Source organism: Scatophagus argus, chromosome 1 (assembly GCF_020382885.2).
Source record: "Scatophagus argus isolate fScaArg1 chromosome 1, fScaArg1.pri, whole genome shotgun sequence".
Lineage (NCBI taxonomy): Eukaryota > Metazoa > Chordata > Actinopteri > Scatophagidae > Scatophagus > Scatophagus argus.
The window spans coordinates 11,707,530-11,848,529 of record NC_058493.1 but is presented as its reverse complement, the minus strand read 5'-3'; the positions used below and the strand labels follow the sequence as shown (position 1 = coordinate 11,848,529).

General features: G+C 39.7%; 12 protein-coding genes across 19 annotated transcripts; 6 read left to right on the top strand and 6 right to left on the bottom strand.

Annotated features, from left to right (window-relative positions):
• Nucleotides 1-12,051: 12,051 nt before the first annotated feature.
• Nucleotides 12,052-37,024, top strand: greb1 (growth regulating estrogen receptor binding 1). Of its 2 annotated transcripts, none has more exons than XM_046383490.1 (34): nt 12,052-12,203; nt 18,380-18,540; nt 18,693-18,800; nt 19,234-19,410; nt 19,730-19,912; nt 20,829-20,942; nt 21,182-21,319; nt 22,954-23,115; nt 23,269-23,391; nt 24,116-24,301; nt 24,489-24,625; nt 24,891-25,167; nt 25,266-25,394; nt 25,481-25,672; nt 26,302-26,499; nt 26,640-26,814; nt 26,976-27,159; nt 27,264-27,400; nt 27,509-27,860; nt 27,957-28,072; nt 28,319-28,524; nt 28,658-29,225; nt 29,532-29,688; nt 29,777-29,879; nt 30,417-30,572; nt 30,717-30,853; nt 30,938-31,099; nt 32,156-32,360; nt 32,497-32,659; nt 32,788-32,906; nt 33,414-33,646; nt 33,853-34,053; nt 34,229-34,367; nt 34,624-37,024. In XM_046383490.1, exons 2-34 carry the CDS (start codon nt 18,387-18,389, stop codon nt 34,785-34,787), a joined length of 5,955 nt encoding a protein of 1,984 aa, XP_046239446.1. In that variant the 5' UTR covers nt 12,052-12,203; nt 18,380-18,386; the 3' UTR covers nt 34,788-37,024. The 2 variants fall into 2 exon arrangements, with proteins under 2 accessions (XP_046239446.1, XP_046239437.1); XM_046383481.1 differs by having other exon boundaries at nt 18,380-18,567.
• Nucleotides 37,025-42,466: 5,442 nt separating this feature from the next.
• Nucleotides 42,467-62,795, top strand: lpin1a (lipin 1a). 3 transcript variants are annotated; one of them, XM_046383453.1, is made up of 23 exons: nt 42,468-42,649; nt 46,174-46,374; nt 46,821-46,916; nt 50,676-50,772; nt 50,867-51,089; nt 51,759-51,833; nt 52,085-52,177; nt 52,390-52,501; nt 52,803-53,034; nt 53,365-53,520; nt 53,637-53,730; nt 53,869-54,068; nt 54,294-54,387; nt 55,065-55,134; nt 56,787-56,879; nt 56,965-57,029; nt 57,120-57,258; nt 57,746-57,894; nt 58,065-58,151; nt 58,356-58,508; nt 58,952-59,066; nt 59,251-59,354; nt 59,468-62,795. In XM_046383453.1, exons 2-23 carry the CDS (start codon nt 46,183-46,185, stop codon nt 59,643-59,645), a joined length of 2,817 nt encoding a protein of 938 aa, XP_046239409.1. In that variant the 5' UTR covers nt 42,468-42,649; nt 46,174-46,182; the 3' UTR covers nt 59,646-62,795. The 3 variants fall into 3 exon arrangements, with proteins under 3 accessions (XP_046239418.1, XP_046239409.1, XP_046239425.1); XM_046383462.1 differs by lacking the exon at nt 52,085-52,177 and having other exon boundaries at nt 42,467-42,649; XM_046383469.1 differs by lacking the exons at nt 42,468-42,649; nt 46,174-46,374; nt 46,821-46,916 and adding an exon at nt 47,617-48,838.
• A 1,386-nt stretch (nt 62,796-64,181) lies between these two features.
• Nucleotides 64,182-68,361, top strand: LOC124056223. The gene is made up of 7 exons (XM_046383440.1): nt 64,182-64,566; nt 65,387-65,500; nt 65,643-65,756; nt 66,065-66,121; nt 66,470-66,640; nt 67,229-67,342; nt 67,466-68,361. The coding sequence occupies exons 2-7, from the start codon at nt 65,387-65,389 to the stop codon at nt 67,511-67,513; spliced, it is 618 nt and encodes a 205-aa protein (XP_046239396.1). The 5' UTR covers nt 64,182-64,566; the 3' UTR covers nt 67,514-68,361.
• Nucleotides 68,362-69,859: 1,498 nt separating this feature from the next.
• Nucleotides 69,860-76,158, bottom strand: LOC124056207. Its single transcript, XM_046383414.1, has 3 exons — nt 73,536-76,158; nt 72,911-73,035; nt 69,860-72,760 (listed from the first exon to the last, which is right to left on the bottom strand). Exons 1-3 carry the CDS (start codon nt 73,539-73,541, stop codon nt 69,997-69,999), a joined length of 2,895 nt encoding a protein of 964 aa, XP_046239370.1. The 5' UTR covers nt 73,542-76,158; the 3' UTR covers nt 69,860-69,996.
• A 177-nt stretch (nt 76,159-76,335) lies between these two features.
• On the bottom strand, nt 76,336-82,592 carry ddias (DNA damage-induced apoptosis suppressor). The gene is made up of 5 exons (XM_046383427.1): nt 82,187-82,592; nt 81,846-82,007; nt 81,491-81,599; nt 80,690-80,985; nt 76,336-79,595 (listed from the first exon to the last, which is right to left on the bottom strand). Exons 1-5 carry the CDS (start codon nt 82,306-82,308, stop codon nt 77,822-77,824), a joined length of 2,463 nt encoding a protein of 820 aa, XP_046239383.1. The 5' UTR covers nt 82,309-82,592; the 3' UTR covers nt 76,336-77,821.
• A 316-nt stretch (nt 82,593-82,908) lies between these two features.
• si:zfos-1056e6.1 (uncharacterized protein LOC107988029 homolog) lies at nt 82,909-87,196 on the bottom strand. Of its 2 annotated transcripts, none has more exons than XM_046383400.1 (9): nt 86,318-86,416; nt 85,957-86,024; nt 85,691-85,738; nt 85,455-85,519; nt 85,297-85,334; nt 84,036-84,115; nt 83,654-83,716; nt 83,370-83,420; nt 82,909-83,207 (listed from the first exon to the last, which is right to left on the bottom strand). In XM_046383400.1, exons 2-9 carry the CDS (start codon nt 85,966-85,968, stop codon nt 83,154-83,156), a joined length of 411 nt encoding a protein of 136 aa, XP_046239356.1. In that variant the 5' UTR covers nt 85,969-86,024; nt 86,318-86,416; the 3' UTR covers nt 82,909-83,153. The 2 variants fall into 2 exon arrangements, with proteins under 2 accessions (XP_046239356.1, XP_046239346.1); XM_046383390.1 differs by lacking the exon at nt 86,318-86,416 and adding an exon at nt 86,651-87,196 and having other exon boundaries at nt 82,910-83,207.
• Nucleotides 87,197-87,259: 63 nt separating this feature from the next.
• On the top strand, nt 87,260-96,885 carry LOC124056178. Of its 2 annotated transcripts, none has more exons than XM_046383355.1 (10): nt 87,260-87,420; nt 87,532-87,587; nt 87,697-87,820; nt 88,066-88,214; nt 93,103-93,245; nt 93,376-93,538; nt 93,988-94,087; nt 94,230-94,308; nt 94,990-95,063; nt 95,166-96,885. In XM_046383355.1, exons 1-10 carry the CDS (start codon nt 87,407-87,409, stop codon nt 96,142-96,144), a joined length of 1,881 nt encoding a protein of 626 aa, XP_046239311.1. In that variant the 5' UTR covers nt 87,260-87,406; the 3' UTR covers nt 96,145-96,885. The 2 variants fall into 2 exon arrangements, with proteins under 2 accessions (XP_046239311.1, XP_046239302.1); XM_046383346.1 differs by lacking the exons at nt 87,260-87,420; nt 87,532-87,587; nt 87,697-87,820; nt 88,066-88,214 and adding exons at nt 92,051-92,208; nt 92,320-92,375; nt 92,485-92,608; nt 92,851-92,999.
• A 1,894-nt stretch (nt 96,886-98,779) lies between these two features.
• On the top strand, nt 98,780-107,027 carry LOC124056190 (interferon regulatory factor 1-like). Of its 2 annotated transcripts, none has more exons than XM_046383368.1 (7): nt 98,780-99,050; nt 99,217-99,316; nt 103,051-103,230; nt 103,334-103,495; nt 103,585-103,637; nt 103,768-103,876; nt 104,282-107,027. In XM_046383368.1, exons 1-7 carry the CDS (start codon nt 98,961-98,963, stop codon nt 104,398-104,400), a joined length of 813 nt encoding a protein of 270 aa, XP_046239324.1. In that variant the 5' UTR covers nt 98,780-98,960; the 3' UTR covers nt 104,401-107,027. The 2 variants fall into 2 exon arrangements, with proteins under 2 accessions (XP_046239324.1, XP_046239332.1); XM_046383376.1 differs by having other exon boundaries at nt 98,785-99,050; nt 103,768-103,858; nt 104,282-107,024.
• A 908-nt stretch (nt 107,028-107,935) lies between these two features.
• Nucleotides 107,936-114,509, bottom strand: cdc42se2 (CDC42 small effector 2). 2 transcript variants are annotated; one of them, XM_046383323.1, is made up of 5 exons: nt 114,371-114,509; nt 112,275-112,514; nt 111,533-111,634; nt 111,370-111,448; nt 107,936-110,399 (listed from the first exon to the last, which is right to left on the bottom strand). In XM_046383323.1, exons 2-4 carry the CDS (start codon nt 112,326-112,328, stop codon nt 111,374-111,376), a joined length of 231 nt encoding a protein of 76 aa, XP_046239279.1. In that variant the 5' UTR covers nt 112,329-112,514; nt 114,371-114,509; the 3' UTR covers nt 107,936-110,399; nt 111,370-111,373. The 2 variants fall into 2 exon arrangements, with proteins under 2 accessions (XP_046239279.1, XP_046239288.1); XM_046383332.1 differs by having other exon boundaries at nt 112,275-112,435; nt 114,371-114,502.
• nip7 (NIP7 nucleolar pre-rRNA processing protein) lies at nt 114,488-117,250 on the top strand. The gene is made up of 5 exons (XM_046383310.1): nt 114,488-114,630; nt 114,741-114,827; nt 114,917-115,055; nt 116,267-116,407; nt 116,742-117,250. The coding sequence occupies exons 1-5, from the start codon at nt 114,575-114,577 to the stop codon at nt 116,859-116,861; spliced, it is 543 nt and encodes a 180-aa protein (XP_046239266.1). The 5' UTR covers nt 114,488-114,574; the 3' UTR covers nt 116,862-117,250.
• An 88-nt stretch (nt 117,251-117,338) lies between these two features.
• On the bottom strand, nt 117,339-126,056 carry terfa (telomeric repeat binding factor a). Its single transcript, XM_046383297.1, has 15 exons — nt 125,824-126,056; nt 124,702-124,797; nt 124,163-124,290; nt 123,822-123,908; nt 122,858-122,998; nt 122,381-122,508; nt 121,596-122,132; nt 121,216-121,308; nt 120,539-120,692; nt 120,416-120,444; nt 120,167-120,289; nt 119,931-120,077; nt 118,848-118,930; nt 118,689-118,738; nt 117,339-118,522 (listed from the first exon to the last, which is right to left on the bottom strand). Exons 1-15 carry the CDS (start codon nt 125,972-125,974, stop codon nt 118,364-118,366), a joined length of 2,106 nt encoding a protein of 701 aa, XP_046239253.1. The 5' UTR covers nt 125,975-126,056; the 3' UTR covers nt 117,339-118,363.
• A 1,902-nt stretch (nt 126,057-127,958) lies between these two features.
• zdhhc7 (zinc finger DHHC-type palmitoyltransferase 7) lies at nt 127,959-140,199 on the bottom strand. The gene is made up of 8 exons (XM_046383286.1): nt 140,015-140,199; nt 138,676-138,774; nt 134,671-135,021; nt 133,717-133,841; nt 133,424-133,520; nt 132,632-132,713; nt 131,721-131,851; nt 127,959-131,407 (listed from the first exon to the last, which is right to left on the bottom strand). Exons 3-8 carry the CDS (start codon nt 135,013-135,015, stop codon nt 131,225-131,227), a joined length of 963 nt encoding a protein of 320 aa, XP_046239242.1. The 5' UTR covers nt 135,016-135,021; nt 138,676-138,774; nt 140,015-140,199; the 3' UTR covers nt 127,959-131,224.
• Between the last annotated feature and the right edge of the window lie 801 nt (nt 140,200-141,000).

Genomic DNA, 141,000 nt, shown 5'->3' with positions numbered 1-141,000 from the left:
AACCGTTAGGAACTATTCCACACACAACAAAGTCAGAGCGTCGAGACAGAGAGGAGAGAAAGTGTGAGCGTGTCAGCTCACCCGCATTCGCATATTCTTGAGACATGTCGTAAATAGCAAAGCAGATAATAGAAAAAAATCACCAGAGTGTTTGTCAGATCATTCTATATAACAGTGAAAAACATAAAATCTAAAATTCAAATAAGTGGAATTTAATAAGTTGATGGAAACACTACAAATTAATGCATTATGAAAAGCATTATGGAAATAGCAAAGTAAGTACCACAATTTCATGAAATTCAGAGAAAAAGTTGAATATCTTATGTATTATTACATGTTATTATGTCTAATTTCCTGTAACTTCAAAATCACAGTCAGAATCAAAATACTTTATTGACCCCTGGGGGAAACTGGACTGAGACTTGATTTCAGTCTTAATCATGAAATCACATGGATTTAGCATTGGAATCAATTGTCAGAGTATCATCAACTAACTCGTTTTTAACATGTGATACACACCTACAACTACTCAAAGTAACTAATAATAATAATAATAATGATAACAACAACAACAACAATAATAATAATAATAATAATGAAAGTGTCTTGAGTTAATAGTTAACATTTACTGTAGTTAAAAAATATATAGAGCTCTCAGTTCATATTGAGAGAAGTAGTGATAGAATGCATTCAGTTTTAATGGAGAAGAGGACAAAGTGATGCCATTTGAAGTGAAGTCCACATTTAATAACAGCTGCCCATGAGCATCTCCATAGTTTTGCTAAACTAGCATTGAACCAAGAATCTAATCAGAGAACTTGAAAGAAAAAAGAAAGCGAACTCGCAACATTGGAGTGTCTCTGTCAAGGGCACGTCTTTATTTTCATACACTGCGGAGTGGGACATGCTGAACGGTAAAATGGTGAGTGCTAAAGAGCTAATAGTGTGTACGTGTGTGCATGCGTGTGTGTGTGTGTGCGCGTGTGTCTGCGCATCCTTATATGTGAGAGACACCTTCGGGGGGTATGAAGGTGATGATGGTCAAGTCAAAGCCTGTGTGAACTATAAACAAGATGAAGTAAATTAAAATTACATATTTTTGTTGGAATGTGCATGAATTAAGATATTTAAAAAATGATTATTGTTGTTGCTATTATTTTAAATAAATGACAAGAACATCACAGTCCGATGCAGAAAACCATCAGCACATTTACAATATGTCTGTTTAGAAAAAAAACTAGAACTATTAATTTATTATTTACTATTATTAATTTGTTTACTACACAGTCATTATAAGCAGGTTCTGTGCATATAAATGCAGCATTGCTTTCAGAAGATTTTGTTTTCCATTACAGGGTTTATACAAATATGCTCAAAAAATGTGGCCCATCGCAATGCTTGCGTTTATCAAGTAGTTTGCCTGCTGTAGTGTCCTTGAGCAAGAGACTGCACCCGGACTGGCTCCCATGGGTGTCATTTTATAGTTAACCTTTCCCTCTGACCTCCCTCGAGGCAGCAAATGAAATAAGTTACAGGAATGAAAGATTAAAATGCAAAATTTTCCTAATACCTTTTGGACACACAATATCACAGGAATAATAGCAGCTGTGTCATATAAAGTTGTTAAAAAAAACAACAAAAAAACAATATGGACAAAGTCTGAATTGGTTTTCTATAATTATTTTGAAGAGGAATGGGAATATTTCATATTTTTAATCACAGAATTTATGTGAAGATGGAAGAAAGTTTTGTGCTTCTCCTGCTTGTAAACTGGTACAGCATAAAAGAATAAATCTCAGAAATTAATTAAACAAAGATGGAAAAGCATCAATACAGAAAGGCTGAGTCATTGGCAAGGGCACCTTTTTTATAATATTCTGTGCAGGGGAGGACATATGTGATCATACTTCTGCAGCTACTATTAAATTATAACTATACTGTCAGCAGTAAGACAGCATATGGCCCAAAAGTGTTCTTCAGTTTTTAATCAGTGGCTAAATTCTGAAAAGAGAAAATATCTAACATCTATAATTTTCTGCATATGTATGCTTTAAACCAAACACTGAAGATTTTTTTAAAAACTCAGTGTGAGATTCAGCCGAGCATCTGAATGCTGCTCCTCACGATCTGTGTATATATACTATCAGCCAGACTTTTATTTATCTGATTTGAATGAGGTTCACTCAAGACCATGTCAGCTAAAAAATAAATATGTATAAACCAGATGTACATAGAATGTACATGAATAACATTTCGTGATTAACTGATCTTATTAGCAATTCATATTCAGGTCAGTAATACAAAATGTTGCTGTGGCAGAGAATTTGTGACTATACCTTTCCAGTCTGCATTTCCTTTTGTGTTATAATTTTTAACTTTTTTTTTTTTTTTTTTAATTTGTGACATTTTGAATATACATGCATGCTTCTGCAACATACAGGTTGTTGTCAAGATCGCAGCGCTCTGCACGTTCTTCGGTCACATGTGTAATTCTATTTTTAAAATCCCAGTCAGATGAATGACAATATCACTGCTACTAGTGCAGTAATAAACAGATTTTTACCCGGAAAGGTCCTCAATCAAAAGGTGGGTAAAAACAATATGACATATGTGTGATTCAATAGATAACATAATTAGACAGCGGATCTTGTGATTGTTTTTAACATAATCACTGTGTGCTTTATTAGAAAGAGGAAATAGCCTGTGATATATGCCTTTTGAAAATTACACTGAATAATGATTGAAAGGAAATGCACGTGACTCAACATGACAAAGACTTAAAGCTCTGTAGTCAGCACACTTATTTTTACCATGAATAACACGGCAGTTATTTTCTATTAGTACAGAGTAATTACAATGTAGTACTACCTGTAGGCCTAACAAAATGTGGAAGAGCTTCTAGCTACCACCAGACCAATTGCACACCTAACCTTGACTGAGTTTACTAATCATACTGTTAGATTGTGGTGACACCATAAGACAAATGCACCATCTGTCCTGCGTGTTTGCCATATTAGTAGTTCCTGCAGAACAACTCATAATTCCTCATATTTTATATTTAATTACTGTCAAAGTACTGTATAATTACTGACAAGAGGAAATAGTAATCGACATCATGGAAATGACATCATGGCAATTTCAACAAAAACAAGTCAACCTGTGTGGTAGGAAAATATCAAACACTATCTAAAAGACCAATAAAAAGCCTCATATTAGCTGTTTTACCCTAAACTTCACCACATAGCATTACTTCTATGTGTAGTTAGTGATTTAAGGTGTAAACCTGTCACACTGCCATATAATCTTATTGTTCCATTTTGTTGCTTAACAGAAGTTTAGCAACAAAACAATGCCTGTCACAACTCACTGAACTCACAGCAGCTTCCAGACCGAGCACTGGGATGAATTTGTGAATTATGTGAGAGGTTGCCGTTATCAGAAGGAAAATGTCATCCTGGCTCTGCCTGTCTCGATGATCTAGTGTGTTCTTTTTTTGTTTATAACTTCCCTTTATGCGTGGTTGTTCTGTAGCTATTCTGGTGCTGAATGTGCTGGATGACTCCGTCTGCCAGCTCAAAGACAAAGAAGGACGGTCATTAGACTATTCTGTAACATCAGGTACTGTACACCCCCTCTCTCTCCTTCTTTCTCCCTCTTTCTCTCTTTCTGTCTCTCTCTAACACACACACACACACTTTCCATGCTCTATTTTTCTATTTCTCATTCACACACACACATACACACCTGCGCGTTCTGCGCTTCAGTCGCATTCCATCAAAGTCCGGTGTCATTTCCTGGTATACAGCGCCATCTACAGGTTCCATGTGCACAACCTCAGCTGCAACTCAGATCCTTTACGCCCATATGCTGTTTTCAACAGAGACACAGAAACATACTCAAAGGGGGGGCGGCAACCATAGTGGGCACTGACTCTGATGTTTGGCCTGCGTCAACACACACGCACTATAATTAAATAGAAATTAATACATTCTAAGGAGGTATACTCAGCATAAAACATTTGCAATTAATGGGCCCCTGGCAGGGAAGTTGAGTTGCTGGAAGAGGAAAACTTAAGAGTGTTTTGTAACAACATGATGATATTCATGTACATTGCAGTTACATTCAAATGTCTCTACAAGACTATGTGAGCTGGGGGGTGGGGGACTTTAGACTTTAGGGTTCCCAATTTAAATACCTTAAACTGCTTCTTTTTTTCTAAACTCTTGACTTGCCATAAAGGATAATCAGTTCCATTTAGAAATGATTTGTTTTGAATGCACTTGAATTGACTATTTTTGAACTATTTTTTGACAGCAGACTCAAATTCACTGTAAACTTGTGTAATGGACCAAATGAAATGATTACAATATAGTGTGTGTGTGTGTGTGTGTGTGTGTGTGTGTGTCTGTGGCCTAAGAGAAACTGCTTTAGCTTTTGTCTTTTATTTTGCAAGCTTCTACAATAGCCTGTTATATTTGTTAAAGTGATGAATGAGTTTGCCCATTCCATTCTTCATTGTGTGTGTGTGTGTGTGTGTGTGTGTGTGTGTGTGTGTGTGTGTGTGTGTGCTCCAGCCTTCTCAAAGTCATTGTTTCCCTAGAGAGGGGTCAGTGTGCTGGTCAAAGCTTTCTGCACCATCTCACCTTCCACCACTGACCAGAGAGAGGGAGGGAGGGAGGGAAATTTACTTACTGGGCAGGGAAATTAACATAACACTGTTATCTTTTTCTGTTTCTGATAACTCTTAATTTTATATTTTATTATAATTGAAATATTTAATTCCATCTAATTTAATTTAATTTAATTTAAAGAGTACTCTTGCATTAGGCAAGTACATAACTGAACCAAAAACTGTTACAAATACTCAGTAGAATCCATTTTTCTGTGTGATCATCCATGAACTGGTCCTGAAGTTTATCAACATTAAAGTCTCTAAATGTGATGAAATTTAAAAGGAATTTCAGAGACAAAAATCCAAATTTTAGTATTTCTGTAAGAAGAGTATTTCTGCTAAGACAGTACAAGAGCCTGTCAGGTGGGCCATAGTCTCCCGTCACACACACACACACACACACACACACACACAGCCCACCCATTATTAAACAGTCTGTCATGGGAGTGTTACGTGTGTTGCTTCTCTCCCGCATTTGCTCACTGCCCCTAGAACAATTTCAATTTTAATAGCTTTTACTATGTATCTGAAACACTGGAGACATAGAAGGAAAGGGTAACACACGCACACACACACACACACACACACACACACAGGGAGAGAACTAGTCCCCCTTGTTGAAAATAGAGCCATCAAAAATGAAGGCCAGCCCAGCACAGCCGACAGACAGACAGACAGACAGATCCCGGAAGCATCTTGTAATTATCCCTGTGGACGAGTTGCCTCTAGCTGGGCTCAGCTACCCACCCCAACCCCCCTTTCTATCATCCCTCCATTCTGCCGCTAACCCCTCCGCTGCTAATTTCATCCCAGGGATTAGACCCCGCTTGCTTGTCTATCTTGTAATATTTCTGGGGGGTGAAATATCACCTTCTTCTACTTATAATAGGACTTAGCGAGCTGGGCCGGGCCTTGCTAGTACCTCCCTCCTTCCCTCCCTACTGCTATTCGGAGATGGAGAAAGAGGGTTTTTAAAAATAAAAAAAAAAAAAAAAAAACGAATATGAGGAGGGAGAGAAAGAACACCCCAGGAAGTACCGCTGGTGCGACACAAACTCTACCGGGAAGTGACCGCAGAGAAGGTGTGAAGGTGAAAGTGAAAGCAGTGCGTGGCGGCACAGCGCTCTGGTAGTACCTGCAGGGCAATGCAAGCCGTTTTCTTTATGCATAAAAGAGAAGGAGGGAGGGAGGGAGGGAGAAGAAGATACTGAGACAGAAGTGCCACACACTGCATATTCCCAGTCTTTTGTCTCGCAGCCTGACTGGTGTTCTATGATGCCTACCTGTTTGTCTCTCCGCCTGACTTTTGTCCGTATGAAGCTCCAATAAGCCGGTTATTTAAAACACCCAGCTTGTCTGTCACATGTTTGCCAGATCCAGAGTGGTTTTATGTTTTCCTCAGTGGTTGGGACGAGTGAAATTCAAAAGGTAGTGAATGAGTGAATCATTACAATACCAGTCAGGGAAACCTAAGTACAGTAAGTTTTAAAATGTGGAAAAACTGATGATAAATATACTGCACTATACTGTAAATAATAATCATAGAATGACCACATCTTTATCTGGGGAGGGGAGGGATATTGGTCAGCTGTTGAGGCGTTTTTCATTGCGTCTTTTTTTTTCATTTATTTATTTTTATTATCATTATTATTATTATTATTATTATGAGCAAGAAAAAAAATGGAACAAACATCTGATGTCCAAGGGATAAAAATTATGTTCACTGTTGACTCATGGATTTAGATGATAAGAAGGCCAAATTATCCACAAGTCACTGGTTACTCACACTACAGACTATATGAAGTAAAAAATCCCTTCTTTGATCAGATGGACTCACTGGGAACAAATTCAGCTACAACCTTGACAGTGTGTGTAACCATTGTTCATCATAATTTAAATTATAAAATGAGATTTTGTGTGTGTTTCAGTGTATTATCTCTGGTCCATCCTTGTATGTATATGAATATATGTCCGTGTGTGTGCGTACATTTACAGTATCTTTCTACCCGTATCTGTGTGTCTGTCCATCTGTGTGTGTCTGCATGCGTGTTTGTTCATACACTAAATGACCTATAGGCCTCTGTCTCTGACACATTCCTCTCCATCACTCCAGCCTCTCATTACAGCTGCAGAACCCCAGCCTGTCACGTAATTAAAGGCAAAGTTATAAATGACCAGCAGGCCAAAAGCCATATTTCACAGGTGGCCACATATTTATTTATAATTTTTCACCTTTAAATGTGTTTCTTATGCAAATGAGAGCCAGGACACTTTTCAATTAACTTTGGGGGCTAGTCCCTCTAAGTACATCAGAAGCTTGTTGTTGAAAATTTTTGTTATCAGCCATAAATTATTCTGTGCGTCAAAGAAATTGCAAGATGTAATGCATGGGCCTGTATGTGGTGCTGGTGGCTGGAGTATTTCCCCTCCCTTAAGGACTTAGCAATTCCTTTTAGGGAAATAACACTTTTTTTTTCTTTTTTTAACAGGTATATGTATGATTCAAGCCTTCCCTTTTTTTTGCTTTTCTACCAGACACTCGCTCTCTTTTCTCCTCTCACACAGCCAGACATGCACTCACACTGCAGGGCAGTTTAACGGTATATTATATGAGCAATCAGCAGGCAGGTAGGTAGGTAGGTATGGTTCTTTTATGGTGACAGACTGAGAGTGTCCCCCCTCTGCCTCATTTTCTCCTTAATTGACCTGCTGGGGGAAAGCAGTGGAGCGACCCCGCTGTACAATCACCTCAGGGAGAGAGAGAGATGGAGAGAGAAGGAGATCCAGAGGCAACCCTCCACTAACAAAGTGCGGAAGAGAAAAAGTTGCAAACTGGGGAAAGAGCATGTGTTCCTCCTGCTCTCCTGTCCCGTCTGTAGCCCCTCACAGTGGGAGATGTGTAGGATATGCTTTGAGGTACGCGTGTGTGCATTCATGAGTGTGTTACATTTGTTACGATGCGTGTGCACCGCGCATTAAGGTGTGTGTGCAGCTGTGCCCTCTCCCTGGTGCGTAAAAAACGTCCATTAATTGAATTCCCCCTAATTTCCCGTCAGCCTCGCCTTGCAGAGCGAGACGCCTGCCTGCCAGCAGCGCAATGCCACACTTCAGGTATGGTGGATAATGGAGGATGACATTTCTGTCCCACCATGCCTCGGGGCAGCATGTGATACATGGCTTCCTCTATGAAGGTTAAACTCAGCTCACCTGCCTTTGGCGTTTCATTACCCACTTGTTAAATACTCTTTTGGTAATAAAATGATTAAAAATTTTATTGCTTGTCTCAAATGAGGCCTCTTTTCAAAGGGATTTAATGACTTTGGAGATGGATATGTGTGTGTGTGTGTGTGTGTGTGTGTGTTTGTGTGCATGTGTGTGAGTGTGTGTGTGTGCTCTGTGTGTAAATGCATGTATGTGTGCGGAGCTTCAGACAAGTGCATCTCCACTTAAGCACGACCAGTGTGTAAAAACCTAATGAGAGTGATATGCTTTACAGCGAAACCACCATTATTCTCAGCCAAACGACCTGGCCCGTCATTATGTGTAAAGTAGCAATACCTTTTCCCTCTGCCGGGGCACATTCAAATAGACATGTTTTACATACAGCTCAGTCTGTGTCTTGAAGCGAAGTGAAGTATTTATACTAAAATGAATGGGCCTGACTATTTTTACATCACAAGTTAAGCAGCGTGGCTATAGCAACGGGACATAAAATATTATATTCCACCCATTAACAGGAACTACAAGCCTTGCCTTGGCCAATATGGCTCCACAGCGACTGAGCAAATCATCATACCCAGTGTCATTTTGGCTGTAAAATTAGCAATAAAGGGACCTGAGAAACTGATCTCAAAAACCCAATAAAGCAGTTTCTTAAGGTCTGATTCAGGAAACAGAAATGGGCCACTAGGGCCTGTTTTAAGGCTGCCCAAATTTTAGGAAAAATATGTTCAGGTGTAATACACAAAAAGAACACCTGCAGCAAAAAAGATGGTGTTTCAATTGACTGAGTAAAGTTCATAGATATAGTGTGTCTATGTAACTTCTGCCTGGTTTATGCAGTGCTGACAGAGAAGATTTAGTTTTTTTAGTTTTGATATTTAAAAAAAAGGTCTGATCAAAAAGGTATTTTAATTTGTCATCTCTGTGTCTCACGTCACAGTACATTGTGTCAAAACAGTAAGCCCTTTGTGGGTTGTAACATTTTGAATTGCTCTAAGTGAAAAATGTAGTTTTAGCTCAGGGATTTCCCAGATTAGCCTGCCTCCCTGTTGAGTTTTTGGGTCCCAATCAGTTTTGTTGGGGCTCATTGTTGTACTGCTGCTGCCCTCACAGAACCTCACAGAAACACACACACTAGAACACACTTAATAAATGGCTGGGTTCCCCTCCCTCGGGCCAGAGGAGTCGGTGCTGGCCGGTTCATCTGATATATCATGGCAGCCCGCTCCGCTCTGCTCCACTGGACCCTGTCCAACACCTGTTCTCCCATCAGGGGATGTTGTGTTGGCGTGGCATGGCTATGCCACTGTACAGATTGGCACTGCCCAGTTGGGGCAGCAGAAAGGATGAGGTATGAGATTCCCAATGACAAAATGTAAGCTGTAATTAGGAGGGAGGACCACACGGTCATGACTTTTATAAATATCCTCTGCACTTCATGATTTAGGCATCACTTTGAAATAAAAGTCTTAACTGCCTTCACAACCAACACATTTGTTAAATTAATCATGAATTAGATGACCTGAACCCTTTCAGCTGTCATTAGAGAAAAATATCTGATAGTAAGTATGATCAGTCACATGAATAAAGCACACATTCTTTTGTACTTATTTTATGCTATTTATTTATAAATTCATGGTATATTTTTTATTTGTAATATGGATATATGTTTTAACATTTCAATAACCTTCTAAGCAAAGAATTCATGGTTAACATTTAAAATTTCATAGTTCAACTTAACCTGCCTCTACTTATCACAATTGTTCACACACAAAGTTTTGAATGCAATTTATAATGATAATGTACATTTGAGATACCCTTTCTCTTCCAAAGAAGTGGTATAGATGATATAATTACTTAATGGAAGGACTCTTTTACAACATATTGTCATGTCGCTTACCCTAAAAGACTGAACTGCAACACTGTGATTAGCAGAGCTGTTTTGTTGCCAGATCAATAAAACCAGTAACTGTTGCAATAAATGTCAAAAATAAACTAGCAAAACTAAAACTAAAAAACTAAGAACCTGGTGCCAAAATCATGTAATAATTAAGCAAGTTAATCTGATGTTGTGCTGCAGCCAAAGGACAGAGTTGCAACGATAAAATTCATCTACAGCAGCAGCCAACAATGATTAGGTATATAAAATATTTGTTACCAGTACACTTACTACTCTGTGTTTGCTGGGATTGTGACTTACAAGCATAGTTAATCTCATGAATTTATTGTACATTTACATTTGTGCAATTGCACTCAGCACAATCACGATTGCCTTACCTATGTCATAACTCGCTCACTATTAATTGTCATTTTCCCTTTATAACCTGGTTGGTGTCAGCACCAAGACTTTATGCGGCAGATGGGAATACAGTCGGGGAGTTACGGGTTGTGTTCATGAAAACACACAGTTTAGAAAATGAGAAAAATGCCATTAAACACCTTGCTCTAAATGTACTGGAATCTACAGTGCTGCAAGGGGGATACAAAACCAGTTTTTATCATTCATTCATTTCTACCAACATGACATGGAAAGTTTGAGTGTTAGTGCGATAATGCTCCTCATGTACTCACCTCTCTGTGTGTTGGTGTGTTGCGGCCACAGGGACATTTAACACAGGGGGGTTGGGGGTGTCTCTCTCTTGTCCCATCAGCATGACAGATTGCCTGGAAGAGAGGGGAGGTGCTGAATGAAAAATTAACATGTGTATCACCACATAGGTGGGTTTTCTCCGCTGAGACTGTGATGTACTCTTGTCTCATATTCATAATGCTTCCCATGTGGACAGGTTTCCTTTTCACTCGCAGCAGAATCAGGCTTGCCATTTGGGCAAGAATGAAGAGGGCTGTTCATCTCACATGTATAATTAATAATTCTTAAACGTGTCTTCACTCTAAAATGTACAGAAAATATGCATGGCAAAAACTTAGCCCACATAACTCTATAGTTGGCTGAAATGATTATCACCTGTTTCCATCAAAATAATACTGTACACAACATCTGAAAATAAAGTAATTTAACACTTAGATTGCTTGATTTAAAAGGGATGAATACATATTCCAAACTACCCCCAAATTACTATATTTGTTCTCTTCAATATACATATTTTCACTGCTCAGGTAAGAACTCAAAATCTTTAACAAAATCAAACATCACAAAATTCGATGGAAGTTAAATTTTAATATGTTATCACCACAAATCTAGCTAGCAGTGTGATTTTACTAAGTGAAAGTACTAGCGAAAACTTTACAATTATGAAGCTTACTCGGATACAGCATGTAAGGGCAGAACGATATTTTGTTGTGAGATTATTGTGATAATCATCCCTCGCTCTCCTTTATTCTTCTCTCCTACTTGTACGTCCATTTTTTGTCCAGTAGAGGGCGTCAGATGCACGGATAAATCAGTTGAAGGTATGGTGAAAAGTGACAAACGATTTGAATTTATTTGACTTAGATGATACAGTTAACAGAGTCAGGGGTACAATTTTCAGGTTCAATTTATGTCACATTTTCTAACAGTCTCAGACAACTAATAGCGACTCCAAAAGGTTTTCCCTCACCTGCATTTAGAGAATAGCATTTCATAAAATTGAATTACCTTTTGTAGGTAGTGCTAAATGTAAATGTAATTCTGTTCAGTTTTTTTTTTTTTTGTTTTCTTTCTTTCTTTTTTCTTTTCTTTTTTTTTTTTTTTTTTTTTTGCTCGGGCTACAAGCAGAACCACATAATTTTCTGTTGCTGTGTTCACCTCATACGGTCCCTGATCTTCCACAAAAAGCCCAGAAAGCTCTTGGATGTTTCCTGGATGAGCCTAAGTCTCTGTGTTATTTTTGCCAGCTTCTCTCCTTCAGTGTAGTCCTTCACCCGTGTCAAGTTTGATGTCTACTAAATTTAACTTAACAGGACCAAAACTGACAACGCACGAAAAGTTAGAGGAAAGTAATTTTACACGTCGTCCGTTGTAGGCCCAGAACCTTTACGGTTTTCACTGACAAATCTCTCACTGTTTGCACTGTTGCCTGTTACGTTCATCATCATAACACAACAATGGCATGACTTTACTTTTGGCATGGCACTACCTATGAAAACCGCAGTGAGTCCGCCGCTCGGACCATACCATTTTCTGTGGGAGGCTAGGGGGGGTGAGGGGAGGGGGACGTTACCTCGTGGAGGATCAGAGGTGATGACACGCGCGTCACCCAGTCCCGCTGCAGGTCTCGCGCCGGAGACACGATGACAGCGTGCCGGATCATCTTGCACCTCTCTCCGTGAAGGATAGTCACTGAGCTTCTCACGCTGGATTGTAGAGGTGAGTTGTTCTTGCATTTTGAGGTTTAGCGGATTATTTTGTGCAGGTAGAGCACATCACCTTTCCTGACGTTTTGAAGATGAAAAGCAGACCCTCACTGTGCGCTCAGTTGTTGCTGATGCTGTCGGGTAACAGGAAGAAATCCTGGGGGATTTAACTGTGGAACTGCACAATTTGGCCGTTGGTTAACTGAACCAGTGTTTTGAACTGAAAACTTGCTGCAGTTTGTGTTGTCTGGCGTGTGCGTTTATGCTACTCATAACATTTGATGTCGAGTTCTGTGTGTGTACTTTTCACATCATTTTTTTTGGCAAATAAAAGGTTTATAACATTTTGAATCACACTGCTTGAAAAACTTGCAGCTCATTACGATGAGGATCTTTCAGCTCATGATCCAGTTCCAGCCAGATTTGGTTGTCTGTAGACAACACAAGTTCCCCTGGAGTTATGCAAGATAGAGAGAGCAGAAGAAATAATAATAATGAAAAAAAAATGTTCAAGGACATGGAGCATGATAGCAAACCAATGGGCAGAGCAGACACTGAATACTCAGGGTTAAAGCTTTGTAGTGCCTGCCAGCCGTTTCTTTACCCTGACTGAATGCTGTACAGTATGCAGACGCCCACTGAGTGTTGCTGTACTGTTGTACTGTGGCATATTGGTTAAATTCACTCTGTAAAGACGTCATGTTTGTGCTACACTGTAGCCTAGAAAATAATTGTAATGCTCAGTAGGAGCATGCTTGCAGGACAGTGCTTTGGAAAGTTTTTGCAGAGCTGACAAGTGTGGCCGGCCAGTTCATTTTGTGAGGATCAGTGTGTGGACGTGTAGCTGAATGGCCCACTGATTGGTTGCCTGAGCAGTTGACCAGTTGGTTGGCTGGCATATCGATCCGATGCGTGTAGCACAAGCTGTGAAAAGGAGCATTTGATGTGGGTCACTGGCCAGTGATGAGCCCATCTGAGGGCCCACTGTGTGTGTGTGTGTGTGTGTGTGTGTGTGTGTGTGTGTGTGTGTACAACTGACATCCCTCTGCATGTTTGTTGTTGAGGTGCTGTGGGTCAGTGATCACAGAGCATCTGCAAAGCTGGAAGTTTTTCTCTTTTAATTCTACTGTTCAGGGCTGAAAGAGATGCTGCCCCCCACCACCACCCCCCACCCCCAAATGCACACACACACACACACACTCACACACTCAACAGATTGGGGCATATTTGTATGCATGCATTCACTTAACTGTGCATTTCTGTATGTGTGTGTGAGTGTGTAATATGATCAGCTATTGAAGGTGGGGTTGGGTGGAGGTTGGACACTGCAACCCTGTCTGCCAAACTGCACAGAAAGAAAGAATAGCAGGGATGCCGGATGTGTTTGTGTGTGTGCGACTGGTATGTGGGCCTGGCCAACAGAGAAAGAGCCTGGGGTTCTTATCTGACCTCACCCAGGCTGACCTTTCACCCCTCAAGACAACCCCTTTGTGTCCACTGAGCATGAGCCCATGGGAGAGCGTGTGTGTGGGTGCATGTGCGTGTGTGCGCATCCACATATGTTTGTGTGTGCCTGTGTATAAGAAGTATAGGCCACATCAAAGTCTTACTTAAACATTGTTATCTGGGCTCACCTTTGACCTTTGCGGTCATGAGACATCCCTCAAGCTAAAACATCCGTGCCCTCAAAGTGGAGAGTGCACATGTGGGTTTGCATATATTAGCAAGGAGCTGAGAAGAACATAATGTGTAGGTCCAGCAGATGTGTAGGAGCATTCACCCGTACATCTGATCTCTTCTCTGTGAAATATTTTAGGTTGCACACAGTATGATGTTCACAAATCATTTTGCTCCATCATGTCCAGAATTACACCGAATCATAAAAATCTAAGAATGATTCACAATGTCTTATTTCAGTTATAATCAACTGACAGTGAATCAGTAATGTACTGAAAATATATTCAAGGAACTTTATTGTCATACCAGCTCACATTCACATGTTTATGGTACGAAATTAGGAAAATTAGGAAATTAGGAAATTATATTTTCATATGGCCTTCCCACGAAAGCTACAGTGTGGTCATTTTGTTCTTTTTTCTGGGATTGCATGTGGCTCAGAGTTTAAAAGGATCCTGACTACAGGTCTGTGTGTGTGAGGCTGTGTGACCAAGGGGTCATAAAACATCACAATAGTGTCTCTCTCCCCAGGGTGAAAGAAAGACGGAGAAGAAGAGGAGGGGGGTGTGTGTGAGATGAAAGGATCTCCCACTTCCATGTGAGGGAGAGGGGAAGGAGGGGGGAGATGGAAGGAGTGAAGATCAACAAAGCATCATTAAAAGTTTTACATTCTGTTTGTTTCTGTCGTGTCTGCTGTGTGTCTCGCTCTGCAACTCACAGCTCTTTTGGGTTTTGCTAGGAACACGTATTCCTTACAAATAAACTGGGGCTTTGTGTGACATGGCAAGAGTGCATGTGCAGCTAGAGATTAAAATGGACGAAATGGATGGAATGATATGAACAATACAGATCACAGCGGGACGTTCCTTTGTTTCCTCACAGCCCTTAGATTTTAAGGCACATTGGTGTGTATTGATAGTGAATACATGCCGAAGAGGGGAAACATCCGTGTGACAGTATTAACAAGACATACTGGAGTGCTGTCCTGTGGTCTTTTAGTTGTTGTTGTTGTTGCTGTTGTTAACTTGAATTTCCCTCGGGACCAATAAAGCATCTATCTATCTATCTATCTATCTATCTATCTATCTACCTATCTATCTATCTATCCATCTATCCATCTATCTATCTAACTCTCACATTGTTTTCATTTTATATTAGACCAACATGCAGAAACAATTTACTTGGTTATTTGATGAGCAGCTGGGCAGAAGTTTAGGATTTTGGTCAGGATTCAGCAGAAGGTAGAACACACCTGTCTGCTTTCATCTCCTCGTTCCCTTTCTCTCTCTCTCTCTCTGTGTGTGTGTGTGTGTGTGTGTGTGTGTGTCTGCGGTTGTAAAAGGAGCAGTGAGAAGGTGTGATTGCTTCCTGTCAGTGCCGGCTGTGTTATGACAGGGCTTTTTGTCTTCCTTCCTCTGTCTCTCTACAAAGTGGTGCAAGGCCTTAAAAGTCTGTAGTGCTTCTTTGCATATGAAAGTGTGGAAGCAGAAGGTGGCTGGTGAGGTGTGTGACAGAGGGGGAAACAGAGTGTGTTTGTGTGTATTCATCTCCAACATGAATTTCAAGAGCAAAAGCTTGATAACATGCAGAGAATATCTCAACCAGAGTAGGTGGTTGCGATCTGTAGGTGATGCTCTACTTTGAGGTTGTTGTTTTTTGTTTTTTTTTTGTTTTGTTTTTTTTGGCAGAGATCAAGGCTGAGTAAAATAAATAAATTCTAGAGCTATTTATATCAAAATTGCAGTATGTCATTTTTACTCATCTTCAAATCCCAAAGGGAAATGTGAGTCCACTTTTCTTTGGTTAACAAAAGTTGGGGTTTTTTTATTATTATTTTTACAATATTAGTCTTATTTTTGTAGTATCTACGTATGTATCTAAATTAAAAGCGGGTACTCCACGTGGAACATAATTACATTTGAGAAGTCATGGAAATGTGGCTTAGAAAATTAAGATTTATTTTTGGTGTTGAAAGAGCAAATTAAAGGATCTCCTGGGCTCCTCAGCTCCTGCTTTGGAAAAGGCCCAGGCAGGTTTTAACTTTAACTTTTGGAGATGTTGGTAGAGTGCATAGCTTGTATCGCTGCAGCTGGGTTCAGTTCCAGCCTGGGCCCTTTGCTGCATGTCATGTCCTCTCTGTGTAGCTGTCTGAAAAAATATCAAATATATACAAATTTAATATAATATAACATACAAAACAAGAGATGTAGTGTATCACTGATCACTGTGACAGAGAAAGCTTTGTTTATGCTTCATCGGTGTGTCTTTATATTAAGTCTAATGAAGGTGCTGTCATTTGACTATTATCACAGTCTTTGTCTAAACCTGACTTGTGGTTTTGAAACAGACACAATCATCACTCTGACAGGAAGCTGTAGTCCTGCTAACCTGAAAACACAAACAGCTTTAAGTCTGTAATCTGACAACCTAGTCTTTTACTTAAGATGACTGGTCAATGAGTCAGTCATGTGTAGCTTTCTGTGTGTGTGTGTGTGTGCAGCCAGCATATGGGCAGTTAAAGGTTTAGAGGAGAGAGATTAAGTTGGTGTTTACAATCCAACATTTTAGTGCCTGCCCTGATCTCTTAGTCAGTATTTATTGGGTGTTCGTATGTGTTCATTAACTATTTATCTAGTTATTTGTTTATGTGCAAGCAGTGATTCTGATTTTTAAAATGAGGACTGTAGCAGTGGCATGCATGAGAAGTGTTGTTAGGTGACTCGACAAGCAAACATTACATCAGTCCTTAAAGGCCAATTGTTCAAAAATGTTAGAAAATGTTTCTGACATTTTCTGTTATTCTTTGACACATTTTTAGGAACAACCTGCTGACAATAAGCAAACAACATGAAAAACACAATAAACAACAGCAAAACATTTTTAATCGTGTCCTTTAATGTGAAAATATGAAACATAAATAGTATTGAGTCATCTTAAGCCAATGTTTCTGTGGTGATATGTTAAACTTTAACAACTACAACAACAGTGTTCAGCTCACATTTTGCAAAAGCACATGGAAAAAAAAATGCTTCCTCTCAGCGGTTCTCATCTGTTCAAGAGCAAGATGAGAGCAGTGAACCAGAGAGGAAAGAGAGGGAGAGAGAGAGAGGCAGGGAGAGGGAGAGCAGAAAAACAGTGGGAGGGAGTAGAGTCTAGGTCAGGGTGCCCTGACTCTGTCAGTGCAGCTGATTTTATGGCATGCTGTCTGAGCAGTCCACTAGTATCCAGTGTTTATGTGTGTGTGTGTGGGCCTGAGTGTGCTCCTGTGTGAGTAAATGTTTTCTTGGATTCCAGTGTTTGTGTGTGTTCATCAGTGCATAAAAGTGGATAAGTGTGTGTGTGTGTGTGTGTGTGGCTTAGACCTGACAGTATTAGGCAGTACATTTATTCTCATTGCCAGGCCTTCACCGAGTGTAAACAGCAAACCTTCAGTGGATTCTGTCATTCATCACATGCAGAGTCCTTTTTACTCTCACAGTGCTTTGTCCAAAGGACCTTGTTGGTCATTTTTTACCAGGGTGATTTGTTTTTCTTGTTTCTTTCTAACACTGGAGCTGATTCTGTTTTAATACTTAATCACACAGTATCATGGAAAGGCTTAGGGACATTATTATTGGCTGTTAAGAATTAAAAATAATTAACAATGTATGTTTTGAGTACAGAAAGGATAGGTCAATGGGCAAAATGCAATCCAGCATGGGAGCATGATGCAGTAAAAGAAGACAGTACACAATGCAACCATTGCAACTGTCTTTAAATACAGCTCAGTACAACATGACTGTTGTACCACCTGAAAACTCAGCACCCGCAGTGGCAATGCAAGCCTAAAGTGGAACACCGTTCTCTCAACAAATGATCACATGTTACCTCTGTGAGGTTGTTCATCTTTATGTGTGAGCAGAGGCAATGACTCAGAGTCTAATCAAAGTGCTGCTGTTTGACTGTCATTGTCTTTGACTGAATATGATTTGCTGACTTGTGGTTTTGAAACAGACACAATCATCACTCCGATGGAAAGCTGTAGTCCTGCTAGCCTGAAGACACAAACAGCTTTAAAGCTGTAATCTGACAGCCTAGTCTTTTCATCAAGATGACTAACAGGTTGCTGACTGGTCAATGAGTCTGTTGTGTCCAGTTTTGTCAGTTACGTGTAGCTTTGTGTGTGTGTGTGCGTGTGTGAGACTTTGGTTTATGGTGGGAAAGTACATGAGTGAGCTAATGAACTCCAAAACTAATGTGCTGCTAGACTTGTTTCATGTAAAATTGAGAAGAAGACATGCATTTAGTATCTCATAAATTATTAATGATTAATTGATTACTTTGGTGTTCAACTAGCAGTTAAGTAAAATGCACAACATTTTCAACCCTACATTAACTGGTAAATATGAAAGCAGCAGACTTTCAGGGCAGGACAAGTTCAGCTTTACACATGACACAGTTTATATGTGTTTTTTAAATGTTTTTTTATGCAAAACAAAGCAAGTCAACACAAGGTTACTGTGTTATTGGCAGGTCACCAATGGGGAACTCCTATGCTGGCCAGCTGCGGACCACTCGCTTTGAGGAGGTCCTTCATAACTCCATTGAGGCATCACTGAGGTCCAACACTGTTGTGCCCCGACCTGTTTTCTCACAGCTATACCTGGAGACAGAGCAGCCATTGGTGCATGATGGTGGGTTGCTTGGATTCAGAGGCGAAGGTGTGATAATGAGTTCAGTTCCTCCAGTTTGAATTGTGACCTCGATCCGTATTGCATTGCTGTACGTCTGTTCTCCGTTAAAATTATGTGTAAAACCGTGTGTTTTTTCTGCATGTCCACGACAGGCCGTCCAGAGAATGATGATGAAGATGATGAAGAGGGCTCAGAGTCTAACAGCCCCCCAATACCCTATCAGATGAAGCCCCCACCTGAAGGATGCTGCACCACAGATGGTTTGTACAACACACCCCCAGAACCACATTTAGTACAATGTTGCTGTGCCTTACAGTCATAACTGGCACCAGGAGTTGTGCATTTTCACAACAGGCACAATGACCAACATGGAAGTGATGAAATGGAGATATGATGAGAGTGGTTGAGTGTTCTGTAATTCCACAAATAGTAAGCGTCAGTAGTTTTGTGGGTTTATGAGTATGATTGTATGTGTTGTAGTTGAAAAGAGAAAATGTAATTTGCCTGTACTAGAAATCTCCATGACAACAAATAAAGGATGAATGTGCAGCAGATAAGTAATCCAGGTCTCCTTACTGTACACTATTGCTCTTTTTATGCTACAGTGAGGCAAAGTAGTCATAAAGTTAAAGAAAAGGTACCAGATCATTATGTGAAAATGATTGCCTTATTCTTGTCTTTTCCTTTCCACAGGCTTCTGTCAGGCAGGCAAGGACCTGCGTTTGTCCTCGCTGGCATCAGATCCCTTGGATGTGCCCCCCGGGTACATGTTGGTGGGGGTGAAGTCCCCCTCCCTCCCTGAGAGCCTGTTGGTGTGTGCCGTGGACCGTCGCTTTCTTCCGGACGAACGGGGTCACAATGCACTGCTGGGTGAGGCAGGAGACTCACAGAGACACAGGAAAATATTATCACTTGGAGTTCTCTCTGGGAGAGAAGAGAAAATCAGTCTTATTTCTGTGCTTGAAGTACAGAGGAGTTGGAACTTAGCGTTAAGAGTGGAACCAGTCCCCAGCCCTCCTCAAATGTAAAAAACAAAAACGATTACTCCTAAAGCTAGTGTGGAACATCTCATTTAAAGTTGATGACAATTCATCAGTGACATTATCAAGTTGATTGCAGGTGTAACTGGAGGAACACACAAAATACAGCCTGTTGTGTTCCTACATTTCTGTATGTGTGCTCTCCCCAGGCTTCTCGGGGAACTGCATGGGCTGTGGAGAGAAAGGCTTTCGGTATTTCACAGAGTTCTCCAACCACATCAACCTTAAGCTCAGCACCCAACCCAAGAAACAGAAGCACTTGAAATACCATCTGTACAGGAACAGCCAGGGAGTGCTGGTTAAAGGAGCTCCCATCTGCTGGAGGGGACACGGTAAGGGATACATGCATGTGTTGTTTGGCAACCGAAATGATTCAGATTGATTTAAAATGTGGTGTTTTTGACAAATTATTAATTGCATTCTAGTATGCTTAAAGAAAAAGTACAATGTTTCCCAGTGTTTTAAAAGCTTTCTTTAATTTAATAAAGGTCACCATTGTGGATCTTAATGGTGGTGGTCTTAATCATACTCTGCCTTTTTGGACTTTTTGCCATAATTTGGAATTCCATTTTTGTCCTGCACAGTTGATGTGGATGTCTCAATTGTAGAAGAATATATAATGAAAGTGAAACAAGTGAATATATAATGGAAGTGAGACAAGTGAGGCAAAACATGAATAAAATTATTTAAGTTGAAGGTATAATGTTGTACCTTTGCCACTTTACCTTCACTGGGTTGGTGTACAAAAGTCTAAAAATGGAAACTATGACTATGTGTGGATCTGACCTGACGAACAGGTAGTAAAGCCTTAAGCACAGGTGAAAGGTGAGACTGCAGTGTACACAGAGGCCACAGCCTGGAGGTAACCCATTAAGTTAAAATGGTGTGAAACGACACCACCTGGTGAAAGGTTTTCAGCTTGGTTGTTGATTATTTATCGCTCACTCACTCTTCTGCTGCAGGACCATCTGCTCTACCTCTAACACTCTCACACGTACTTCTGTACAGCTGTGTAGCATCAGTAAGTCCAGTCAGTTTCAAGAAGCAAGTTTACAGAGACAGTGGGTCTCAGTGGGTCCCACTCCTTACTCATTTAACCAGTTAGTAAACATGCTTCTTGGGACAGCCTCTGTTATTACATATGAATGCACACACACATCTATGCACACACGAGTAACTCATTGTAGTAACATAGCTGCTGTGAATTTCTGTTTCCATGGAAATCAGATTAATTTGTCTTTGCTTCAGATGGCAGGATGAGACAGATGGGTTGCAGCATCTCAGAAGGCCATGTGACGTCAGATGAACAGCCACCAAACATGGCGCCGACTCACACGACACACACACCTGGCAGCTACACAGGTAACACACACCAAAACCTGAAATCTGAACACACTTGAATATCAAATTCAAGAATGCTTTGTTCATACGTGAGTTCTTACCAAAATTCGTTGTTTTCTTGGTTATGCGATTTCATTCTCAGGCCCAGTGAAGTTTTTTTTTACCATTTACCATTTTTAACCGCAGGAGCACTAAATATTAACAGAAAAAAAATCACATTTATTAGCATCATTAATTCATTTTTTTCTTTCTGTAAACAGTTGGATCACATGTGGACCCAGTTGGTCTAACACAAATAGGTGACGTCTCCCACTCACTGACAAATGGCAACCATGCTGTTCCTTCCATCGCTCAGCCACCTTTGACTCAGTCAGGGCCTGGGAGACCCTCAGCTCCAGGTAGAGATGGTGCAAACTGGTGATTTCAGCTCTGTATTCTGTATTCCTGTAGTCATTTAAAATCCATAAGGATGAGTATACATGACCTGTGTATTGAAAGAGTGACACATTTGTTTAAGCTTGTTTGTTCTCATCAGTGTCGGTGTGAATGAGAAAACCGTGAAGATGGAGGTGGAACTTGTGATCAGAGGGGTTTATTGACCATTTATTCATTTATCAGAACTGAGTTATCCAAATGTAATGTAATGTAGTAATCCAAAAGTGTTAAAATTTGAATTTTATGCAATGTAATTTTGTGGGCTTTTATCTTAAATATTTTAACAGTAGAAAAAGCTTTGCTGGTCCTCATGTGTCTTTCACTACTGAGCTGTCATAGAAAACAACCCCCAAAACATTAAAACCTATGGACACACACAGAAACCAGATTTAGTGCACTTTGTTTCTTCATCCTCACATACCTGCAGTGTGTGCGAGACAAGGAAACATTCACTGCACTCACATGTGTGTATAGTCAGGTTTTTCCTGGCTTTGTGAAGCATCCTCATTGCTGAGATGTCATTTAAATGAGAAACCTGAGCCTGTCTCAGACATGCGCTTCACTCCGCAAAGGTCCTGCCAAGTTTACAGTCCAAAAGTTTTTTGTCCCTTGAAAATGACCCAATAGCACCGAATGGGTATCTTGTCCCAACTTCTCAAGGATTCGCTCTCAATTATACATTTTTATAAACACACAAGGTTGATGTGTCCTCGTAAAGTTCTATTTAACTTTGAACGAGATTATGGTAAACATCACAAAATAAACTCCTCAATATTAACTTGAACACTTGTGAAATATGCCAAAACTAATGTGGTTAGTAAAGATGGCTCAACAACTAAGTGCTAAACTGTGGTTGAAGTTATTAGTCTATTGCAGCGGACCTCTTGTGTGCATACAAACATGGTCAGTTTGTGTCTCTTGTCATTAAGCCCCTCCCCCGGGTTTCGTCACACCTCTGTGAGGAAGACCCAGCAGCCAGTATATGTGTGTGTGTGTGTGTGTGTGTGTGTTGTAACACCCTTGCTATGCAGGTGCCAGCCAGTTGCATTGTGTGTTGGGGGTTGTCCTTTGTCTTTCTGTCTCTCCCACTCCCTCTGTCTGTCACCTCTATTAACCAGGGTTGTAAAATTCCCTCCGTCTCATCTTCTTTTTCCTGCTTTCTCGCTGAATGAAAAGCTTCCTTCCTGTCCGTGTTGTTGTTTTCATGGCCCTTTTAACAAGTGGACCTTTTATGTGTCTCCCTTTTACTGCATTTCAACAGAGAGGAAGAGGAAGAGACAGGTTAATGTATGACTAAAATACAACTGTGTTCCATCACTGTATCAACACAAGTCTTCCTAACTTAGTATTTGTTCAGGAGTGAGGCTTTTCTGCTTTTTCCAAAACCAGTAATGGTTGTCATTTGACGCTGAACAATGAAAGTAATCAGCTCAACAATTTCAGTGACAAATATTAAAGCAGGAGCAGCAGTGAGGTTCTTTATTGGGGAAAAAATCAGAACAGAACAGAAAAAATAAAAATTACACATTGAAAGTGTAAATGACAAACTTTTAAGCTCAACCTAATATGCTATGTGATCTTATTTTTTATTGTGTAGGGCCCCATACAAATGCTGGACCTCCAAAAAAGAGGCACAAAGGCTGGTCGCCTGAGTCATCTGCCAACAGCCTGCCAGAGAGCACTGTGAAGACACCACCGTCTTCATCAGCCTTATCAACACTGACTGTGTCCTCTGTCATCACAAATGGAGCCAGATCAGGTAAAAGAGAGTCAAGAGAGAAGATAAAGGGAAAAGAGAGAAAACAGTGTTATTATTTTAATGCTATATGTGTAAATTACACAGTTGTGTGTTGCTTCAAGTGTTTGTGTGTGTTTGTGTGAGAATGTTAATATATTTCTGTCCATTCTGCAGAGACCGCAGCCCCACTGAGTTCATCACAGGGGTCCTTAACCCCACTTTCTCCCCCAGGGCTGTCTGTTACAATCCCCGATCAGCTGCTACACACCTGCAGACTCCAACCTGTAATCTTTAAAGGTGAGGTGACTAGTCATGTTTGTCTTTTATGACAACAGGATGCCACAAACACATAGACTACAGATTAGACTATTTGTACCTGTGACTGAGTTGATTAGTTGGTTTTTGGGCATCATATTCCACCCAGCTGTGAGTACCAGACTTTCTCAGGTGCACGTGTGAAATTTAGAGTAACCACCCAACAGATGGCCATGTTAGCCTCTTCTCACAGGTTAGAGGTTAGCCTACACCCGAAGCTGTTTCCCAACATTATTCCCCTTCCCTCATCCCCTCCTCCTCTGCCCTTTTAACCCCTTTGTATCACCTGTCAACTCATCCACCATCTCTCTCCTTCCTCAACCACCTCATATAGCTTGTGCATGTACTTTTCTTTCTGTTTTCCCATCTTATACATCACCAATCTGCCTTTCACCTCATCAATCACACATCCTGTCATTTCTTGTCTGTTCTTTCTCTTTTGCTGCTCCCTGTGCGTCGCATCAGAGATTTCCTCTACTACCAACCATCTCTCCCTTGGGAGTAGAGAGAGCTGCATTTTCCTGTCGCTGGGGTTTAGTATCTTACCTAAGGACATTTAAGTATGTGGAAAAGAGGAGGAGGTGATTGGCTGAATTAATAGTTAATAGCTAAATCTAACACCTGAGCTATAGCCCCAGGTTTAGGTTATTTTTAACCACTTCGCTGTGTTCATCTATTTTTTACTATATACTTCTCATTGACACAGGTCATGGCCCACTCCCTCAGCTGACTGGCAATGTCAGTGAAGTGCTCATCAGTTCTCTGCTCCAGAGTTGTTATCTGAGCTCCCAGACACTCCCCAGAGTCTATCAGCACTATGGACCATCACCCATTCAGCCACTATCAACTGAGATGCAGATTCTACTCACAGTCTACTACCTTGTTCAGCTAGGTTAGTGTAAGACCTTCTTCCAGAAAAGGCTGTAATTATGCACGGTTCAGGTAGGAGAGAGTGAAAGTCATTCATGACACTGTTGCTGTGCCTCAATACGACCACTAGGAGACAGACTTTGATGTATTTTGCATCCCTTTTCACCACACATTCTGTTTTGTTTGTCTCCCACCTATATTCATCCAAGGCCCTGACCAGGTGCCCCTGATAGAGGACTTGGAGCAGATATTCATGAGGTCATGGAGGGAGTCCCACCTCAGCGAGATCAGACAGTTCCAGCAGCCTCAAACACCAGCCGCCCAAGGCAGGCACTATGGCATAGAGGTGAGAGGGAGTGTCTGAAAACCGTGAATTTTCCATGCAAATATCATACTCCAGGTGGTTAGGAGACCTTAAAACGCGTGTTGAATCTCATGAGTCTTAATACAAATTCACACTTCGCTTCTTTTACCACCACAGAAAATGTTACTGTTCCCCTTCATGTCTAGCTCAATATGCTTTCATATTACAGAAACAGATAGACAGATAGTGATAAGACAAAATAGAACTGAATAAATGAACAAATTGCTCACCCTTTTCTCCCGTCCAGATGCCATCTGCCCTGCCTGGGCTCCCCCAGCATCTCTCCTTACCTCCCCAGAGCCAGCAACCCCTGACCCCCAGCCAGCTTCCTTGGCTCGCCCAGCTGGCTGCGTCATCCTGTGGAGAGGGTGTGGTGGTATTGGGGGAGCAGATCAGATCTTTGGCTCAAGGCATCCAGCAAACTTTTTCTAGGTTAATGGAAGGACAGCTTGAAAACACCAACTACGTGGTCATTATTGTCACTGCACCAGGACAGGAAACACAGTCCTGTGTGGTAGTCACAGGTGGGAGTTGTGTTTTTATATTTATGTGGATGTTGTAAAGTTGCCCTGTGAAAAAAGCAACATTTTTAATTCAGTGTACGTTTGTTTATGTACTTCAGGTAAACACCAGTGTCGTGCCTTGGCAGAAGGTATGTATTCTCCCAGTGAGGGTCTGAAAGAGATCAACCAGCAACTCTCCACTGGTGTTGCCCAAGAACTCATACACTACTGCAATTCCCTCGGACAAGGTGTGTTTGACTGTCTGCCGTCTGTCCGTGCATAATATTTGTGTGTGCAGCACAGGTTTATTAATGTGCACCTTTGTGATTCTCAGACGGTGATTTGGATTCCTTGCTGGATAGTGCCACTGTGGACAACAACGATCCATCTCCCTTATCCAGTAGTCAATCAGGAGAAGAGAGGAGTCTTAAAACCACAAACAGTCCAAAGGATTCACACACACAGTGTTCAAAAGACTCACCCAGCACTAAAGAGAGAGCCTCAAGTCCCAAAGACATCTGTTCAGGTGGGAAAGGTTGAATTGTTGCCCAACGACAGAGTCAAAATGCTCTTTGACATTGTGCTTGAGTGAGATGGTCTCTTCAGGCAGATGTCATATACAGTTTACATCAGGTTTCCCTACAGCTGTAATCCATATTTCATAGTTTTGAGTTAGACGTTTGTGCCCAATATCATACATGTTAAGTTCTAAACTTTCCATTTGCTTCATATCCATTTGCCTTTTGCTTACTGCTTGCTGCTTCTTAGGATCCATTTGGTTTGATTTGCTACCCAGGCGCTTGATGCAGCCCACTGCTCCTGTGTGTTTCACTGCATCTAATTTACCAAGTGTTGCATGTGTGTTCAACTAAGGATGGCTTAAATGCAGAACACAAATTCAGTGTGTGTATGTAAAGATATATATCCTACCAATAAAGTGATTCTTAACTCTTAATAATTCTTAATTCATTCTTAATTCATTCTTAATTCATTCTTAATTTACTGTAGAACATGGAAAAATAACCAGAGATTACATTTGTATGAATTATTGTTATATTCTTTCATTCTTTTACCAGCAAATGTGCACAATCTTGACCAGGACAGTCATTATATTTAAATGAAATCTTTGATTGATCTTTATTCGTTTGTGTGCAGAATACTCCATCGAGTGGCGTGAGGTTCGGCCCATCCAGCTGGCAGTGGCCAGAAAGCTGCTGTCTCATGTTTGTGCAATAGCAGACTCCAGCACACAGAACCTGGACCTTGGCTCCTTCGACAGGGTCAGCTTCCTCATCCTTGTCCCACCCTCTGAGGTCACATTTCAGCAGACCGTTCTCCACCTCTGGAGCTCTGGTTAGTTATTTGCCTTTTTCAGCAGTTGTTTTTCTTCATTTGTGTTTTTAAAAAGGGGAAACATTTTATTGTGTGTGTGTGACTACAACATGTCGATCTGTTTTTATGTTGACCTGTACCACTGTGTCTGTGTATTTCAGGTGTCCTCGGGGGTTTAGACCCAGAGTGTTTGTCTCAACGGGAGGCAGAGCGTTATGTGGTCAAGATGGATCAGAGTGCTCAGGCACGGATTGACAGCCTGATCCGCGAAGCACACAGCAACTGCTACACACTGTACATCCTGGTCCATGACCACGCACACTGGGACATTGCCAGGTGTGTGTTTGGTGTGTATGTGAGAGAGAAAATGGGAAGACATGCAGAATGATAGCTGTGTTCGCTTGTTATTGTTCGATGAATACAACAACCTGAGTATCAACAAATGAATCAGGTCTATTTTGTCTTTCACTGATTCTTTGTCTTTTTCTCTCATTCAGTGCGTCCTGCAGTAGCTCAGACAGTGGTTTGGGTCTGGTGGACCAGTTGTTAAACTCCCGACAGGTCAGAGATGCTCCAAACATCCTAATCCTCCACGTCACCTCCTTCCCTTTCGCTCTGCAGACACAGTATACCCGCATCAGCCCTTACAACGAGATCCACTGGCCCTCTGCATTCAGTAATGTAAGACAGTCTGTATTTAACATACACTAAAGGTACACATCTGGAGGCTGACACAAGTAGCATTGTGTAACACTGTGTGTGCGTGTGTGTGTGTATGTGTGTAGGATGTGGATCTGTACCACGAGAGGACGCGGTACTTTGGTGTGTCAGAGCTTTTAGAGTCGACCCGTTCAGGGAGCAGCCTGCCTCTGATGCGCTATGATTCTTCTTTTGAAAGCATGGCATCTGCCCTGGAAGAAAGGTAGCACAAACACACACACACACACTTCATCTACACACACTTCATCTAAGTTTGAATGTCTTGCACAACAAATAGAGCAAGAAGAACCTGAGAGTCTCTCTCTCACAGGTTCCCTAAATTGCACAGTGCTGTGATCCGGACTACAGTTTTGGTCCAACACTACTGTGTAGCTCTGATGGCTGCATCCGGCAGAGTTGGAGGCTCCCACAATCTCCACAAACACACCTCTGTGGAGACCCTGGAGATTGTGCAGTCACTGCTCACTGCTGCCCAGCAATGTCCCGCCCACCACGGTCACATGGTCCTGGTGCGGATCCCGTCTTTGGCTCTGGCAGCATGGGCCCACCGACGGCTGTCCAGAGTTAGGAGGCAGCTGGGTCTGGAAGAGAGTTTTGAAATCATACTGGGGAACCCGAACCAAGTTCTGAATATTGGACAGAATTTCACTGATCAGATCAAGGTGGGAATAATTTTTTTCAAGGAGAAATGCACTCACAAGTAAAGAAATAAGAAGACAGTGTCTGACATTGAAAACTGTGTGTTTTGTGTCCCACAGACATGGCTGAAGATCCAGGATGCTGACTGGGTTCCTCAGACCTACCTGGAGCTGGAGGCCCTTCCCTGCATCCTGATCCTGTCCGGGGCTGAGCCACAGGGAGAATCACTGCCCCGGTACACACACTGCGTTTTAATCCCAGACTAAAAACTTGACATTTTTATTTCCCAACCCTCCATTTATGTTAGATTCACCACGAAGTGTTAACTTTGAACAAGCAAAAAATTGGTTTGATGTGTAGCAGCTTTAAGATTATCTATCTCTTTTATTTGACAAAAACACCATAGTTTATTGCAGAAAAGCCACAGAAGCAGGAATAAAAGTAATCCGAATTTTAAACAGTGGATTCCTTCTGTCCGCAGGTCACTGAAGTATTGTGATCTTAGAGTGATAAGCTGTTCCTACCTTCAGCGAACCACACTGGAACAAGAGCTCGGGCTGGCTGCTTACCTAGTGAGGTCAGAGTCACGACCCCCACACAACCCCGGGCCAGGAAGTGACCTGCTGGAGAGCGATGCAGAAAAACTGAGCAGTACTGACAATGAAGAGGAAGAGGGACCGGAGAACGGTGAGATCTGACGAACATGAACTAATTTTTAAAATGTATGAAAATGTTCAGTCATTTTGATGGCATATCCTACGTGATGTGATGGTTAATTTATTGTTATTTCATCACTCTCTTTTCCTCTTTCCATTTCCAGGGGACTCCCCTCTGTCATCCAGCCAGCAGCTCCAGTCATGCTCAGACAGTGGAGCTTTAGATCCCTTCCCTTCCCAGAGCACCACCTCTCCAAATGACCAGAAAGGAACCATGGACACCATACAGTCTCCCTCACGATCACAAACTCAACTTCAGCCCCAGCCCCCTTCGCAAGCTTTTCCATACCCTCAATCTACAATACACCACCAAACGCAACCTCAAGTGCAGAGTTATTCCCAGTCCCAGCTGATCTCCCAGCTGCAGCCACAACCCCAAACTCAGAGTCAGAATCCACCATTATCTCAAACAAATTCCCACCCTCAACCTCAAGTGCTTCCCCCTGCCCAGTCTCGTCGCCAGCACTCAAAATCCACTTCCTCTGGCTCCATGTCCCCGCGAGCCTCCTCTCCTCATCTGAGCTGCTCCTGGGCGCGGGGAGTGAGCCGGCCGCCTTCTGTGCTGCTTCCTCGGGCCCTCTACGATATTATCACAGCCAGTGACAGCAGCGGGCTTCCACGCTGTACTTCATTTCTGCCACACATATCTGTCGCATGGGCAAGCAGCTTCAGGTAAAACTGACACGTACTCTTATGTTTTTATACACACCTCTACATATGGTAAGCTATTACAAAAAGCCGATTAATTATTTACCAGCCAACGGTAACACCATTAAGTACTTTTATGAACTGCAAATACAATGCAAATTTAGCATTATTATTTCACACAGTAAAACATGGTGCTGATTGATACATTAGACTTTCATATTTTTAATCATTTTGGTCATTTTCACATTGTTTGTTCACTGTACCTGTTTGAGATTGCCTCTGTGGCTCAGTGGTTATTAATGTTTAGTTTATCCTGTGTTTTTTGTGCAGGCCCTTGCTGAGTAAGATGATGACATGTACAGAACAGTCACTGTACTATCGCCAGTGGACAGTCCCACGCTCCTACCACATGGACAGCAGCAATCGCACTGAAGGTCGAAGTGACAACTTTCACCCTCGCAGGCTGCTGCTCAGTGGACCCCCGCAGGTATCTTGATTTCTTTCTTTTATTCAGACTCAAGCTCATGCTGTGCCGTATCTTTGTAATCATTTCCTGTTGTTGTTTCCATGTTCAGGTGGGTAAGACAGGAGCATACTTACACTTCCTGGGTATTCTGTCTCGAATGCTGATCAGGCTGATGGAGGTGGATATCTACGATGAAGAAGATGTCAACCACAGTCAGTAGATGTGCAGTAGTAGCTGTCATTTCTCACTTACACTATGTTCATCATGGAGTCTGGGCATGTTAACACCATGTTTCCACCCAGCAGTTCAGTTCATTTCAGTTTCTTGCACGTCAGAATGGTTCTTTTTGCATTTCATTTAAGATAAGATAAGATGAGATCCCACAATGGGGAAATTCATATTATTAGAGCAGCAAGGTGGATAGTGAAAAGCAGAGGTAGGCATTGATAAAAAACAATTTACATGTAAAGTGTAGGGAAAAAAGAAGAGCTAGCAATATATATATACAGTATATAGTATAGTAAAGAATAGTAATATAATATAAAACACTATGTATAAGAGAAGACAACAAAAACAAACAACACATAACAACACAATAGCTGCAGTTGCACATGGGCTAATAAATTGCACAGTGGAATAGTGATTGTGATTGCACACATTTTTCTGTTGGTTTCATCCACCCTTTTCTGTTTTTCCATGTTTTGCTATTATTGCTTCTCATATGATTATATCTGTGATGTGTTATTTAGGTGCCCAGGTGGAGGGGGTGCAGTACCATCCACCCAGCGCCTCTTGGCCAAACCCAGACATTATGAAGACGATGCCCTTTGACTACACCATCCATGACCCCAAATATGATGACATCAGCTCTGTCTACAGCCCTGGATATAAACCCAGCACTGAGGGTAAGCACAGTCAGAAAAACACACAAATTAATATATTAACACACAACCACAAGTACATTCACAGAACAGTCATCTTATAACTGTCAGTTGTCTTTATATTATGCTCTTGTCCTAATGTCTCTTTCCTCCCGTTGTATTTCCAAGGAAACCCTGTGCGCCAGGAGGAAGTCTACATACGCAGAAGGACATCTAGAATCAAACTGTCTAAATATGCAGCCTATAACACCTACCATCACTGCGAGCAGTGTCATCAGTACTTGGGTTTCAACCCCAGATACCAGGTCTGTGACAAAGACACAGTCTGAAGAATGGCACTTTTGAAATGTAAATGTAACGGGTGATGTCCCCTTTAATCTTTTATTCAGATGTATGAGTCAACTCTGCATGCCTTCACATTCACACATCTCCTGCTGGGAGAAGAGATCCAACTCTACTTTATCATCCCTAAGTCTAAAGAGCACTACTTTAGCTTCAGCCAACCAGGGGGCCAGCTGGAGAGCATGCGGCTTCCTCTCACCTCTGATTGGGTAAGTCCTTCCATAGTAAATTACTAACTCTCAAGTAGTAGTCTTTCCTTTTGAAAAACGGTAAAGCATCAGAATGAAGACTTAAAGACTTAAAGAACTAGCTCCTACGAAAATTTGAAAAAGCCAGTTTCTTCATGGTGTTGCACTTGTTTATACACATATAGGTGACAAAAATACTCGTATAACATATGAAAAAAATAACTGCAGAAAGAACTTAAAACCCAGCTCACCTTCTTAACTGTACACAGCTAGACAAATGCTGTGTGATGCGGATGTGGATATCAGATTGCTGGTTCTGGAAAGTTGCAGAAATGATCTTAAATATCCATCGTGATTCCCACTTTCACTGGCCAACAAGCATCACTGGTGTAGTCTGCTGGCACAGGTTGAAGATTACAAATTTTAGTGAGCATATTAATAGTTTAACCTGACAATAACGTGACAAAATGTTCCTGCCAGGGATAATCTCTTAATATAGAGTGCAACTTTAATAAACATTTAATTTAGAAATTCAGTGATTTGCATTATCCCTTAAGCCTTCTTCCAGCAGAAGAACACTGATAATAAGAAATAGTTCCTTTTTATAAACACTGTCAGAGTCTGTGATTCAGTTAATTACTCAAAGATACAGACATACCTCCCCTAATACATTACCATTGCATTGAAGTGGTAGTTTGCAGGGTTGACCACGGTGCAACACCCTTATTATCCACTGGGTGGTGCTACAGGCTAAACTATGGCTCATAAAGTCCTGCAACCAAGTCTCCCATTCAAGAAGATTTTTGCCTGGGGAAATATTTTGTAAGCATAGTGAAGCCATAAAACTCAACCTCTGACCAGCAAATCACTCAGGAAACATGTGATCATGTCAGCGTCATCCGTCTGGTGTTCACTTTCAGCATCCTATATCCTATATCCTTAGCCTACAACTCATAGCACAGATCTTCAAGACTGTGTTTATATCTAAATATCTAATATCTAAATGTATGTAGGTATTGTATTTTTACATTACTTTGTCACGTTAAGGACTACATTTTTTTTCTTCCAAATCTCTAGAGCCCAGACTGCATCAAGAGCCCAATCTTCACCCCAACCACCGGCCGTCATGAGCATGGTCTGTTTAACCTGTACCATGCTATGGATGGAGCCTCACATCTACATATCCTGGTGGTCAAAGAGTATGAGATGGCCGTGTATAAGAAGTATTGGCCCAACCACATCATGCTGGTACTGCCCACGGTCTTCAATGGAGCTGGAATAGGTATGTCACTGCTACTGTTGCTGTTGTAGGGATTCTTTCCAGGCTAGGATTCACAGACACATAGAGTACTCAAATGCTAATACTAGCTGTTTTTCATGACTCACCACCTTAATAACTGACCCCCATTTTCTTGCAGGTGCTGCTCACTTCCTGATTAAAGAGCTTTCCTATCATAACTTGGAGCTGGAGCGCAGTCGGCGTCTGGAGGGAGGGGGCCCAGCAGGTGATGTCTGGCCCTTCATCATCTTGGCTGATGACTCCTGCGTCATGTGGAACGCAGTTGACCTGGACGCACGCAAGTACATGCAGACACAGTATTTATATGAGTTAGTGCACAGGATTAAATAGCTGTTGCTTGTAGTAGAATATGTTTATTAATTGTATGAGTTAGTCAAGACTGCTGCTGTTTGCTTATTGGTTTGATTAGTGGCCCAGTGGAGCATGCAGTGTCACTGAAGCAGGTCTTACAACACATGGAGGCCTGTCCAGACCTGGCTCACTACGGTCTCTGTGGCATCAGGAAGTGGAGCAGCCGGGGACTCACAGGTCAGGAGGTCACGATGTCAGAAGCAGTGAAAAGTCAAGAACCATTTTGACAGCCTATCAGTCTTTGTAAATACTGTGCAAGTTAACAGAAAATATATTTTATCTTCAATGGACAAAGTGTCAATAATAGCAAACTACAACCTCAAAAATGGCTAGAGTGTAATCATACACACTGAAAATGTGACGTTACCTGTTGCATTTTGATGCCTATTGCAAAACAACTTTATTAGACTTCGAGAAACATTCTGGGCAGATTTTACTTGTTGTAGAGGCCTCAGATCTCAGCTTCAGATACAGATTGTTATGTCTTCATCACTTCAGTGTGTACTTTATTATTTCAAAGACTGCAGACATTTTCCAAGCTATATCTCACATCTCTAAAACAACCCCCATTATTCATAGCACGGCTTCAGATAACAAAATTTAAAGCTTGGGCTGACTCAGTGTGTATTTGAGAGGGGTTTTGCTTGATAAATTTGAAGTTTCAGTTTATTTTGTTTAATCCAGGTAATAAACACAGAGAGTCCTTCTCTAGAGGTCACCTGCATGACTTCCTCCTGCTCAATGTTGACCGGAGTCAGAACGTCCAGTACGACCAGAACCGCTTCACCTGTCACGATGTGGACTTCACCTTGAGGCTGCACAGTGCCGGACTGCTCGTCTGCCGGTTTAACAGCTTCAGTGTCATGAAGAAGCAGATCGCCATAGGAGGATACAGGACATTTATTATCAAGACCAAGGTAGATGCTGAAGACACGTGAAAACACAAACACACATTACTCACAGAGCAGAATAAAGAAACAGATAAGAAGAATACCTAATAATTCTTATTTTACACATTCACTTCATCAATCCCACAGCCAGTTTAACTCTGAATCTGTGTATGCATGCAACAATTAATTGCTAGGCAGATTCTACTTTTTATTAATTAAAAGTTTGATGACAGATGACAGACGTTCCCACCTCAGTGGGGCCCTCGCAGTACGTCTGTGCCCCAGACAGCAAGCACCTTTTCTTGGCTACACCAGCTCAGCTCCTCCTGGAAAAATACCTCCAACACACCAGCCAGAAGCTGTTTCCACTCAGCAACAAGAACTATACACACCCTGTACTGTCTGTGGACTGCTATCTCAACTTGGGACCTGAGGTATACAGCACACACACACACACACACACACACACACATACACACATGAATTTTGTTACAAACAGCAAGAGCCTTGTTTTTTGCGGAAAATGATTAACCTTTGACACAATGATTCACATACCCGTACATTCCATCACATGTTAAATAAAAGCCACTGTCTTCTTGCCTCCTGCAGGTGACGGTGTGTTTTGTGAGTTCCAGACCTCACTCTGTCAACATCAGCACCACAGGACTGCTGTTCAGCGGTTTGCTCCTCTGTTTCGCTGACTCTTTCGTAACTCCTGGGTTCCTCAAGAAGTTCTCTTTCCTCAAAGGTACAAAGCCAGACCAAATAAAGACAATCTCAGTCTGAATGCCTAATTGTGTCACAGCAGTAGCATTTTAATAACATTATCGCACGGGAAGGAGAAGCACACTTAATAACTGCACTGTTGCCAGTTTGGCTCCTGTATCATTACTGTTTACTAAATAAAGTTTGAAAGTGCTAATCAGTATGATGGCATCATGAAATAATTTTGATTTCTATAATTGGAATCTCAATCCTTCTCCCTACTGTCTGCCTCCCTGTAGGTGCGACTCTGTGTGTCATCAGTGCAGATCGTAGCTCCTTGAGGCAGACGGTGGGCAGGCTGGAGCTCGAGGAAGAGTGGAGGTTCAGGCTCAGCGACGAATTCCAGACTGCAAACGCCAAGGAGGACCGGCCACTCTTCTTTCTGACTGGGAAACACATATGACTGAAATGCATGTAGGCAGAGAGCTACAAAGAGTGACAGTCAGGGCTGAAATCCCTTTAATTGCCTAAGAGAAGAACTGTGCCAGTGTCTCAACAACAAAGGGTCTGAATGGACAATGCAAGACATGCAAAAGATAGCAGACAGTTATGCATATTACACAGACCTCTAAGACCCACTGAAAACTTTGTGGATGGAATATGACAAATTACATACATTACATATAACTTCATTTGCACACACAAACGCACACAAGGATTTGGAGTTAAGGTCTAGACTGCCAACATCAAGATGTACACTTTTAATCTGGGCAAGACTGTTACCTCCGAAAATAGAAATGTGTTATGGCCAAGGAAACAAGAGGAAATAATTTGCAAAATATATTTTTTATGTGACCTTTATTGAGTCATGGTTGTCCATGGTTGTGAGTTACCAGATGATTGTTGACAAAATAAGGGGATTTTTCTGGAGGCTTTTTCTGGGCACGAAATGGTATTGTTTACATGTCCCACTCCATAAGTTACTTTTTAAGAGTATATTTCATCCTCGAGAACTTTTTATAAACACCTTCATGTATACATACAGCATCTTGATGCACAGTTTATTTAAAGGTCAAAGATGAAATAGTAATAACTTTCATAAGACTCAGTAAGTGTAGGTGCTGCTTTTTCTGTTTGCACATGTAGCTGACTATCTTCACAGTTCCTTGTAGGTGTATACAATATAAGAAGCTTTAAAAAAGGGTGGACACACTCGTTTGTGTGCAGTGGTAGCCGATGTTTGGCAACAAGCATTTTATTGGGCAATCTTAGAGGTAGGGGTTTGTTTTGCATGTCTGTTTTTACACATGGAATATTTTGAATATATTTTGTCAGATTTGCAGTATGTAAAAAAGTACTTAATAGGTAAGTGTACAAGTATTCTGTTTGTTTTACTTAATTCTTCACAGACTGCATGATGATTTTATTTGTAAATGCTGAAGAAACACAAATCCAATGTGTGCTGGCAGTATTTGTAACTGTAATTGTATAAATGTACAGACACTTTAAAATTCATTAGGGTGTAGTGTGTATGTCCCTTGTGTCTTTCAAACACAAGCTTTTCACTGTCAAGGTCACAGATAATACACAGATAAATGGTTCAAATACTTTGGACTTTGGAGGTTTGCAGGATGGATTTCACAAATTTGTCTGTTTGCACACTTGCTGTAACGATCTGTCACCAAAAATTGCAAACAGGCCAGAAACAACTGAGAGTTACGCGAAATATTTTTATGGCTGTTAGGGACCAATCTTACTAGAATAGCTTGTACTTGTCTAACTTGAATTTCCATATTCTCTGGATTACCAGAACTACTTGAATAAAGAATTAACTTGAATCTACACAATAAAAAGCCTGCTGAGTTGAAACAGATCTAAGTTCACAAAAGATATGTCATCCCCATGTGGCAGAGCTGCTGTTTGGGAGATATTTGAGTCTGTAAACAGAGCAGACTTGCTTTTAGCTTAAACATCACAAGCAGAGAGAGTCAAGTGGCAGACTTTACCCTTAAATACCAGGCCATGCTGCTGTCCTGAGATGCTCCCTCTGTCTTCACGTGGACGCTCAGTATGTCTGTGTGTCATGCGAGACGTTTCCTCAAGCAAATGAATGTTTCATACACTGTAAAATCACGAACAGGTGGGACATACAGTATATAGACAATGTCTCTGTCAGTGTGTTTAAGTAAAACACACACCTCCAGAAAAACTACACTGATGTGTAATTTAGAATGTTGCTGTCACATGCCATTAGTTGGCACAAATCCACAATGTATTTATGTTTTCTGGACTGTAAGTGTGTGGATGGATACTGTGGCATCAGACAGGAAACAGGAGTCTAGCAACTCTGGGCCCTCTCACATTTCCTCCAAGCAGTCCATTCCCAGAAAACATGTGCTGATAAATTTAGCTGAAAACACTCACTGCATGTCATGCAAACAGCAGCTACTAACTCCGACACTTCCACAGATTTAGGAGTCAAAGAACTCATCCAGAACCATCTTGAAGGCATGTAGTCATAATCAGTAGAGCAGGATCTTTGGACAAGGTTCAGACAGCAAACAAACAGTTCAAACTCTCCATCTGTAGAGAAGGTTTGTTGAACTGGGTGTAAGAGAGACAGATTTTTGAGAAAACTTAGCGGGAAAAATCAATAACTAGCGAATACAGATTTTTGACATCATCATGGAGGACTAACAAGCTCCTGCAATTCTTGTAGAAGATTGCTTGGATTTCTCACAAGGATTCTTTCCACAACACACTTGATGAGCCCATACAGCAGCTCAGGATTGTGAATCATGCAACATGGGGCCCTGAGCCACACAGAAGAGCAAGAGCAAGACTTCTGCAGCTACAGTGAGGATGACAGCCACAATGACAGCTGGTCCTGGGTAACAACACTAAATAATCTATATGTTGTATATTTGTATAAGGTAAGGAAAGAAATAAAGGTAGCTTTAGGAGCTTTGTCTTGTACTATATATTTAAATCAGTGAGGAGTGCTTATTTTAATCAATAAACAGAATAAAATGTTCAAATGTCTTGATTTAAGAATAATTATATAAATATTTTTCTGTGGGCATTACTATCCTATTACAGTACTTACTGTATGTCACAAAAATTCTTTAAGCACCATTACTGTGCCTGGTGCAAGACTGACTCTATGAAATATAGAACAAAAATAGCTCTCAAAATACCTAAAGCAGCAACAAAAAGCAGCAAGTGAAGTAGGCCTGAATTGCCTGTATAACTCCTGTAGCCAGGAGTGCTGGAAAATACTGAATTTATTAGCAGCTTTGGAGAAAAACTGAAGCATCTCTGAGGGAAATGACAGAATTGTCTTAAAATATGGAGGAGAATAGAAGCCCACCTGACACCTTTTCCTACTGAGAGTAATGTAATAAAAAATGTTTGTTGGGTGAGAAGAGGAATCACCTCACCAGCCAGGTCTCAAGTTACATTCCTACAAAACTTGACTGTGTCCCTAAAAACACTGTGGCTACATAACATGTTCATTTGGTGTTTGTGAGATAGAGGAGTGTGTTCCAGTGTGTATGCTGGTTCTGCACACAGAGCATGTGACCATTCGTTTGTGTGCAGTACAACCATGTGCTAGATCAAGAGCTCATATCTCCACGCATGACCTCAAGCCCACATAAGCACTTATAAAGGCATACTACACCACAGTTTGTGAAGCTATTACATAATAGTCCTAGCATGCAGGGGCCTGTGAGTGTCATGTGGGCTCAGGCAGCACCTCCACATTTCTTCTTCCTCGTTTAGGTTATATCTGCCACAGATTAATTTTTAACTGAAGTTTATAATGGGCCCTTATTTGTTCTCAGGTCATTGTCACTCTCTGGCAAGATAGCACGTTAGTCTATATGAGTCTATAGGAAGATGTCTTCATCAGCTTCATGCTCCGTTTAGAAGTCTTGAAGTAGAGTCTTGTACACGTATATAATTTGTAAACCTTAATTGCTCAAAGCCACTGGCTGAATGGAGTCTTGCCATCTAGCACTTCAGCACAGCCTGTTAAAAATGTCTATACATGTTGTAGACAAAGTAATGATGTATTTATCATGTCCTAATAAAACAACTGCTGCACTTGATGATGATTTGCTCCTCCAGTTAGTCAGCCAGTGGCCACACTAATAGCGTGTGCTTTTCTCTCTGTAGGTGAAGAGCTGGGAAGGAACTTCCTTTTTATGGCCAGTTTTCAACACTGAATGATAGGCAGCACTCTTGCTCATTCACCAAGAAATTCTATTGCAGCATGTGTTGTTTAGGTTGGAATAGGACTGTTGGCCACGGTAAAACAGCTGTAAGCAATCCTGTCTACCTTAAAATCCAAACTAACTAAAGATTTTTCTAAATCCGTGAAGCTTGTCTTGCTAGACTCCACATTGGGGGCAAGTTCAATAGTTCATTTGCAATGTGTGGCACAGACGGACTTCTGATTGGCTCATGCAGCCCATCCCCCTAAAACACTGCCGTCTCCATGGTGATGAAATGAATGCATTCCGAACCTCAGAGAAAGTTCCTGGGAGAGATCAGGCTACCCCTGTCCCAGCGAACTGCCTTCTTCCTTCCTCTAGCTCCCTCTCACGTGTCTGAGATGAGGCAACACTGCAGGGCGGTAGAGCACATATGAACCAGCACACACACACACACACACATACACACATGCTATAAACACATAGACATACACATATACGCACACATGCCACAAAAACAGTTCATGCATACAGAAAGCAAATAGTAACCCACCCACATAAACAAACAAAGCATGTAGCCTCACATGCGCACACAAATACAAACATTAAGGCAGGTTAAAATGCATCTCATCAAAACGTCAAACTATTTCTTTGAATGGTGATAAATTGTAATGAGAGTTTAGGAGGGATACAAAATTAAAGTGAAAATAGTGAAGCAGTGCACATAATAAAAACACAGAAAACAAATATATATACTGATTAATTTAATAATAATAATTTAAAAGTTAATGTGTACAGTTTATGTACTTTGGATATAGATATTACATATAATGTTTGCTTTAACTGCAAAACATGCACCAAATCCTCAATGGAGTAAATAAACCAGTTCTTCTCTCATCCTCCAAATTCTCTCTCTCTAGCCTGCTCTCCTTTCTCTAAATTCTCTCTGTCTCCCCTTTCCCCTCCCTCTGACTCTCCAGTTGGCTACTTGTTGATCCCTGATGAATAACTTCGTTCTAAGAAAACCCAGCACGTGTTTCCTTATTTCATCTCCCTCTGCCTGGCATTGATAGTGTGCATATGGATGGATAAGCCTGTGAATATTCTCATTCATCCAGGTCATGGTTATCTCAAGGAAATTCAATCGAATGCAACTGGACTTAGTTATTTGTCTTTGAAGACGATGTGTCTAGTCCGACTAGTCCCAGCCTAGTCAAGCGAGCATGAACTGATGAAGCCTCTTGGATGAGAGGTGAAACGTCTTCAAAGACAAATAACTAAGTCCAGTTGCATTCGATTGAATTTCCTTGAGATTACATATGGATGGATGTGTATCCATCATTGACTAACAAATGGAATTATCGCATGTTTAACAGTGACGCAGTGCAAATGTGTGCACTTACCGAATGACAAAAGAAACTGATTCAGAGAGTCAGGAATTGTACCATGTTGTGAGTGGAATTTCATGTGCACACAACCCTCATTCTTCGAGAGATGTTCATGTGCTCCTCTTTCACTGCTCACATCTCAAGAAAGTTAACGCACACTCTGTGTGTGTTTGTGTTGTATTACCTCTCTAAAAAAAAAAAAAGGTCTAGAATAACAAACCAAAGCTGGAACAGTGAGTCTAACTCGGGGGGAGGCTGCTTCTTAGAAACAGTGGGCAACAAAAAAGCTATGACACTAAGGCAGGAGAGACTCTGAGGGGAGAGAAACTTTTCAGTTTGTTTCTCTAAAGAGGGAACTTAGTGTCCAGAGCTGGCTCTGAGGCCGGAGAGTAGTGCCTTACATAAGCTTACTATAATCTGATTATAGAAGTCAGGAACATTACACAAAAATAACAGCTAAGAAACACCCTAGACACAGTATAATGTGATATAACTTTCAGCCAGTCTTTGGTGAAAATGAGTCTGCTATATTTGTCTTAATAGCCAACTTTATTGTTATCCTGAAGGAAATTTGGTGTGCAGCCATACATTAAACTCTTAAATCACTGGAATGTACAGATGACCAGAGGCAGTATTTTTTTTCTTGTAGCATCATAGCTATTAAATATGTGTAAACATTTCCATAGTTTTCTGATCAAATCCTAGCAAGTCTGGGGTTGTGTGCTTGTTGAAAGAATAGAACTGATGCCATTTGTTATTTTGCTGTGGTCTATCTGATTGATCTCCTGTTATCGTCATACTCTGTTGCACTCTGTCTCTGTCAGTCTGTAGCCTTCTATTTCTCTGTGAGGCACTTATGAATATGTACAAGTGTCAGGAGTATTTTACATTTTAGGCATACTGTACCTTAATACACTGTACATGTACTGTAGGACAGTTTTGGAGACTGATAATGCTGCACGCCATGTATGTACCAGCAAGGAGCTGGTAGCTTAGTTTTGCACAAAGATTGGAAACACAGGCAGATATCTTTTCCAGTCTTTATGTTCAGTTAAACTAATTGACTGCTGCCTGTAGCCTGTACAGACATGAGAAAGTGCTACCAATCGCATTTAATGCACAACACATTATTCCACATTGATAAGGTACAATGTTGCAGAGTTGTAGTTAGTAGAGTTTCTACATGACAACAGTTCAGCAAGTCCAGTTTTCATATGCTACATCTTGTCAAAAACTGTGTAAGCTGTAAGTGATGTCCATGATTTGGGAATCAAAACATTACTAAGAATAATGAACACACCAACAATGTCTTGGTCTGGCCTCAATGTGTCAGGCGGTGGGGGGGGGGGGTTACATTTTGAAAACTGAGACACAGTCAGTAGGGTACATTGCACAACTACAGATACCTTTGAGTGGTCTGGCTGTCAGTTCTATTCTTGTCTCCCATGCTTCACATACTGGATTTGTATTTCTTCGGAATAAGAACAAGATCCTGTTTACTGTTGCTCAGGAAAAAATGTATGCCCAAGTACAAGCTGTTTCTGCTCGCAGTTAAAAAGGGAAACTCATGTGGTTTCAGTAACTCTGTCCAGTTGCATGACAACCGAGTGCATAGTGTTCGCATATTATAGACCATAGTGTGCAGATTTAATGTGGCCTGTTTGATAACTGACACTTTGCGCCTCAGCACTGTGTATTGATGACCAGAAAACAATAAGGCAGGAAGACTGGTTGGAAATTTTCCCTGTGAATTGTGCAGTTAATTATAATGATAATAATGTACCATATTTTTAACTCAGATTTTTACTCAGATTTGAACTCATGACATATGATTACAAATGAGACAGAGATGTGACACCCAATCTTCACAGAAACACTTGAAAGACTGCTAAAGTAAAAGAGAAAGTGTCAGAGAAAAATGAAATAAATCAGATGCCCCCTTATATGGTGCCCTTTATAAAAGGTTTACAAGCTGTACCTAACAACTTTATTAAATGTTAATAAATAGTTTACAAATGCTCAACAGCCTAGTTATAAGTCACTGAAGAGAACTAGGCTGTGAAAAATCTCTGACTTTTGAGTGGTTAATATCCAAGTCCTTTGTTGATTGTGATTATGAATCATAATAAATGATCAATAAAGATGTAAATCACATGGCACAAGTTTTGTCCAGAAGCACAGCGGTCAAACAGTCCATTGTAGAGGCCTTCGTGATCAATTAAAGCGACGAATCAAGTTTCATTCAGTTAAGAAAAAACCCAATAGCAGGCATAGTTCTTTAGGAGGGCTTGTAAATGATAGAGAAATACTAGTGATTTGTTAACCCTCAGCCCAATGAAGCCATTGCCTACAAATCCTTTATAAAGGGCTTATTGGACACTAGTAGCCTAACACAAATGAACGAACACAAATAATGATCAATAATACCGATTTTCAGAAAGAACGTTTTATGTCAACATTGTGTGACGTCAGCGGGGGCTCAGCCAATCGCATCGCTCTTTATCTGCAGTCCGTGGAGGTGGGGACGAATATTTTAACTGTGGTTTAAATAGCGACAGCAGTGTGGAGCAGAAGATTCAGGATCGGGAGTCAGGAAAGCGTTACTGATAATGTTACACTTTATGATTGACATGCAACGGAGAAAACTGTAGGCCAGAAGACGTTTGGAACATTTGGATGGTGGAAACACCCCGGGGCGAAGAGCGACATCAGTAAATAATGTAAGTGGCATTATTTACTGTACTGTGACCTTCCGTTAGGGAAATCTGAAATATCCTAACAGCGTATTTATTCGATAAATACACGCCTGCCTTCGTTGCTGTGCGGCTGTTTGAATGGAGGCAGAGCTGCGGTGCAGACTGCAGAGCCTCACCCCGTGTGCAGATGTTTACATGTCGCCCCACAGGCCACGCATGACACTACGATCGGATTATCAACCTCGTGTTGATGTTTTATTCTGTCTGATTTGTTGGTCAGCTTCAGCACAGATTTTTGCATGCGTCAAAACGACCTTTCCTTCATTTTTAGTCTCTTATTTAGAGGATACGGTCAAAGAAAACAAAAATGTGAAATTATTACAGTTATAACAAATTACAGTATTATATTGGCTACCATATTGAAATACAACGGTTTGTCTGTCCTTGTTGCCATTTAGTTGTAACAGTCAGTAATCCTAGAGTGTCAGACTGCTTCTCCAGTCACATTAAATTGAATTAATTGGATAATCTCTCACATCATCAACTGTTTATAAATCCCTCTCTTCTCTAATTATATTTTGTGATCTCACTGTCTTGGCTGTAGTGAGAATGATCTTTTATACTGATAAACGTTCAATAAAGAAACCTCTTTAATTATTTCAATCCCCATTAGCTACTACTAAGGTGGCAGCTACTCATCCTGTTGTCCACACACAGTAACACAAATAAACCTTGTCAATAAGAACATCTCCAAGACAAATAAAACTCAAATTAAAACCAAAACATCACAGCACATCAAATTCATTGTGGTTACTCATGCTGGTTATTGTGGATATTATGAACATGTCATACATGTCATGACAAGCCATTTAAAACTTGCCTTACTGGCTGCTTCAGTCATCTTGGCTGGTAACTTATTCCACATTGTGACGGCTCTGTACAGCACAGATCTGCATACTGCATGTTGGTCTCACATAATTGATTTGTGAGTATGCACAGTTTGCTTATTTACTGTAATAGATTTTCTGCATCGTCTGTGTGCTCTGCCTCACAGCTAACAGACAGGGCAGTGTGAGCCACGCTTCCTGTGTGGGGTTTCACGCCACAGACTGGGAACCTGAAGCAGATATAACAGCAGTTATTTAAACAAAGCATTAATTCATGTTTTGGAATTATCACAAATAATACTGCAGCTGCCTCGAATGACAGTGAATGACCCTACGAGCTGTCTCATGATTGGCTATTATGTAATAGGGAAGCATTGTGATTGGCTGTTAAACCAAGATTTCCTGGAAGAGTGGGCAAGGCTTTGGTTGTGTGTATGTGTGTGTGTGTAAATGGTCCCAACTGTTTGCACGTGGTCTGTGTTGACAGTGACATGAGTGTGCTTTGTGAGACAAAAAACTTAATGGCACAAGCCAGACAAAGGGGTCAAATAATTATGTAATCACTGACAAACAATAACTCTCCCAGTTTCTTGTGCAATAAGCCACACTATGAGATTAAATGGTCAGCTCACCCAAATGAGAAACCAAACAATATGTTTTCACTCCTGTGATATCTAGCCATGCATGCATTTTTGTTTCTAATTTGCTCAGGTCTTTAGCATAATCATAATCTCTAAGATTTCTGTTGCTTAATAAGGGAGGTGAATGGAAAATCCTCATATCTCACTGTTTAGTTGGAAGTAATAGGAAAGAATTTTCTGTTCATTTAGGATTTGGATAAACTGACTCTTAAAGAGAAGGGAAATCCAAAGTTATTAAGTTTATCTTTCATAGGGTTATTTTAAAGCACATGTGATTTTTGGTGTGATTAAACCAAAATCGTAAAGCGATTTAAGCGGAGATGTCATGAGGCTCAGTCTATACACAGTGTATTCACTAGGCTAATTATAGTCTTGTGGTATATTGTGCTGCAGGCAGGTCAGAACAAGGCTGCAGGGAGGGGCTCACGTGAGACTTATGTGCAACAAAATAATGCTCAGTCATTAGAGCAGAAGAGCAGCAACCTGTGATTCACACTAATTCATGGGTTGTTAACAAATCATCATCGTCATTATCATGTGCTTACATGGACTGCCAAAATACTGACTCATCTGTCCCCAAAGAACACGGTAACGCTGTGTGTGGCGACAGAGAGCTAGAGGATGCCAGCTTTTGAGTCAACACAAGCAGGTGGCCGGCGGAGATTTTAAGGGACAGTTTGTTATCATATACGGATGTCACATATTTTGTGTGCATGGATTTGTGTGTGTGGGAAATGTGCTACAGACTAAAGGTAGAGGGGGACTTTTTCATCATACTCTTTCTTTGTCTGTCTCAATCCAGTTTCCTCTTAACATTAACCACCATCATCCATTTCACCAGTAATCTGTCACTTTGTTTCTACCTTTTTCCCCTTAAGAATTTCCCTTTTTCATCCTCTTATTTAATTTTATTTATTCATCTACAGGGACAGGGTGTATAGTCTTTGTTACACTACAATAAAATGCAACATACGATGTATCTAGAGCTTCTTGTTGTGACTAATTTGCATTCCTTGTCTCTGGTTAGGGACAAAACACATAATGAAACACTCTAACACACGCACAGTGACAAACAACCACTACGAACAGTACCTGAGAAAACAGTGACTGAGAACACCAGTTAAGAACAATAAATTACAAACTGTCACTCTTTTTCCCCACCCTCTTTTCCCTCGCTGCCCCTCCTATTAGCTGCCCGTGTTTTTTCTTGCTTCTTTATTAATCTCCTCATATTTCATCATATCTCTCTAGCATTTTGTTTCTCTGATGTTTAGCAAATTCTTATGTGTCGAATTAGAAATGCCTTCACCCATGTTTGAAGCTGAAAAAACACAAACAACGGTTCATGGTTTCTTGCTGAATTCTTTGCGATGCTGACTGCATTTTCTAACTCTTCCCTCCCTGCTCCCAGGAATGAGCTGCCACCCATCTGTCTGCCCAGTGAATGCATTTCCCTGTTTGTGTCCCTCTCCAGGGCCATGTTTGGCATTCTAGACAGAGAGCATTAGAGGCTGTTGATCAGAGAGGCTGGCACCGCACCACATGATTACTCTCGTCCCTCATGGAGCGTATTTGCATCTATCAGAGGAAGAGGCACTTTTTAGCTTCTTTTTGTTTTCAGCAGACAAAAACTGCAGAATGTTTTCACATCCCTGCACCCACACACTTAAGCTCATCACAACCACAAACATAGCAGTGTGAAAACTGTCATTATTTGTGCATGAGATTCCAAGGTTGACCTGCCTGTGGGCAGTAATTAGGATCAGTGGATCAATACTGTGTTTTAATGTGGCAGGATGACAGCTTGGCATTGTGGTTACACAGATCATCTCCGCAGAACAGGTCCGTTAAAGGTCATTTTCCCTGTCGGGTGTGTGAAGCTCTGCTCACATTAAAGGTTTGAAATGTAAATAAAAAGACAAAAGAAAGACAAAAGAAAAGAAACATTGTGACGTCTTTATAAGAAAGACATCAATGAAAACTTTCTCCCTCCCGTTCCCTTTCCCCTGTTTGTCTCCAGTTACAGACCATGAACTATGTGGGTCAGCTGGCGGGCCAGGTGTTTGTGCAGGTCAAGGAGCTGTACAGGGGACTCAACCCCGCAACCCTCTCTGGATGTATAGATGTCATCGTGGTGCGGCAGCCCGATGGCTCCCTGCAGTGCTCCCCGTTTCACGTCCGCTTCGGCAAGATGGGTGTGCTGCGGTCACGTGAGAAAGTGGTGAGATCATTGGCTGCCCCCTCCCTCACGCCTTCACTCATTTTCTTGTATTTTTATCTGCATGTACTGTGGTTTTGTGAACAGGTAATTTGAGATCTCAGAAGCTCTTGCTCGCACTTGTATTCTGACAACAGCGGAAAAGCCAATGCAAAAAAGTTCTTAAGAGATGATAACACAAGTTTTTTGTTTTTCCAGAAAATAAAACAAAACAAAAAAAAGTAGTACATAATATATTACTGTTTTAGAATACATTAAAAAGGAATGACCATAACTAACCAAGCGACCAACCATTGTCCTGTATGCATGGATTTGCTCATTTGTGAGGGTATTTGAAAAGTGACAGATCACACACAAAAGATACTGAACACAAAACCCCAAACTGAAATTTGTTTCATACATACTAATGAGTTAAAATGTGTTAAATGACTCTTTATTCTGTTGTGCAGGTGGACATAGAGATTAATGGAGAGCCAGTGAGTTTGCACATGAAGCTGGGAGAGAATGGAGAGGCCTTCTTTGTCAAAGAAACTGAGAACACGCTGGTGAGTAATGATTGACACACTCGTTAATCTCAGTCAGTAAACACACAAATATAGGACGGAACATAACTTACTGACACAAAGGTTGAGCGGCCTGGACTAAAATAGCAGCAGTGCTTAAACTGGACTGCTGCTCATTCAGTTCTTGTCCTTCTGTACTTTGATAGGTCAGAATGATTTCATCACTTACTGATGAATCATTTGAATCATCAGGCTTACATGTCTAGTTTTCCTGCCCAGACAAGACCAGAGGAGGCAGGCTTTTATTAGTAAACAGCCTGTCATTGTCATTATACAGTGCCAGTGTGAACAAATCAAACAAAAGCTCTCAAGGACATCATTTTTCTATGAACTCAACCACTGCAAAATCAAGAATGTAACATTTCAACATGTGATTATTGAAAATAAATATTACGATTAATAAGTTAAAATGAAATCTTACGTCTTTTTATGTGCTGTGTTTCTATGTGTTTCTAATGGTAACTCAATAACCACAAGCACTTTGAGCACCATAAGGAACTAAGCACTTTGAATAAAGCGTCCTGCATGTGAGTTGCTGCAGGTGTTCTGAGATATGCACCCAACAAAATGAAGAGCAGGAAGGACAGAAGAGGCACAAAGATGTCTTGTAAGCTCAATAGGGGACTGGCTAGCATGTCGAACTTGTGCAGTGTAAAGCTGGTATGACTCATCACAGTCCTGTGACGGTGGGACAATGATGCCACTGACAATGAGAAAAGTGTATCAGCTGTTTATGAACAGATAAGATTAGGAAAAAGTACCGGACAAACATGTTTATGTCATGTTTAGCTCCAAGATGCTGAAGTCTCTTTAACAAGAACTGTACGGAATTTCAGTAACAATATACAGGTCTTCGCCACATGGCTTTTCACACATTCATACTTAATTATGTTACATGGAAGAACATGCCACATTCTTCAGCACAGCAGAAAATAATCTCACATGCAAATATTTACTTTTGTTTTGACAACTGATTTTGTAAAGTGATAGATGAGGATTCATGGGAAGTTAGAGGGGTCAGGGTGGTGAGCATGATGAGACTTGGCCGTATTTCCCAATCGGGATTTAAGAGCAATATGACTAAGATGGTGTAATTCCTACTCTGAAGGATTAAATTGGTTTAATTCCGCTTTCATTACTAAGATATCTCTGTCAGTCAGTGACTAGGTCCTGTGAAAATATTGCAATGCCCCAGTCCTCAATGGATGACACTTATTTTTTTCAAATTAAACAAACACTGAGAATTATTTAAGTGTCTTTGACCACATCTGTCGCACTGTTTGGGCCTTGTGTCCTTGACACAACTCTCCCTCTGCAGTGGAAAACCACCAGAGGGCTATTTTTAGCTCTGGAAAATTCACCTTCGTGTGCAGTGGGGTGCACACAGACGGCACTCAGAAGCTGACTGTCACTGATCTGTCCAAACTGATGGGAAGACAGAGGAGATGTACAGATAGTGAAAGAAGAGTAGGACAAACAAGACATGCCGAGACACAGATAAACTGTACAATAGAAAAGCACTCTAGACATGTATTAAACATGCTCATGAGGAATCACTGTCACATATGGCTGCATGCTGATTTCTTTCAGTCTCAAATGGTTTATTTCCATGAGTGTTTTCATTTCGTCTTTTCAGTAACAGTCTAAGTTATCATCTCACTGCTCTTAATAGAAGAAGACCAGCAGCATTTTTAAGGAACTATTTGGCACTGATCCCAGTTTTCTGTGTCTCTCCTGCCCAACACCCCCCCTTTTACTCTCTCCCTCTCTGTTGCAAATTACATTGGAGGATTTGTTGGGGCTTTTGTGTTGGCAAATAGGTCCTGAGCATGAAACATTAGCCCAAATGTTGCAGCAGAAATTAATCTTTAGGCTAGAACATCGGGAAATTCTGAATACCTGTGGTAAAAGCACAAACACACAAAAAACACTCACATGGTGTAGTCTACCTTGTTATGTTGGTTCAGCTAAAGTGCCTTACAGATAAAAACGTAAAACTACATTTACATTAATTATTACAATTACATTAAGTGTAATTCTCTTGCATATGCCATGAGTTTGCTGTATAAACAGCTTTAGTTTCAGCGTGGCCAACCTTAGGGACTTAAAATGCTGTGTGAAATGTAATCTAATGATCTCTGCTATTCCATCGTATCATCTCGTCTCTGTGTATAAACAAAAACAGTGTTCTGGTCACCTGCAGGGGCACATGGGTTTGTCTCAAAAGACGGTTCATCTGAAAACACAATTCACACACGTCACATATTCTGTGATGCAGGTAGTTTGAGTTTTGTCCAGGAACTCTTTAGTCATGTCAATAAAATTCAGTCATGATAGAGAATGAAGCATCCAAAAACATTTAGATTAATTAAAAATAGTTTTGGGGCAGAGGTTTTCAGCAGGGCTTGAGCTCTGGGCAGACGACAGCGTGTTGGACTGTGTTGTGACACGTGCACTGTCAGTCATGTGTCAGTGGGTACGGGTCGGATCAACTCTTTATCTTTCTCTTTCTCTGTGTGCCTCTCTTTTTGTCTTCATGGCGTAGTCGCTGTAGTGAGACTATGATGAGCAAATCTATGTGATTTTACTAATCTGAGCTCAAACACAAATTCCCACCAGATTATATAGAGCTACATGGAGAAAAAAAAATCCAGTCTCATCAATCAGTAACACTCAGTTTGTACTCAGCCATTTGTGCTTTTTGTGATATAACGTGTGCAGTATTTATATCATATTTACAGCCAATCTGTGGTTGGACCATCACTTTGGTCCAAACTGAATTATCTCAACAGCTGGTCATGGATTTGAAATTTCATATGAACATTCATTATCCTTAGAATGACCCAGAACTTTTCCCATTGTGACGCCAGCATGTTGACATTTGTGGTTTTAGGTGAAATCTCTCAGCAACTATTTGATGGATTACGATGAAATGTGGTATGTAAATTCATGGCCCCTACAGGATAAATTGTAATCCATTTGGTGAAACTTTAACTTTTCACTTTTATCATGACGTACCTGAAAACTAATGGCATTCCCATCAGTCTCGGCTGTGCTTTGTGTTTAGTGTTAAAGGTAAATGTTACCATGCTTAGATGCTAAACTAAGATGGAGCACATTGTAAACATTAGAATCACCATCCTAATATTCTATTCTCAGCATGTTGACATTTACATTTACCTCAAAGAACTGCTATGCCTGAGTACATGCCCACAGACAACATGGCTGTAGACTCTTGGTTTGCCACGCTCCAGGCTCCAGGGATCTCGACAGTTACATGATGAATTGGCTAGAAATTTGGTACATTCATGGTCTCCAGTGGTAAAGCCTAATAGTTCTGGTTATCTGTTATCCTGCCATATAGTGCTACCAACAGGCCAGAATTTTCACTTCCACTAAAGTGTATTATGATCTGAGTGGATGCACACACTAATAATAGTCCTGGCAACCTCAGTTGTGTTTACTGCTAATTAGCAAATGTTAGCTTGCTAAGAAACTGTTAATATGACAAAACATTATGCCTGTTAAAAATATGCTATTGTAAGCATGTTGCTATGCAAATGTTAGTATTTAGATTCACAGAGCGTAGCTGAAGACTCTAACCTCATTTTGTCCTCACACTCATTTTCCCATGATTCTGTTCCATCCATTTTAAATCAAATACTGTTGCTTGCACTTTGAGTAGAAAGTTAATCATGATTTGACCTCATATGATCTCGTCACATTTTTTTTTGTTTACAGGAAGTCGTTCCGTCCCATCTTGCTACATCACCCATCATGTCAGTGGGGGAGGAGTTGATGGAGTCCCAGCTAGGCAGAGGCGGTTCCCGTCACCATGGTAACCCCAATGAAAAAAGACATTTTGGAATATGTGAAAATGTGAGCGTGCGTTTTTGACCTGTTTTCATACTACCGTCTCATCACATACACAGACACCATCACCTGCAACTCACTTCCTGTCCAGAGCCTGGGACCACAGCAAAGTGATGGCGGAATGATCAAGAAGAGAAGGAAGAGGAGAAGGAAAGCAAGGCCAGAGGCAGGCGGAGGAGGGGGAGCGAGGAGAGACGAGAGCGAAGAAGAGTTCTCAGAAGATGAGGACATGTTTACAATTGACTTGAGCTCAGATGAGGAGAGAGAGGGTGACTGCAGCAGGTATGTGTGTGTACATGATAGATTACTTGACTGTGTATGTTTCACTTTGAACATTTCAGGCTTCCAGGAATGACAGAAAAAGCAAAAATACTTTCCAGTATTTCCAACATTTCTGAGCCAACAGCTTAGGGGCGTTTTCATTTTAGCAGACCTTGAGAGAAGTTTGAAAAGGCCTTCCATTAATGCCCTTTTGTTGGTGTGTGTATATGTGTGTGCCAAATCCCAATTGAGACGCTACAAGACATTACCTTTTACCAAAAGAGAGAAAACGAAAAAATCCAGGCATCTCCCTGTTTGTGTTTTCATGTGTGTGGGGCGCTCCAGGGATTTGTTCTGTTCCCACGGTGTTCACTGTCTCTTTGAAATAGTGGGTCACAGTGCTTTTTTACTGTTGGGGTTCCGAGCTTTTATTAGAAAGGTTGCCACATTGCAGGGCTGGGGAAATTCCTGAAACCCTTAAAGACATAAAACAGTGTTCGTCTGACACATGTCATGCTTAGTAGTGCACTAGGCTGGTTTGTGATGTGTGGTTATAGTCAAACATGCTGCATAGTAAAGGATGAGACAAACAGACTATTACCACATAAATAAATAAATCACTTGTTTTACTCTGTTTGGACTTGTGTGCGTATGACTTACATCTCCCTGCATATGTGTGTTTGTGATCAGACCTGCGTATGGAGATCAGGGGCCTACAGCCCACATGCACACATGCCCCAGCTCTGATTGGACCCGTTCACAGAGGTATTACTTTGGACAGAGAACACACATTTTCCACACACTTTGTGCTAAACTTAACCTTGTGTTATTTACCGTTCTTGTAGCATTTAGCTCTTTTTTAATCCTATTCATATTGCACTAAGCATTTTAATTACATTTTTGTGCTCACGATGAGTAGATAATAATCATGATTCACGTTCTCTCTCTGTTTCCTTCACTTCATCTCTTTTTTTTCTGTTTCTGTCTGTCTTTCTGTCTTTTTTATCTTCCTGTAGTAATGTGATTAAGGCGACTCTCTCCATCCCTCCACCCTGTGGTCTGTCCATCTCTTGTCCTCAGCAGACTTCTCACTTCTCTTCCCCTGCTAGGTATTACTGTCAATTTTAGTCTCACTGTATGCTGGAAATGAAATAATGCAATGATGAAGTAAATTACACAGTTTTCAAGAAACAATACAGTCTGTTTTAAGATATCATTGAATTTGGATTTTAGGATTTTCTTAAGTATGTTAAAAATATTTTTCTGTTAAAATATGGAGTACAGACTCATCAGAATCAAGTGTCTGTCACTTTCTCAACAGCCCCAATGATTCACGGTCATCAACGCCGAAAAGTGACTCAGAGATAACAAATCAGAACAAAAACAACCCCGAGATGCTGTGGACCTGGGGGGAGCTCCCACAGGCTGCCCAGGTATACACCCACACAAACACACACACACACTGCAGGATATACTGTATCTCTGTGACTACTACATATTTTATTCACATTTTGAATCATTATGGATGTTGTATTTGTTCTAGATATCATTATTGTAAATATTTTACTACTGTTAATGGAATAGCTTAACAAGAATTAGATGAGAAGATTGATACCAGTCTCGTGTCTGTATGTTAAATGTCAATATAAATATAAATATATGGGTAAATACTCCAGTAAAAAAAGATGTATGTAAAGTTCTCTGTCTCTCTCTCTCTCTCTCTCTCTCTCACAGCCATCCTTCCTGACTTCCCACCAGAAGCAGGACCCTGCCACAACCGTCTCCATCCCAGTGTCTGCCAGCACTCACTTCAGAGCCATCAGTGACACTGGACCTCCCTCCCTCGCTATCAATTCTCCCCAGCCAGGGGACACCACTGCTCAGGGTGGGGACAAGGACACTGAAGAAAGTAAAAACGGAGCCAGAGTTGGACTATCCAGTGGGGACAGGGCTGGAGGAGAACAAGGTAGTTACATAGAGGACAATATTGTTTTTAATGTGCAAAGTATTTTCTACAGGTAGACAAAAAAATAATTATTCCGGCACCCACCAGGATAGGACTGACACAATTTAAATAACAATTTACTTTCAAAGTATACATTTTGCTGAGTCACTCTTTCTGTTATTCCGGAGTCACTGCAGGTTGTAAAAAAAAAACATAGCAATCCAGTGGTGCTTTTTGTCATTCATTTCCATCATGACCCATAAATCAGCATTACATCTGAGTGGTTTTGCAATCTGTAGAACTGAAAAATTATGCAGTAAATTCTAAAGTTATCCTTGTGTTTTTCCTCAGTGAGAGAAGTGGAAAGTGTTGGACCATCGTGTGCAGAGATGGAGGCTTTAACAGCCTGCTCCATGTCTCCCCCGAGGATTCTCCCTGATCATCTTGATGAAAGCAGGAACAGGGGAAGTCCCATCAAAAGAACTGATTCACCATCCAAGAAGAAAGGTATCAGTGCTCTATCTCAAAAATACAGAGGATTTTCTTGAATTCAAAGTGTGTAAATGCTTTATAATACCATCTTTTTTATCTGCTACTGGTAATGTGTGATGTTGTCTCTTTAGACAAGAGAAGCCAACACCTGGGTGCTGATGGCATATACCTGGATGACATTACAGAGCTGGAGCCTGAAGTAGCTGCACTTTACTTCCCTAAAAGGTTCAGTAACGAAAACTTAAATGCACCAAACATGTTCGTGCATGACTTATTCCATCATTTTCAAACTGGCACTCACCATCACAACATTGTTTTCAAAGATGTATGTCTTTGAGAGTGTATGTGTTTCTCTCTCCTCAGTGATGGAGGCAGTAGCTCCATGAGGGGAGACTCAGAGATGATGATGATGGGAGCTCGTAGCGCTAATCAGTCCCCACAGTCAGTGAGCAGCAGTGGAATGGACAGTGGCGTGGACAGTTTGTCTGACCAAATAGGGGACCTGCCTCATGTTGCCATCTCTTTGTGCGGAGGGCTCACTGACAACAGGGAGATCACAAGAGGTAGGATAAGGAATGTGCAAGGAGGCAATGGCAAAAGGAAGAAAGTTACCGTGCTGTTAACCTTAGTTTAATTTTGCAAAAAAATGGATGATTGTTCTGTTATAGATAAACAATTTTACCATCAGAATGAATTCTTTCAACACAATCAATCCAATACAAGTGTGTCTCTCTCTTTCTCTCTCTCTCTCTCTCTGTGTGTGTGTGTGTGTGTGTGATGCCCCACAGAGCAGTTTCAGGAGAGGGCAATATCCTACCAGCAGTTCTCTGAAAACCCCTCTATTATTGATGACCCTAACCTGGTGGTCAAGATAGGAAACAAGTATGCATTACTATTCCTGTTGCTATATTGTATTCTTATTATCATGTCAAAGTGTTACACATTTAGAACCTACAACACTATATATGTAAAAGAAATATTTACATCTTTGACACTAATTTCATCATCTTTCACAGTTTCATAATCTTTTTCATAGACATAAACAGTATTATTGTTGAGGTGGAACAATGCTGCAGTTAGAAACAGATGGTTTAGAATAGTTCAACATTGTTTAAAATTAGACAGGCGTACTGATTCCACTCTGATCTCAGTATGGTGAATGCAATATTGGAAACAGGTAGAAACAGCTTCCTTCTCTCAAATATAAAGGAAATAGATGGCCAACTTTCCTGATGCTCAAAGAAAAACAGATTTGGAAAACTCAACTGCAATGTCTCTTTCTAGAGATGATGACCTGGTTACTGAAGATAATTCGTAGACAGACCTTGTAGAGAGTTTCACATATGGACTATCCTCTCTCTATTGATCTACATCGTGTCATTGCAAAGAAGGAAATGTATATTTACTCACAGACGAGATGCTCGTCCTCGTTGCTGAGTGGGATGTAAACAATACATGCATTCTCTCTGGCTGAGCTGTGAACAGCAGCCCACAGATCAGTGGGTGATGTCATGGTGGGTTTAAAAAGAGCTTATGGTGCCCTCTGTCATCTGTTGTAGGTACTACAACTGGAACACAGCAGCTCCCGTCATGTTGGCCATGCAGGTCTATCAGAAACCGCTGCCACAGGTAAGACCACCACACTGATAGTCTCATTTGTTTCTTTGTTTCTAGTTGACTAGTTAAATGTTTTCTGGTGTCAACTTATGGCACCAGTGTTTGAAGAAGATTTATTTACATTAAAGTAGCCAGTATTATCAGAAAAAAGTACAAGTACTCATCATGCACTGTAATGGACCCTTTGGTTTTTGTATTATCACTGGATTATTATTATTATTGTTGTTTCTAAGCAGCATTTTCATATTGTAGTACTTCATGTACTGTTGGATAGTTTTAGCTAGCATGTTTTATGACGTGATTATATGTTCATTTGAAATGGATTTTGATCTGTAATGTTAACTACAGCTCAGATAAAGCAGACTGAGTAAAATGTAAAAATAAAAACAGTATTTTTCTCTGAAATGTAATTAAGGATATTAAGTTAATGTGATATGGAATAGAAATACTTGCCCAGAGCTCCTATTTTTAATAGTGGAATTAAAATGAACCACTTGGCGTTACTAAATTGTTCTTGTACTTAAAAGGTAATGTTATACGCCATAGAATGAGTGGCTTCAACATGTAAAATAACTAACTATATTACTGATAGTTTTTGAAATATGTTTCATTATGTTACATTATATTTGGTAGATGGTGTTTGGTGTCTTTAGTGTTCTTCACCTCCCTGCATTACTTTCTCTTGTGCACTCCCTGCATTTTGCAATTACTTTACCTTAGTCTGATGTTTCACTTTGGTTCACTTTGCCATCTGCCAATATGCTTTCATTATTTCATGAAATTTCAACCAAATGCTACCAGATAATGTGTGTTCACAATGTGTTTCCAATTCTCATAATCAGTATCCGACCATTTCAGTTATTGGTGTAAAGTATGTGTGGCATTTATACACTCTGACCAGGCAGTCATTGAACTTGGCTGATTATGAACACACATGGGGGAAGCTCACATCAAAGCTGCCACTGTCTTTTGCCACAGTGAAATATGGCTATAAATCTGTGTTCCTAACATTTTAATAATGTCATGTTTTTATCCCCTTCCTTATTTTTTCTGTTTTATTTGCACATTTTCTTTCTCTCACCATCCATTTGATGTTTTGTATGTACTAAGTGTTGGTGTTTGAGCTATGTGTTTTCTGCTTTTGGCCTCTTCTCATACTGCCTCCCTGGTCTGTTTGGCTCCAGCCCTTCCCAGCCTGTATGATGTTTTCTTGCTTTGCTCGGATGTTGGTCAGAGCATGTCTTTGCCTGTCTGTTTACCATCAGATCACCACTGTAAACTTGCCTGTAATCCCTCTGTCTTACATGTCTCTCTCTTACTCCTTGCATTGTGTCTTGTTGCATTTTAGCATGCATTTTCCCCCTGCTATACAGTCACAATCTTCAGAAGTTTCATTCTTTCAGGTTTTAGTTTGCATCCTTTGCTCTTTGTTTATCTGATATTGAATCTTCACCTGTAACTGCCTTTAATTGTTATGATTTGGGTTCAGTGTGGTTTGAAATGTGCCGTTTGTTAAGCTTTACTTTGTATTTTGGGTTGCTAATTTCTGTTCATCCGTTTATGTGTTTGTGTGTTTTCTGCTTCATAATGTTTTGAGTTTCTTCTGTCAGTTTTGAGTTACATTTTCAGTCAGTTTTGAGTTGTATGTGCACGGTTGTCCCCAGGCCTCAGTGGAGAACATCATGAAGGAGAAGATGCCAAAGAAAGGAGGACGCTGGTGGTTCTCATGGAGGAGCAGGAACAGTGACTCCAAATCAGTAAGTACACGACACCGAAATATAATATAGTTTGTCTTTAGCCTTTTGTTCCGCAGCAACAGCCTTTGACCTTTGTGCACTTCAGGAATCAGTGACAGAGGCAGGAGGAGAACAAGGAGGGAGCTCACTCACTATGTCCTCAATGAACAGGTGACTTCAAACTTTAAGTCTCTCTCTCTCTCAAACACTCAGTTTTTATAGCTTCATCCTATACCAAATTGGCTGTCCTTTATTTTTAAGGATGAAGGATGAGTCATCCTCTAGTGATGAGGAACACAGACTGTCCAGTCAGACATCAGGAACCTGTCAGTCAGAACTCCTCATGAGCTCTGGTAGCATCTGTTATAAGAAGACTCTTCGGCTCACCTCAGAGCAACTGGTATGCATTCCCACTGTTCGGTTGATTGACCTCAGTGATGCAATTCCTGCAGATATGCATGCCGACTAGTTTAGTTTGTTAATTGCAGCCTTGAAGCTCTGTAGTGACTTTCTACATACAGCACACAAGATTTACTCTGAAGGGGTGTCTCTGTCTAGATAATGTGTACATTTTATTCCCTTGGCTTAGTATTTTTACACTTGGGATGTGAACCAAGATGATGGATTTTTTTTCAGCGTCCCTCCCTGAAATGTGACGTTGTAGTAGATTTGATAGATCTGCTTCATTAGAGGAGGAGGCTCGCACATTGTTTTGTTATTGCATATTACTGTGTCCATTTGGATCATATAACAACAAGACTAATGCTGTACAGAAAACTTCAAGGGAACTTTTGGACGTTCCATCTTTCAATCTGTGTTTGCCTTTGCATTGTAACATTGCTTGTGTGTGTGTGTGTGTGTGTGTGTGTGTATGTGTGCGTTTAAAGGCAAGCTTGGAGCTGAAGGATGGTCCTAATGATGTGGTGTTCAGTGTGACCACTCAGTATCAGGGCACCTGTCGCTGCCATGGCACAATTTATCTCTGGAACTGGGATGACAAGATAGTCATCTCTGATATAGATGGAACAATTACGAGGTAAGTGAAAGCAAGACTGTCCTCCACTGTTATCAGCATGTAAGTTATCATGTTATCATACATGTGAGACTTTAGACAAATTTGGTGTTGGGCTTTTGTCTCTAATTTAATATAAATAAGTTCATCTGGATTGTTTGCGTGATGTTGCCTCTCTTGTTCCACAATTGTAGGTCAGACACTTTGGGTCACATCCTTCCCACGCTGGGCAAAGACTGGACCCACCAGGGTATTGCACGACTCTACCACAAAGTCAGCCAGTGAGTCCAATATCTAGCTAATGAAAGATGTCTAGCTAAAGCTAAATCAGATTTGACAATACACATATAACATTTGTTTGTTTGGGTCATTGTTTATTTTCTTTTAACTGTTACATAAATAATGGCTGGTCATCATTCTAATGATTTCTTCTTTAAACCCTACAGATTACAGTTAACTGCAAGTTCTCTATCTCTCTGTCACAGGAATGGATATAAATTCATGTACTGCTCGGCGAGGGCCATCGGCATGGCTGATATGACACGAGGTTACCTGCACTGGGTCAATGAGAGGGGAACCATGCTGCCAGTGGGGCCAGTGCTGCTCAGCCCCAGCAGCCTTTTTTCTGCTTTGCACAGGTCAGATACATCTAAACAGATATATGTGCTTGAAGCTATAAAAATAAAACGGAAAATATTAATCAATAGTGAATGATAATTATTTTATTTTATTGATGATCTTTTTTATCAGGAACTACACAGGATTGATTGTTAGCATGTACAGAGTCTTACAGACACCCAACAATAAATGCTGATGTATTTTTTCTTATTTGTACACGCACAACAATCGCAATGATATATATTACATATTACTGTTGTTCTGTATTGTAAGTAGTGGTATTTTCATACGTTCTTGTTTCTAATTCTTTTGTATCTCTTAGCCAATAAATCCCTTTAAAATCTATTTTTCTAGTATGATATGCAGATATGCATTGGGGATGAGTCATGTGAAAGGCTGAAAACTCAAACGGCTTTCCCAGTCGATGTGTAACGTGTGTTTAATGTCATGTTTTGTTGTGTAGGGAGGTGATTGAGAAAAAACCAGAGACGTTTAAAATCGAGTGTCTCACAGACATAAAGCACCTTTTCTACCCGAACACTGAACCTTTCTACGCTGCATTTGGCAACAGAGCTACGGTGAGACTACTGCACACAAACACACACAAGCATGTATGTTGTCTGCCACAAGAAGACTACATTATGAAGACCTGTTGGGGTCTTGGTGTCAGTTTTATTTCACAGGGGAAATGTAGGTATTCATAGTGTTGGCATCTCTTGGCTTTGGTGATGATGCTGATGGTTTGTGCATCTCTGATTTCAGGATGTATATTCCTATAAGGAGGTGGGTGTTCCTCTGAACAGGATTTTCACTGTCAATCCTAAGGGGGAGTTGATACAGGAGCACGCCAAAACCAACATCTCCTCGTAAGCTGTATTCTCTGTTTCACTTGATTTTTATCCATGTGATCTTACACAATTGTTTTGACTGTCCAAGTTGTGGTTTTGTACAGTAAAAAGTCTGTATGTCTCCCTCTCAGCTTTGGCCGTCTGTGTGAAGTGGTCGACCATGTCTTCCCAGTCCTAGATCAAGATGAGGGCGCAGACTTTCAGCGCTCTGACATCTTTGGCCAGTGCAACTACTGGAACGAACAACTTCCTGATGGCAGCAACCAGGAAGAAGAAGAAGAAGACTCACAGTCACTTGAGACAAGCTGAGGAAAACCCATTAAATCAAGTACTGAGGCTGTTGTGTTCCAGCTTTTCTCCACATTGCAGTCAGGCATGTGATCCAGGATAATTGTGCAGCCGAGATTAAGAGTGAGGATGCTGATTATTTTAGAATCAAAAACTTGTGTGTGGGAAACAGCCATCAAGCTTTTCCTAAAACTTAACCTGATACATGAGTGATAAGTTACTGCGCCTATTGATTTAAAGTAGCTGAATGTGTTTTCAGTATCCCACACTTCGCCATCATTCAACATCCAAGCAGAACTGAACTGTTCAATACAGATAAAACTGCTGAGCAAGGGACAAAAAGAGAAAAAAATGACTTTTTTTTTTTGAGTAAAGAGAATAAAAAATCCCTGATGAATTTTAACAACTCACACTTTACACAAATTACACTTCACATATCAAACCTTTGCAAGTGCACTGACTCAACAAAAACGCACAAACACACATAATACTTGTGAAGGCATTCCATGAACAATTTACACAACACTGCAGAACGTGAATAATATTCCTCGCCTGCAGGTTTTTGTTTTAGCTTTCCTCTTCCCACACTACTCTTCATTTACTCTGGTGAATAGAATAGTTGCTACACCAAATGTATATTATTTTGTACCAATATGTCTACAATATCAGTTTGAACCTATTCACCTAATACCTTTATTTTTCAGAATTTTATGCAGAAAATGTGTTTCAGACACACCAGTCTTAAAGTAATCTAATGTCCATTAAAACCTGACTACAACTAACTATGTAAAGTAAATAAGAAACTACTTTGCAGACATTCTGCTGTTCACTGCAGAGATTCTATGCAAACATCAGCTAGATTGCCTACACAAATGGCTTCCACATTTGACAACAAAATGTAAATTGCAATTCAGCTTGTCAAATCTCAAATCAGCCTGTTGATGCATCACTTATTTCTAATGTTAGGAAGAACTACTGGCTTTTTCACCCATCATATGCAATATATTCACCAAATAGTGAGAGACTCCTGGAATCTTAGTTAAAGGTTTACCTGACGCAGGTATGTGGCTGTAGTATTGTTTTCCAAGCAGCACTGTGCACCGGAAACACCACATCACATTACAGTAAAACCACTGAGAACATGCACAGATAGTGTATCCAGTCATTTTCTGTGCCAAAATCACTTGCAGATTCATCTAAATGTGTTGGGTCTTCTGACCGTCCTACTGTGAAAGAAGTGACTCTGGCACATTTTCTCTGGTGTTCAATGAAAATACTCAAGATAAGTGCAGGGCAATGCAAATAACACCAGTCCATGTTCTTTCACACCAGTGGTATGCTAGAATGTAGTATAAATCACTCAGAGTGTTTGTTATTTTAATTACTAATGCTCATCAATGCAATGACTGTATAAGCCCATACAGGACTACAGTCATATTTTTTCAGTTTTGTAATGCTAAGATCAGTACACAGATCAGTACACTTTTATGTACAGCACTAATATCTCCTGTAGTGGAGAGTTAAATGCAGCATATTCAGATGCTGTAAGGTATTTCTGTTCATGATCCATTTACTTTTTGTTGTTTGTACATTTTAATTTGTTATCATATGTTTATGTTTGATCAAATAACACCAACTGTACTGCATTTATGTGATATGGAAGTTTGTCTTTACCACATGTATAACTTAAAAAGGGGGAAACCACTGTAAATAATGGACAACAGTAGTTTTTGTGAACATTTAAAAAAATGCTAATTTTTTTAATTTTTACTCTTAGAAATACTTTGTTACTGGTGCTCATCCAAATGCACTTGTGGTAATTTTTCCACTTTACTATAACTGTTTTTTGAAACTGTCCATTGCACTTAGAGATGACAGTTTAACCATATGACCACTAATGCAGTAGATCAACATGAAGATACTTCATGGGAAAGCCAATGGATCAATTACAAATTCTTCTTTCCTGATGTAACGTCAGCTGTTAATACCACATCATTTTCACTTGGAGCTTCACGTGAATATTGTTGGCATCAACATCACAGTTACATGAAGTTCAGTGACAGTATGTACAGTACTTGTACAACACACAAAAGAGTACCATCAGTCCACATTAAGCCTCTTCTGTCCGTGTTAAAGCAAAACTGGACAGTTAAAGCAGCTTTGAATGTCTGACAGCTTCAAGAAAAAAAAAAAGAAAAAAGATCATTGTACTACCTTTGCAGTTTTAAATATCCTGAAAACTTTTTTATATAGGATTTAAGAAGGATATTTAACAAAAATTTTACTCTGACTTTAATGTGTCCAATATTTAAAAAAAGTGAAATCAAGATGCCAGAATACTGTGAAAATCCCTCTCATTGATTGTGACTGACTTTATTATACTGTCTTTGTGCATAGTATGAATATGTCTGATGCTGTGTTGTGACTGACTTTGCCTGCAGGAAAACGAATCAGGAATGAACTTTTAATTGGCTCTAAAACTGTTGATGTTCACAAGCATATTGGGGAGTCGGATATAATTTGTATGAGTGGAAAAGCCAAACAAGACGCATGCTGTTGTAATGTTAAGATGCATATTTACATGGACGTAATGATCTGATCACTGTCTCTTGTCACCTGATCTTCATGGGGAAATACATGCCTTTAAAACAGAAAAAAATTATAAGGTAATTTCCCCACAATTATGAGATAAAATTCATGTCATTATAACACATTGAGGCTTTGATGTAGTTAATTGTTATTGGTATGTCATACATATTCATATGTGTTAACTGACACAAAGCATTTTATACCGTATTTTCTCTCATCCTTATGTGTCGGTTTTTATCATTACAGCATAAGCATTTCCTAATTTTAATATTTTATTTATGAAATATGGAAGTCAAAAGTAGGCAAAGAAAGTAATGTTCTTCCCAAATTTCTAGACTAAATGGTCATCTTTCGATGATTATCATCTAATTCTTTCTGTGAAAGATCTATTTGGCCAGTTTTCCAATCTGTCTCTGTGTTGACATGGATGTTGATCGAGTTTGTTGTCGCGTTTAAAGAAGATCTTCTGGATGCTCAGCAGGAGCCTAACGAGCAGCATGTGGTGCAAGCTGTTGTAAACAAGTTGTCTGAATAAATCTGTGAAATGTACACATTTTTCAATAAACCTGAAGGTGGCTGCTACTTTGTTTTTCACTTCTTGTTAACTATGACAGTGTTTTACTTGTTAATGTGATGTCCTTAGAAAGGCAGATGCAGTAACTAAATATGTTCCTGCAACTGAAAAATCAGTTTTGATCGTTTAAAACCTTAACTGCTGAGTTCATTATACCACATCCTGCAGAGACCCTGAGTGCCAGGGTTTTCTTCTTATACTTGTGTTTTTACTTTATGCTTAACTTACACTTACACTCCACCACTTACCACATTTATTTAACAAGTTTTGTCAGCTACTAGTTTTCAAATTAAGATCTAACATATTAATACATAAAATAGAATCAGCTTCAAAGATCCTCTTGCTTCCTACAATCGTTTTCTGGCATATTTGCACTTTTTTTAAGTCTCAAGTCGATTTTGGGAATGTAGGAACAGAAAAGCACACAGCTGTGTCAGCTTTGGAAAAACAGGAAGCCATTTTCTCTTTCCTGTCTCCCACAGACTATTTCAACACAATTCCCCTACTTCTCCATTTTGGCTCTGCCCCCCTGTAACCCCACCACACTCACTCACACACTCATCCTTCTTCCTCTCCTCCCCTGTGTATTTGCCAGACAGAGAGAAAGTTTGACTCTCAGGAATCAAGTATTTTGAACTCTCAAAACTGCTAGAGTTGTGTTCTTTGAAAGAAGAGGAAGAAGAAAAATAAAAAGTCAAAAAAAAAAAAAAAGACAAAAGCCGCCAGCTGCATGTGGCTGTTGCACCATAGTGCAGGAAGTCATGATACATTTATGGTGAAACAGTCTTCGACTACTTGCAGTTGTATCACATAAGCAGCTTCTGCCACTGCAAAGCAGAGGATAGATTTTCAAACTCACATTTTCTTGCATGTTTTCGTATCATAGAGGACACTTTCCCATGTTTTATCTACTGCAGGGGCGCCAAAGAGAGCATTAGTGTAGTTAACATTCTTCCTGTTATGCAGAGTTTAAGTTATTCATTTAGGTGTAAATTTGAGGTGCTTGAGCACTTGAGAATGTCCATTTTGTGCAACTTTATGCTTGTAATCCACTTCATCTCAGAGACAGATTATGTCTTTTTTACTTACTGCTACTTCTCTTCAGATACCATTATCTCCAAACATGCTGATTTCGAATGTGAGTGTTTGTGATAAAGGATGAAATGTTTCTTTATAAGTTGAGTAAACTTTCCAGGCTTCCTAAACTGAATAAATTAATTCAAAAACCGTCTTGGATTAGCTAGAGAATACATTGTCATTGTCAGAAAAAAAAATGTGTTCATGAAAGGTGTAGATTAAACTGTGGTGGAGATTGAACCTCCCAGCAGTATACACTTACTGTAAACACTGACAGGCAACATTTTACTGCACAGTGTGTACTTTTACTTTTGATACTGGAAGTACATTTTGAAGCGTGCTTTTACTTTACTAATGTTTTGAATGCAGGACTTTTTCTTGTAGTGAAATGTTTTCACATTTTGTACTTACGTCCTTTATCGCTACAAACACCAGTGAAGGAAATCTACAAAAGAAAGAAGAGAAAGAAAAAAGAGGACATAATTCTGTAAAGAAACACATAAATCTTTTGGGATGATATCAGCTGAACGGAAGAGTTGTTAATCATGATGAATGTGATCCGTGCGTGATTTCGAGCAGACGTGAGTGCGTTCAAAGTGAGCCCATCGTCCACGCATCCGTCATCGCGCTGCTCCAGATGTGAACGCGAGTCGTCACGAGAGCCAACACTGAACCGCAGCACCGAGCGCAGGACTACACAAGGTCTGCTTCTCCGCTTGTTTTCTAACATCTAATTAGCTCCTAACAGCTTTACTGGCCACTCAAACAATGTAGCTACACATTATAGTTATGTAAAAAGTAGACAGTCAGGTAAAACCTAAACTCGTCTTTATCTCATCGTCCACATCTGTTTTCACACAAGCTTAGTGGTCTTTTGACAAGCTCAAACCTCTATCACTGTGTCATGTGGTTTTTGTTCTAGGATTAATCCGTTAATAGATGTCTACTGCTGCAGCGGATAGTTACATTTGTACAACTTCCTATTTCAAAGCTAAAAATGACGAATATTTTGTTAACATTCAACGCAACATATCCCGAAGTCTCAGCCATTGGCCTGCTCTCGGGGCTTCATGGGAGCTGTAGTTGTTTAACGGTTTTTGAATTAATAACATGTGTGGGTACTTCTGTGATGTTGACACTGTAGTGTAAAATGTTGAAACTCAAATTCCAGCTGATCACAGAACAAGTAGTTTATGGTCAAGCTTAATTAAAATAAATGCAAATACACAACTTGTGGTCAGACAGTGGTGGTTTTCTTTATAAAACAACAAAATGTCGTTCATTGCTGCTTAAGGCTGCTGAAACTAAAGATGGCTGTTGTGTTCGATGTATCTTTCTTTTACTTCTTAAATAATGTGGCAAGAACCAACACCAGGATTCAATAAGAACAAGAAATGATTGGCAGAATCAGAATCAAACCATCAGTCAGGCTGCCTTTAGTGTAGCATGAAGGCTGATAATTTATATGAATGTCCCATATTAATATTTGAACTCTTCTGTCCTGTTTCTGTTTGTCCATGAGATGTCTGCTGAGCTCTACTCTGCGAGCTCTAACAATGCGAGTCTTCAAGGCACCACAGTAGGAGGCAGCAAACCTTTACACCGCTTCATTAAGGGGCAACCCAAGATAACTGGCGTGAGCATCACACATACACCCACACTCAAACGACTATTTATCAAATACCTATTAATTATGATGTCTCACAGTTTTTAAAAAGTAACCAGTTGAAAATAAAACAGATGTGAAGAGGTCATGCTTGTTTTTTATTTTCTCTTAGATCATTGTGCTGGTTTTGGGCTCATCTTTCGTAACCATTTCCATCGCTATCATGCGAGACTCTGTTAATCACATATGGGCAGTTATCCCACCTGGCTTCCTGCTGGGAGCTCTGGTTAGTATTGCAATAAGAAAATGATCCATCAGAAGGTCATAGTGGCGTGTGGATTCAAAACTTAACAATTTTTTAAATTTAATAAACAGCAAGATTAAAAAAAAAACAAAAAAACAGTAATCACCAATATTACTGCATTAATCAAAATTTCTTAAGGATTTGATTTGAGGGTTGGAACTAACTTCACTTAAGCACCAATAGATTGTTTCTGCTGTCCAGTTTACTAATAACAATCTTATGCAGTACTGTGGTATCCCGGACATTTGAGGGACACAGAATAAAACATTTTTTCATGACTTCTCTCTTAGTTCATCATATGTGGGATTCTGTACATTGTGACAGAGCACAACCCGACCAAGAAAACAGTAAGTACTATTATAATATTCTGAAGCAATGCTGGCAAAACTACTTTTCTGAGGATCAAGAGAGAGCTTAATGAAGATCCTCTTCACATACACATATAAAATGCAATGAAAGCCTGACATAATAATTTGTCTAACATCTTTTTTCCTCAGGAAATTCAGTTACTTAATTAAAATGACATAAACTAGGATTCACGTATTTTACTGTTTATTTATTTGATGTTAATCAACTCTATTATTTTCCCGGGCGTGTCCATATAGGGTCTGCTGCATGCACTATTACAATTATTTCTGTCAAGTTTACCTCTGTTGTTCCTTCATTTCTCTCTCTCTGTTGGTGTCTACATATAGGTAACCATATCATTGGCTCTGAGTATTGTGGGCCTACTGGTGGCATGTTGGACTATCCTGCACATCGCACCCAACATAGCACACAGCCACTACTACAGACGCTATTACTATCATGAGTATTTTAATGACAATGACACAGAGGACAAAGTCTTATGGTCTTCACGTTATGAGGTGATTCTTTTTTGTTATTATTAATTGTTGTTGTTCACAACACTGATCACAAACCAAGAGCAAGTTAAGCTTTTAAATTTCTTTGTTGAATTAAGGCTTCATTGGATGATTTTGGAGAATTCTTCAAACAGCATGCAATGTGTGTCTTGGCTTGATATAAAACGACAAACATTAAACAATTTGCTTTTAAAGTTTAATTTATTTGTGGGTCAAAGGATTTATCCAGCATATAAAAGGGCAAGCTGGTACTTAGAAAACACACATCTACAGCACTGAGCAGTTCTTGTTACCCCAATAAACACATTTACCATTGCTTTGATTATTTACTTCAGTTGGTAATAAGTAGCATAACAGACATCCCGATTTGGCATCACAAAATGGCTTTGCCGCACTTACCTCAATTGAATTTAATAAAATTAGTCCCCTGCACATTGTGGCCAAAAATACCATCATCTCAAGGTACTATACATTTCCATTTGGTCAGCAGCTGATAGTATGCATAGGCAAAATTTTATGGCTAGCAGTCGTGTGATTCTTTTTGTGTTTGTCATGCGTTCATGACATATGTGTGTATGTACCTTTGTTCAGGCCATGGGAGTGTCGATGGAAGGGATCTTCCTGTTCTACACCGTTTTGGCTGCAATTATTTTCATTGTAATGTCGAGTCTGGCAGGGGCCGCCCTACGTTCCACAAAGAGCCAGGTAAAAAGACATAAATCCACTTCCACTCACACCGCAGACTGTGCCGATGGCTTTGCACACCCCACTAGCTAAGAGAATATCCAGTTAAGTCAATTTTTGTGGTCTTCTTTCTCTTCTCTTTAGGCTGTTGTAGTGATGACCACAACAGCGACTGAAACACCAGTTGAATAACAAGGAGAAGTGTGATTAACTGAACAGAGAAATGAAAGATGAAGCATACAGTGACAGCAAAGTATTTGTCTACAGGATATCCGGTAGCATCTACAAATCCTGCATCCTGTTTCCTAAGCACTCCTAACTGGCAAATTGTATTTGTATATGTACACCATGGTTTAAAAGTTTGGAATCTGTTACACTGATGTTATTTTCTTCTTTTGTTATTTTAGTATAGATTTTAACATAGATAAACACTGTATAATGTAGACACCAGATGTATTATTTACTGTTGAATTAGTTTTGGAATTGAAAAACTCAGTTATTATTATTTTTTATTTTTTTTTCCTCTGTCCTGAAAAAACACAAGTGACCTAAGATCACAACTGAACCACAACAGTTGTTGTAATTGAGCTCTGAATAATTTGGGAAACCATTTTTCTTTGGGCCCTCTGGACTCAGAGGTTAGACTGAATACGTTCAAGCTGCAATTTGTCAGTGCACAGTATGCTCAAACCATATTTGTGGTCCAACTGCAATACTGTTCACTCCAGATGTTTAGTTTAAAGAACAGCTTTGTGAAAATAACATGACTGGCATTATAAATAACATTATAGGCATTATTGTGCGCTTGACATTGAAAAAGGAAACCCCTTCCTAAAATCTGCACAGTCCATTTTACCCTGTGTGTGGGTTGTTTTAATTAAAAACTGTGAAATCAGTTTAGGACAGGCTTGAGCTGGGATAAGCTTGATGCTGCGCTTTTAACAGTAAAGACACACCACTTCTTAATAAGTGAGCCCAGGTGTTTATGGTATATTCTTGTTATATATCTGCCACTATTAAAAAAACAAAACAAAACAAAACATCATATATCAGAGAATGAGTATTTATCCACGGTTCACACACAGAACTGCAATATTACCAAATGGAAACACACAGCCATGTTAACTCTGAAACATTTTTTGACTAGAGAGTTTTTTTCTTTTTACTGAAACAACAGTGAGTGCGGAAGCATCTGAACATGAAAATGACAAGAGCAGCCACGAATGTGTCACCTCTGGTAAACTGTATTAGTTTCTGAAGTGATGACCACAAAATGATGTGATCTATTTCCACCTTTTTGTCCCTCACACAAGAAGTTTGGCATAGACAAAACAGAACATGCACAGAATCTGATGGCTGCCCTTGATACTTTTTTTTTTTTTTTTTAACCATGTCAGCTCATGTTTCAGTAGCAACACCATTAAGTATAAGCACTGTGACACCCAACATACTGTCCTCACATTGGGAACAGCATGTGAGTCATAGCACCAATAAATTACTCTGAACAGAGGGAACAGGGAGTGAGATACTGTTCAGATCTTGACATGTCTGCACCCTTCCTGTGCAACTGTCACCATCAGTTTGCTAGCTGTATTTTACAAAAACTAAGGAAAAACAGGCTACAACTGCTGTCCTAAAAGCATGTGCAAAAGGCTCAGAGTCTGAACAGTTGTAGATTTTTTTTCATATTTAAGTTCAATATTGCACATTTTCATTTTGAGTACAGAATAACAACGGAAAATCATACTGCAACAAACACATTAGATTGATTTTGTTTCACTGTGTGCCAAATAGTGTTTACAAATGTAATAGCTTTGCTTGTAATACCAAACATCAATTTGAAAGTAGTAAAACGACATAAATGGATCTAAAATGGAGTCCATCACATCTTATAACATACACATAGTACATGAGACATACAAAATGACATGCCTACATGAAGACAAGTTCAGTTTCTCTGTCACTTTTAATAAACAAGCAGCTGTAATTAATCTCTTCTAGATTACACACCCCGTAGTATCCAATGAACAAAGGGAAACAATGACATGCATAAATAATGGAATCCTGTGAAATAATGACTTGATTGTTTCAACTGTCATTAAGTTTGATATTCTACATATATGTTCTACACATATATGAGAATATGAGTCACACTGATGACGCATGTAAAAGGGAACAGTTTTATAAAACTTTTGTAACGGTTACTTTTTGGACGGTCTTCCAAAGAAAAACAAATGTTTCACAATGTAGTGCCAGCTGAACACATGCACATTACAACAATGACTGGACACTGGCTCAGAATGTCAATGTGACAAAGGATTAACTGCTAACACTGAGAACACAAAACTTAAACACTCAAATGTTATGTATATGATGTTTGCCTATTTACACATTCAACAGACAGATAAACGTTATTGTTATTAAAGCAAAACAGCAAAAGTTGCAGACTGGGGGGATAAAAAAAAACTGAAAGATGATTTAAAGCTCTGTAGATCTGAGAAAAATATCCACCATCAATAGCAAAAAAAAAAACAATGGCTCATCCTCATTTCATCTGCAGCATTATCAGGGTTAACTGCAGCATTCCTATTGTTGGCCAATGGAGGGCGTAACTACAGATTCTCATAATCACCACAAACACATTTGAATAATATTGTCTTTCAGTGATTATTTTCTCACACTGAAGAGGCAGGGGGATTTTGAATGTCATTCCCAAGGACACAGCGCTGGTGAACACGCATGTGCTCTATGACACGGTACTGGCGTGAAAAAGTCATAGGGCAGCGCGGGCAGGGGAAGGGCCGTACGCCCAGGTGGCTCCGCACATGTCTATTCAGAGAACCTCGCTGGCTAAAGGAACGATCGCACAGAGAGCACTGGAAAGGGTGGTGAACAGAAACTGACAGAGGAGCTGATATATTTGCTGGCATGCTGGCTGAAAGGGTAGAAGGTATGCAGCTAGACAAGGCAGTTGACACTGGAGCCTGTATGGAGTCTGGCACACTAGGAAGTGAACAGAGTGTCAAGCTGGTGGTCTGGTTCGCTCCCTCCTTGACACCAGCTTTATGGATGACCTCAGGTCCTGGTCTGCATTTCTCATTACAAACAGATTTTCTTTTTTCACCATTTCTTTCTACAGTCCAGGTTTTAGCCCCAGCCTCATCCAACCTCTCCCCAAATTTGGTCCTCGCTGTAATTTTTGTTCCATCAGCCCCTGCTATAGATGTTACTTCATGCTGTTGCACTCTATCATCAACCACAAGCCCATTTCCAGATGTGTCCTCTCGTTCTTCAGACCGGTGCCTGTAGGACACCAGCAATTCTGCAGGTTTGGTACCAATATCCAGCAGTAGGACCTGGTCTGTAGATGAAAAGTGCTGTCTCAGAGGACTCAGACCTGGACTGACAAAGGTATCAATCTCCTCCTCATCACTGCACTGGTCTGAGTGATCAGACTGGGTAGGACGGGAGTGTCTGTGATCAGAGTCTGTGCGTGGTAAGAGTGTGTTCTCCTGGGGCAGGCACTGATAGTGAAGATGTCCATGGTATGACTGCCCCACAACATTATACATAGGGCCTGACACGTTGTCGTCCGTGGGCACTGTGAACATTTCATGAGGCTCAGAGATATTTTCATGTTCCAGAGATGTGTGGCCAACAACATTAACCATAGCTGTGTCTTTGCTGTCACGTTCATGCTGGCTAGAGGCAGCATCTTTTGTGCTCATCTCAGCTCTAAGCAGATTTGGACAGCAATCATCCTGAGCTCCACAGGGGTCACAGATGCTGTCCTTTCTATCCATCTGAGCTGGTGACACACTAGAGTAACTGTGTTCCTTATTCACTTCTGCCTCAAGATACAAATCTTCATGGTGAGTGTCACTTCCTTTGTCTGAGTCCTGTTCAAGAAGTGAAACTGCAGCTCTTGGATCTTGTGAGTGAAGGGCTGGAGTTGTCATGGACACATTGTGACAATCAGAGCAATCCAATTTTTGATATTTGGAGGCAAAATGATCAAAACTGAAATCAGTTTTATACTTAAATCCTCTGATAAAACTGCTACAATCTTTATTTGGCGGGACTGAATGATCTGTAAGATGTTTTGGGTGATTCTGAATTGAATCACTATGAGCATGATCATCATGATCTGCAGTATGGGATAATCCAATACCCATATATGTATCATGTTCTGTGCCGCTGCCGTTGTAATCCTGTTTCAGGATGCCATGGGATTTATAACATAAATGCTGTATTGCACATTGATCTGAACTATTCTTGTAATTCCAATTCTGTTGTCCAATGTGGTCTTCATTGTTTCTGTGATGCTGATTGGGTGCCCCATAATGATCTTTGTGTTTAGTGATAACACCTTCACCAATTCGGTCATCATATGTGCTTCCTGATTGTGAGTAAGGGGCCCTGGTAGAGCTCACTGAGACCCAGGCCACTGTATGGTACGGAGGCACTGTAGACACCTCTGCCATAGCAGCTGTACTGCCGTGACGAATAACAGGCACTGCCCCACAGCACTTATGCGATGATGAAGGAGCGGGTGAGAGGGGGCATCTTGAGGGAGAAACACTGTCCTTGACATGGGAGGCTGTGACGCAAAGAAGCGGGGAGTGATGGAGGTTATCTTCTGCTTTTTGGTTGGTTTGGTTCTCCTCTGCTTTACTTTCCACTGTCTTCTCCACTCTGCTCTTCTGTTCCTCTTGCATCTCAGCATTGGGCAGTAAAAACAAGCTCCCTCTGCTCTCAGCTGTTCTCACTCGCTCCTCCTCTGTGCCAACATGCCAACTCTCTGGTTTTATAGTGCCAGCAGAATGAAAGTGATCCTTTTGCACCTCTTTGTCCCCTCTAGACACCTCATGCACTTCAGTAGTGCAAGGGACACTTTGAATTAAATCCTGGGGTGCCAAGTAAGTTACTTGTCTGCAGTTACCTACATCTGTGCTGCTTCCAGTGCTTTTATCCCCGCTGCAGCTGGTACTTACATTGCTTAAAGGGCTCACACTTTTGCTGTTACTTCTACATGAATCTAATTCATCCCAGTATTGATGCTCTCTCTCCAGTGAATCTGCATCGTAGGTGTCTGATAATGGCAGATACTTACTAAACATGTTCACAGTTTTACTACAAGTATCATTATTATCTCTGTATGGTTGATTCCCATCTTCAGCGGAGGCAATTGTATTATCTGCAGCATTCACCTTAGTCCTCAGAGTTTCCTGCAGTTCACCCATCTGCAAGTAGCAGGCAGCAGTGAGCAGACTGGAGTACTGTTGCTGGCTATGACTGTATGGCAAAACCCCCGTGTAAATGTAATCCAAAACCAGTGGCAGTACAGAGTCAGACAAACATGGCGCCTGCAGTTCCACCAGAGCACCAGCAGAGGACAAGATAGATGCCAACACTGGACTAGAGGCTGCCAGGATACACCTGGGGGCGGAGATGGTGGCAAAGAACAATTAGGTATGCGATGTTGCATAAAACATAACACCAATATACACAAGAATTTCTAATAATTTGCCAATTTGAACTTGTTGATGTGTTTATTTATGACTGATAAAACCAGTTTATATCGCTCACCTGTGTGCAGGATAGAGCTGACCTGGGTTGTGTCTCTGTCTGACCACACAGTCACAGAGCTGAGCTCGTTCTCTTTGGAGGTTCAGACTTGCCAACAGAGATGCTGCGTGGATACTGGGTGCCACCTGGAGAATGCAGAAATTAGTTACTAGCACTTATTGATGCTCAGGTGATCAGACTAAAAAGAATGGCACTTAAAAAAAGCTCAAATAAACTCCACTGTAATAGTCTGTCCTATTTGTGTCAAACCTCTGATTGCTCTTGCAGTCCCTCTCTTAGTATGCACCACTGGTGCCCACTTAGTGCTTAAAACAGGTGTTTAGACTTCGTAAGACAGCGTGAGCTACAACTAATTATGTCCACATTTCCGCCAAATGAGCATAACTGTCCTACACCTTCTTTCAGTTACATCTAGGTCTGCACAAGCACAAGATGTCTTCTCTTTTATGCTTTAAAATTCAGTTACAAGGTTTTCCAGTTTCTTTGCTTTAACTACTTTGTAGTTTAAGTACAAATTTTAAGCAAACAGTTACTTGATATTTTAATTAAAACAGTGTAAGTTAAGTCATAAGAGTCATTAGAGTAGTACAGACTGGTACATCAGGTAGAGATAAATATTTCTTACCTCCATGTTGCAGCAACAAAGCCCTACTGTCCTGTTGTGCGCAGTGTGAAGCTCCCAACGTGCCGTGTCCTACCAGCTCTTGCTTGCAGTTGAATGGAGAAAAGAACCTCCATGGAGGCTATTTAATCCCAGTCTGCTATCTACGCACACTCTCATGCGGAAAACAATCACACGCTTTTCATATTGGGAGCTTGGTGTGACGTGGAAGGACAGGTGCTTATATGGGGAACTGGCATCTAACGTCAGAATTTCCATGGCCTGTTATGGAGGGGGACTGAGACCAGCCCCCAGAGCTCCAACAGAAGACCACAGACCTGTAGCTAACAGAACAAAAATTATATTCACTTTGAAACAAGATGGTGTCAGCAGAGCCAAATTTTTTGACAAATACACACATATGCAGTAAAAAAAAAATGAGTACACAACAGTTCCTGTCAGTCATAATTATAACAGAACATTGAACTGATTCTCTTACAAAGCTTCCTTTTTTATCTTTGTCCCACAGGGAGGTCATGGTCAGGTTCAGAATAGTCTTTTGCATGCAGTGAGCCTGAACTGAACGCCCGAGCCCACAGTGGACAGAACAGTACATGCTTCAAACTGGATCTGTAATGAAAGCATTAGTTGGCTTCATGTGCCAGCTTAGACTCTCCACTCGTCTGTGATGCTTCAGAACACTTCTATCTGCTTTGATTCTACAAAATCAAACCGCTGCAGTGTCATGGCTATGAGACGGCCCCCAGGTTGACGCTTTGTTGACAACTCCATACTAAGCCATTTCTCCACCCTGCCACACCATGTGCTTGTCACGCCTCTTAATCTCTGGTGTTACAGCCACACTACTATAGCTGTCCACGACCCAGTTGTGCATTTTCCCTGGAAACAGTTCAATGGAAACACTACTGCAATACACCCTATTACACAGTGAACCATTTCAGATGAGTTACGTGGCACCAACTACATTATTCATAATATATGCAAAACATGTATTTAAAAATATAGAGCAAATGAGTTGAAAACAGTCATGTTTTATCTGCACAATCCATTCAAAAACACAGACATACTGAATATTGAATTGTCATTTGTTTACTGTAAAATTAACCAAAAGACTCAAAGTCAGTTGCAATGTTTCATACAGAAATAAAACAAAATGCTGATGTTTTGCTTCACACTGGTCATAGTTGTGGTTGTCCCATGTCACAGTGTTATCAGGTTCCAAAATGCAATTAAAGCAAAATAACTTAACAAAATAAAAAATTATGCATTCCAGTAGGTGGTTAAAGTTAAGGTGCACAACATGTAATCGCACATTCAGTTTGATTCCAGCTGAGGGACACATGAAGTATGACACGTATGCTTGATGGATAGTGGCTTTGAGTGTTTCCACTGGTGACATAGCTCACGTACTGTACTAGTTGCACACAAAGGGGAGAGGGTATCCCTTGGCACACACGCAAACACACACAGCTGAAACTTTTGGAAACACATCATGCTCTGGGACTGTATTTATAAAACACTTAAAGGCTAACAGCCAATTTACTACAAACTACAGTTACTGCCTCACAGTTGCATGCAAGTTGCAGTTCATGATTGTCCAGACTCGTCTGTAGTGATGACTAAGAAGGAATTTAATAGCAGTTAAGAGTAGTTCTTGGCGAAATGGAAGTTATCACTACATAGATATGTATGATTTCAGTGAACAATTTCCAGTGAGAAGTGTGCTGTATTCACTTTGAAAATATTTTTATAGGGCAGAGGACTGACAAAGAGCTTCATCCTACAGTGCAACAACAATCACCTGAAGGTCAACATCATGAAAACCAAGGAGCTTGTGGTGGACTACAGTGCTTCAAATATGGATATTGCTGCAAAGAAGCTATAAATTCTAAAATGTGGATGCTTCACTCACATCTTTAACCCAGCAGTGCAGAATTTTTTTTACAGTCAGCACAGTTTCGAAGAGGACACCCAAGATTACCTTTCTTTTATCACGGAGTACAACAGCAATTTGTACTAATATGGTTGATTAATCACTTAAGACTCAAGAAAATAAAGTAGTAGTTCAAAAAAGATGCAAGATGCAAACAAATCAAAACAAAACCAAACAGAAAACGTGACTAACGCAAGCATTCGGCCTTGTAACAAGGTTAAACTGCAGATATTTCTTCAGAGGTGTGGATATTTCCTTTTAGCATCAACATCGGGTTAGATTTTATATTCAAATCTTATAAAACCCAAAATGAACTCACTGCCAAAAGAAGACACTTGTGGTGGATATATTTTCTGACACTAAAGGTTATGTTTACTATTTTTATTACTGAAGCAACTGGAGCCAAACTTCTCTGGCACAGATGTACACCAAACCTTAAAATGACACAGCCTAAAGTTGCTGAGTGCCCCCATACCTAACGCTCTGTACTACTGTACCTTCTAGCACAAGGCACAGGGTCTTCTCTGCCACACAAAAATGCTCACGCAGTGGGGGATTCAAAGCGATGTCTCTGCCAGCAGAAAAACTGCAACAACACGCCAGATTTATTTGATACACTTGCATTACATTTAGGGACTGATGCTCTGCACATGTGTAACATGCAGGAGCTCAGCGGCCTACTGTTATGCTGGAAGTTGCTCAGTGAAACTGCAATGCTCATAAAACAAAATACTCAGAAAATCAAACTCTTAAGGTAAAGCAAGCACTATAACAAAAGTGACTGACTCCTCAAAGTAATTAAGGTTCATACCAAAGTTACTGCCAATCTGTCATGTATCAGTCTATACCAACCAACCAATTTAGAGACAAATATTTTGACACTGCCATCCCCAGAGACACATTGCCAGAGAAGTAGGACTAAAAAACAAGTTCCAAGAGCCTTTTCTTGGTAAACTTAAACTGCCTCTCTGGCTTCAAGCCCTTAATAAATGGCCACGACACTTAGTATCATGACAAAATAGTTTACATGCGTACCTCAGAGGTACTCCGAGATCAAGAGTACCAACGCTAAAAATGTACACATGGCACTTTAAATAAAAACCATCAACCAAATAGGATGCTGAAACATCCACACAGACACGCAGACACATAGCAAAATACCCAGCTGACTACATACCAGCCCTGCTTCTGCAACACATCCAGTACAAAGCTCCAGCTGTTAACATCTTGTCCTTGTTCCATCTTCATCTTGTGCTCCCTCTCTCTTTAACTCATACATGCAGAAAATTGCAGTGATGATATTTGGTGGCTGCTATTCTTAGCTCCTTGGCATGACACTGTACACACTCATCCCTGCATTAACACCCTTGTAAAAACACACACAGTAGCAGCAGAACAGCGAGCCACTTTCAGGATTCTGCTGGCAACACAAGTAATGTGGAGCAGAGCAATCAAAATTAGACTGGAGCACATTCAAGTCTGACAGAGCATCTCGTTTGCTTTGGGGTTATGAAAGTGCCATGTCCTTGTCGAATAAATAAATGTCTGTGATAAATGTTACTATTTTGATTTAAATGAATTTCAGATGTAGCAGCAGGACCCAGCCATACACATACTTTCATTTTACAGACCAATGGAGAACAGACAGAGTACTGGTAAATCAGAATCAGAATACTTTATTGATCCCTGGGGGAAAGTGGGCAATGCCAGCAGTGATGCCAGTGTGGGAGCAGCATCATGTGTCATGTGCCCACATACCTCAGACAAGGTAAAAATGACACACCTGAATGTTCAAGGATTTCGTTACTGAGATGTTTCCAATGACGGACCGAATTACTTTACAGTCTCTGTAAGTATGCGGACATCCAAACATTAAAGCCATATGAGATATTTCAAGATATTTCCTCCCAAAAGCATGGTCATCAAGAGTTGTCCCAGCTTTGCAGTATTCACTCTTCTGGAAAGACTGCATAAGTTGGGTGCTAAGCTCTATAGTAAAAACTCATTCTACTGTAAATGTTTGCCAGTGAAGACTGCATGGCTGTGTGCTTGCTCTGAAGCAGCTGAACTCATAAATTGTTAAATGTGCAAATAGCAGAAGAAGGGGAGGTAAGGCTTTTCCTGGGGTGCCTTTCAATAGTCATTCCCCCATCTTTAATGTACAATATACAGCACAGTATGTGCTCTATCCTTAGACCCTTCAGCACAGAGTTGGATTTCCAGCAACAGTAGTGCTATTAGTAGCAGCAGTCATACTACTTTTCAACACAAACATTGATCTAAGATAACTTTGACTGCCAGTGTGGATTATGTTAAAATTAAAACATTTCGTAAAATCCACCTGTAACAGAACCTCTCAGATCGAGTCGGAGAACAGATCTTTGGACCAATCACAAACCTCGTTCTCATCAACAAGGAGATGATGATTAGATCCACCCAGATCCTCAACAGTCTCACTGTCACAGTTTCCTGTTTGCGCCAGGCCTTTCTGCGATGACGTGAGAGTTTGATCCAACAGAGTTATTTTACAATTAACTCCATCTTCCTGCTGGTGTACCACAGTATAACCCAAATCACCGCTCCTGTTGTCATCAGTTATCAGCCTCCTCCTTCTTCTTCTGAGCTTCTCACACGCTTGTGTTTTCACAGCTGGAGTCTGGGAAACAATAATTTCTTCACTGTCACACACAGTCACATCATGGTCACTTGAGTTACATTTGATCCTTCCTGTTGAGACTGTGTTTGGGGCTCCTCTCTGGACCTCCAGGTGCTGCTGATCCAGCAAACTGTTTTTATGCTTGTCTAGTTTCCAGAACCTTGTGGGGGTAAATGTGTGGTTATGTCTGCTGGATACTGAACTAAACACCAAGTTCTCACTGTTTACTTTACTGACAGAAGAGGTGATTTTGACTGGCCTTTGACTGTCCAACTGAGGGAGCTTTTTTTCAAAAGCAAAAGAATCTTGATTGTCTGGCTGGAATCCTAATGTTAAGGTTCTGTATGATCTTTGCTGATCTTTGATCTTTGACACAACAGCTGCTTTAACAATTGGGGTGGACTGAGAAGGAGGGATGAAGTCAAGTTCTTGTGTGCCTGACAGAATTAAACTGTCTCTATTAACAGATTTCTCACTTATCAGTTTTGGTTTGTCCAGTCTTGAACGTGGGACATTCACCTTTTCGATCCTCTGGTGCAGTCTGTCTGGCTTGGAAAGCACTGGGAAAGCTTCTGGGCTCATTATGGGTGTGACAGATTCTGCACATGTGCTGGGTTTGTCTGTGATGAAATCAACCACTAGTGAACCACTGAAAAGGTCTGCTGAACAGTTGTAGGTATCCCCTTCAAGCTGCTCTTCTTCTTTGTTTTCAAAAGACAGCAAACCAGCTTCCTTATTATCTTGAGAACAAATGTTTCTGGCTCGACTCTTGTTTACACATCCAGCAGGGTACTTACATACCTGGTCAGACAACTCATGTCTGTCAACTCCATTCAAAGGAGATGCATTAGTGATATCCAATAATATCCGCGAGTGGCCATCTGTTATCTGTGTGTTATTCTGACAAACAGAAATCGACTGAATTGACAAGTTCTCAGCTTGTGATCTGAATTCTGGGTTGTTTCTTGTCATTAGGTTCTGCTTTTCCACATGTTGATGTGGCTCTGTTTCATGCACAACATCAAAATCTTTGTTTTCTTCACTCAAAAAGTCTGTAAGACTCTCAGAAAAAGGCAAATCCTCCCAAGCCACAGAGCTTTTCAAAAATGTTTCAGTGAGTTGACTGGTAGAAAACCTCTTGGAGATGTTTTGGCCAGGTGGGGAGGGACTGAACCAAGTGTTGATGATGGCCGTGTTTCCATTAGCATTCTCAATAGATGAGTGTGGGTGTTTGGGAAACAATGGAAGACCGTAAGAACTGCACTCTAAAGAAAGAAGAGGTGACCGCACTGTCTCTTCTCCGGCTTTACGGTTCTCCAGGTAGCCTCTCTCTGCATGATGTAGTGTTGTGCTGGTCTCATCTCCACTGTCCTGGGTACCGCAGCTTTCCTCCTGCTCTGCTGATGAAGTCACCAGTCCTAGTGATTGTTGCCATGGAGGAGTGGGAGTAAGGGTGCAGTCGTGGTACTGTGATCTAGGATGTAAACAAAAGCAACTGTCAAGAAATGTCACAAAAGTGAACAACTCATCAAGGGACAATAACATTAGAATAATGATAATAATGTTATTTATATAGCACCTTTTAAGAACCAGGTTCCTGGGGTGCTTAACAACCAGTTAAAAACATAACAACAGACGAGCAAAGCAAGGTAAGATAGAAAATTAATCAACAATATGTGTAAAAAGTTGAAAAATTTAAAACAGTGCAGTGGGTTTTAAGAATTTGTGTTTTCATCTGCCTAAAAGGCAGATAGTATTTCCAAACAAACCCTGCAGGTATTTGTTTGTGGCGTGAAAACAAATGAACCAATCACAGGATTTTTGACAGCAGATAAGTGATCTTCACATGATCTCGAAAGCCAAAGGGCTAGTAAATCCATCTGCTGATCGTGAAACGTGTTCAGGAAGTGACCTTACAAAAGCAGTGTCTACATTTATATTTGGTAATCATGATAACACATCTGTGATTATTTGTTCAAAAGCTGTTAAAACCACAGTGCTTGTTTCTAACTCTGTGTACTTTGTCAGTTAATTAAACCCATGAATACCGTGTCACAGTAATGAACCCAGAATCATTATTGTACAAGACATCTTGTTCTTTTACTGTCTCTATTATTCATGACATGCAGTTGATCTGTAGTCTAATAATAGTAACGCTCATCGGTTATTTCTTTGTGAGCTCTTGGTGACACCAAAGAACATAAATATACATATCAGAAGCACTACAGTACTGCACAATCTTCTGTCAGTCACTAGAGTTTCATTTCCCCTCAGTATCTGCAACTGCTAAAACTGTCTAACTGAGTTAGGGTTTCAAGTTAAAGATAATTTCAATCTCATCTTCTGTTTTAACATATTTTTGATATAAATCAGAAAAAAAGATCTTTAGGTTTATTCTTTGCAATTTTGGTGTCTTCAAAATTTTCTTACACTGAATTTTGATACAATTTTTTCTCAGGTCCAGTTGCAAGGCAGCAAGACCAGTCAAACTATTGAAACTGCAAGAATTTATGTTGTCTTTACTTTGATTTCAAACTGAGTCTCACTACTCATCATTAATATCATTACCTTAGCAGTGCCTGTGAAAGAAGACCTGAGGAACAAAATGTGCTATTATTGAAGCTGCTGGATGGAGAACGATGACGAATCAGCAACAGGGTTGTTGCTGGGGGTCTGGAGGTTTTGCTGGGATCAGTCAATCCCTGCTCATATTCTGCAGCTTTCTGAAGAAGGATCCCATAATAACTGGCCACCGTGCAGCCTGCCAGGCCTGTAGCTTTGGGGAGAATCATCTGAGTGGCGATAAAGTTGTCTGTGTCTTTACTGCTAGAGCCAAACCAAGGCACACTTTCTGTTTCAGTTACCTGGAGGAATAAGACAAGACCAGGAATGGTTAAGAGCAAGCAGCCTAAGTATAAATGAAATTCAATAAAGCAAAAATTTTGGACATGTTCAAACAATAATAATAATATGTTATACTAATATTACATTTTCTCTTAATATATAGTCTGTACCGTCGACGGAGCATTCGTGTAATGCACAGCTAAAAAAAATAACATAAACCAAGGTCAAGGATTAAGGTCAAAGTTATTTCAAACTGTAATTATAATATCGTTACAACCTTTAGCTTTTGTAGTTTTTGCAAGTACAATAAGTTTAAGAGTCTGTCAAATACATAAATAACGTTTAAAGAGTTGTGTCAATTACACTTAAGTTTGCTTGGAGACTAGAAACGAATACAAAGAGCTACAGCATCCGTCAAACAATTCAACACATCTTAACCACCTTTGTGTATGTGTTGCACATTATCACCATTGGTACAAATAAAACATAACCCATTAAGCTATCCAAACCTAGTTGCAATTGTACCTTTAAACCAAAGATGAAATGTCTGCCAATGAAACAGTCCTTGACAGACTTCAACAATAATGCGGACCTGGTTGATGCTCCAACTGGTCCATCCGAGTTCTCCACCAGCCTGCAAAATTATAGACACAGCAGAAATCCACAACAGCAGCTTTTGAAATGTGCTACATTAAATACTGGGAAAACAAAACTAACTGGTATATTTCCTCTGGCTAACAGAGGGTTTAATGCAGTGTTTTATAGCAGTCCAACCACCATGCCTGAAAACTTTCAGTTCAATAGGATAAAAACAAAATCAAGCAAGAGCAATAAGTTGTAGAAATTTGGAGTCGAGTAAAAGATCATTTCCCGTGCTCACCTCTGTAAACCACTCGCGTGAATGCCAAAAAACGGGTTCAAGCAGCTTCCAAATACTGTCACTCCAAATATGCTTGTGTCCCGGGCCACCCTCAGTGACAGACGATACCTGTATTCAACATGCTCCCTCATACAGCTGTGGCCACACTTGAAACATCTGTATCTGTGGTGGGTAGACAGGGAAGATAATAATTTTAAGTTACAGTACTAGCATTTATTTTCAGTTAAACGAGATAATTTGAATTTGCATTAATCACAGTAACATTTTTGAAAATGCGATCCATGTTTCCCCTTCAGAAATGAAACAATCAAGTCGTTTTAGTTGGCTGTTTGAGTTTTTACCTCGCCGTGTCCTGCTGTTCAACATCAATCCTTGAGAAGCAGTTTTTACAACACGGATAAAACACACGAGCACCTTGCAGAGACAAAACAGCACAGTCCACCAGAGCCCGTCGAACAGACATTATCACAGTTCTTGACACCAGAATGAGCTGCAGCTAGCAAGCTAGCTGAAACGTCTCACAACATGCAAAACTGTCACATGAACACAGTTGTAATGACAGCAACTTCGGTGTTAACAGTTATTAATAAAGGCAGAACAAAATTCGGTTCAAAGCTTAAAAGTACAAACGCATACAACTGGACAGCTTATAAGTCTTAGTGTCTCTTCAGCTTTTTGAAATCACTCATTTGCAACTTCATACTAGAAGCAGCTTCTTCTCTTTGTTTTGATTTACTGGCGGTTAGCGAATCAATTTGTGGGCGCATTACCGCCACCTACTGGACCAAGTAAATTAAAACAAACGAACAAACAAACAAAAAACATATCAAAACAAAAACTACTAGCTAAATTTCGCAAATGAGAACTGAACATGGGTGCAAATCATTTTTCTGAGTGAAAGGTCCATCTGACTCTGTGGAGATCCAAGATAATAACGGCAATAATGAGGAAGCATGAACTTTACATGAGAGTATTATGTTATTTAAAACTGTGTGCCTCACTTCTGCATATTGCAGCCAGTCATTGAAAGAACAGACAAACTCACTTTTCTCTTTTATTTCACTGATTTCATGGTACACACAACTTAAGTTTAAATCACAGGTTACATTTGATTATTTGGTCAATTGTCATGTTCCAGTCAAATCAAAATATTTTGTCAAATATTTTATTCGCTAGTTACATCAAAGTTAAGTACTACATGTGTCACGACTTTTCCAGGCAAAAAATAAACAGATAAGATATATGGTGACCTAATAAAATCTGCAGCCAATGAAGAGTTTGACTATAGCCCCAGAGATGGTTTGCATCTCACCACAGCGGGGCTCTGGTCAGCACCCCTTTCCAGCTGTGAGAATCTGCCATCTGCAACAGAGAAAGACGGTTTCTACAAACTGAAAAATGACAGCATGCAGTAAGAAGCATAAAACTGGCAGAAACAAGACAGTATCAAGATTTTTTAATTAAATCACAAATTCAGTGTGCTGTTGGAAGACCTCAGCCTTATGTTTGATCAGGATGACTCACCTGCATTCTCCTGTGAAGAAATCTCAACTTCTGGTTGAGACATTCAATCTCCTGAGACAGGAGAAAGAGACCACGGTCATGTGGATGTTGGGATGCATTTGAATGTAACATACCTTTTAATAGTAGCTGAATGATAACTACCACATTCATAGTCACATTTTCACCAAATTAAAGCTAATAACATTTGCCAAGCAGGAGGGCTAAGGTTGCACTCACAAGCATGACTGTGTCGAGGTAAATGCTGTGTTCACTGTGAAAGAAGCCCGAGAGGAAAGTTTGAATACCTGGCTTAGTTTTTCATTGCGCCTGAGTTTGATATGAGGCAGAAGCTCCTCCAGTCTCTGAATCTGTAATAAAACATGGAATCTAAATTAATTCCTGATAGACAATAAAAATTTAAAATGATACACAATTACTATGTATTTGTTTTTGTATTCCCATTTATGTTTTCTGCATTTGATCGTTGCTGACACCTAAACAAACATGCTAAACTGATATTTCGAAGCACATGTGTTTGATAGTTTAAAAAAAAAATGAGCTAAATGTTTTCTCCTTCAAAGGCTGCAATTCTGTTGTATAGTAGTACATGTATTGGTGCTGTAGTTCTTATGAACCATCCACAGTGTACCAGACCATTAGTGATTATATGACCTCTGTGTGTCTTACCCTCCTGTCAATAGTCTGTAGCCTGGTCTTCATGCTGTTGTTGATGACAGTCATGGGAATGGTCCTGGGCTTGGGACATACTGATGACAAAAATCACAATAGACATCAGAACTTGGGATGACTTATGGATAATAACAGATTTGAGTAAGTGAGCACTATTACATTTCTGTAACAATTGCTTAAGCAGTTTTGAATACAAAGGAAAATGAATTATACAATATCAACAATGGCCTGTTAATATCAAGCTATTATTTTAATTGAAAACATTTTGCTTTGTAACATTATTAAGATTAATCAAGATTATTAACATTAAGATTACTTGCAGTAATATCGTTTAGTAGACACAGCATTCATTTTAAGATGTCTTGTTGTATGAATTAAATACCAAATTAAACACCAAACTCTGCAAGTCATCATGCCACCTCAAAATAATATGGAGATGATTTAAAGGAATATTTCAACATTTTGGAAAATACTCCCATTTGCTTTTTGCCAAGAGCTAGATGAGAAGATAAATATCAGTCTTACATCTGTTTGATAAATGTGAAACCACAGTCAGCAGCCAGATACCTTGGCTTGGCTGGAACCAGGTAGGAAAAATCTGCCTACCAGCATTTCTAAAGCTCATTTATTGTCATTGTACAGCCTGCTGGCTTAAATTGGACAACAATTATCAAAGAATTAGCAGATTCAACAAGACAAGACAAAATCAGATACACTGTACAGACAGCTTTGCAGCTATAACAGCTTCCACTCTTCCGGGAAGGCTTCCTACAAGATTCCTACAAGGAGTGTTTCTGTAGGAATTTTGGCTCATTCACATAGTAGAGCATTTATAAGGTCAGACACTGATGTTGGACCAAAAGGCCCGGATCACAGTCTCTGTTGAGGTCAGTTGAGGTCAGGGCTCTGTGTGGGCCTGTCAAGTTCTTCCACACCAAACTCATCCAAACATGGCTTTATGGACTTTGCTTTGTGCACTGGGGCACCGTCATGTTAGTATAGCAAAGGGCCTTCCCCAAACTGTTGCCACAAAGTTGGAAGTATAATAATGTACTGTGTAATAAAGTGTAAATGTAATGGTAATTTAGTGAACTTTAGACTTGCTGGTAGATGAATTTTATTTCCTTCAGGTAGATCCAGTCTAGCTGTTTTCCCCTGTTTCTAGTCCTTATGCTCAGCAAAGATACAGCTGTCCGGATCTTGACTCACAGTTAAAGAAAACACTGTTAAAGAGAACAAAAGCTAAGTCTGCTCTTACCATGTTGAAAGATCTTGGTTACCTCAAGCACATAAGGCCTGTGGTGAAAAATACATGTCACCATTTGACATAAATGGGTGCTTAATAAATGGAATATTCACTGACTGAATAGATGTATGGAAATATAGAATTAAAAGTCAACAGTCAAGACTCCTCACATGTGCTTGTTGTTAACAGGGATTGAGTTGCTCAGAGGAATCAGACGGCCTTGGTGGTTCCTTATCTGCAAACAGATAAAAGAAGTGAAGTGATCCAGCTCACTTTCTTCTTTAAGAATTTTAACCCCATATGATGATTTTAGTTCTTTGTAACAATATTTTGTAGGCATATGCATTTCCCAAACATTCAGAAGGAGGTCCGCCTCTCTAATTTAAGCGCAAAGGATTCTTTGTACCTTCAATACGACATCGGAGGAGTTCAGCCCAAAGGTAGTGGTAATTATCTGAGAAGAAACAAGAAAGGAAAAGAAAGACGTAATATAAAAACATACAACACCAAAAAACATTATTATTATAAATTATAATACATATATATATACATTTATTTGCAAGGGAAAATTATACCAATGATCAAAATTTGTGCTATGATTGTTCAGAGTCAAAAATCTCCACATTGTTCTTCATTCCATACTGTACAGGTGCAATAATAACAGCAGCACACCTGTGTGATCATGGTGACCTCAGCTGCTGGAGGAATGGACACTTCTCGAAGAGCCACCACTCTGTTGTCTGTAACAGACACAAACAAAACTTTATCAATCCCTTATGAACAGTGACATTGTGATGAGTTGATTAAAAGGAAAAAAAATCATTATTAATAACTTTTTAAAAAAATATTCATCTGCAGACTTGAACATATATTACTTCATTATTGAGTTCACTTAGCTACTAATTCCTCACCAGCAGATATTTTATACAATGTAGCAAGCCAAAAGCCAGAGAGCACCCACCCACGCAAACACACACACACACACACACACACACACACACACACACACACACACACACACACACACACACACCTTTGAATCACTTCACCAAATCTGCGGTGTGGGCGGTGATTCAGAGAGCCACTAACACCCAACAGTCACATACAGCTGTTGTTGCGCTCCTCTTTGATCATGTATGGACAGAAGCTACACCTGAACATCTACCGAGAAAAAAACAACTTCCTATAAAAATAAAGTGTATTGGATTTGAGAAAAATGACCGCATACGATCTATTGAGTTTTCAGGGGGTTAAAAAAAAAAAGAGGCTGGTTACCATGGATACGGACGCGCACATCGAGTACATCAGTGATGTATAGAAATCAAAATCATTTTTACTGACCGTACAACAGAAAAAGACTACGAACCGTTTTTGTCAAGTCTTCTCAGAGCGATCCAGGCCTTTGATACGCGTGGTGGCTTGTTAGAACTGATGTTAGACATTTTAATATGACAGCAATAGCGGTAAGACGGGAGAGAACACCCGACATCCGGTCAGGGAGTTTCAGAATAAAAGCCTTTCTAAAGCTGTAGACCCCAGTAGGGGCTACTTTTGTAAATATAGTGTATGACGCATTTCATCTGTGATAATTCACTCTGCTGTCACCTGGTGGTTTAAATGAATACGGCCTGTCTCACCGTTCCTCAGGACACTCAAGGAATTCTCAAGTAACCAAAACACGCATGTGCAGTGGGATCGGTAAACATGAAACCAGCAACAGATGAACCTCTATTTAATGCAAATTTTACAACGTGCACGCTTACACCTCAATTAAACCAGTTTAAATGTTCTTACTACAGTCAAGTAAGAACTGACACATACTATTCTGTTGATGTTTACAGTGCAGAAATCATGAATGTTAAATGCAAATAAATTATGACTCAAACTATCAATGCTGATTAATGACAATTAATACAAAAATCCTCATCCCAAACACTGTCTGCTGAAGCGCCTGAGTTGCGTTCTGTCTGACGAAACGGGGGTGAATTGGTGGTGCAACAACATTTCCAGTAACAGCTTTCCATATCGGGAAGCCAGCGAGGCTGACAGCTCGCAAACTACGCTCACTTTTCCCCAGTTGGATTGTTTTCCAGGCAAATAAGTGGGAATACGTCGTTTCAGCATGGAGTTAAAGAGGTAGTAAAAAGTCTTGGAAATTCTAGATGTTATTAAATCATCCAGTGTGTCGCTTTATATAAAATATATACTGTGTTGTTTTCTTCTTCTGTGTCGTTGTGTCGGCGATAGGATGTCTCTCGTCCTGTTTATTTTAGGAAATGTTGCGGCTGCCATCGCTCTCTCTGGTACGTTGGCTAAAGTGGTCATTTACACAGTGGACAGCTTTTAAATAGTCTATACATGCAGTATCTCATCGTTTGAGTCACTCTCTGTGTGTAATGTTTTTTCATGTAGGAGCTGATAAGACAACAGGCGAAAATCTTGACTGTACCAACGACCTGACAGAAATGTCATGCGACTTTGAAGCGCAAAACTGCACTGAATACAGTTTAACTCTCCGGAACAATGAGGGACATGGGTGAGTTGTTGTTTTTAATTTGGTTTGGCAAGTATGGCTTTAATTCACACTGCTTTAGGCTTAGTATTGGTTGAACAAAAGCAAAACAAAAGAAAACAAATAGAGTAATAATAATTATTGATTTTATTAATAGTGTCAGTTCAGTGGATTTTTTTTAAGTTATAGTCTATGTGTAATATTAAAATCAAATGAATTATCAAGAGAAGGCAGGAATATTAATAGTTAATATTATCTGTATTCCACAGGGAGGAGCATTGCAGTTTCAAGCAGTGCAACAATGGACGGTGTTGTTGCTCTACTAAAATGATACTTATTCTGGGGGAGACTCATAAAGCAACAGTTTGGAAAGGAGATGAAAACATGGGGTCCAAAACCATCAGCGTCACTGACAGCAGTAAGTCGACTTCTTGTAAATGAAAGATGGTAAATCTGTGGTTGTCAGAAACAGACTTACCCAGACTCAGAACAGAGAAACATGTTCTTCTTTTCTTCTACAGCAAAGCCCAGAGTTCCAACAATCACCTCAGTGAAAGAATCCAATGGGAATTTTGAAGTCAAGTGGAAGACAAACATGGAAGGCATTGTCAATGAGGAATTGATGGCCAATGTGACTTATCACATAAAAGGAGAAACAGAAAAGGTGGGCGCAAAGGCTGTGTGTAACACTGAGCTCATTAGTCCTGCACATATACACACAGACATGGGCATTAAGTTAAAGAACCTTTAACTGACAAACCTTCCTTTGTGTAATCCTGGTTTCTCCATGCCAGGTATCTGAATCTGTCAGACCAACTATAGTTGATGGACTGAGTTACTATGAAATACCTGGTCGACGCTTACACCCAAGTACAACATATGTGGTCAGCGTGAAAAGCTACTTAAACTGGAGTGGCCTCTACAGCGACGGGAGTGAAGAGTGGGAATTCACAACCCGTAAGTGTTGTCTATATAGTCTTTGTACCATTTCTTACACAGTATACTGTACATTTCTTAGACAGGATATTAAACAATGAAAAGGGAACAAAAAGTGCAGCATACTTGTTTGGCACACCCATTGCTGCACCCTGAGGATGTCCATCACCACCCACACTCTCTACAGCCAGTGATGCTCTGTCTGGCCATTTGGATTTTCACTTGAATTGTTACTCACCACAAGCCACTGTAAAGTATAGCTATATTTTCAAGGAACTTTCAGGGAAATAGACCTGCCGAAATGAGTCATTTTAACACAGGATGTACAAACATGATCATCCGGTCAGGGAGTTTCAGAATAAAAGCCTTTCTAAAGCTGCAGCTGGACGCAGGAGTGACTCTTCACGTATCTTGCCCACACATTCACAGCAGGAGATAAGGCATTAATTGTACACAATAAAGTGCAGCAGACAAAAATGGGGATAGCAGATTTTACTCAGATACTGTACACTTTATTGAGGTACTTTATTTTTATATTTGAATTCAGTAATGTGAGATATAAATGAATATATAAAAACATTTGAGTCATGTGAGGTCACATGCCATTTGGTGAAATCCAGCTGTTGGTTATTTGTTTGTTTATCTGTTTATTTGTGACAAATGTTGACATATACTATGTAATAATGTGCATTCCATTTATTGTCTTATTCCTTGAAATGTCTGATTTTTATGTTTATAAACAGAGAAAGAAAAGAGGGTAGGTTAGTGGAGTGTAGTTAGAAAACTGTTTGTGTTTTTTCATTACATTTGATATATTACACTTAAATTATTAACTTGCACAACCTGTTGTGGTAATACTATGACAGCAGATGATTATCTTGCTCTCTTTGTTCCTCTGAAATATGCTGCAACATTTTCTGCAGTACTCAGACAAACACACACTCTGGGGAGACTGTGGGACAGTTGGTTAAATGCCACGAGAAAATTTCGCCAGACCATGTATTCCCATGTGATTGACGTCATATGTGTGTGTATATATATATATATATATATATATATATATATATATATATAGTTATGTCTAACAAATATGAAGATATATACTGTTTTGATCCTCCTTATTGAAGCTCTAAAAGCCGCTGCAAAGCTTCTCCTCTGTGTCCACTGATCCTGTACTGAATAAGAGTACAATCGTAGTTCGTCCACAGTGATGCCTCACTAACACGAGACAGTTATATTTGTTTAAGACGGTGTCTTCACTTATTTTCAAGTCATCATCAGTCTTCTTAAATAACATTTTTGTATCTCTGTATTCAGATTAAAGAGACGACGTCCGCCTCACACTTCAAGTGGAGCAGCATGATTATTCGTTTTCAGAGAAGTGGTGATCAAGAGGAACATTTGAACAAAAGTCTAGAGGAGTCTTTGATTAAGATGCCTCAAGGTTACTTTAGCACAGTGGTTTCAGGTCTCATTAACAAAGCCCAGAATGGCCAGTTTCTCTCCATAAGCTTATCATACCTTTAGTTTTAGCTCATTGGGACAGTACAATTGACTTAAGTTGCATGAGTTAATGGAGGAGCCATAATCTGCATGACAGATTTAATTATATATAGTAGATTTTAATTATAGTAATTTAAGATATGTAGTAAAGCCAGTGAAGCCAAAAAAAGAAAACAAAAGAACAAAAAAATCACCAGAACTGACTGAAAAAAAATTGTTAAAAAGTTGTCTTTAAGCATTTTAATTCCATGTGAATATATAATTTTATTACTGTCATATTAATGAACTCTTCTCTGAAACAGATGAGCTACTCAAACATGTCAGCTTTAACCATCTGTGCCAACATAAGACATCTGAGCAGTTCACTCATCAGGAACTCAGTGTTTGTAAGAAGAATCAGTTGCACTCACTAAAAAAAACAAAAACCTAAACAAATGATGCCATTCGAGAATGTTTCTTGTGTAAAAATGAAAATTGTCCACACTGAGATTTGTGAATTAGTCTGAGCAACAGGACATTGTGCCTGGAGAAACATATCGCTGCTGAGTTTTTATTATGCTGACCACCAATTATTAAAGTTCTATTCACGTCAATTTTATTGTGACACTGGCAGACGTCTCAGTGGCTGAAATGCAGAAAACTGTATGCGTGGTCAGGTGTAATAGCTGTGGCTTTGTTAGGGTGATGTAGCAATGTGTCAATTTAACAAATCTTTGATAAGAAATAAACATCAAACATCTAAAACATGAAATTGTGTATAGCAAGTTATTGTTGCTGGCTTTGCTGGGGATGTATAGTTGAATACCAAATTGTACTATAATGGCATGCATATGAGACAGAGCTGAGCATTGCCAATGATTGCACAGTATTTGTACATTACTCACTATGTCAGAAGAACAGAGTTTTGTGAAAGAGGAGATGCGTATGTTTATAAGACTGGCTTGCATTATTAAGTTGACTAATAATTGCGCCCATGTGAAATTCAAAAATGGCATACACTATATGAACAACTGACCATCACACCAACAGGGATTTTAATGACATTGCATTTTAAATACACAGACAGCTTTGCAGCTCGAACAGCATCCCCTCTTGTGGGAAGGCTTTCCTCAAGATTTTGGAGTGTTTCTGTGGAATTTTTTTGCCCATTCATGCATTAGAGCATGAGGGGCACAGTCATGCTGGTATAGCAAAGGGCCTTCCCCAAACTGTTGCCACAAAGTTGGAAGCATAGCATTGTCCAAAATGTCTGGGTATGCAGAAGCATTAAGATTTGCCTTCACTGGAAGAAAGGGGCCGAACCCAACCCTGAAAAACAGCCCCATATCACACCTGATTTCAATAATATATTTACTTTTGTAAATATAGTGTATGACGCATTTCATCTGTGATAATTCACTCTGCTGTCACCTGGTGGTTTAAATGAATACGGCCTGTCTCACCGTTCCTCAGGACACTCAAGGAATTCTCAAGTAACCAAAACACGCATGTGCAGTGGGATCGGTAAACATGAAACCAGCAACAGATGAACCTCTATTTAATGCAAATTTTACAACGTGCACGCTTACACCTCAATTAAACCAGTTTAAATGTTCTTGCTTCAGTCAAGTAAGAACTGACACATACTATTCTGTTGATGTTTACAGTGCAGAAATCATGAATGTTAAATGTTAAATTATGACTCAAACTATCAATGCTGATTAATGACAATTAATACAAAAATCCTCATCCCAAACACTGTCTGCTGAAGCGCCTGAGTTGCGTTCTGTCTGACGAAACGGGGGTGGGACGCACTTCCTCTGAATTGGTGGCGCAACAACATTTCCAGTAACAGCTTTCCATATCAGGAAGCCAGCGAGGCTGACAGCTCGCAAACTACGCTCACTTTTCCCCAGAATGCGCCGTTGGATTGAGTTGGATTGTTTTCCAGGCAAATAAGTGGGAATACGTCGTTTCAGCATGGAGTTAAAGAGGTAATAAAAAGTCTTGGAAATTCTAGATATTATTAAATCATCCAGTGTGTCGCTTTATATAAAATATATACTGTGTTGTTTTCTTCTTCTGTGTCGTTGTGTCGGCGATAGGATGTCTCTCGTCCTGTTTATTTTAGGAAATGTTGCGGCTGCCATCGCTCTCTCTGGTACGTTGGCTAAAGTGGTCATTTACACAGTGGACAGCTTTTAAATAGTCTATACATGCAGTATCTCATCGTTTGAGTCACTCTCTGTGTGTAATGTTTTTTCATGTAGGAGCTGATAAGACAACAGGCGAAAATCTTGACTGTACCAACGACCTGACAGAAATGTCATGCGACTTTGAAGCGCAAAACTGCACTGAATACAGTTTAACTCTCCGGAACAATGAGGGACATGGGTGAGTTGTTGTTTTTAATTTGGTTTGGCAAGTATGGCTTTAATTCACACTGCTTTAGGCTTAGTATTGGTTGAACAAAAGCAAAACAAAAGAAAACAGAGTAATAATAATTATTGATTTTATTAATAGTATCAGTTCAGTGGATTTTTTTTAAAGTTATAGTCTATGTGTAATATTAAAATCAAATGAATTATCAAGAGAAGGCAGGAATATTAATAGTTAATATTATCTGTATTCCACAGGGAGGAGCATTGCAGTTTCAAGCAGTGCAACAATGGACGGTGTTGTTGCTCTACTAAAATGATACTTATTCTGGGGGAGACTCATAATGCAACAGTTTGGAAAGGAGATGAACACATGGGGTCCAAAACCATCAGCGTCACTGACAGCAGTAAGTCGACTTCTTGCAAATGAAAGATGGTAAATCTGTGGTTGTCAGAAATAGACTTACCCAGACTCAGAATAGAGAAACATGTTCTTCTTTTCTTCTACAGCAAAGCCCAGAGTTCCAACAATCACCTCAGTGAAAGAATCCAATGGGAATTTTCAAGTCAAGTGGAAGACAAACATGGAAGGCATTGTCAATGAGAGCTTGATGGCCAATGTGACTTATCACATAAAAGGAGAAACAGAAAAGGTGGGCGCAAAGGCTGTGTGTAACACTGAGCTCATTAGTCCTGCACATATACACACAGACATGGGCATTAAGTTAAAGAACCTTTAACTGACAAACCTTCCTTTGTGTAATCCTGGTTTCTCCATGCCAGGTATCTGAATCTGTCAGACCAACTATAGTTGATGGACTGAGTTACTATGAAATAGCTGGTCGACGCTTACACCCAAGTACAACATATGTGGTCAGCGTGAAAAGCTACTTAAACTGGAGTGGCCTCTACAGCGACGGGAGTGAAGAGTGGGAATTCACGACCCGTAAGTGTTGTCTATATAGTCTTTGTACCATTTCTTACACAGTATACTGTACATTTCTTAGACAGGATATTAAACAATGAAAAGGGAACAAAAAGTGCAGCATACTTGTTTGGCACACCCATTGCTGTGCCCTGAGGATGTCCATCACCACCCACACTCTCTACAGCCAGTGATGCTCTGTCTGGCCATTTGGATTTTCACTTGAATTGTTACTCACCACAAGCCGCTGCTGTATATTTTCAAGGAACTTTCAGGGAAATAGACCTGCTGAAATGAGTCATTTTAACACAGAGGAACACAGGATGTACAAACATGATCCACTGTTGCATCTAATCTGTTTTCAAATTAGAATACACACAAAACACACCATACAGTTTTCTCTGGTGCATCTCTGTACTGTACTCATATCATGCCATTGCTAAACTTGCCACATACATGTTACTTCACAGCTGTGTCCTCTGATGGGTCCTCTGATCTTTTGGCTATCATCGTCAGCCTCAGCCTTGCTGCAGTCATCATCAGTGGTGCAATATATGGCTGTTATGTAAAGTAAGTAATGCAGATAAAAGACTGTATTCGCCTTGTTTCTCTGTCAGTGAATTATACAAAAAGATTACAAAATCTAACTCCTGTATGGTGTTTATGCATCCTATGTGTAATTTTGTGGAATTATTTGTGCATTTGATTTTAGGTTCAAAGCAATGTGGTGGGACACAGTCACCAAATGCCCAAATCCAAAACTTCTTAATATGCATCCAAGTGATCATGAGGTGAGGCACTTTATTTAAAATGATAAAATTATGTATAATGGTATAAATTTATTTTAGTTCTCAAGATTCTCAGTTTCACTATGAAATTTAGCTGGTCACAGGTGTAGAAACTCCCAGAGAAATGAAGGTTGACTAGCGATCCAGTAAGGCTGGCAGCCTGGCGCCATTTCTGTCTGCTTTTATGTCTTCATTATAAACTAAATGAATGAATAAATGCATACAGCTGTCCTGTCTTGTTGGCAGTTGCTTCTCTTAGAATACATTGAGCGATCCAGCTGTCTTTGAAATATCCAATGATACCAGTACTTCTGCTGTGTGCAACATGAAACCATGTTGCAGCTGGAATTGATTTGCTCTTTCATTTGAAGTAGATGAGCATCTTTGGCTACGCTGTTGCTCTTGTCTGTAAAGTAGTTGTTCAGGGAGCATTTGCTGTAGTATTAAACTGCACTTGCTTACTTACCAAACATGTGTGTCACCAAACCAACCAGGACTGACATCTGAGAGTAATTATTAATCTCTCCAGTTACTTTCAGAAAACTGAAGAAATCAATGTAAAATTATTATTCTACACTGTTACATAGCTGATGTACAGTAGAATTTATTGGAAAAGGTCATTTATAAATTAACTTAAATGTCTCAAGTCTGTAGTTTCAATCATTTTTGTCCTCCTTGTTGCAGGTCTTGAAGCCTCTGGAACCTGTCATGTCCACTGTCTGTGTTGAGCCCCTTGTTTCAGAAGACAGTAACCCATGGTCAGTATGACTGCACTGGTATATCAACAATACACCACATTTTGTTAAGGATTCCCATGTGATAATACTGGCAGTTTAAGTAACCATTTCCTCCATATCCAGGTCGAAGGAGTCACTGACAGACACTAGCAGTGGGAGCTCTCGGGAAAGCAGTGGATTCAGCACCGGCTCCTCTTCTCTCAGTTATGCGAACACAGACTCTGCTATGATTAAAGCCAGTGTTCAGGATGCCCTTGGCAAAGCCTTCGCCAACATAAGTCCGATATCACCTTTCAACCCACTTACAGACAGTGGTTTATTCTCCACTTCCTCCAACCTTTGTGAAGTCAGAGCTGATGACTTGAGCTCTGGATCATCTGGCATAGACAACAAAACTTATTCCATCATCATTCCCAGCCTCCCACACCAGATTATGGCAGACAGCTCAGAGGTCCAGACACAAGCTAAAATGCCTTGTGACTCTGCATACCATCCTAGTGAAGGTGACACTGTGACCAGTGCCGACCAACAGCTACCACCGTGTCTGCTTGTTAATTTAGCACCAGTAGTTTCATCTTCTATGCCAACAGATATGTCCTATCAGCAATGCAATGCAGATTCTGCCAGATTTTCACATGCAGAAGACTCCAGTCTGTCCTCCTTCTCTAGTGGTACCAACACTACTGCTTCATGCAATCCTACGTCCAGAGTTGAGGCCTGGTCTGAGCACTCTGATGCTGTGGTCAGTGGTGCCACAAATTTAAATGGAAAAATCGAAGAGGCCATTGTATGCGATGAGAATCCCTGCTACTTTCCTACAGTGGATGACGACTATCAGGCATTTCAAACTCTGGTGGAGCAGCCTGATATTTCGCTTTCGATAAAGCAAAGTGATGAGGAAGAGGAACATTTACACAAATGTCCAGAGGAGTCATTCACAATGACACCGCAAAGTTTCCACAGCACAGATGTTCCAGATTTCACTGACACTGTCAAAGGAGACTTCTGTCTATCTGAGCTCCAAAGACCTTTCCTCCCCTGCTTGACCTCTACCAACCAGTCTATGCCTGTGATCACAGAGAGCGGCTATCAAAGTGTGTAGCAGTGAATTTTTAATGTTGTTTGCTTCTCAATGTTATAAACATTGTTTAGAAATGTAGAACAGAAGAGAAAGAAGATGATGATATAATAGACTGAATGGTGCTCACATCTGTAATATGCGGTAGCTTTTCCTGAGCCCTGTGTGTGTGTTTTATTTGCAGCAGCAACTCAAAGAAAACACTTGCTTACACATTCATTTGTTTGATTGTAACCCTGTATGACTGCCTTAAATGATGAGTCACCCAAGTGTGTACATAGAATCATTCATGTAAAGTTTATGTGAAAAACAGAATGTACCTTTTTTGAATTTTAAATGTGTGCTTGTCACAAATGCTTGAACACAACAGCTGCAGTCACCTTGTGTATATGACATGTCTTATTCATCTAAGGTCAGGTAAGGTAAGGTCATTTGATTAAATGGAAATGGCTCTTAGAAAATGCATTTATGAAATATTGTATAAAACTGAGAGGAACGCAGTTAGTTAGTTGGTTTGTTTCATAAAAGAAAATTTCATCAGAACTGAAGAATCGTTGCATCTGGAACAAGCCACAGCAATCATGTAACATGCTGAATTTACTTCCTTATAGCTCTTCTGTGGAACTGCTGAGCCACTTCCACAGAAACACATCATCCTTACGCAGTAGATTGTACTTGTCACAGCAAATACAAGTAACTCAATGGAACCTGGTTCTATTATGTAAAGAACTGAAATATTATTTAAATACATTTTTTGGATCTCAACAGTTAAAATAAGAGTTGTTAATTGTGTGGCCTATGTGGATTATCCCGGATATCGTTGTGAAAGACATCTTATCTGTGCAAATAACATCACACCAACGGCATTACACGGTTAAATAGAATGAGAAAATGTATTGTTGTGAATTGAATAAATTCCAAGAAGCAGTTGTAGTGAGGAAGTTGTAAAATCTTATCAAACACGCAGGGATATTTCAAAAGTGTTTACAATAGCACAAAGAAATTACTAAACATTAATAACAGTTTATACAATTGTAAAACAGTATAATATTATAATCTTAATAAAGATGATATTTACTGTACACATATACTTCAGTGTAATGCATTATATGATATTTTATGTAATGTACATAATTTAATAAAACATTAGTATAATTACACAATCACAATTGTATGAATTGATTTTATTTTAAGATAGAATTGTAGGAAGTATGCAGTCTTATAATTTCTCATGTGTAGTTTTACCATGAGAATACTGTTTCAGTGCCACTGAAGTCTTCGTAGTGGCTGCAGTGTCAACAGGCTTATATGGGGATTCTTTTAAGGCACTTTTAAATATTTATTTTTACTAAAAGACTTTCTTATAGTTTTAGCTATTATTTTTATTTGTATGATTTTATCAGTATTTTATCATTTTACAAATTTTATTCTTTTGTGAGCCACACTGTACAGCAACTGCACCCACAGTTTTTAGTGGGCCAATAGCACTAATTATATTTTATCCTGGTGATTTGTTTATGGTTTTACATGTCTGTAAAACCATACATGTTCCATTTTATTTCCTTATGTCTTATTCCCTTAATTTATGCATTTTGTGCATTTTATTTTATGTTTATCGATCTGTTGTCGAGCGTGCAGTTGTAAGTGCTATACAAATAAACTTTAATTAATTTGTCCAACTAGTACCCATCACTGACACCCAGAAATATCCTGATTGAAAAACTGAAAAGGAAAAAAAAAAAAAAGCAGAGGGCAGGATGTTTCCAGGTGTCAGTGAGTCTGAAGAAAGATAATTGATTGTTCAGTCTCATTCCCAGGCTGTCAGGTACTGATGTTTTGGGCTGGCAATTTGATCCTGGGAATGAAACTGAGCAATCCACTGTCTTTTTCCAGAATCGGTTAATGAGGAGTATGCAAACAGCAACCCATCAGTTTGCATATTATGCCTTTAATGAGAAAAATAGCCTTCAACTACAATGAGCCCTGGCTTTCCAATGAAGAACAACGACACATTCAACCACATTTTCAGATTCCTGATTCAGTCTACCTGAGATGAGAACTACACACTAACACACACAAACAGCAACAAACGTTTTAGGGAGCTCAACTCAATCCAGGCAGCTCCTTGGAATTACAGCTGAAAGCAAAACTGAATTCGAGGGAACAAACTTAGTTGTGTTGCTGTAGCATACACAAACAGTTGTCCTTATTACTGCCATGATTTTTATTCAATTTTATATGCAATGTTCACAAGACGTGTCAAACTCACAATCAAGTACAAGTACAAATAAACTTTAATTGTACTGCAATTTCTAACAATGTGGATGTGAACAGAGTTAATGAACAGAATAGCAATTCTTTCATATGAATTTCATAACTGAAGGAACATGTTTCAACTTGTACAGCAGTTGTATCTGTCACATACAAAGTTAACTCTTCTTCCACCTGGTGGCCTTACCTGGAAAGACAATATCTCACACCTTAATGTGCTGTATATTCATTAAATGTTTGAATTTGATGAACTTTGGTGAAGTATTATCAATGATGAATCTACAGTTTTTCCTATACTCAGCATGCAGGAAAAGCATTAAAATACAGTAGTTCCTGTAATTTGAGGAGCTGTGGAAGCAGAGAGGAAGGTTTTTGGAGGAGGAGGAGCAAGGCTATCATACCTTTGAGGTCTTTGGTTGGAATGCATTAGAGGAAGAAGGTTGTCCAAACATAACCTGTGATTTAATCTGAGCTCCTGGGAAATTTTCTGTTATCAGTGAAACTCCTGTGTAGCCGGTGACACATCTATACTGATCTGCTCTCTGCTTACCTGAGGCTCGGACTGAAGCATGCAACAACCAGGCCGGCTGAGGCTCAGGCCATGGCTGGAGGAGCAGATTCAGTCTGGGAGGTATCCAGGAGTCAGCTGGCTGGACCAGGTAGACCCCTCCATCTCACCCTCAGCCCCTACATACACATGCACAGACATATCTGGATGCAAATGTTTTGATGTAGATCAGATCACTTTAATAAAGCAGAAAACATGAAATACTCTTGTAATGTATTCTATCTATTCTATCTGTTTTGTTGCATTCTATTCTACAGTCAGCAAGAATCTTCCAAATTCCATGGAAGCATGCTGCTCGTCATGGATGGAGTATTGACCGCGATGCTACACTCTTCAGGAGTTGGGCCATGCACACTGGTAGGAGTCCCACACAAACACAAATGCATTCTGTATCAATCTTATATATTACTGGCTGCTTTTATTCAGCCTCAGATACCTTGTGTTAGATTTATACTTAGATGCTGATGCTTTGTGGAGTAAAACTGCAGTAGATAGTTTGTGATCTCTTATTAAAACATCTGGGGTCAGAGAAACAGCTCAACAGCTTGGTGATATAGTTGGCATCAGTACCATGATATTAAGGAGAAAATCTTCATGATTATTTCTATTCATTATGAATTGCAATTTGCTAAATGCATTAATCAATGTTCTGTGTATTTAACTGTTTACACACAGAAATGACACTAACCTCTCCACTGAGTTATGCCGATTATGATAAACAAGAAAATGAAATTGTTGTTCAGCCACATGTTTCTAGAACAAGTAAACTTTTCATTGTCAAACAACAACAAAAGTCTTCCTAACGGAAACGAGCACAATTGACTGACCACTTGCCTATTGGCTCACTAAGCCCTCTTGCCTCACTTTTGTATTTAGCAATCATTCTCTACTTCTATAGGATGCACTAGTAGCCTGGCTCATGCATATCATGTGTTCACAACAGGCCAGGGATTTGTCAACAAAGGTTCTAACTGATCTTAAAAAAATCACTACATGGTCCAACTAGTATCCGTCACTGACACCCAGAAATACCCTGAACACAGCAAAATATTGAGGAAATTGAAAAAGAAAAAAATAGCAGAGGGCAGGATGTTTCCGAGTGTCAGTGAGTCTGAAGAAAGATAATTGATTGTTCAGTCTCATTCCCAGGCTGTCAGGTACTGATGTTTTGGGCTGGCAATTTGATCCTGGGAATGAAACTGAACAATCCACTGTCTTTTTCCAGAATCGGTTAATGATGAGTATGCAAACAGCAACCCATCAGTTTACATTTACAGAAAAATAACCTTCAATCCAATACTATTAATACTACTACAATGAGCCCTGGTTTTCTAATGAAGAACAACGACACATTCAACTACATTTCCAGTTTCCTGCCAAGAGATGAGAACTACACACTAACACACACACACAGCAACAAACAACTCCTTGGAATAACAGCTAAAAGCCAACCTGAATTCAAAGGAACAAACTTAATTGTGTTGCTGTAGCGTACACAGAGTTGTCCTTATAACTGCCAGGACGCTTTTCAAGTTATCTGTGTCAAATTTGCTGATTATCTGCTTATACTGATCAGACAATTAAGACTTAGTTATTTATTTTCTTTTACATGCATTTCTTTCAGAGAATGCCCAACATAAACTCTTAATTTTAATTCATGTAATAATATTTGATGATCCTCTTGCAAAATCCCATGACTAGATCTCATTTCTATATGTGATAGGAACAAGTTAAGCAACGTAGCTGTACGAGTACACGCGCACATGCACACTTTACAGACTTGGGAAAGTCGTGCTTTTGTTACTACATCACATCATGGGAAAGTTCTCGTTCAGTTACTGTGAATGTGCATGGTGATCATATTGCTGTCAAAGTACAACTGGGTGACTTTTCACAAGACAAAGACATAGTCCTATTCAACAATATGTGCAGTAGTAGTAGATACTGTAATATATAAATAATAATAATAATATAAAGTACACAGAACTGAACCATCAATTAAACCAAAGTTAAGATATTCTTTGACCCAAAACTCATGAAGACTCTTCATGTCATGAATGACTGTGGGAATTTGCAGCATGTGTGGTGTAAATGATCCAGAGTGAATGTTTTGAAGCTCCAGTGATTTTATCACTTGGGCTGGCAGTCTTATTGAAAGAACTGGCTTAAGTCCCAAGTCACACCAAATATGAGAAAGGACTCTGGATGAAATCCTCTTACTGCACGTTTGATGAGAGATAATATTTTGTTTTGTTTTTTTCAAAACGTGCAACAGCAGTGGAATGTAACAAATGACATTTCCTGAAGTACAAATGGAAAGTACTTGCACTTGAGTACTTGAGATTTTCATTTGAGATTTCCATTCCACCTCTGTCCTACTACATCTCAGGCAAATACTGTACTTTCTACTTTAATACATTTGTGTGACAGTTTCACTTACTCTTCAGAATACAATTTTCATACCCTGTCTGTCCAGTGAAAAACATGTACTTCCGGAAGTGTTGATTTTGAATGTTTGTGATAAGCTGAAGTACTGATTGTTCCTTTATGGGTAAACAAATTTCTTCCACTTCTTAAGCTAAGCTAAAATTACCACCTCACGACTGTATGCCTCTGTGCACCAAGTTGCAGTTCACATCTGTGCGTGCCCAGACTCATATAACATATTAGCAACTGACAGAGAACTTCATCATGTAGTGCATCAAAAATCACCTGAAGCTCATTAAAACCAGTGGGCTTGTGGTGGACGAGAAATATGTACGTTGCTACAAAGAAGCTACAAATTCTACAATTTGGATGATTCACTCATATCTTCAACACAAAAGCACAGAAATTTTTCACAATTAGCACAGTTTCAAAGTGAACACCCAAGACTAGTATCGCCCACTCAGTATGTGAGATATGGTCAACATGTACCCTTCTTTTCCTGAGTTATGGCATTGAATAATGGACAGAAAATATTATCATGTCACAGTGAAGTTGACTTTTGACCTTTTAGGAAATAAAACGTTGTCACTTTATATGATATGAGGATTGATATGAGGATTCTCGAGCATTAAAGCACCCATCAGTATATAAAGTAGTTAAAATGAGTTCAATTTAACATCTACAGCAGTAAAATGCAACATGTACATGAATGCAGCAATCATTTTAATCCAAACCATCAGATATAACAATAAAACAATAATATTTTTCTCTTTTTTGCTGATAATACTAAAGCACTTTTACTTAAGTAAGGTTTTGAATGCAGGACTCTTATTTGTAATGGAATAATGGAATTTCACAGTGTGGAAGAAGTGCTTTAAATTGAGTACAGGATCTGAATACTTCTTCTGCCGCTGGGCAGCAGCATAATTAAACTTTTATGATTTGAGTTCTATTTTGATAATATTCCTATTTAAATTAGAGAATTGGTGACAATTTACAGTTTGCTACTTTTTTGAGTTTACTTTTGAAATTAATAATGTAAAAATAATTTTATTTGGAAAGTTGATGCATGTGGTTTTGCAAATGAAAAGCAGAATGGCCTATAGATTCACAGCGGCCACATTTATGGCGATACCCCAGGTTTAAATGTACCACAAATTTCTTTTAACACACACAGAAAATGTTGTTTTACTGACCTCCAGTGGCTTACCTTCATACCTCCAGGCCACCATGACACCACTGTTGGGTGCTGTTACAGGTGCAACAAAGTCCAATTTTAACCACACCCAAACACAGCCATCAGGTGAAACAGGCTTGAAATGTTTACTCTATTCTGCTATTAAGAATTCAGTTACATTTCTGGTTTGAGCTCCTGCTGTTTCAGGTAGACTGAATTTACAACCAGCAAAACACAAAACTTGGAGTTTGGTTAACTTCTTTTTAGACTTTTGCAATACTGTAATGTAATATAAACTGACTTAATGAAGGTGATTGGGTTTATTAATCAATCTTGAGGCCCTAAGTCAAATTATCACACAGCAAAACTGGGGCCAGATATTCCAGCAAACTGTAGCAAAAAGTGGGCTAACAGAGACCCTATCCAAAAACATAGAATAAATACATTCATTCAGACTAATGCTTGTCCGTACACCTGTTCAATTTAGGGCGGTACCGCCCCGGAAAAGACAAACCAGACCCCAAGACATGGAAGGCGAATTTCCGCTGTGCCTTGAATTCCCTGCCTGACATCTGTGAGCTACAGGAGCACAGCAGGAAGAGAGGCAGCAATGCCTACAGGGTCTACAGGATGATGCCCAGCACACAAACACACAGACGGAGGAGAGGTAAGACCCGACTTTAAAATGCATCGATCATTTCAAAGATGAAAAATATTTGACAAATTCATAGACAGCTCTAATGTGACAGGAACACCCTGTCCTCTCTTAGGGCTGCGGTTGTTCAGCAGGCCTCGAGAAAGACAGACAAATTTGGGTGATGATACGTACACCATGCACACTTGGCAACCCAGCACAACTAGACCCTTTTCAGACGCACTGCAGAAGGTGGAAACCCCTGCAGAAGACACATTTGGCAACACTCACACACATGGTGAGATGTTTGTTGTCAAGGTTTTTTGTTGTTGTTCTGAGTGTTTCCCCTTTAGCCTGGTGAAGATGATAGTTATTGGTGTTGTGCAGGGATGTGGGAGTCCAGAGCAGAGGACCAGGAGCAAAACGAGGCTGTCTTAAAGGTATTAGACTTTTACTGTACTGACTAAGTGCAATAAAGTGTGGTTTTCATGGTGGCTCGTTGCAGTTGGGGTTCAGTTGCAGTGCTCTAGTTGTCTGTCTTGCTGACTGTGGATATTTTGTCCCACACAGCTGATGGACCACTTAAGCAACACTGACCTCTGGAATCAGAGTGGGGAGCAGAGAGGATGGAGAACGCACACACTGTGGGACCAGTGGCACTGTACGACACTGTCTGTGTGTGTGTATTAGGACTGTCCTTGACATCTTGGTCTCTTTACTCCTAGAATTCATAGTTGTCAAACAGTTTTACGATTTCTTCAAACGTGTAGCTAATTATTGTTGTATATTTGCAGATTGATGCAGTTCTGCAAAAGGATCTAGTGCTGACAAAATATGGATTTTAAGGAGTATTATTGTAGGAAAGATTATGATAAATAGTCTAATAAAAGCAGAATCTCTCCAAGCCACAAATAACTGGTTTGATGTGTAGGTCAAATCACATTGTGCAGTTGTAAAAGAATATAAAATAAAATACCAGGTGATGCTTCCATAACAGCATAGAATTTGCATATGATAAGATAAGATTAGAACTTTATTGATCTATCTTTGCATGTGTGCTTACATATTGTTTTGTGCTCCTCAGGTGCTGGTGATGATAACCCGTACTCTCTGCACACAGACATCTACAACGATATGCTTGGTCCAAACTACAGCAAGGAGTTCTCTGACTGGTCCACACATCAGCAAACACTGATACCATAGCTGTGTATCAACAGCTCACCCTAATGCCCTGTGTTTCACACACACACACACACATATCTGTTTTCCCCTCACTAACTTTCTTGCTAAACTTCAGCTATTTTCCTTCCTGATGTCTGACTACTGAGCTGACCGCTGAAAACGAGAAACAAGAGAGGGGGAGCGGACAGAGAACATTACTCCATCCTCTCTGCTGAGCCTGCTGACATGAAGATCTTATTCCAAGCCAAGCTGTACCTCTGTCATCATCACTTGAGTTCACTGTGGTTCACTGCCTCAGACTCATTGAAATGACACCAAGCTCACACCACAGCTTACAGAGTAAACAGATCTCATTTCGCTTGTTCTTTTTCCTTGAGTTTTGAACTGGCTGTTTAAAGCAACATACAGTAAATGAAGTGTAGTGTAGAAATGTGGTTTTAACAGTTCCCTCCCTTAATGTTTCCTTGTTTACCATCACATACAATAAGCTGACTTACAGTCGCAATACGCATTTATATTTTGTCACATAGGCTATATGTAGGACATGTGTGACTTCTACACCTTTATGCTTTGGTTTTGACATTTTTTGATGTCTGAAACAGATGCAAAGCATAATGTATATTTAGGTCCATATATATATTTGGACAAGTATAAGTTTTTTGGCATGTGGCTTCTGTACACCACACTCAATTTGAAATGAAACACTCAAGAGGTGAGCAAAGTGAAGACTTAGCTTTAATTCAAGGGGTCTGACAACAGTGTAGTATTGACCACTTAGGAGTTACAACCATTTTTACACACCCACCCCCATTTTTGGCAGCCCATAAATGATGGAATAAATGGCTGACAAGCAGTTTCATATGGCCTGTTCCCTCATGAGTCCATGACAAATGAAACAGATGACCACAGAATTCTGTCACTGGTGAAGGAAAAACAATTTCACAACATCTAGCCAAGTCAAGAACACTCTTGAGGAGCTTGGCTTGTCATTGTCAAAGTCTACAGTCAAGAGATGGCTTCATGAATGCAAATACAGAGACTTCACAAAAAGGTGTAAACCAATGGTGATGCTCAAGAACAGAAAGGCCAGAATAGACATTGCCAGAAAACACCTAAAAAAGTCTGCCTAGTTCTGGTATAAGATTCTGTGGATTGATGAGACCAAAATTAACTTCTCCTGGAATGATTGGAAGAGAAAAGTATGGAGAAGGAAAGGAACAGCTCATGATCCGAAGCAGGATGAATTCTGAAGTGCTTAGGGCTATACTCTCTGCTGAGTTCCTGCTACATGATGAAAATTGATAGGATGCCGCATCATATTGCAGATAGATAATGACCCAAAACATATATCAAATGCAATCCAAGACTTTCTCAAGGCAAAGAAATGGAATATTCTTCACTGGCCAAGTCAGTCACCTGATCTCATACCAACAGATCATTGCTTTTCACTTACTGAAGACAAGGCTGAAGGCAGAAAGACTGACAAACAAGCAACGGCTGAAGGCAGATGCAGTAAAGGCCTGGCAAAGCATCTTAAAGGAAGAAACTCAGTATTTGGTCATGTCCATGGGTTCCAGACTTCAGTCACTGACTGCAAAGGATTTTCATCCAAGCATTTAAAACAATCCTTATACTTGCAATGATGTTAGCTTGTCCCATCATTTGTGAGCCACCAAAAATGGAGGTGGGTGTATTAAAATGGCTGTAACTCCTAAATGGTCAGCGCCACACTTTGTCAAATTGAGTGTTTCTTTTCAAATTCAGTGTGGTGGTGTACGGAGGCCAAACACCAAAAAACTTATACTTCTGAGATGAGTGACGTTGCAAATTGTTTTGTGTGATATTGTACAACCTGTTTTGTATTTTTAAAATAATCCTGCATTTATAAAATGTAACAGAAACTAAAGCTCATTATCTCATTCAGAGGTTTTACAACCTGTTTACAGATATTTGTTTGGCATGTTTGATTGACTGCTTAAATTATGATGACTTAGATCCAGTCATTTTTGGGATTTTCTGACTAATTGCATGTTATCTACATACTATATAATACTTTGACTGAAGAAGAGCAGATGAATAAATTATATTCACACAGTCAATATTGCAGTACGGTCAACGCTCCACTGAACTGGTGTGATGATAAAAAAGAAATTGACCTGTAGGATGCCATCTTATTTACTTTTAAAACTTACATTTGTTGTTTTAATAAAAATATTTTTGCCCACTGTAGCTGCAGTGTTCAGAGTTATAAACCAAGAGAGAAGTAGTCTGATAACGCTGAGCGCGTCACAAGTCATGAATCAGACATGTCCTGTAATACAGCCATGAGTAACTCCAACTCACACTTCCAGGTTCAGTTAACAATGATGCAATGTACTGAAAACTAATCTTTTCAGTCTGACTACAAAAGCGCTGCTTTAAAAGACTGCTGACAGCTCAAAATATGGGTAATGGGAAGCTAATATAACTGAGGGAATTTGATTTCATTTGAAACTCTGTAGTGAATGAAAGTGAGTACAGTATAATCTCTTTTAACAACAGCTGTAGGTCTTCTTTATTGATTTTCTCTCTTTGTCTAATACTACAGAACTATTATATTATATAAATATTTTTTGTCCAGTTATTTGTGTTTGTACATCATAGGCCTTTTTCTTGGTTGTCGTTCTGACTTGTCATAGCAGGTCACTAATCTAATGTTTGAAGCGTCACATTGCCATGCCAGTGTGTCAGCAAGCACAACACCAAACTGCTGTAATTACCCCTGTGCTTGTTCTGCGAGGCATGACTGTAAATGTCTAATTACAAAGCTGAAAAAAGTTAAAGCTATAATTCATCAGTTCACAGTGGTGGAAAATGACTACATACAATTCCTCAGTTTCAGTACAATAGCATTAATTTTATACTATATTGTTCTATTCATTATGCATTATTATTAACTGCTCCACAGTATATGAAGCAGTTCTCCATATCAACAAAGTCACTGAAGTACTGCTTACATATTAATTCGCGATTCAGTGTTCCAGGAATATAATAGAACATTGACACTTTTATTTAAATTTTAAATGCTGTACTTTAACTTGTAAAAGTGTATTTTTACATTGTGGTAGTGCTACTTTAACTGAAGTGATTTGAATACTTCCTCCACAACTGCACTGTTTAACATCAACCCAGTGTTTTCATTGTTAGTGAGCCTCTACAAAAAGCTGTCTATTTGCAACCCTTTTCACATGTTAAAGTAGTCAGCAAATCCACCAAACTTTTCAGATAGCTTCTTTTAAATAAGGCCCAGAACAGGAACATTTACCATTGTTTAACAAAAACCAGCAAAGATTAGAACACAAGTTAAAACATAAAAATAGATTTGTATTGTAAACCCCCTTAATCATATCACAACTGCTCAGATTTATCTTTGAAAGCAGGACTTCTACTTGTAGCAGAGTATTAGCCCTCTCAGATAAAGGATCAGTGCACTAATGGACCTTTTATATTTTTAGGCTTTATTTATGATTTCCTTATATGTGGGGTTTGGGCCTGAAGTAAAAACATTGACACATAGTTGGTCAAACATCAACAATGAACATTTATTTCTCATTTTTTATTCTGAAAAATGCAGAAAAAAGACAGATGAATTTCCCTTAAAGTGGGAACTACATATCAGGCAGTTCCTGAGGAAAAACAAACAGAAAAAAATGCCTCTGCTCTGATTTCCCATTATTGTTACACATAAAAGTGATGAAAAATATGCATGACCCTCAATACATATAAACCATGGATCCATTACTTTTATGTTACGTATTTACAATATCATCACAAAATAAGTCCTATGACAAGAATCCAAAAAGGAAACAATTTTTAAGTCACATTCAACCAGTCAACTAGCACAGCCTGCTGGTCACATAGTATACTGCAATCCCAGGTTGTCTGCACATACTACAGCATTTTGCCCAGAGCTGGAAAAACATAAAGAAACCTACACAAATGCGGATCTCTTTACACATGGATTAATACAGGGACACTGAAAGAGCAGATGAAATACAATATTTTAGCATGATGAATCACATTATCAAATCTGTCAGTGAATGTTGAGAAGGTGGCTACCAGTTTTTAAGGCTGTAAATAAGAAAATATTTCAAATGTGACAATCTATTAGGTATGTTACTGTGCCTGGTACACACACCAATTATTTCATTCTCGAATCATAAACAGTATGACAATAAGCACTCATTTAACACCAATTTACACAGACTTTTGCTTGACTTTATCATACAACCACCACATTCCGTTGTTGGAATAGTAAATTATACGATGTACATGGAAGACAAATAATTACATGAGTTAACAGATTCAGGTCTGCTGGTTTGCTTGGCACCTTTGACCTTTCGATTTACAATCAGTGTTAGAAGTGATGAGCAGTGGTTACATGATGAACACTACAGACCCCAAGCAGGAGGGATCACATATTCATACTGCAGCTGCTCGGTCACTATCTGCGAGGGTAATTTTAATGGGGCCTGGACCAGAAATTCAGAATATATGTGACAATATCAAGGGACGAAAACATACAAGATAGTCAATAAAAAGAAAAACATTTAACTCACGCTGATCACTAACACAACCAACGAACAGCATGATCAGGCAATAAGAGTTGTACGTACTTTTCTGTGAGGAAAACGAGTTTGCCTTGAAAAGCAAGGGTTAACTTTTGCACAGACAAACTGGGAATATCTAATATCCATAGTGGGTCACAAGGGGGTTTAATACCTTTTGTAATTTTGTTTCTGACAACATAATGTTAAACATCACATGGAAACATAGTTTAATACTGAAGCAACCACATCATCAATACAGCTACAAAGGTGGGTCAGTCTAGCTTGTAAGCTACGTAGTAGCATCTTTCAGATTTAAGAGGTCGAGCATTCAAAATAACTAAGACCCGAACAGGGGTAGAATCATTTCAAATTGTGGGTGTATCAGACAGGAAAAAGAACTGAAAAACTATTTTCTGTCAAGAGAGATATTCTAAGAAGTCATGACAAGACTGTGTTGCAGAAACTTTGCTGTGAAAAAGGAACAGAGGTTACAACAAACCAAAAAAAGATATGATGGTCATGACAAACTACAGGCTTAAGGAATACTGCTAACTACATCAAATCTGACCCACATTGGTAACGCAGGCGATTTGGTTACTTCCAGATTTAATTCTTGGTCTGTCTGCAGTTTTTACAGCCCCAAAAGAGTAAAAAAAACATGAATCTTCTTGAAAGCATTAAGCTCAGAATTTGCAGCATCAAGCTGCCAAACAACACTAATAAAACAAAAAAAAAATGAAGATGACTTCAGAAGGCAGATTAGAAGTTCATAGTTTATTAAAATTCTATATGGTTCAATCTAAATGAGTATAAAAAAAAACAGTTGAAATCAATGCGAAATTCCTAAGCAAGTGTGAGTGTACAATGTATGATCCAGTGTACTCTACTCATTTCAAGTTTATTACAAGACAGCAATCTTCAACCCTGAAAGCAACTCAGAGAATCATGAGTATATCTCAGAATAAAACAATGAACATGTTGGGTTTTTTGCCTTGCTACCACTACCTGTCCTTTGATAAACCTCTGAGAATAAAGTAGGAAACTGAATGTTCCAAATCTCCAGCGTGGCCCAGCCACCATGAGGTCCGTTAACAAATCAGATAATAAATACAGGCATCCAAATGGGCTACAACAGCAAATATTTTTGAAACTATTTTCCTCATGCATACACACAAGCATACATCTGACTGAGATTATGAGCTTTCTAAACCCTCTTATCTACTCTTAACAGTTACTCTTTACAGTGCAACAGTATGGCAGCAAATGGATAGCAGTGCTTTCATTAAAAAAAAGGAATGGAAAATAAAAAATATATACATTATGGAAAAGCAGTAGTTTCATCTTTTGGTCCTATGTCCATTACAGACAGAACTGCTTTTTGAAAATGCTTTCTCATATCAACAACAGTAGTTTCCATAAGACTGTGTAGGGCTGCGGGAGGAAAAAGGGGAACAAATGTTAGATTCTCACCTTCCACTGATATTTGATGTCACGTAACATTATCATCAAATCTGAGCCTATATTGTTGAAGTTTTGGGGAGGGTTGGTAAAGGTGTCACTTTTTGAGAGTGAGCAAATATCAGAATAGCAACTCCAGTGCCTTCAGCTGTCAACCCCCCCCCATAAAACCCCCGACATAGTTGCAGTGAAATTAACCATGGCAACATTCAGTGGCAGTTTTTTTAAAAAAAAAAAAAGACAAGGTGCAACTTTACAGTTAACCAGTTGCTTGTTGCCAGCAAAAAGCAATGCCACTGCCAAAATCAGGCCAATGCTTCAAAACAAAATAACAAAACAAGCAGCGAGAGCAAACTCACAAATGAAATTTAACTGACAGCTGAGTCACTGTCACAAGGGAAACTGAAGTGGCAATCAGCACAACAAAGCTAATCAAGAGGAAAAGGGACATTCATTCCTTCATGGAGGGAGGGGATGGAGTCCACCAATAAAATCCTAAAAATCCTTCTGAAGCACACAAGACAAGCATACATTTAGTTATAGATGTTAACTGTGGAGTATTCATTTCAGTATTGGTGTTCTTTCTCATCACAAACAAAAATGTTAAGGTTGAAACCGTGTTTCTAGTTTCAGCATGGCAGACGGAGGAACTACTTGCTTTCTCTGCAAATGACCATACATACTGCGGGTTGTTGTGTTTTCTGCGAAAGCTGTGCTGCTGTATTAAATTTTGCAAAAGATTACATTTGCATGTTTAGACCATAGTTTTACATATAATCTGTAGGTGACCAAATTTTCCCACAAAAACAAACCCGACCTTTTACCAGTCACAAACCAAGTATGGTAGTTAAACATGTTTCGTCTGTGCGGGTATGGCGTTTGGGTAGTGAAAATTCTGTGGCTGAACATCAGTTCCGCTGAGAGATGAAAAGGGATCTCTCACCTTGTTACAACTGGGAACCTTCAGACCCTCCATGCGCATAGCCCCCTTTAGACTTCATCTGGGCCTGAACAAGGTCCACCTACAAACATCGACGTGTAAATGTTAGCTGATCTGTCTGCGATGCACTACTGGTTGAATATCATGTTAAAATGACAAAACTTACTGATGCCAATCCCAGGCCCATGTCCCCCGAGCCTACATGTGTGGTGTGAACAAAGTTTGTTGGCTCCCCAATCATGGAGCGATCGATTCGCCGCCGCCGTTTCTGAAAACAACCATACATAACATTTTTTTTAACCTAAAGATCACTAATGTTATCATCTTAATCTATTCAAGACAATAGTACTGATGAGTGAGGAGGATGGAGAAGACGAAAACACCGGCTGAAACCAAACCTACTCTAACCTCTCTTGTTTTATTTTGGAAATTTAAGAGGGGGAGCTAAAAGTGAGACAAAGCTTGACATTCACAAATCATTTTATCTTATCTATCAGTAGACAGACTGGCTGACTACTAGAGTGGACGACATTTGGCTTTTCACTGCCAAAACAATAAACCTTATTGAATTTAAGTGTCGTGTCATACATTGGGATGTGGTTAATTGGAGGCCCAGTCACTTTCTCTTTTACAGTAATCTAATAAAAAGAGGATGTAATACATACTTGTCATGTGCAACAAACTACTTAAGCTAAAAAAAAAAAAAAAACAACACTTGGTGAATATTCACTATTTTCACAGCATGCAAAAAAGAGAAGGTGGGCCAGCAAAGTGCATTACACAAAGGAAAACTGCTCTGTTTATTAACCAATATTATATCAAAACTGTAATCAATGCCAACTTAACTTAAATGTTTAAGAAAAAAATTGAGTTAATTACTTTGTGTGCCAAGTTAATCTCATACTCACAGGCTGTGGCTGCTCTGCAATGCAGCAGCTGAAACACACCCAGAACTCAGTCATTCTGAGGCTGATGAAGAAGCCACAGCAGTTTCCTCTCTCAGTGCAGACGTCTCTCTCTGTCTGTCTTCCTGCTCAGCGTCACCAGAGCCACAAACACACGCCGGAAACTGATGACAAACACCAACCTCTGGTTTATCCCTGGTAAACCACTGGAGAACTGTTCTCCTAACACACGGCAGCACACTACTGTCAAGGCACGAAAGATAAAGAACAATTGAAATTACTATTTTTCAGTAAATTGGAAAGTGCCATGAGATAACTTTTGTTGTCATTTGATGCTATAAAATAAACTGAACTGAACTGAGTAAATACTGACAAACTTTGAGAAAGTAGTTATTACTGTCAAGGCTATTCACCTTGTCTGGACTTGTCATGCAATCACAGACTTGGATGAGCAGCCTGTAGACACCTTCTTGAAGTGAAAAGTAGCATCATGTCAACTACACGGTGCAGTTGGATTTAGTAGCTAGTTGGGAGTCTATTGTGCCACTGCTAACGAGCTCAAACCTCGAGGCAGAGGCTTTGCTGTACATAGAACTGCTGTTTCTTACATTGACTATTGTCAAAATTAGCTGTCATTACTCAAATTTATTGTATACACATTAGATATTCTGACTTTCTCACACAGAATAACAAAGTGTACAACATGAAAAATGGAAACTTAAACAGGTTAAACAAAAATATAAGCACCTTGTGGAATACTGTAAGAGTCTTGAAACCTCAAAATTGAAGAAACTGGGTCAGTGTGTACCATGTGGTTCAGTGTGGGATCCTGCACAGTCACGAACTGATCAACACATTTCTCTTCCCTTCTGTAAGTCATCTCGTTTGGTAAACCACAAATCATTTGATTTTAACTATGGACTTTGAAGGTCACTGATCAGCAGATGTATCAACACTGCAGCCTTAATAAGGCATCCATTTTAATCAATACCTCAATGGAGCTGAAATAATCTTGGGGCTTATCATCTTAATGGGACAATCAGGTATATTCAAATAAATTTGGACCGTCATCTGACAACACCACTAAAATGCCTATTCTCTTAGCAACTTAAGAACATTTTATGTTGCACGACTGCTACATATCCTATGTTACAGATGAGAAAATACTGCTATTGGGAGTATATGATCTCCAAATGACTCAAAATGACCCTTACTTTGTATGTGTGTGCTAGTTGGAAGAAACAAACAACAACACCAACAACAACAGAAGAGATGTAATGGGCAGACATTGTCAGGGTATTCTAAAGTTTTGTGTAATCAGTAGTAATAATGAGTAGTAGCAATTTATCATTAACAAAGGCATTGCAGTATGACAATGCAGCCGTACGACCGACAGCATCAGAAAAAGAGGATTAGCTATTATTGCTGTCAGACAGGAGGATCAAATGATTTGCCAAATGCAAAGAGCTCGCTGACGAAGGAGGTTTCCTTTGGTAACTATGGCTGACATCACACATCACTGACATTGAACTGTTACCGTATACCGTGCATACAAATGAGCAGCCAGAGAGTGAGTGGAAGAGGGCTTAAAGTTGATCTTAACGACTGGTGAAATCCTTAAAAGGATTAGATACACTGTCTTTGATCTCAGGACACACGAACATAGTGGGTATTTACAAACAAATTAATGTTATGTAACCAACTTTCGCACCGCTGCGGCAAAGATTTCAAACTCGAACAGCGAGCTGAACAACTGTGTGCAATTCAATGTAGTAAACGATTGCATTTTAGTGTTACAGAATTGATTTAAATCGAATTACTTTAGTAGAGCGGCGTCATTGCCTGCAGGGAACCAGCGTTAGCATTATCAGCTGCTAAAGGGTTAGCTTCTAAGCTAAGTCTCACTAGCGAGCCAGGTCCCTGTTTTTTTCCCACTGACAGCTAGCTAACCAGGCTAACATAGCCCGTTTTCGAAAGTGTGACTTCAGTGCTTACTAAAAACGATATCTAAGACAAATTTTAGGTTCAATGAATCGTTTGTCGGATATTTTGTAAAATTGCTTCCAAGAGTTATTATAATTTTAAGTGAATAAACTTACCAGATGGCGGCCCGTTTACCGGAGTAAAAGCGAACGTCCGACTGAACGATACAAGAATGCAAAAAAACCAGGAACTCAGCTCGCTGATTACGTCTCACAACTTCCGATATAGCGTGTGACTGCTTCCGTGTTGACCCACGTTTTCGCGTTTCTCGCATGAGATAAAACTGTATGTAACTGTAAGTCGTTTTAAAATAACTCAAGATGAGGCCGTTAACAGACGAAGAGACGAAAACTATGTTTGAGAAGTTGTCGAAATAGTAAGTACACTCAGACGACACTTTGCTCTCCTACTAAGATTTAAATGATACCAAACATGTTAGCATAGCTGTTAGCTTCTCTGTGAGCCATGTCTCTTCTCCCGCAACAGCATCGGTGAAAACATAAAACTTCTCGTGGACCGACCGGACGGTACCTACTGCTTCAGGCTACACAATGACCGTGTATACTACATGAGGTAATCCAGGATAAATTAACATACATTATTTGTTAGCTGTCAATACGTCCACATGGAGACACTAATGTATAATTCTTTTCTGTCTACAGTGAGAAAATTCTTAAATTGGCCACAAACATTTCCCGGGACAAGCTCGTATCAGTGGGAACCTGTTTTGGAAAGTTCACAAAAACCAATAAGTTCCGCCTGCACATCACAGCTCTGGATTTTCTGGCGCCTTATGCTAAGGTGACTATGAGTGCATCTCATTTCTGTGTCTTTGCTTCCTTTCCTCTTTCCTTAGTGTCTACCGGTGGAGTTTGAAGTAAGATACATCGAGGACAGCAGGGGAAACGAAGCAATTCAAATACTTATTTAAGTGACATGTCCTTTTCTCTGGTGTCTCAGTTTGAGTTGATGTCACAGAGTCTGAAAAGCTTACAGGAGCAGAGTACTGTGATGCAGAGATCAAAAGCAGCTAATGTTATGCCCATTGTTAGTGGCATACCACTTGAAAGCAGGAGGTTGCAGTGGCAGATACCACTCCTCACGCAGTGTAAAGTCTGTGTATCATGACATACTTGTGGGTTACCACCGCCAAATGTGCAACACTGGCCATTAATGTGTAATAGATGCCAGTTACGTTAATTGCATCAGAATGGCCCAGTTTATTTTCAGTATCAATAAAAAATTGTCTGTCAGTGGAACACAACAGTACTGTGCTATTAAGCATAACATTATTACACAAGGCATATATGCCAGTAAGAACCTGTGTATGCACATAGCAGCTTATGTACAGGCCTTTATCACAGCAGACATTTTGACTATGATAGTTAGAACAAGCATAGGTGTTACTAATAACATTAACAAAGGCTACTTTATATTTAAGAGTCCCAGTAAGTCATGACAGTCAGAATTGAGAAGGTATAACTGAACTAACTAAAACTCAGAGACGCTTTCAATATCGAACATTGACTGAGTCTGTGTTTTACTGAGCAATCAGATACGTTCCCTGATGTTTATACAGTCAGTCTCTACAGTCCATTTACCCAGCCAATAACCACAGGAGGTTATTAATTATATGAACATTTTTTGAAGCTGTCCAAACTTTGATGGGTTATTAGAGTAAGTTAAAATGCTAAAAAAAAAAAAAAAAAACCTTTTACATTTGGAATGGTATAATATGAAAGAACATCCTGCTGCATTGCATTTGCACCAGTGATACCCTGGAATTTCAATTTGTGTCATTTTGGTCGTCTTAATCAAATAGCAAACATTTGATATTATCGGTGTGGATAATCACTGGGCAGTAGCTGTTTGTGCACACGTGTCCCATTTTCATTCTGTTTTTTTTTTTTTTTTTTTTAAATTGTTAGAACATTTCATCTCTGCCTTTGAGGTTAAGTTGGGGATGCTCATGCATGTATGAGTAACTTGAAGCTTTTCTCTCATGCCATCAGTTCAAGGTGTGGGTGAAACCTGGAGCAGAGCAGTCTTTCCTGTATGGGAATCATGTGCTAAAATCTGGACTTGGGAGAATCACTGAGAACACTATGCAGTACCAGGGAGTTGTGGTCTACTCCATGGCTGATGTGCCCCTGGTAAGTTTTATAGCAATGATGCTGCATTGAGTATGAGGTTGAGTATGTATTGACAAATGCTTATGTTCCTGCTGTGGCCACTCATGCTGAAAATTCACATGCTTCAGTGCTGTAGTCTCGCCCTCAGTTGTGTTTTCACAGTTCCTGAATTGAACGTATCCAAGCGTTTCAATGTTGTCCTTTGTACAGTGACAATAAAGACATGCTATTCTATATTGTAAGGTACAAAAAAGTCAGTATTTGCTTGAATAATGTGTTTCACTTATGAACACACAGTAAACTTTGTTCTGTCCTTGTTTACTGAGGGGATTTTTGAAATTTTCTTTTTTCTCAGGGATTTGGTGTGGCAGCTAAATCCACCCAGGAATGTCGGCGAGTGGATCCCATGTCCATTGTAGTGTTCCACCAGGCTGATGTGGGAGAGTTCATTAGGAATGAAGACACATTAACATAAAAGATGCATCAACAACTGGACTGTTAAAAGCCGTTTCTAAACTCATTTCATACTCTGTAACATTCACTGAAATTCACACCCAGAACAGCTGCTGTTTATTTTAACAGAAGTGGTTGGATCCAAGTGTCTGGTTCAAGGGCACCTTAACAGCAAATGTTACAGTGTTGGTCCATATTTCCAGTTTACAGTCTGGGGACTGAAACAAAGATGTCTCTTGACTCATCCTGGGATATGGCAAATGTACTGTCCACTGGATTCCCTTGTCACAGAGCCTCCTGATACTTCACTTTGGCTGTAAAATCTTATCAAACTGCAGGGAAATGCTTTCCCATGTTTCTCTTTTGCAAAAGTCAGCTTTTAAATAAATCCACAATGCTTTTTGTAGAAGAGTCTTTGTGAGCTCTTTATTGTATACAGGGCTGAAATGAACACGCATCTCAGACACCGTTGCAGCTCTTCTAATAAAGAGACAGCTACTCTTGCAAACTGAACCATTAAAATTTATTGAACTAGAAAAGTATGAACTCAAACTGTACAATAGCTTCATTAAACATGATTAAAGGGTAACAGGTATGTTTCAACATGAACATACTTTTCTGTGTTTGTGTCTAAGTAACTAATGGAGGCAAGAATTTTTGAAATTGGTCCAGTAAGAAGGAGAGCTGCAGCTGGCAGCAACGAAACAGGTTGCAAAGTAATCCCTGTGGGCAACTGTGTACCGCATGGAAAAGAAGCCAACAGAGACCTTTCTTAAACAGTAAAATCATTTGTTTCACCACAAACAGCTCTTATAATACACTCCTCAAAGCCAACAGGCTCCATTTAAAGAAAACGTAACTTTATCTTTGTAAAACACAGTTCGTGCAAACTCCATAGTAACCAAAACTTAAAATGTTTTTGTTAGTCCGTGTACTCTTCCAACAATCACCAACTCTGGTATGGTTGATTCATCAAGTTAGATGTAAAAATATTTACAGTTTCCCACTGCTCCCTTACTGAGACCCATCTGCCATCCCATATTTTCACATCCAACTATGTATCAAGGGTTTACTTCAACCAAACCAGAGTTGAAAATTGTTGGAACAGTGGAAAGATGAACGAAAGTTGTTTTAGTGTGCTGTTTCTGGATAAACAAAAGATCTTTCTGTATAACAAAAATATGTATCTCTGTAGGGATCTTTTCCATAATGTCAGACACTTAAAATAATCATCTGAGCCTGTCTGAGGGAAATAGAAGCACTTGCTTTGAAGGATTACTTTGAAGCTGGCTGCAGCACTCTCAATACTAGACCAATTTAAAAAAAAAAAATTGTCTGGTCTGTAATTCATCACTTAGAGACAAAAATAGGAAAATATGGGAATGCTGACAAACATCCAAGGTACCCTTGAATTCAGAAAAGGGAAGAAAAAGACTGGATTGCAATGGACAAGATGCATACTCCTCTGAAAACAATAAAATGCCTGTGAGGAATTAAGAAGAATCAAGTCCTTTTGATATTCTTTCAGACCATATTTAACTTTTTCATGGTCCTCCATCTATCTTTAAGGTTGACATTTGTTCGATCATTGAAGGAGTAGTATGACTTTATCTTACTCCAGTTGCCCTCTCCAAATTTTTTCACTCCTTCTTTCAACTTCTGTGACTCCGTCTCGGTCCACTTCTGCAACACAGCAAACAACAGGAACATGAGGATTGTCACTGAATATTCCCTCAATCTAACTTGTGAATTTGGTCAACTCTAAAGACAAGTGCCTGCATGTAATGCACCCCAAAAGATTTGATACCTCAGTTTTGAGTCTTACACAACAATTCTTGTTTATAAATACCTTCTTCCTGATTCCTGAGTTTGAAATGGTGCTGTCATTGTGCAATCCTCCTAAAAACAAACAAAAACAAACAACAACAAAAACAGATATTACTGCATGAACAAAAACTGCCCAGCTAGCACAGGATTAATTCAAAACAGATATTAGATGAAATATTACCGCTATTCTTTCTAGAGGTGAAATATGACTCTTCATCACTCCATGTATCCTTACTCTCTGTTGCATTATTGAACAGCTGTTTCCTGTGAACAAGAGCAAAGTTTCTTTTCATATTTCATTACAGTAATTCATAAATAGCTAGGAAAGCATAAAAGAGCTGCATTTACTGCAATACTGCAATAAAACCATAGCGATATGTATAGCCGATAGACACTTCATCGACAACAAAAGGAAAATTGTTCAATAGAAAGTTTGATAGTTTAACTTATACATTAAAATGAAAGTTTGGTTGTATGAATACACAACAAGGAGACATGGAGACTGGGGAGAGAAAATGATTGCAGGTAGTGAGGAATTGTAGATTAAATAAAAAAAAAAAAAAGGACAGGTCAGTTCGCCAGTATGGCTGTTGTTTTTTAAAGTCTGACCAACATCAGAAAACCGTTATGCGTAAGCTGTGCAAGAAAACTGTCCCAACCAAGAGCGGCAATACAACAAACTTGTACAATCATTTGAGCCGCTTCCACCCGTTGGAGCATGCAACATGTCGTCAGCCACAACCTGCATCGGCTTCATCTGCTCGTGCGACTACATGAACAACCCACAAACAGTCGACGATGGAAAGGTGCTCAACAGCAGCACTGTGTGAGAAAACATCCACACGGTACAAGGACATTATCTACGCTGTATCATACTACGTTGCTAGTCCCAGGCTTGAGGGACAGTGCAGGGAATCAAAATAAAGTGGTTAAATTCAACCCATCTCTCCTGGTCTTTATTAAAAATAGGTCATTAAAAATGATCAATAACTATTGATATCGACTAGTATGAAATATTCTATTGTGATTTTTTTTTACCATATTGTTCAGCCCTATGTGTAATTGCTGTGAGATTCTTAGACACCAAAATAGTGTGAGGACAGCAAATACACACACAATAAAATGTGACATGAATTATCTTCTAGACCGTGTGAACTTTGAATTGTGTGAATTTTCCATTCCAGTAGGTGCATGTTCTACTAGAATTCATTTACAACACATGAGTCAATCCATTCTTGGCTAAAGCTGCATAATCTTCACTAACCATTTTGAATTAGAAGGGCCTTTGTCTCCAGCAGAGCCCTTGTCAGGAGTGGAACTCGTCTGAGGGATAGGGTGAAGAGGGAGCGGATTGGCTGAACTGTCCAATGAAGAATCTGTGACACAGACTTCTTCTGTATTGCATGGATCTCTACAGAAATACATGAAATGAATGAATTGTTAGTCCTTGAATCGTAAATTGGCACAGTAACATCAAATGAACTTTGCATTTGGACTTGCCTGCTGTGGGGATCGCTGCCCAGCTGTTTACAAGGTTTCTGCACTGGGGTTTTGCAGGGAGCCTCTGACTTCTGTTTTTCTTCTTCACTATCTGATGACACCTGCTTTGTCTTAGTGCACTTTCTGCATGACAAGAGTTGAGACTCAGAGTCGAACATCTTCCAGAAAAGGACAACTTTGTTTTGACTAAATTTGTGGTTTTCTCCTTCCTGTCAAATTCAATGGCCATGTTTTGCTCTCTATATATACCTTAATGCTTTTGCTGCTCTTGTGCGATCCTTTGGGAAAAACAAAGACACATTACCACATGAACAATTAAAAGCAGCAATAATTAGAAGCATATATTCCATTTGTTTCATTTCATTTTATTACCACTATTCTTTCTGAAGGTGAAATACGACCCCTCTTGCTGTGAGGATCATTGGTCAGTTGTTTATCAGGTTTCTGCACCGGTGTTTTGCAGGGGACCACTGACTCCTGTGGTTCAACTCCACTGCCTGACGACGACTGCCTCGACTTAGAGTTTCTGCATGATGAGAGCTGAGTCAATCCAGCATTGTTTTAAAAGCAGGGCTAGTGCAGCTACATAGCATAGAGCTGAAGATGAGCCTTTCAGAGTGGACAGACCAGTACTCAATGCAGTTCAAACATGACTGAGTATTAACAAAAGTAATTTAAAAAAAAAAGGAACATCAAGATAAGACAGGCCTTTATTAGTCCTGCACTGAGAAAATTCACAATAAAGGAAGTCTACTTATCAGTAAGTGACAGAGGCAAAATGCTTGCTCTATTTGTTGTTTAAGTCTCAAAGCCTGAGTTCAGTCAGTCTACAACACTCATGAGTATGAGTAGTTCTACTACCCAGTGTGGGGAAATTTTGCAGTAGGCCTGCATGAAATGAAGAAAATCGGGTCCTAACTGACCTAAGTAGTTACAAGACAGAGACAATGCTATTCTGCGGTCTCAGTAACACAGCTTACCATTAAAGCATGGTATGAACACAAATGACAGCAGCCTTATGTGCACTGATACCGTACTTTTGGACTTACCTGCTGACTGACACACAAGTCTTCCTGTTGGCCACAGAGTCAGGGCGCTCCTCATCACTGTCTGCCGACAAGTCTGCCATATTAGTCGAGACTCTGCGTAAAAAAGCCAGCAGTTTCAGTGGTGTGCACTGGCTGGGCAATACTGAACCACAAGCAGCTGACCCATAATGAAATCTGCTACACAAGGGCTAGTGTAAAATACTTTATGCCTGTAAGGATGTTATAGCCTGTTTATAAATTACTGATTAACTCTCATGCTTGACCTGAAAGTGCCTGTGTGGTATGAAGCAGCTGAGCAACATATATTTATTATTTATTTCTAATGCCGGTTTTTAAAGAATCTGTGAAATCTGAAAGTTTACAAGCAAAAATATATTTACTTGCTGCAAAGTTTTCTGGCTCGTCTGGGGTATTTCCGTGTGGGCATGGCAATCTCATTGTCCATCACTGGGTTCTGCAGGTCTTTTTTAGTGTGTATAGCTGGTGACTGTGGTGGTTCTTCTGTTCTCACTTCAGTCTCCAGTTCCTGTGAAACCGCCGTGCACTGTGAGCTGCCCTGGCTGTCCGGTTCGACCACCAATCGCGCCACAGTGTAAAGCCGCCTTTTCCTTGTCACTGAGGGTGTCTTTGAGCGTGAACCTCCCTGTGCTTGAGGATCAGCATCCATTTGTCGCGGCTGGTCTGCTGGGGAAGCCTCCATGGGGCTGCCCGAGTCTCTCTGAAATAACCCATCCTGCTCGGAGTCCTTGTTGGTACCTTTCGTGGGTGTGGGTGAGAGGTGCAGAGAAAGCTCTTTTGATGCCAGCTCATCTCTCTTCATTTCTTCATCCAGCAGAACAAATGTTTTCTCATCAGAACCTGGACACAAATCTCTGTAGGCCACCGCAAGCCTGGACTTCGAGATAGTTGTACGTTTACTGGAATATAGAGACAAGGGGAAGAGATCAGGGTATTTAGACCAAAAATTAGAACAGAACAGAAAAGGTTCCCATAAAGTTGTACTGGAAACATTCCAGCTTAAAGACAAATTGGATATTGTGTGGTCCAACAATAAATAAGGTTGAAAATGTGTCACATTATGTTCCATGACTTAAAATAAATCATACTACTTTGTAAATGTTGTACTTCAACAGCGATGATGAGCTTGTTTGCAGACAGAGCCTACCATTGTGCAAACTTGACGTTGGTGTTTATTTGTGGAACAGAAGACGGCCCAGGTTCGTCCTGCTCATCAGGACCAGCTGCATTGTCATCTGGTTCCCTAAGTCTTTTATCAATACACATTTTTGCTGCCTGTTTCATATAGAAAAATCAGAAACACAAAATAAAATACTAAGACACATACTTACAAATACCACCAAATCAACAGTGCTCTATCTGTGTATTGTTTGAGTTAAAGTCATCACCAGCAAGGCTTTCTTATCAAATATGCTCCCAAAAACCTTTTGTTGCAAGCAGAAATTTGGCACTGTTAGCAAATCAGCTTCGAAGGGTAAGAAAAAAATCTGAAATCCAGATTTGCAATATAGAATTCATGCATATTTGCAGCCTCAACAACATAAAGAAAACTGAAGAAATGATTGCTTCAAATCAATTAGCCTTTTCTTGCACATACATACTGCAGCAATACATAGCAACACACCTTGTGGAGAAAGGGAACACTGACTGGGCAGAGCTTCTCGCAAAAGGCCAACATCTCCACCTTGAACTGTTGAAAGTTGATTTGATCAATGACTTCATGCTTTTTACTCTTCCTTCTGATGAGTCCCATGAATATAGCTTTCTACAAACAGACATTCAGAAATGTGAAACACTTGGCATACACTCACACACAAAAATTAAGACAAATATGCTTAAATTTATTAACAGACTGAACAATGTTTTTTCAGTGTAATTTTCAAAATGAAGATTCAAACTGAAAGTGATTTAATGCAATATGACAAATTAAGCCCTGACGTTGTATGCTAAAAAAAAAACAAAACAAAAAAAACGTTTAACTATGACTACAAGAGAGGGATGCTAGAGTGGAAACTCAAACAACACAAGGAAGGTATGGAGGATGAGGATGAGGATCCATCAGCCATCAGGTAACTGAAGGGACCAGAATAAGACCAGCAAGCTAAAGCAGCTCTTCAGGAGTCTGCTGCCCACCAATCTACTAACTCCTCTAACTCCACATTGCTGCTTATGCTGATGGCTCTCATATTTCACATAGTTTGTAGCAGCTGTTAACAAATAACAAGGTTCTGCAGCACGTCTACCAATTCCTAAATGCTCTAACAATATTACAGTTGCACTTCTTAATTTTAAATGAGCTTCTGCATCATTGCTGCTATGTACCAAGAGACAGGGCCAAATGCAACAAAGATGATGGAATATGATGCAGAATGTTTACAATTAAAAGAAACAATTACAAGATAAATTGTAGAAATACAGCATTCCTTTGTTTCACTTAGCATTTTACTTACAACGCTAGTTCCAAAAAATGTAGGAGACTATATTGATGTTCACTTACATTTCAGGTAGGAGCTTTCGCTCAAGAACAAGTGTTGCTGGACAGAGGGGCACAAAAAGTTTTTTGACTGTTGCATTAGTTGCTAACTCACCTTGCCAACCATTGGTTTGGGAAAGTGTTTCTTGAGCACCTCTTCTGCTTTGTCAAATTCATTGTTCCTAATGAAAATCATCACAATCTAAACACAGATACAAAAAAAATGTTAAATAAAGTCTACTGAAACTTTAAAGCAAGCATCTATAAACGAGCTTAGGCTCTTCCTTTATGAGGCACGAGGATGGTGCAAGGTGATTCATTCTTCCTTGACTGGACAACTTGAGGTGTACATGCCCCAATATGCATCACACTTTAAATGTGTACCTTTTGATTTAACAAAGGTATTTGTAAACCCTTAATCAGCAGACCACCATAAGTAATAATACTAAAACATACCATCTCTTTAAGTGCTGTGCACACATTCTCGAAATCCTGCTGTGGAATGCTGAATTCCTGGTTGATGTGCTCCAGCAAAATCATAGCTGATTCCAGAGGACTTATCTGGTCAGACTCAAATGACACATCTGCAGGAAAAGATAAAACATCATTCATTGTAGTGTTTGGGTCACACATGATCTTAGGATTGGATCATGCTCAACCGCTGATTTAAAGGGAAAGTTTTTTTTTTAAAGTTGGAGTGTAAAGATGTGAACATCAGGCATGTGTTTTAAATCTATGTAAAAAAATACAGGGCTGTGGTGGTTGTACTAAGCTGGAATTTCATTTTGGTGTATTTTGCATGAAACAACTTTAAATGGGTCTTCCGAAACTTACAGTGATGTCACAGAGACTACATTCATGTTTTTATACAGTAAGTATATCTTTAAACCGTTTAAACTGTACACATAGATGTGGCTAAATTTAATCCAAAGCAATTCACAATGCTGTCAAAGCTACTGAGTTGCACCATGATAAATACACCATGTTGATCTTACCAAGGCTTTCACCCTCATTTATCCGGGAGAGGAACTGCAATACTCGAATCTTAATTTGCGTGGCATCAGTGACCTCAAGAGGACGAACCAAGACACCTGTAACATGACAATGAATGAGTCATTTCTCCTACAAATACAGTTAGTTCTTAAAATAAATAAATAATTCAAACTCATAACACCTTCAGGCTCTGTGGTTTTCTCCAAATAATGCATTCACCCTCTAACACTCAGTAAAGACACCGCAAATCAAATTGTTATAGGAATCAAATGAGCAAAACAAATTGATACTTAATTGCCGTTGATATCATTTAACATTTCAGCATTCAAAAACATTTTCACATAAACAAATGAAAAGCTATGCTTAAAAACACATCAGTAAGGAAAAACAATTTCCATTCACTCATCTAAGTGACACAAAGGTGACAAACGACAATACAGTGACGACACAGTCCAGGGAATGAGGTAAAGCTAGCTAACTTGTCTGTAGCAGAACACACTAGGGGCGGACTGATTAATCGACGCTAATAGGCATTCAACAAACTATTGGTAACAGCTGCCATGGCTACCAGTCTTCACCAGTGAACTTCTAAAATTAAATTACTGACTTTGATGGAAAAAAAGCCAACATTTTTCGGTTAATTTGATCAGCTCCAGATTTATTTATTAATTACAATAAAGAGATAGATATCCAGTCCCAGGTTTTATATTACTTTAAGTGTGATTTTCAGTGATATAAAAGTATTTAGATATTTATTCATTTGAATCAGATGATCCGCTCAACTGTTATCCAATTTCAAATTCAAGTAAAAAAAAAATGTACGTCAAAGAGTGCTTTTCTGACAGTGTCTATTCTTTGGTTAACGCGGGGATAGTGTCGATATCGATTCGCTAAAAGGCGTTTGAAAATCCATTCGCGGAAAATAATACTGTTAACTCGGTCGGTGATGAGCATGAAGCACACTTCAAACGTTGCCAGTAAGATATTGCGGTTTTGGTAACTGCAGTTGGCATGCAGTTAATAAGCAGCCAGGTAACTCCAGAGTGGGTAGGACACAATGAGCTAGCTAAACAGCGTACCTTGGCCGGGAAAGTGAAAAAACTGGGAGGCAGTTTGTTACTTACTGTCAAGCACATGTCTAATGCCCAAGAAGTCCGCGTATTGCTCCTTCTGAAACAACTCTAGCGCCAAAGAAAAGTAAAAATCCGTTAACCAGCGGTTAACTATAGGTTCGACATCACTTTGACGGCTGTTTACAATCTCCTTTGCCGCCATATTTACATCATGTCTTCTGATATTCACTCTACGTCCATAGAAGTAGCAGGCAGTTAACGACGCCTCAGACCCACCCCTCCCCTGCCTATGATTGGCTGTCTAACCCTTACGCTATCCAACAAAACCAACGAAAGTAACGAACACTAACCAATCAGAGGTATAGTAAGAGGGAGAAAAAAACCTCAGGGGGAAGACAAGGCAGTGGGTATGGGTTTTGAGTATCCCGGTTAAAGCGCCACAGGAGAAACAGTTCAAAAGTGGGGAATATAAACAAATAATGTTTGGATTTGGATCAGCGCTGAAATGAAGCACAGCAACGACTTGCCAATACAGCTGAAGAGGACCGAATTTGAACAAGGATTTGGAAAGAATCCTGCCTGACAGGCTTTGGTAAAGGAGAAAAACTCAGCATAAATCAGTTCTTCTTTTCTGAGTTCAATAGTCGATCTCACGCCAGCAGAAAACAGTACCCCGCCACCCACTGGAGAGAAGAGACTATTGTTTTGCTTTATTCACCATGCAGTCAACCCATTCTATGGAAAGCCTGTCCACTTCCCATTAATGCCATTGGACCGAAATAATAAATAAAACTTGGTGCTTGATTGATGTATGAAACCAAAATGACGAATGCCTTGAACTGGCGCATGCCGCCACCAATTCTTTTACAAACGTATTTACCCAAAGAAACACTAAAATAGGCAGAACTCCCAAAATGCGACTTTTATGGTGCAATTTCTTTTCTGCTAATTTTCTTTCTGTTTTCGGTATGAGCAGTGGAGACAATAGATACAGTTTTATTAGAGAAAAATTTCGTGGCTTTTTTGTAATAAAATACCTTTTTCTATTGTTATTTAAGCATTTTCGGTATACGTGCCACCTTATTGCATTCGCATTTGTTTTAACCACGCTTCAAACGTCTGCTGTAGGGAAATGCATAAAGACTACAATGCACAAACCGAAAACATATTATTGTGGTTATATTCACGGAATGATAATTTAAGTTGGCCTACCGTAAGGTAATGCTGCTATTTTATAGACAAAATCATCTGCCCTGTAAGAAAAAAAGAACGAGCATCAGTAGCCTATTTTTTTCGTTTTTATATATTTGATATATATTATGATGTATAATCAATACTTTATTTGAAAAAACTAACTTAAAATCTGGGCGTTTTTGTCTAGAAGTAGGTGTAAATAATTATTTTAGCCACTTAGTTCCATTCACTCCCATTCATTGAGGACTATCTCGCGAGTGCCCCCTAGGGGAACTGCAGTCAACTTTCAGTACTGTGGGTTTAAATAGGGAGTGGACAGGCTGTCCTTCAAAAGGCTGTGATTTCACTAAAGAAAAGCTGCGAAAAAAATATAGACTAACTCGTGAGCGCCCCCTACATAATTGGAAGTTCTGAGAGTGGGAGTTCTCATCCTATCAGAAATTCTTTGCCATGCATTTCCCATTTGCGATATCCTTGTATTATGTTATAGCATTACACATATCTGGCAAGGTTTTAGTTTTTAGCAAGTTTAATCACCACTATGAACTCGGCACACCCTCATACTGCTGTAATATCCTCATACACGCATCCTATTTTCTCATTTTCATTTTAATGTTCCAGTACTGTCACTTCTGTTTACATTTCTGCACACTTTTTGTGATATTACACATCTCCCAGTCAACCCCAGTCCGCGTCTTGGGAAGGATGCAGCATTTTTTCACTGGGCTAATATTTGAACAATTTACACTTGTAATAATCATTTGTAGTCACTGATTAGCTTAGAAGGGCACATGCATAGCATTTGGGTCAGAAAATGCTGTTTCAAACAGTTTTTTATTTCTAACTGGATCTTTCAGGGTGCAGCAAGCTGACCTTTTTTGCTTCAAACAGATACAGCACCTTATGTAAAATTCACAACACTGTTATCATAAAACAAAACGCAGGGGCAGAGAAAAATAATTGTGTATGACTGACAATCAAATCACTGTTTATAGGTTTGATTTAATCAAGTTTATTATGTAAAAGAATGACATTAAAGATATAAGACATTATAAGATTATTACACATTAATTAAAAAAAACTTAATAAAACATTCCATTTATATATTGTTAATAGTAACCTTAATTCTTTGTTTATAAAGCTGAAGGACTTCTGTTGTTGAGGAAACATTCTCTCAGGGGGTTAGGAAATAAAACCTTTTCAAGCTGTTCATGTTAATGGTAATTCTGTTATCAAACTCTGTTAAGGATCATTACTATACTTTCCAAAATGGTCTTACTACATTTTCTGTGAAAATTCCCCCTAACTGCAAACTAGTATGAGGAAATACTTCTGCAAGAATAGCGTAGTATTGGTTTACACAAGTTTGCACTTTGTCAAAAAAGCCTTTCCCCAAGGTGATTGTATTCATGTAAGTCATACAGCAAAAGGTGGAGAAAATACAGCTACTGGTATGACCCCTTAAAATGCCACTCACTGATTCTATTGCTGAGCATGAATACAAAATGACATACTCTGAAACAGAACCCCAATTTAAAACCTTATGTTTACAGCATCTTTGTTTGGTCATGAAGGATGACTGTCCTATTGTGAAACACAGCAACCAAGCAAGTTATTGTTTACTATACCAGTCAACACCAAATACTCACACTTGGTCAACACAGCAATACTTGTCAATCCATCATTAGCTATGATGCCCTGCAACTTCCAACAAATGCAACTAACAGTTTCGAAATGTATTAGTCCATCCACAGTTACCTCAATTCCTTATTTATTTACTTCTAGTCTAATGACATTTTGTGTTCAGGCCTCTCATGGCTCTGTGGGCAACTCTGCCACCAACACTTGCAAATACTTTTAATAATAGCTGCTGTTTGACAAGCAACATATTTGTGCATCAGCCAAACCAAGCAGCAAGAATTTTCCTGTTGTTTTCTTAATCATCTTGTGCATATTTATAAATGAAAACCAGGTTGTTTGTCATTTTTATTGACATGTTTGTTTGGTCAAACTTGACTTGTCTTCAATTCTTGTCTTCAGTTTGCACCTCACAAAAGTATGCTGAGCATGTTAGGATAACGGACTTCAACAGAAAGTCACATTCTCCTAATATTTAATCAGAAAACTGTTGCTGAGGCAGTCTAGCATAATAAAATGAGAAATTAGTGGCCAGCATTAATAAAATCCCCTGATATCGGTTAGCTTTCAGTGTTGTGTCCCTTATTCCCAACATAGATAAGTTTTACATTCTAACAACAGCACATTTCTTAAAACATTACACCTAAAGAGCATCAGATATCATCATTTAGTGTAAACAATGGAGACAGAGTTCCTTCTCCTGACAACCACAGATGAGAACAAACAGCAGTATATTGTCCAATACATGATAAAAATTAGACTTTTAGATTCTGGATTTGACATTACCAGCCCACCAGTTAGGACTTGTCTCCTGGAGTCTAGATTCAAAAATCCACATTAATCCAGTGCAAATGGGCCCAATGATTATGTAAAAATAAGAGACAAGTTGTTACAAAATGAGAAAACACTTACATAAATATAATGATAAATATAGCAATAATGGCAAAATACCTTTCAAGCTGATAAATTCATTTGACTGAAAGATTTTAAAGGCATGGATAGGTGCTCTAATAACAATGGGAGAGTATCTGCTACTGTCCTGCCACTAGATGTTACAGGGCTGCCATTTCTGGAGTGATGTAGGAAAGGCTTCAAAAGAAAAAGTTGAGATCTCTGAGACTTTGTTCAGTATCAGAGCTTGTATAATCAGCCTGGCACCTCGGTCTTTTTCAGCAAAGCAGTTCCTTTTTACTTCTACAGGCAGACTGCACAGTGGAGCTTGGCTCTGTGGATCAGAATGAGCTCACAATGAGCCAAAGGAGGTTGTGCTAGTGTTTAAGTTCTCAAAATGTGGCACCGCACGGTGGCCAGGAAGCATACAAAACCACAATGTCTGAAACTTGGCTCTTTCTCAAGGGATTTGTAAGGTTGTTTTTCTGTTCTTGCAGCTGTCCCTGCACGTGGGTTCTTACTGTACACAAAAGTAGCCTCCACCTTTCAACATGTAGGAAAAACATTTATAACCAGTCAAACTTAATAACATCCAGCATTTTCAGTAGCCAACCCGTTTGGTCCACATGAATGAAAACACAGGCAGGCAGACATATCAGCAATCTCCAGGGTGGGTTAGGGGGTCATGGATCGTTTGCAGAGAATGAGATGTGGAGCAGCATGAAAGAGTGGTGGAATGGCAAATTTATGAACACATACAGTACATAAAACTAATACAAAATGGCGATGTAAATGAAGAGTCAGAGTAACAGTAGTCTTCTTCAGTGAGTGATTATGATCAACTGTTGAGAGGTGGGTCACTGTGAGAAAGAAGCTTCAGCAGTTATTTAAAAAAGAGAAAAATCAACAATTTCAGTCCCAGTAGGAAAATATGACAAGGAAGATGAACCAGTAGGCAAAGCCATTGAGTCGTTTTGAATAAGTATGAGGTTTGTTCACGGTAGCCTGTTTGTTCATTTGAAGGTTGTGAAAGCCTCATTTCCTGGCTGAGATGCTGACTGACTGAGCTCTTATACATGCAAATCAAGGCAGCCCAGTTCCATATCAGATGTCCACTGTGCTCCACATCCAGAGCTTTTCTCAAGTGCCATGTAAGTAGTGCATGTCCTTGACTGTGACTCCCTTGTCTGGGTCAAATACGCAGTTTCAAGCATCTCCACATTGAGGTCCAGTGATGATGAAAAATATGTTGCTGATCTCCCCTCACAAAAAAACACTAATCTTGAATCTCATGTGTGCAGCAAATAAAACAAACTGCTGAAGTTGTGTACTGAAGATGCAGCAGTTGAGTTAAGCTGAACCTTGCACGATCTCACTAGGAATAAAAGACTCACTTGAGTTACATACTGTATGTTTTTCCAAGAAACACACAAACAAACCAACAGGCTGGTCATGTCAGAAGCAGTATTCCAGTTATTCAGCATATTTGTGCAGATCAAATGTGTTGGATCTACATCAGCATGTGAGTGAGCATACAAACTTTCAGTGGTTTCAGTGTTTTGATGCGCTGGGATCCCACTGGACCAGCTTGTCTTCCTCTGTCACCCACACAAGAAGGACAGCCGCAGGGAGCAGAGGTCCATCTTAACTCTGGCCAAGATGGGCAGACAAGAAATCTTGCTTTAGAGATGGTCAGGTGTTGGTGACCTGCAACAGTCTGCCCTTCCTCTCAGACAGAAAACTCAGACCCGCCGCGGCGACCGTGGGTCAACAGCAGCAGGCGCCGCAGACGCAGCCCTGTGAACGGATTGCACCACAGCAGGGAAGGTGGACCCCCGAATACAGCTTTCATTCCATCCCATCTCATGCGACGTTCCCATGTGGGCTTCTCATTTTTAAGACGCTCAATCTCCTGCGGGACATTCAAAGCTCTATGTAAATGAAAGATTCCTCATCGAGTTGTTCATTTCCTTTGGCTCTTTAGCATGCAAATTATGTTGAAACCTGAGAGAAAACCCTAATAATCAAAGTTTGTTTCTTCACATAATCAAACAAAGTATAATAATATTTACATATGATACATAGTTGAAGAGCCAAAAACATTTATCAAGACTTAGGTGTCCTTGTCATTTTGTGCTGGACTCTCTTCTCTTACAGCGACCCTCCCGGCCACACACACAGCTTGCTGAGTGGAATAAAGCTTGCGAGGTGCAGTGGATACTGACCGTCTCATCATTGCAGATGGAGTGGATCTGTGTACCAAACATTACAGCTGTGAAAGTGAGGAAGAGGATGGCTTCGAGACAGAGGAAGATCAGCAGCAGCACAGACACTCCTGGAGAGAAGTCACTGCATTCTGTTTACAGGAAGACAGGCAAGAAAGGTGCCTTTATTTTGCAGTCAACAACTGAAATGTCATCTAAGATAATGTATTTTGACAGAATGATAGTTAGTAGCTTTATGGAACTAAAAGTAAAAATAAACAAATGCATTAAAATCATTTAGAGTGGACCAACAAAGCCTTAAAGAAACAAAGCCTATTTGCCTCTTTAAGTCCAATGAAGTTGTGGGAGCTAATACTCTAATGTGTGCATTCCACCTGACCTAAATATAGGACTGGATGTGCACACAGTCACTTTGATGCATCCTACCCCAAAAGTGTTGGCTGATTATAACTCACTGGAAAACTAACATCATTACACACACAAAAAAGGCCGAATGAAGGATGAGCCCTGGTGTAAACTTAAATTATATTCGCAGTAGTGTTGTAATACTGGTTAGCTTGGAAAACAAACTGTTAAAAAATATTTCTTTGCTAAGTTAGAGTATGATCTTGTAGAGGGCAGCAGAGGCTGGAGTTCAGAATGAATTATTATCTTTATTTTATGGCTCATTCGTACAGAGAGACCCACAGCTCTGTGATGATTGTGGAGCAAATCTCCAATGACCTGTGCAGAATAGCTGTTCTTAAAACAGCATAACAATCTGTCTTTCTGCATCTCTCTTTGTAGTTTCAATCTCTTGTATAAATACCGTAGCTGTATTTCTGACTCATTAACTACATCTCTGATATTTTGTACTTAGCATAGAGTAGTTGTAATACAACACTAAATGTTGCAAGACAGAGGGGTCTTACCGTTCCACTGGGCTTTAATACAGGTGAAGAAGTGCATACCACTGAGGCCCAGGGCATGGGCGGAAATCAAGGCTATGTACATCTGCAGAAAGAAGAGCAGAAAAGAGGGGAGTGAGAGAATGAGAAAAAGTTTGCATATGTTATTATGTTATTAATGAAGGCTTGCTCATTCACATTTGCCATTAAACTCTAAAATCTGACCTGGAGTTAAAAAACATGTACTGTATGTAAGGTACTGTGCTGCAAAGAAGGGTTTTGTTTTACTGCTATGTACTGCAATCTGCTAGGAGAGCAAACTAGAAATGTCATTGCACAGGTGACCTTGTACTACTCAGCCACATATGACAGCTTGATATTTCAGTCATGTTCCAGTCAGCATATAAAGCCATAAAAATGTGCTGATGTTGCCAATAGAATCATAAATGTGAACCGTGAAAGTGCATTTCATGTAGTTCTGTGTATAGTGTGCACAACATCAGTGTTTAGCGGTGAACCTCAGCTGGTTAGTTGATCATGAAATACCAGTGGGTACATGTTCAACAAGAGTTGGAAAATTTGCCAATTTTTTTCCTCTAATGTGATATAAAAAATTAAACATGTAAACGACAGAAAAGGTGGCAGAAAGTACAGGAGAATCAAAACGAATGACAACGTAAAGTTGTTTCTTCATGTATTATACCAAACATGGAATAACAAAGTAATCATCACATGTGCAACAAGCATTTCTAACCCTCACCACACTCCTTGTTAAAAATTAAATGGACAACTCCTTGAATAGCTGTGTGTACTTACAGTGAAAAGTACAAAGAATCTCTGATTCTTTTCTCCCACACAGTTATTGACCCAAGGACAGTGGTGATCCATCTTCTTGATGCATCTTTTACAAATACTGCAGGCAGGGGAGAGAAGATGTTGATGCGTGGCACACTGACTCTGCTAATGTCATCAACCATATTGTTCCTGTTTATACCAAGTATGTGTATACAGATGTTTTCAAAAGCACAGTTTGGGATACTCCACGGTGGGGTAGAAGAACATATCACAGTTTAATTCTGTATAAAACTGGCCACAGCACTGAAACTGACCTGCAATGATGTGCCCTCTCAGGCTTGATGCTGCAGCACTTTGGGCACTTGTAGATGACCTCACCAGGCTTCAGCTGTAAGCTCTCCATGTACTCCTTGGTTGCATTACCCTTTGGAACTGCACCCTAGGGAGGGTGGAAAACAGAAAATGACAAACGCAGTCACTCATTTATGTCCAAATAAATTAATTTTGCCATTATGGCATAATGCTGCTGGTTATGTTGTCAGCCTGACAAAATGCAGGTTATAGCATATGAGTGAATCACAATCTAACTGTATCTACCAGTGGAATGCATCAATAAATTTAAGACTTTTAAACGCCCTGTTTTACACATTACTGCACAACCTTCTGTGTACTATGTATTTTTAAATCAAGCAATTGTTAAGGCTGGGCTGTTGGGCTAGAAAGCACCAGTGGAGCTGTCGCCACACATCGTGTTTATCTGAGTTAGAATGACTCAACACTACAGCAGCAGCACTAACAACTTTTGACCTACAACTCCCTGAAGCTTGAACTGACTGAATTCACCAAGAGCAGTCACAAAGTATCAGTAACATTGTGCAGAAGAATCCCTGTGGCACTGACTTTTGACTGTCATCACACACTGCAGTAGGATAAGGCATACCAATTTATGTGTGAAAATATCAAAAGGCTTCATATAACACAAGAGAACTTAAACACTGTCAATGGAACTAACTAACTACATCAAAGTAACTGAACAAGATGGGAGCCAAGTATTCACAGCTGTTCAAATGAGCTGGAAATGCATATATGTCAAGTTCTGTACTTTGTTTCAGGGTCTTTTATTTTCAGGAAGTTTTTGGTCAAAAAATAAATAAATAAAATACACGACCAAGATTAGCAAACTATCTAATCTTTTTCACAGTCAAACCCTGTTTTCCTCCATCTGAATCCTCAGTCCTGCCCATTGTTACTCTCTTTAACATCCTTACCGGGTCAGTTAACATGGTGCGCAGGTGTGAGGCCAACGCAAGCACAGCCAGGGAGTTGAAGGTGGCCCCATTCAGCAGCGAGTACCAGAAACTCTTGCTAGGCAGCAGCATGACAAAGTTCACCACAAATTCAGCGTACAGCACCAGGAACCAGGTCATGGTTGCACACACCATACCACAGCTGTCCTGAATGAACCACAGTGTGCGATTCCCTGCTGTGTGGCCCGTGTGGGGACCCCCGACCATCACTCCGCCTGCCAGGCTCCCTGTCTCGACATCTGCCCCAGCCGACAGCAGCGGGTGGTGCTGCTCCATATCTCGCAGTCGGTGGTTTGAAGACTGCATCCTGCCCTGGGGAGAAGGAAAATATTCAAAGTGAGACTTTTTGGTCTACTGTCATCTTATCACAATAAAAAAAGGGACAAAATATCTACACTCGTCATTTCATCAAGTACATAACATTTTGAAACTCTGGTATACTGTATGTATTACACAGACACTGCACGAGCAGGCAAAAACATTTTTCAAGTGTACTGCATCTGTGAAGGCTCTGTGTGCAGTATGAAGAGAACCAGTTAAATCATCAGACACTGACATTTCATTCATGAAATGGATCACAGAGGCAGTTTATAGTGTTGGAAGACTCTTCAGAGTCCAACAGTTAAAACAGTACAGCAGGGCTCAGCAATAAGGACTGCCTGAGGCTAGTAAAATATCTCTTCAGGCTAGTAAACCTTGCAACTCACTTGTATGATTGGGTAAGTGGTAAAAAAGAATTAAGCATGTTTTTCCTAGAGCTGATGATGGAAGTACCGACAGAGTAAGCCATCTCTCTTTATTAAAAATCTCTGCTGAGAGTTTCACATGGGCAGAAAATAACAGCGGGGAAAGATGTTACGAGGTCAAACACATGCAAAAATTTAAATTCTTTTGGAAACAGGAGTGAAGTTGGGTGGGGTTACAGGATGTGAGTGAAACTACTACTATGAACAGTTTGTCGCAAATTTGAGAACAAGGCAGAGAAGCATGACAATTAACTTCAGTATTGATTGTCATCTGATAACCACTCATAAATTAAATAATTTGTATAGGGTCAAGTGAGAATTTACTATGGGCGAGTAGATTCCTGATGTAATTACCCGACATGGCAAGTGAAACAAAATTTGAAGGCTGAAAAGGAAAAGGACACAGGATCCCCAAAATAACCCTGAATATCTTTTTTTCCTATACTTTCTTAACAATATGGCCAGTAGCTGCTCAGACATTTTGATGGATGGATGAATGAATGAATGAATATTAGCGGAGCAAAAAACTGAAGAACACAGGTTCAACTTTGACCTTTGAGTCACACAGCTGCTGTTACAGAGACATGAGTCACTGAGTTTCTTCCTCTGTATTCATGTCAAGGTCACAAGAGAACATTCGGGACTGGCCTGAGAGACCATGTCCGCAGCTTTAAGATAAATCAATGGTTGCCCTGATCCCTTTAGGAAACTGATCCTACAGCTGAGGCACATGTGAGGAATACAGGCTAATAATAATCGGTAGACCCAGTTACCTTCTGCTCACAGACTCCACTGTGACTCATGGAGTGTACTCCATAAGTAAAATGGTCTAAAGTTTTTAATCTCTTCTTTGGTTCCATATTACACAATAACATTAATTCTTCCGTTCAAAGAGCCATCCAAGTCAGATATCACTTCAGTAAAGTGAAAGATATCTTGAGCTAATATAGTCCAGAGGATTTAGTGTGAAAATGCCTATTTGCTCATTAAGTGTTTAGGAAAGACACCAAGGTTTCACATACATTCATTTATCTGTGGCAGTCTCCACCACCTTTTAATTTTCTACTTTTAGTTTTGTGCTTTTTGACCCAGCAGTAAGATTCCTCTCTGAGGAATGACATTCCTGAAAGGCATTGTAAACTTGCCCAGTAGTGACTGGCTGTCCTAACACTGTCTTTTTGACAACTACAAACACACAGGCTCCCCATTCCTGAAATGAAAGTGGTGACACCTCCCACAGAACAACCATGCACTGAGGAATCCTGTTTAACATGCAGCATTTTACACCTTGCCAGCCACTATTACGGAGTCATTATGAGCCACACAATTGACTCAAGCTGTAAAGCAGAGGTACTTATTGCATTTGTTCATGTGGTGTTCCAGTACACTCTGATGTAATGCTTTGAAGGAAATGACTGCTTCCTTTTGCTAAGCATTTAAATCAAATGAGAGATTTCCAGTGAGATGGGTGCAGAGCTAAGCTTTCAGTCTTAAGCTGAGTAGCCAACCAGAAGGCCTTCCAAACACCACACTGCTGTTATTCTCTGCTTGCATCCAAAACCTTTCTTCTATGTCAGTTGGTTGTCACTGAAATTGCTTGCAAAATGGAAATGCCAGTGGGGACGAGAGATTTTTAGCTTGCAGAGCTGAAACCCCAAACCAGCAAAGATGTCTTCCTGACAGCCAGAAAAATGTAGATCCAGTCAGCAGTCCAGGTCAGGTCACACAGTGATTTTATAAAGGCTTTCTAAAAAAAGAAAAATCTACATTATATGTCAATACTGATGGCTATTATGCACCCAGTTTGTGCAAACAACTTGACTTGATCATGCACTGCATTCAATCTTAGAGCAGGACTTAAATTGGAGAGGGTATTTTCATAAGCTGGTAACGCACCAGAGTAAATTCTCCAACAAAATATCATTGAAATTAACTTTTAGTCTGTGCTACTGAATTCAAAAAGGCTTACCCTGATGAGATGTGTGCTGAAGAAAAGGACTGGAGTATTATGTCATCACATGCACATTTTTTCAACATTATTCTCTTTCTCACAGACTCCTTCAGTAATGCTGGCTACCCCTTGGATAGTTTCATCAGCTCTAATAACATAAGATGAACTTTATTGATCCCACAGCGGGGAAATTCACTTGTCATGGCAGCTCACAGAAACAGAATAGAGTGCAAAGAGCAAAAAAGTGTGCAAAACAGTTTCAAAAATATAAAGAGTTTATAAATGAACCATTTTAAAATAAATACTGTACAATATACTGCTATACAGGCTGTATACATAGCGGTGAAAGGTGAAGATTGTGTGTTAGCCTGCTGGATATCATTCGCACCCTCAGACTAAACGGGTGCAGATTTCTGAGCTGACTGAAAAAAACTGGTAATTACTTCATTATTTAGGTCTAATGCATACCTGTCATGGCGCTCAATTATCAGTTTAGTGTAAACAATAACATAGTGTAGTTTACACATACACAGGACCAGCACTGAACGGCATACCGTTTTTCTGTTAAACAAAAAAAGAGTCAGCATCATCAGTAACAGGACAGAAAACACTCTTGGCCAGTTTAAGGTGCATTGATTCTGCTGTGGTCAATGAAAGGGAGGTCCATTAAAGCCACACCAGCTGCTTGTCCAGCTGTCTGCCCTTCCCAGTCAGAGGAGGCAAGACAAGAGCCACCGCTTATTGTTCTTCTTTTCTCCTGACATCTATAACCACTGTGTCATCCTGCTCTGATCAATTCACAGGGTCATCATCACATACTAAGTCAAAGCAAGGGCTAGCATCTAATGTCAAAGAAAATTAGATGAAACTAAAGCCGAAAATATTCCTAAAAGAGATGGGTTTTGATTTACCAAGTGATTTTATGTGTCACTGTCACATTTTCAAGTGGCCAGGCAACTCGGAGGCTAAACTCATGTCATTCATGCTGAAAAACATTAAATAAACAAAAATAAAACCGCCTGTGGGTGAGAATGTCGGCAGAACTGAATGTCTTTTTAGTCACAATCTACAACTCAGTGACTCCTTCCTTTCCGGCAACAAAAACCAGAAGAATGAAGGAAGAGGAATGTCACTCTTCCAGATCTTGCATATGACATAAACAGACATGAGGTGAGCTACATTATTGTGTTTGCTCTTCTTACAAGTTCTGTTCTGCAAACTAACCATTTCAGAAATTTATCAAATTGAGAAGAATGCGCAACAACCTACCTAATGTCTTCTCTTGTTACAATAACATGCTGTGGTTTGTGCCTCCTGGACCAGCATTCAGGATGAAGTACATGTGTATACTGGCAGGCCTGCTGACACCTGAAAAAGACAGACAGACACATACACACAAACAAACGAAAACTATTAATTCTTTTGGCCAAAACTTATGAATAATAAACAATCAGCTGACAGTTTATTATACACCAAATTAAGTGTAATGCAAAATGCAGCCTAATGAATTCATGAAGGTTATAATGCATCACTTTGTGAAACCATTCATGCCTATAAGAGTAGACCAAGCATTAGAAACACTTCTCAATAAAATGCAGTACAGTACAACAGTATCAAAATCTAAAAAACTAAAACTAAAACAGTCTCAACACTGGACATCATAACCTCCTTGAAGTATAACACATGTATACAGTAAGGTTAATGTATACATGTGCTATACTTTATTTAGTGCAGCTATCTAAAACTAATAAACTGGCTAATCAGTATATAACCTTAACAGTTACTACACCCATTGCCACAATTCATACAACGCCTGCTTCCTCCCGAGCTGAAGGAGTCTGTGATGTCCACAAATTTGCTAGCGCACCCACTAATGATGACAATTCACAGAAAAACTGGTGACACAGCAAAAAGTCTGTTCAGTAACTGATTTTTCCTTTATGAACTTGACCCTGAGCTGGTGAATCAATCATATCCAGCAGGTTTTGGTCACTTCCGTTAAGCTGAGGTCTCTCTGAAAACCACCCAACTACAGCGTTAAAACAATTACTGAGATATACTGACAAACACTATCGACCACTGCGATTACTGTACTCCTTCCTGAAACCAAACCAACCGCACTGGTCAATTGGTAAAACACCCAGAAACGTGTACAGTATTCTGTGCTCGGTTATTACAGGAAAATGCAATCGGCACCTTCACATTTTTAAACAGGGGAAGAGGATATCTTAAGTTTAAAGGGTGTCCAATCTAGAGTCCAGCTAGATAATACTTGGATTTAACCAGACAAACCACAAACTGACGCACCTCAACAGATTAGTAAAAGAGGTGTGACCCAGATTAGAGCCATTCGGCACGATTGATAACTGTAAAGGTCGTGACTGAAATTGGACTCTTTTCTCTCTCACTCTCTCTCTCTCACACACACACACACACATACACACACAGCCACTTGCTAGCCTGAACACTCCACATGCATCCATACTGGATGGTACATCTCGCATGCTATGTAGCCACTAACAGAAGCTAACACACTTAGCATGCTAACACTACATGCGAGCGACGAGTGCAAAAGCCGAACCTTCCGAGTAACAGCTGAGCTACGTACCTTAATATTCCTAGTTTCTTAAATTGGGAAAGCCTTCTTAGTACATTTTGGTGTCTTGCTTCAGCTAAACTCCGGCTCCAACGCAGCCGTATCCTCAGCAGCAGCAACACATCGCTCTAACAACGGGCTGACAGTGACCAGTAACGACGACGCTTCCGGAGTTCCTATCGGTTGTCTCCGTCACCTTTCGCGAATGTCCGGAAAATAACATTCTCCTAAATAACGTCACCTCGTGGATTGTACGGGGATTGCAACAACAAAACTGCGATAATCTCAGTTCTCCACTCGTCGGTGCTGTTGGTTAGATACAACGCATGACACTTCCCAAGTAGTCTTTGAGAAACTGCACTGCATTGTAATGCTACAGGTTCAAGGTCTAAATATCATAATTAAGATAAATTACAGTCTGTTAAGCTGTTAAATGTTGAGCAGCTGGATGTATGCGTGTCGGCTATACTGTATGTGCATGAATGTATATCCAACTCTGTCCTTATCTAACAGATACTTTTGATTAACTATACCGAGAATAGTAACTCTCTGCCTCAAATTAATGGTTTGTGTCCTTGAATTATTCATCGCAATTTAATTTAGGCCTGTTTCATTAAGGGACCGGACCAGTGTTGGTGACAAGATTCAAATGTATGAGTTGTAGTTGGATAATGGGTGTATTTTTTGATTTTCATTAATTTCCGTCTGGTAATCAACTCTGTAAATTTAAATTAACTAAAATGTTACAGTTAAAATGAGATACGCATTAGTTTCATGCACATGACCTGCTCTGACACCCGGCCCTTGATTAGGATATAGAGCATGGGATGAATATTTAACTCACTCTACTGTTTGACATTGGTACAGTTTGAACTTCAACAAAATCCATGCATGAGAAATACAGTCAAAGAGAAAAGTGTCCTGCTCTCAACGAGGCTAAAATTTTCATACACTTCTGGTCCAGTAATGTCACATCAGGCATTTCTGGGACTGACAGC

Excerpts from the sequence above, each read along its gene's own strand:
- LOC124056190 (XM_046383368.1), top strand. The coding sequence starts at position 98,961 with ATGCAACAACCAGGCCGGCTGAGGCTCAGGCCATGGCTGGAGGAGCAG. Across the intron at positions 99,051-99,216 it reads GAGTCAGCTGGCTGGACCAG|TCAGCAAGAATCTTCCAAAT; the intron begins GTAGACCCCTCC and ends TCTATTCTACAG. Across the intron at positions 103,638-103,767 it reads AAAACGAGGCTGTCTTAAAG|CTGATGGACCACTTAAGCAA; the intron begins GTATTAGACTTT and ends TGTCCCACACAG.
- ddias (XM_046383427.1), bottom strand. The coding sequence starts at position 82,308 with ATGTCTGTTCGACGGGCTCTGGTGGACTGTGCTGTTTTGTCTCTGCAA. Across the intron at positions 81,600-81,845 it reads CACGCGAGTGGTTTACAGAG|GCTGGTGGAGAACTCGGATG; the intron begins GTGAGCACGGGA and ends ATAATTTTGCAG. Across the intron at positions 80,986-81,490 it reads ATTTCATCTTTGGTTTAAAG|GTAACTGAAACAGAAAGTGT; the intron begins GTACAATTGCAA and ends TTATTCCTCCAG.
- nip7 (XM_046383310.1), top strand. The coding sequence starts at position 114,575 with ATGAGGCCGTTAACAGACGAAGAGACGAAAACTATGTTTGAGAAGTTG. Across the intron at positions 114,828-114,916 it reads GACCGTGTATACTACATGAG|TGAGAAAATTCTTAAATTGG; the intron begins GTAATCCAGGAT and ends TTCTGTCTACAG. Across the intron at positions 115,056-116,266 it reads TTCTGGCGCCTTATGCTAAG|TTCAAGGTGTGGGTGAAACC; the intron begins GTGACTATGAGT and ends TCATGCCATCAG.
- greb1 (XM_046383481.1), top strand. The coding sequence starts at position 18,387 with ATGGGGAACTCCTATGCTGGCCAGCTGCGGACCACTCGCTTTGAGGAG. Across the intron at positions 21,320-22,953 it reads TGGGAGACCCTCAGCTCCAG|GGCCCCATACAAATGCTGGA; the intron begins GTAGAGATGGTG and ends TTTATTGTGTAG. Across the intron at positions 29,226-29,531 it reads GCATGGGCAAGCAGCTTCAG|GCCCTTGCTGAGTAAGATGA; the intron begins GTAAAACTGACA and ends TTTTTTGTGCAG.
- LOC124056223 (XM_046383440.1), top strand. The coding sequence starts at position 65,387 with ATGTCTGCTGAGCTCTACTCTGCGAGCTCTAACAATGCGAGTCTTCAA. Across the intron at positions 66,122-66,469 it reads ACAACCCGACCAAGAAAACA|GTAACCATATCATTGGCTCT; the intron begins GTAAGTACTATT and ends GTCTACATATAG. Across the intron at positions 66,641-67,228 it reads TATGGTCTTCACGTTATGAG|GCCATGGGAGTGTCGATGGA; the intron begins GTGATTCTTTTT and ends ACCTTTGTTCAG.
- LOC124056178 (XM_046383355.1), top strand. Across the intron at positions 87,588-87,696 it reads GGCTGCCATCGCTCTCTCTG|GAGCTGATAAGACAACAGGC; the intron begins GTACGTTGGCTA and ends TTTTTCATGTAG. Across the intron at positions 87,821-88,065 it reads CGGAACAATGAGGGACATGG|GGAGGAGCATTGCAGTTTCA; the intron begins GTGAGTTGTTGT and ends TGTATTCCACAG.
- zdhhc7 (XM_046383286.1), bottom strand. The coding sequence starts at position 135,015 with ATGCAGTCTTCAAACCACCGACTGCGAGATATGGAGCAGCACCACCCG. Across the intron at positions 133,842-134,670 it reads GCACCATGTTAACTGACCCG|GGTGCAGTTCCAAAGGGTAA; the intron begins GTAAGGATGTTA and ends CACCCTCCCTAG. Across the intron at positions 133,521-133,716 it reads GAGAGGGCACATCATTGCAG|TATTTGTAAAAGATGCATCA; the intron begins GTCAGTTTCAGT and ends CCCTGCCTGCAG.
- LOC124056207 (XM_046383414.1), bottom strand. Across the intron at positions 72,761-72,910 it reads CAGCTCTATCCTGCACACAG|GTGTATCCTGGCAGCCTCTA; the intron begins GTGAGCGATATA and ends CTCCGCCCCCAG.
- si:zfos-1056e6.1 (XM_046383390.1), bottom strand. The coding sequence starts at position 86,726 with ATGTCTAACATCAGTTCTAACAAGCCACCACGCGTATCAAAGGCCTGG. Across the intron at positions 86,025-86,650 it reads GAGAAGACTTGACAAAAACG|ACAACAGAGTGGTGGCTCTT; the intron begins GTTCGTAGTCTT and ends TGTCTGTTACAG. Across the intron at positions 83,717-84,035 it reads TACAGACTATTGACAGGAGG|ATTCAGAGACTGGAGGAGCT; the intron begins GTAAGACACACA and ends GTTTTATTACAG.
- cdc42se2 (XM_046383323.1), bottom strand. The coding sequence starts at position 112,328 with ATGACTGAGTTCTGGGTGTGTTTCAGCTGCTGCATTGCAGAGCAGCCA. Across the intron at positions 111,635-112,274 it reads TTGCAGAGCAGCCACAGCCT|AAACGGCGGCGGCGAATCGA; the intron begins GTGAGTATGAGA and ends GGTTGTTTTCAG. Across the intron at positions 111,449-111,532 it reads TGGGCCTGGGATTGGCATCA|GTGGACCTTGTTCAGGCCCA; the intron begins GTAAGTTTTGTC and ends CGATGTTTGTAG.
- lpin1a (XM_046383453.1), top strand. The coding sequence starts at position 46,183 with ATGAACTATGTGGGTCAGCTGGCGGGCCAGGTGTTTGTGCAGGTCAAG. Across the intron at positions 56,880-56,964 it reads GGAACAGTGACTCCAAATCA|GAATCAGTGACAGAGGCAGG; the intron begins GTAAGTACACGA and ends TGTGCACTTCAG. Across the intron at positions 57,259-57,745 it reads GGCTCACCTCAGAGCAACTG|GCAAGCTTGGAGCTGAAGGA; the intron begins GTATGCATTCCC and ends GTGCGTTTAAAG.
- terfa (XM_046383297.1), bottom strand. The coding sequence starts at position 125,974 with ATGGCGGCAAAGGAGATTGTAAACAGCCGTCAAAGTGATGTCGAACCT. Across the intron at positions 124,798-125,823 it reads CATTAGACATGTGCTTGACA|GTGTCTTGGTTCGTCCTCTT; the intron begins GTAAGTAACAAA and ends GTCATGTTACAG. Across the intron at positions 122,133-122,380 it reads AACGTCAAGTTTGCACAATG|TAAACGTACAACTATCTCGA; the intron begins GTAGGCTCTGTC and ends TCTATATTCCAG.